Consider the following 144,179-nt stretch of genomic DNA (forward strand, 5'->3'; position numbering starts at 1 on the left):
TATTTTGGGGGTATTTAAAACTTGCATTCCCACTACCAAACATTTTAAATAGGTCTGGAATATCTCACCAGCCTTTTTTCTACGTTACAAGAGCCAGAAATTACACTTCAGAAAGGCAGACATTCTCTTAGAAAACATTTGATGCTGCAAGTTGGATATGTACTGAAATGTTCTAACTATCACAATCCTACAATACAACCAGCACTTTGTAATTGAAGACAGGTTTCTACTCTACAAAATGTTTAGCACACTTTTCAAGGGAAACACAAAATTATAAATAAGAAACATTTCAGAAAACCAGAATTACCTATAAGCTCATCTACCTCCTAGCCGAATCAACTAAACATTTCAACTAATGTAAGTGGGAATAAGACTAAACTCCTCACAGGTTTGGAACACTACCAAAGAAACAAGACACTTTGTACACCATCATTCAAAGACAAGAAACTAACGTGTTTCAGAACCCTTTCTTTGCCCTGACTGACTTCTGCAGTATATTAACTCTGAAGTATAATACACTATTTCTAAGAACTCAAAATATATATTTTAAGTATAATACAAATAAAAATAATGGAGTCTATATGTTTGAGTAAATTCATCTAGTTATAGATTGTTTCAAATTACTGGTACACTGAAAGACAAGTATATTGATGAAATGTTTATGGAGATCAATTTAATCTTAAGGCAGCAGAAACTTCACTCGTGGCTAAAAGATCACTTTTTTAATAGGACACCATCAACATAGATATTGTGGGTCCCTAAAGCCAGTTCTGAGTATAAATAAATTGTAGCTGTGAGAATATTATCTATGCCTTGTACTTCAGAGCTGTCAGTCAGTATTTTTGATCATTAGCCATCTGTGATTATTTTAATTTTTGCCAGCAGGAGAAGGAACTCTTTTCCACCAGGGAGCTCTGTTATTACAATATAATTTATATGTAAAGAGCTCATTTCATTAGAGGAAAGAAAAACTTTTTACATAGATTTTTTTTTTTTAAAGTTTAGAAGAAACTTGTAGCATTAAAATATTTATTTTGCATTTCTTTTTTGTATTGATATCCTTGGCATGGTCCATGTAAAAATAATTAACATCTTAATGGTGAGTTAACAATAATTCTGTGTCTTTAGCTCAGTTTTCATGTAACATCCAGTACGGAAGATTTAGAAAATGAGTAAATCATGGACCTCAAGTATTTATTTAACTAAAGAAATTAGTATTTTTTGGTTCCATCTGAAATTACCACATTTTAGACCCTATCTATGTCTTTACTACATTCTAGTTAAAATCCTTATAGGGTCATTTTAGGTTTTCCTCCCATCAGTCTGTTGAAAGGATGACTTTATAATGACCTTGTTTTTACTAGGAATGACTTGGTGAAACGAAAATGTTGCATCTCTCTGATTTACTGAAGTGAAGCTCTGTGCAATGTTATGGTATAAATCTTTATTTTTATTGACAATGTAAATGCTGACATTATAAACTAAGTGAGTTAAATTGGTTCATAAGAATACTAACATAAAATGAATTAGTTTTTAAACTTAGCTAATTCTGACTTTTTTTCCGAAGTATCCCTGTTTGTCAATAGTGCTAAGTACCTGTTGCCACTATTTTTTGCCTCAGGTCTTGGTGGTCTTAAAATTTGAAAGTATTCAGGTGAACTTAAAAGTAAAATCCACATCAGCATGGCTGTCTACACATGATGCCTGTGTTTAATATCCTCAGAAAGCAATGGAGTTCTGTGTATACCCAGAATAGTTCCTATGCTTTTATATGTGTACACAGAAATCTTCTCTTTCATGCACCGTAACTGTAGTACAGATAATGTCTGTATTTTTAGCTCTTCTCCCACAGATCTGCAAGAAGCCAGTTCTAAAAGCAATGAAAATTGACTACTGCAGTTGAATTGCCTTTTCTTGGTATAACTAAGCTTTGAGGCTGTAATTACACTAAGTTCTCAAAGTAACTTACATTATGTATTTGACTTCTGAATTTAAATCAATTACATGATCTAACTTATAAAGTCAGATGAATAGTCACTGTCCATTGTATACATACTTCAGCATTTACAAAGCATTTCTGTTTCACCCTACCTGATCATATGGATTTATGACATACAGATATGTTGCACATAACAGCTCTTCCAACATCTTTAATCAGTAAGATGAGATGAGTTTTAGTAAGCAGTGTGAAAATTAGTTACAACAGCTCTCTAATTAAAAGAAAAATACTCATGTTGTGAGGACATACAATTTTTCTCTATAGTTACATTATGAGGCAAATAGCAAGAAGGAAAAAGATACATAGAAAGAAAATTTTAATGTAATAATTAGTTGCTTGTACTAGCAATTACCATGTCCAAATCTTGCATACCTTGGTTTTGCACATACATATCACCTTGCTATTGTACCAACTGATTCTTCACAAGGAGATTCCTAAGCAATAGTGGTAAAGGAAAACATTTCTTTTTTCCCTCTTCTCACTCTCTTTTTTGATTTCTGGTGAGAAATTTACTTTTAGCGTTTTCAATGCTGTGCAATACAAGGTTCTCCGTTCATTTCACAAACATGTAGCAACTTACAGTATTAGTGCAACTCAGTATATGAGTAAATATGTAAGGCAAAAGACCTGTCTTGAGAATCTGGTGACCACACTACAAATAATAGAGTGGGATGTAGAGAGATCACTTACTTCAGGATAGTGCTTTTCCAGTACCATGCAGTGAGAGCTCTCCTGGACCTCTATCTGTGAGTCAATTTTGTTCAGAAGGAGCCAATTCCATTATGTGACTCACAGCAAGGTAAAGAACAGCAGCAGGGACATTCACTTCGCAAGTGCAGGGGTGATCTAATATAAAACACTAATGTAGACACACCTGCAACTCCCCTGAGATCTCTGCTTCTCCATCATATTCACTGAAATTGGCCTGTGAGTGTGTTGGTATCAGGATAGGAATAGGTCATGCATACTTACATCACAAATATATAAACCACTTTCTTCTCCACCTAAAAAGTGACAGTTAAAAGGATTAATGAAGATAACATTCCATAAGCATCTCTGAATGTATGGTAATTTTTTTGATAAAATAACTTTTGAAAATTGTAATAGCTTGCTGTTTGTATAGTAAACAAAGTAACAGAAGAATTGATCAGTACAAGGTTTTCTACATTTTTGACAAAACTGCCCTCATAAACTATCCTGGTTCTGTTAAACAAAAATATCCTTGGGACAAGCTGAAAGTAATTCACATTTTACCTCTTTATTGCCAAATCTGATTTGATTTGATTGAATCTATATTTATCCTCATGTGGCTCCTGGAGCGCTCACGAACTTTCATAATTCCAGTCTATCAGGGCAAATCTGCAAGTAAAAAAACTCACTTTTATCAGCAGGTATTCAACGAATGGCAGGTGGCAAATAAAGCACTCAGTGAATTGTTTTAATTGCGTTTCTCTCCCATCTCCCAGAACTTGAGAAAGTTTTAGAAAACTGGAAAGGAGCAGGATGGGTTTATTTGCAGCTCTCATTTTGTTCCAACACTGCTTTCAGAAAAGACTTGCTAATATAATTTCACTGCCTTTCATGTATGGATGATATTTAATCTGGTACAACAAAGGGTATATCGTAGTGCAGCAGAGATTTACATCACAACAAAAATGAAAGCAAAGAGCTAAATTTGCTGCACCTACTCAAGAATATAAAGAAGCTTTTAACCTGAGTCAGTTGACATGGAGTGCAGAATACATTTTCTCCTGGCAATTAAATAGAAATTAGGGTTAGCAGGTTTAGCTGTAGCTATGTTTTCTGCCATTGGTTCATTTCATAGAATTACATTAATACAGTGCTACAAAAAAAAAGTCATTAACTGGAAAGTTCAGTGTTCAGTGTTCAGCTCAAAAACTTTTTTGACTTACACCATTGTTCTTACAATTTGTTCTTGTTTCCTGTGACAAAGAGAGAACAGAAGATAACACATACTCTGTATTAATGAATGTTTGATGTTGGGCTGGGGATTCTTGAACAGAGTGAGCTTTCCTCAGTGAATGAAGCTGCTGAAGTTTCCTACACATAATCTTTGTCTATGGCTGCAGTAATTTAAAAAAATGCACTAAATTTTGAAAGTCGTGCTTAATTTGTTTATTTTCAAAGCTTTTGACTGGGATCTCTAGATTTCGTAAATTTAGCCTGTGAAATATCAACTATATTTCAGGAACATGCAAAGGAATCTTTCTTTTGGTCTATAGCTATGGCAAGAAGCTTTTTCCTGTAATAATCTCATACTGCTGAAGTATCTCTATAGGGCCATAAAAAGTTAGTGTAGTCTGGAGATATGAGCAGACTGAGGATCAAGGGATGGTAATTATGCGCCATTCCTGTTTGATGTTCTTTGCAAAGTGAGGTGAGTGATGCCTGCTTGTTCCTAAGAAAACCATGCAAAGCCTTAGGCAGTAAGATTAATTGTGATAAAGGATAATTAAAGGAAAATACATGGATAAAGAGATCAATTAAAAAAAAGGTGAAACTAGAACTTGGCTTCTCTTTGTTGTTCAGAATTCAAATGGAGACAGTGTGTCTGAGGCCTGTTTTATTTTTCAAGTTTTAATTGTCCAATTTTGCACAGCGTGAATTTCTGCAACATGCAGTCGGCGCTAGATGGCATTTGAGAGAGCTGGATAGGGTAATCAAGTGCCCTCTGCAAAATGTGTTATCTAATACCAAACAAAAAAATAATTGATCTGAGAACACTCTTTTTCTAAAATCAGGACTGAACCAGTATTTCAGGATCGAGCCGACTCTTCAGGGTAGTCTCCTCATCTTGCAGATTTTCCATGAAGATAAAAATAGTGTTGGTTCTATTCTTCTATATTTTTTCCTTCCCCTCCTCCCCAACCCGGGATTTGCAGCTCTTCTTCGTGTCTCTTACTCTGTTGAACATGTAGCCATACTATGCTTTCTGTTGGGAAAAGTACCACATCTGAGTTTTTTCCGAACTTATGTTAATATTTTATGCAATTGTCTGAGATCTAACCATTACATTTTCTAGCCTTTAGACTCTAAACCAAAATAAAAATGATTAGAAAAATTCTTCTGCTACATTTTATCTTGTTCACCTCATGTTCATTTGCTTCCTATGTGTGTGTTAGCTATCAGGTACCTGGGAAAGACCTGGGATTCCGTAGCCCACAGAAAGGCCACAAGAGAGAATTTCCTTGAGAAGCTTGACGGAGTCCTCTTGCTGAGGTTCTGGGAGAGGTGAATGATATGTGAAGAGATGAGGACTGATGTGATTTCCGTTTTCAATTAAAGGTATAATCTACTGAAGGTGGTAGCGTGTCTCTATTGTGGTTCAAATGCTAACCTAGGACTCAGAGGAGAAAGGTTCAATATCCTGCTGTGTTACAGACTTCTTGAGCAAGTGATCGGATGTTTCATTTCCCCATCTCTGAAAAAGGCATCTATTCACCTATATTCTAGGGATTTTATTAGATATATGTAAATATTAATCTTCTTAAGAGGATTTATATTTTTATACATATATAAGAATTTCTTAAGATGTCCCTATATTTAATACTCATAGCTAGAGACTGTAGCGTATATGCAAGTCTGAGTTTACAGTGTTTACTATATTAAGAATTTTGCTTGACTAAGAATGAAAAAATGAGTTATTACTCTGAAACTTAACAAGATACTTTTATTCCTACTTTATGGTAAAGTAAGAAGTTTAATTCCAAGGCCAATAGCAACGAAATTTATTATTTAAAAAGGAAACAAAATACAGCCTTCTGGGCATTCGTTTGCTTGAAGGACTTCTTTGTATTTACAGTTCTAGAAAAAAAATAAATCCTTTTAAGATATTCAGTAAATACTATAAAGCATACAGCATTCCTCCTTACTGAAGGAAGGCACCAGAGTGGTTACTCAAAGGAAAACTGAAGCAAGAAATAATGATGTAATAGGGAAAATTCCTGACATTGTAGTTCAGGAGGAAAGACAGTCGCCTTCAAAAGATAATTAAGAACTCTAGGGGACTGAAATCACCTTCAAGGGACACTCTGCGGCGATCGGCTTCTGAATTTGTGTGTCTCAATTTGATATCTAAAGTTAGGTAGCTATGAGTTTGCCTATTTCCTTCCCTCCCCTGTTTTGTTCTACAGTTTCTTGAAAAATGTGTCCAGTGCAATATAATTGCATTAGCTGTGATTCTATTTTATCCCAAAAATCCTCATGCTTTCCTCCTAAAAGTTTGTTGCTGATAGTTTTACTAATGAGTCGCTGTGAAATTATTTCACAGAGATGTACTCTGAAATGCTCGGAATATTCAAGAGCAAAAGAATTATATGCATTTTATGGCATTATAGGAAGTTTTTAAAGGATTTAACTGATTTCTTTCCTCTGTTTTTTCATTACCCTAATGAGAAAAAAAAAAACAGAAAAAAAAACCTACAAAAAAACCAACCAAACAACCAAACAAAACCAACCACTCTCCCACATTCCCTCTTTCAATGTCTCCTCAGCAAGACTACAATTCTTCAGAGTCGATTTTCCTAATAGAGTCCTCCCTAACTATGTTGGACAAATGTCATGTCCCCTGGCTCTCTCCATCTTGTAATGAAAATAGACCTATTGCCAGCTACACCTTGCTGATTGCTTCCTACCTGCTGCTAAGGATAATTTGTGCAGTGTAAATGAAGACTTCAGTGGTTGCTGTAGGAAAAAAGCTACAAGTAGGCACTGCTACTCAGCTTTCACATAAAATAGCCAATAAAGAAACAGTTCTGATTAGCTGAAAATGTGTAAAGTGTATAAAAGATCTTTAAGTTTTCACAATCTTAATTATACCAGACATCATAAATAAGTGTTTCAACCTGAAAAATGAATCACACGTTTGCATTTTTTCATTTGTTCAATCACCTACCAAGAATTTGTGTCTATTTGTTGTTTTTGTTTTTGTGTTTTTTTTTGTGTTCTGGCAAATACTTATTACTGGATTGTTTTTTATTGTTTGAAAGAAAGCAATAAAGGAATTTGCTATTGTTACTCTGCAGAATATTGCAACCATTCGGAATGCTGATGTTCATATTTGTTGACTGCCCCTAAATGTACTTTCAGATAACCTCTTACCTCTGAAAGAATGAAAGAAACAACAGCATCTCAGGTGAATTACAGACAACAGTGAGTTGGAGTGGGAGTCTGAAATACTGACAGTTCCAGACAGCAAAGCTGTCTGCTGCGTATGGCTTCAGATCCACCTGGTTTGCCACATCCCTGGTAGGCTACCAGTCATACTGCCTTCTGTTTGTTCCATGCTATGAGAACAATAAGACACACATGTGGGAGCAAGAGCATTTATCATTTACTTTTCTCTGTTCACTGTGTATAGATAAAGGAAAACATATTTCTAGCTACTGAAGGACTGCTGTTTCATTTTACTTCCATTTTCTTGGCACAGCCTGGGATGTAATTGGAAGGTACAGAAGTAGAGGTGGAAACAGTCACTAAGAAACTAACTACCACTAAGGAAATACATTGTCCCTGTACTGAAGAACCAGCTGACAAATCCTAGATAAGACAGATAGACAGCCCATTTTCTGGACTAGTGATTCAGATATGTTTGGATAATTACCTAACCTTTTACCTGCAGACTACACATACAGCTTTCATTTCTGTCTTCTACAAAGAGAGAAGCAAAATAACTGCATAATAATTAGTGTGTTTTATATACTCTATCACTCAATCTCTTTCTTAGTCTCATGGGTTAGAGTCCTCTCCGCACACATACACACGTTTTCCTTTTGTCTATTCTAAGTAATATTTGAAGCATCTGTTAATGCTAGCTTAAACTACTTTCTGCAGTTTGACAGCTAGCATTTCATCTTGATCCTCTCTAATTATCCTTCCAAATTTGTCTCTTTTCACACTTCCTACCAGCCTCCTCAACAAATTGTTTAGACATTGTAAAATGCTGGTCCTGCTTCCAAGTGATATGGCTCTTTAACATGCCTAGATGCTCTCTCCTTCCGTTACATTAGCTCATTTCACCTGCGAAGATACAATAAGCTAATTTATAATGCTTTTTCTAAGGCTCAAAAATGACCCCTTTACATATACTACCAGCCAAACTGTAAACTTTTATTCACTTGAGTGCTCACTGCTCACCAAAATGGAAACAGATCCACAAGTCGGCCTGAAGTGCCCAAAGCCTTAAAACACACAACTGCAGTCTGCAGGAAGACAAATGAAGCAAATGCTCTGGGTTATAACCATGGAAGGTTTTATTGAGCTCCCAGAGGACCTGAAAGGTCCTGAAAAATCTGAAAAGCCGCAGCCTGCTTTGAGAATCGATGGACATCCTCTCTTTTCAGGTTTCAGACCCCTCAGCCAGTAACACTGAAAGACTTGTAAGACAGTAAGACTCTCAGCTCCATCCTCCATCCATACTTCAGAGAATCAAGCTATGTTTGCAGGTTTTTCCTGTTAGCTCTTGTCTTCTCAACATGTCAGAATTCATCAAAAGGTACTGAAGGATTTTATTTTATCAAAATAAGAGAATTTTTTACATTTGTTGTTCCGTGTTTGCCGAGTTCTGGAAGGGGAACAAAGAACAGTTTGATTTGCTTCATGTTTCTTCCAATGAGCAGTGCCTGGGAAGGACATCACTTCCAAAGCAAAGCTGTCAGCAGCATTGCTCCTGTCCTGAATGGTGGAATGGTTTACCATTGGTTTTGAAGTTCTTTTGAGGTTCCCATGGTCCTGAAGGCTTGGAGTGTCATTTCAGTGCACTGGATGTCATTTCTGTTCTGCTGTATTCACAGTTCTGGGAAGCTCTGGATCTCAGCAGAGAGGGATTGTGCTTCTATTCAAAGCCATCTTTACTAATAGCAAGATTGGTGTTTGTCTGCTGGTAGTGGATTGAAACCAGCCTCAACACTTCAAAGCATTATTTGTTTTTCCTTATGATTTACAGCAGTTTTTTATCTGTCTCTTGAAGATGATGTCAGCGAGATTTCTTTTAAAAGAAGCAATAATAATAATAAAAGTAATAATAATAATGAAAGCAAGCCAGTGAGTTTTACATGCATTGAGAGAAAAAGGATAGCAGCTGTCACTGCTGTTAAGAATAATTTATATATTGTCTGATTTATCCTTCTGGGGTTATAAATGTTGACAAGTTAACATCAGGGCAAAGGTAGATCAGGCTGTCAAGTTTCTATTTTCTGCTTCTTGCTCTTCCACAAAGTGCTACAGAGATTGATTGATTTGATTTTAAAGAGTTCAGTTACATCACAGTGACACAGTCTTCAATATGAATTAAAAGAGTAAAATTGTTTGTTTAACTTGTGTTCATGTTGACAGGATCTTTGCACTCCAGGCAATCACTTTGTTTTTCTTACAGCTTTGCTCTTTAGCCACCCAAATGTGGAATGTCACTCAACCTTGTCATATGTTTTTCTTGATGTTCCTTATTAGTCCCTACCACACTTTTCAGCAATCTTAACAAATGTGGATACCCTTTTGCCAGTTGGTTACTCTGGTTGCTTGCCATTTTAAGCTTTCTCTCCCAATGCTATGTTAAGGGAATTTCTTAGTGGACACCAACTTTGTAAGATATCAGCTTTGAGAATGAAATGACTGCTAGTACGATCATTTAATTAAGCTACTGTAGACAACCAAAATGAAAATTCCGTGTTTGAATTGTCACCCATAGTTTATTTTTAACTCAGCTCCAAACTTTTTGAGAGAACTAGGAAGTGATAATCCCATTAGGAGTCTCACTGAGCTTGAGCTCTTTCTGAAAATTAGATTTAAATGTTTTCAGAATAAAATTTAGGTAATCATCTAAAATTCTGACCTTCTTTTACACACTGAACTGTCCCACTGAACCTTTCTAATCTCATCTCTTGCACACGCATTTTTAATCTCTGTCTTACTCCATCTTCTATACTCATTTTAGAATGGCATTCAAACTCTTATGTACATCAGCTGTTATTTTTATATATACAGAGAACTGAGATCAAATGATCAAAAGGAATGCACAAATGAAAGGATATAATCCAGCACTGAAGACATCAGAAACCAAAAGGTTTCAAGCAAATTATGTATGATACAGGAAAGCTCTGACAGGATGTGGTGACCTAGATTAGATTTCTGAGAAAAGTCCAGGGCAAAGTTGTGTGGAAGCAAAAACTATAGGGTTACTTAGGGAAATTTTAAGCAAGTAATGCTGCTTTTTTTCCCTTGAACTTAATTGCTCCTCATGTGTGAAAACTTGAAAACGGATTATGAACTCATTACAGCTAAAAAAGTATTAAAAACTATTGTATATACATATAGACCCTTATTCATGAAATTATTTAACTGTTTAAATCTCAAAGATGTGAGTGAGTTTTAGCAAATACTTATGTGTGGAAGTAGTGTAGACTGGTTAGTAGCAGAAATGCAGAGTTCATCATTGTTTTTTCTCAAAAACGGGACCTTAAGAGGCTAGGCTCTTTCAAAACTACATAGTTGGAAAGAAATTTTCATCCTAGCAAAGTTCTACTCTTTGCAGCTGCGTTTTTGCTGATTCTCTGAAGTCAGAGTTAATTGATAGACAATTTGGCCTGTGGACTTTAAATAACATACTGAAAATCTCTGTTTTGGGGAGAGGCGGGTTTAAAGTTAATTATTGCTCAAAGTGAATTCTTCAAACTGAGTACTAGAGCTGGCAAAAATATTGCCATCGAGTAAGACTTTTTTTTTGATTTTTTTTTTTTGTCTGATGTCTAAGACACTGAAAGTTAAAGTCCTTTTCCTGGGATAGGATACAGATCTTTCTTGGCCATAACGAAATACAAGCCACTGATCAGTTCATCCTTTTTATTTTGGCTACCTGAGTTTCTCTAGTTCACTTTTCAAAGACAAATTAGAAATCTGGGTTAAGTAGGCACAATTCTTAAATAGGAATAGCTAATTATGAGATTCTGTTTTTGATCCCAGACTTTTAGGCTCTTCAGCATTTCTGATCTGTAGTTTTATCTTTGAGTGTATACAGGTTTTTTTTATCCTTCGAGTCTGTGACTCTGTTTTCTCTATTTTAAACCAGACTCCCTCTGAGCTGTTGAGGCAGGTTTCATTAAACACCTGAGACCCTCCACTTTGTTCTTCTAGTTAACTAAGTGATCTTTTAATGTTTTTTCCCCATAGTGTCAGCATTTATCTCTGATGGCTTGCATTTTTACCCATTTCTTTTGTGGCTGTTTTTTTTTTCTGAAATTTTTTTTTAATAATTCAATAATATCATGAACCAGATTTGAATCTTCATGCATTTGCCTCTTATGGTAAGTTATTTCCATATTTCTCAGTAACAGCTGCCTCTTGCTTCAGGGCAAGATTCAATTTCTATGGTAAATACCACAGCTTCCTGGAATTTTTTTTGGCCTATTTTTTCTTCTCCCCTCTGAGCTTAAACTGGAAATCTACATCAGTCATTAGATGTGCCCTGAAAATTAATCTCTGTAGATTTTCTTCTAGTTCAACTGAGGTTCTCTCTTTTTCTCCTCAACTCTCTGATCAGAAGGGAATAAATGTGTCAACATATATAGATACAGGCTTTCTCTGGGTTTCTAAACGCAGAGTTTCTTTGAATTTTTGCCATTTGTTTACCCTATGAAGTTTTATTGGTGTTTCATTTGCTTTAAAATTAAGTTGAAATTTACAAATAGATGTTTCATGTGGCTGTCGTAAATGAAGGGCAGTGGTTAAGCCTACATGTGTCAAGATGCTTTAACAGAAGTTAAATATTAATTATCTAGTCTCTAATTTAGTCTGGTGATGACATAGCCCTAAATTTAAAAGTTGCATCTATTTAAATATGTATGGACCTTCTGAAATATGCTCAGTGTTGTAGCATAAAATGGGAACAATTAATTAAATAATTCACATGTCAGAAGTTTGGAGGTAACAGTTATCTATCATATTTATCTATTGTAATTTTGTTCAAATTATGAATGACATGGCATAAATGTTTACTCTTGCAGGAATGATATACTCGTATTTTCTAATTTTTTTTCTTTTTTTCTTATCTTTATATAGATAGATATTTTATCTATAGATTAGAAAACATGTATATTCACTTTTGATTGTTGGCTGAATGACTGCATTAAATTGCTACCTTAAAAAGTGAAGATTTGTTATAAAATGACTAGCTGGTTGTTTTAACTTCTATTTGCAAGGAGGGAGAAACATTCAATAACATTATTGATAGTTTCCAAAGAAGTCAATATTATTGTTTTCAAATTCAATAAGCCATATTTTCTTTGTCCTATACTTATTTTTATTTCAGTATTTATTAAAAAGTAACAATTCTAAATTGTTCTGAGTGTGTTTATGAACAGAAATCATATCAACAACTTAAGGAAATGAGTTTTATATTTCATGTTTGGACATCTTCAGATTTTTACAGTTTTGAGCCAGTGTAGGTAATATAAGGCCTCACCTGTGAGCTCTCATTTCACAATGAGCCTGGGTTTTCCAAATCGGATCCGTGTTTGGTAGAAAAATGCACATTTTGTTTTTCTTCTTTGCATTCATTTGCATCATATTTGCAATTTGTAATTAATTTTGTGGTCTATTTTTTCTTGAAGTACTTCTCAGTTTATTATTATTATTATTATTATTATTTAATATAGCCTGTGGAACACTGAACACTGATTAAGTGTTGTATGCTTTCTTTTATCTCTGAAGCATAACCGATGAAGTATTGTGAATTTGGCACTGTGTAATGTAGCGTTTTGCTTGCTGTGCAGCACTAACAAACAACAGATCAGTAGTTATGCCTGTCTCTCATTTAAATGCAACCTCAGAGTCACACTGCGTGTTACAAATATCTGGGAGCTGTGTGATTAGTTAACATCTTGTGCATAACCCTTAAAATTATAGCAAGTTCTCAGGAGATAATTAGCTTTCTGGGTACCTCTAGTGAAATGAACTATGGCTTAGCAATGGTAGGTAGTGTGTTCTAAGACTCCAAGGAATGGTGGCATGAAAATGCCTTTAAAAAACAGCTCAAGTGTCTTCTACATTAAAAATAAATAAAATTTTTTTAAAAAGGGAGAGAGAGAAAGAAGTCCTTATTTATTTATTCCTTGTTGTCAGGATTGCCTTTGCTTCCTATCTTCTAATTTTATGTTCTTTCCTCTTTTGGCAGCTCTTCTGTTGCAAATAAAGGGTGTTCAGCAGGCACCAGCCTGCCTTACTGAAGTCTGCTCACCTCTGCCCCGGAGTTCATGTCTCATATGCTATGTGTGAGTAAATAGACAAAATACATCATAACTGAATAATCAGGAGGATATGATACGCTTTTTTCCTTAGCAAATGTGTGAGACTTCAGTTCTTTGTATAGATTTAGGGAAAGCAATGTTTTCCAAACATTCAAACATTCCAAACATTTTCCAAATGTTTTTTGTTTCATGAAATAATTTCCAAGTCATATTGATGTGCAACATTTTAAATCTTTTGATCCTGCTTTGAAAAGGCTATTCTAAGCCATCAGTGTTCACAATATTCTCTTCTAGCATTGGAAGTATCTGTATAATAACCTCAAAATTAAAATGTTTTGGAAGATTCTAAATATAAGTTATAGCTGCAGCTGTCAGGAGACAGCATTTTGACAAAATTCAACTTTTTAAAGGAAAGTATTTGTTTTGATTAAATTTACTTGAAAGGTGTTTTCTAATTTGAAAGAAAGCGTTTCAATGGGCTCACAGAATTCTCTACATTTATTGGAGTATAATGTTGCTGTTTGTTTCAAAATTATTTTTCATTTTGAGATTCACTGGTAACTATGATATCATACTCAAGAAGTGAAGCATTTTTGAATAATTTCCATATTATTTCTATTGGCCTTCAAATGCTTTTCTCCCCCAAAAACAATTTTTATAAGAAACTTGACATTTTATTTTCATTCTATTTGGTCAAAATTTTTCTGAAAGGCCAAAATTTTCTATGAAATTCCAGATTTAATCAATTCTCTTTATAATTTTTCTGAAACATGAGCAATTGGTCTAGCTGCACCGATTGTGCAAAGATGTAAGCCTGCACATATCTTTAACCATACTGATCAAATTGAAAAGCTCCCACCAATTCAATGGATTTTTGTCAAGTTATCTTCTCCGGTGATCATATGTGCCCATCTAATTTGGTTTCAAACTTTAGCTTTATTAGCCATCATCCCTCAAAAGGAAGAAAGCTTGAAAAGGTTTCTGAAGGTTGTTAGCAATGAAGAAAGCAGGCATAAAGACAGATATGGCTATCACCCAGCTGGCTTGTAATTATCTAATTAAGTTTTAGGCCCTTTGTCGTGGGTTAGGTTGAAACCCCCCCACACACACAGCCGGTCACTCGCCCTCCCCCACCCCCAGGAATGAGGGAGAGAATTAAAGGATAAACAGGAAACCTGTGGGTTGAGATAAGAATGATTTAATACAGATGATTTAATACACAGGATAGATGCTCACCACCCCCTCGTATGCGAAGCCCGTCTCGTCCCGAAGCTGCAATCCCGGACGAACGCGAGGCCCCGAAATAGAGAGGGGCAGAGAGAGAGAGAGAGAAAAAGGAAAGAAAAACAACAGAGCAACAGCGCAGCAAGCGCAAAAGAGCCAAAGTGCAAAAGCCCTTCTGTCCGGCTGCCCCTCACTTTTATACTGGGCATGACGCTGTGTGATATGGAATACTAATTGGCCAGTTTGGCCCTCAATCTTAAGTTCCACCACAAATCACAAGGGGAATTGTGTCCCCCTTGTCCCAGCTATGCTCCCCCTTATCCCGCCGTGTTTCTGCACTCCGGCACACTGAAAAGTCCTTGGAGTTTCACGTCCAACCACAAACACCAGCTTGCTATGAACATTCTTCTCAGAGTGAGCCTCTGAGTAAAACCAAAACATGGAGCTCTTCTAGCTGTTAAAAACTCTGTCCCAGCTAAAACTAGGACACCCTGCCTACAAAAGGCGGGCCATTTCCTCCTGGCTGTGAAAGATGCAATGACATTTTTGGAGCTGCAGCGTAGTGAGCAGCATCTGGTGACCCTGATGTGATAACCTCATGAGAGACCCTGAAGACCCTGACTCCCTCACCAGAGCCTGAGCCAAGAGCCAAAAGCCAGAGTCAAAAGAGCTGGAGCCAGAGCTGGAGCGAGAAGTCCTTTGATAAAGAAAGTAATCTGTTACCCCAAAAGAGGGAAGTGTGCTAGAGTCAGAAGGAATGAACTGGGTCTCTGCTCACTGTAAAGCCTTCCTGAAAACCAAAAAACTGTAAAACAAAAAGGGGGAATTATGGCTATCACCCAGCTGACTTGTAATTATCTAATTAAGGTTTAGGCCCTGCCTACAAAATGTGGGCCATTTCTTTCTGGTTGTGGAAGATGCAATGACATCCTTGGAACTGCAGCTCAGGCTGGTGAGCAACAGACAGGTCTGAAGAGCACTGAAAGCTCAAGATGTACCATAGAAGATCTGAAGACATGGCCTGTGAGTGATGAAGGAAAGGGAGAAATGACACATAACCAATTTCTTACCTAGAGAGGGAGAGTAATACACAATACTCCAGTGAATAGTCTGCTTTTCCAGAACAAGCAAACAGAAAGGAGTTGCTTATTAATATCAAGATGTTTGAGTGAGGATCCTACTGGCATTCCAGCAATCACTCAATTGTCACAGTCATTTTTCCCTAGGAATACAGCTTTTCAAAGTTTCTCCTTCTCTACAGATAGCCATAAAGCAGGTTACTGAAATATCTTGAGAAGCAGAAGTCTGAGGATTTGGGTCACTGTTTTGCCTTTTCACCCTCTGGTGACATCTAGTATGATGTGAAGCTAGATATGCCTCCTGATGGTATAGTCCTTGGTTGGTTAGGCAGCCAAGCTGCTTCCCTAGGGTATAGGAGAATTCAGAAACTGAAATAAAATGCAAGATGTATGAGGCTACCTGCAGCTGCCGAATTAATGAATGGACAAGACAAGTCTCCAAACTTTACAAAGCTTTAGGAAAGCACATCTGCTGTGTTCTTCTGAGGCTCAAAATTCTCTCCTATAGATAAGGTAAGACCTATTTTAAGGTACCTGATATGTGCAGGTCTGTTTTGCATTTATGTCTGTTGAAATGCAACAAGAGGGTGAAGAGCAACATTGCCCTGCGTGTATGTAATTCTCAAGTGAATAGTTGTTAATTGAATTGTGAACAGAAGACCTGCCTGATGACTTCTGAGGTCACCTCACCCAGGTCCTAGATTGATAGTCTAATCACTGTCTTCTTCAGAATACTTTCAAATTCTCCTCATAAAGCTCAAATGCTGTGCAGAAGAGAATGGAAGATTTGCTGAGCATGAAATAAAGGGAAGAAGAGGGAGTTTAACTCTGTAGCTGAGCACTGATTTCTAAAGGGGAAGATCTAGTGTCAAGCCTTTCCCCCCAATACTCTTTCTGTGTCTTTTAGGCAAGTGAGATAATCCTGTTAATGGGAACTAAAATCCAGAAGTCTTTCTCTGTCTCTGCTACCCCTACTTTGAATTAGATTGAACCAGCTAGTTAAATCATTCCCTGTACCACAAGCAGTAACATAGGAGGAGACAGAATATTTTGGTGTTCTTCAGGACTGAATGGAAGTTTCCAGCTCAATAGTTTTGCACTGAAGCAGGTGAATTTTACATAAATCGCATTTTTAATGTTTAAATATCTACCGTGTCTGAACCTGAGGGTCAGGTATCTGAAGTTTCCTGATTCTTGTCAAAATCACTGGATTGGCCACATCCTTTTTTTCTAGAAATGCAAACATTTGTCTCTTCTGCCTTGTGTGTGGAAAGGAAATAAAGGAATCCTTTTTCCTTTTTAGAGAGCCAGAGATTGTTAACTGTGGTAATGGAAGGTGCCTAAAATCATATCACTGTTATTCTTCACAGACGTCTGTAAGCAAATGCCAAGTGCCAAAATGATTCTCTGCTCTCCAAGCTGGAGCTGACTTGCTAAGCTGAAGGACACACTCTCTAGTCCATTACCCTGTCCTCCATATTTTACATTTTTGTCAATAAAAAATAATGCACAGCCAGAGTGTGAAATTTTTTTCTGTATGAAGGGCCAACAAAAGGCCCATGCCTCACCAGCCTTGCCGAATAGAATGACACCTCAACAGACCAGTCAGTGTTAATGGTTAAAAAATAAGACATTCAGAGCCTATGTGTCAAACACGTAGGGCAGATTCTTGACTCTGACTGACAGTCTTGCCTGGCTGAAGAGGGCACATAGGGCAGAAAGCTGCCTTTGGCTGAGGCAGCCGAAGATAAATTTACCTTGGAGAGATGACAGAGTTGATGAAGAGGTTGTTTACTCAGTCTAAAGAACCCTCCACCAAGATATTGTGATTTTCTTCTTTTTCTTTTTTTTCCTTCAGAGTATCCTCTGTGAAGCACGATTTCAAATTCTCTTTAATAGAAGCTAAAGCATTCAGTGGCTTGACTGTAAAATAGGTTCCAATGTTTCACTATATAAACCAGATACACTCAAGCCTGGTTTGGGTTCCCATGCAGTGCTTCACAATAAATGGTTACACGGAAATTATTTTTTTAAACAGTTGCCTAATTTGTAAGTAAATATGATCACAAAATAGTACAGTTTTTCAATTCTCCTCTTTATTCCTTAACATCAAAATTTTGACTGTTTTCAGTAAAAGGTAAGCCGAAAAATCTTCCATTGAGGAAGCACTTGTATAGGATAGTTCTGGCTGAAACTAGGCAAGTAAAGCTCATTCATATAATTCCATCCTAATTCTTAACTGCAAGAGAAAAAAAGAAATCAGTAGAAACATCCTGATGCAGATGTTCTACCTAAATACCTAGAGTGTGCTAACAATTTCCCAGTCAGCTGTCACAGTGTTTAGTTTAGTTGCTTTGTTGCTTGAACTGGCTTTTTGGTTAGAAAATAAAATTAGCTGGTAGTTAAGTTTCATGGGTTTGCCTGTGTGGGATGCCATGTAAGTAGATTTTCTCAGAGATTTTAAAATAGTTGTCCCTTCTTCATCTGAAGTTTATATAAATTCTATAGTAGGTGTTAGGCAAGATTTGTACATGGGTGAGTCAGGTCTCTGATTTATGTTAAGAAAAAAATAGGTGAGTTGTAGATTCACAGATTAGCAATACCATCATGCTTTAGCCTGGATCTTGAGGGAGTTTCTCTGGAATAGAATGACTGCAACAGGGTGTCCTGTCTTGCAGCAAAAATAGTAGTGTCCCATGTAGCCTAAAGTGGTCACCAACTGCTCTTCCTGAATAGCGCTTCTGCTATTGCAATGGAGATGTTGTTTTGGCCACTTGTGGAGGAGATGATTCACTGCAAAATGCCATTTGTGGCTAATGATCACCAGCAGTGTTACAGGGTTTTCACAAAGGTAAAGCAAAGAGAAAAGAGCCACTGCTGAATTAAAATTTTCTCAATTTTTCCTCTTAAATCTGTAGTTCTATTGTTTAGTTTTTATTAAATGATCTGACAGTTCCAAAAATTAGTTAAACTTGCTGGAGGAATTTTTAATGGAATGCCTTGAGTTTTTTAACTTATCTTCCCCTTGCAAATCTCAGCTGTTTGAGAATTGGGCTCTGAGTTGTCTTTTCACAATGATTTTGTTTTTGTAAATTAATGATCTAAGTGATTTATTATTCAGTTCTTCCACTGCTACTTTATTTCTGTTGATCTTTGTTTTTCTGCTTAATTTCTATAAATTACTGTACAGTTTCCCATAAGGTATAATTAAGCAGAATTGCTAAAGTTTTAATTATTGTGTATTATAGATGTTGAAAGCAACATTAGCACTTAGCTTTTAAAAATGTGATAGTATATTTATAAGAGAGCGTTTATAAACACATTTACATATAGTTAAGATGAAAAAGGTATTTGAATTGTAGTCATTAGCATTTCTTCAAACATATGGCATACCAGCAGAGGCCATGGGCCATGCCTTCATTAACTGAACACTGTTTCATCAGTATCTCAGCTTCCTGCTGTGCCACCCTGTGGCGTACCCTTCTGTCCCCGAGGTTTCAGTGACAAGGGACAATATGTCCCCAAGGTGAAAATCTGGGAAATAACGCAGATTAGCCCTTAGAGGAATTCTTATGATTATTTAATTATACTTAGGAAAGAAGTACACTGTACCACAAAAAAAAACCATTAAAAATCCTACCAGCCTACTATTTTCCATGTTGCAGGGTATGATGGTCTCTTCAGTGCACCATCAACATAACTACAGTGGAACATGACAGCTTTCTGCTGCCTATTATAAGGACAGCCTGTTTCAAATTTGTTAGTATAATGGGCAAAGCCTACATTAGTACTGATAGATATCATGGGTCAATTATCATTCATTGGCCATAATGATCAGGTTGTGGATCAAGATTTAACTTCTCTTAACCATGGTACATGCAGTCATTTAATTTTATTTCCTAATAAAAGGTGAAAAAGGAATAAAAATATTCATATAAATGTCATGGTCATATTTTGGTTTTGCATATATTATATTTGTATATAAAGGCAGGTTAATATGACAGGCAAATACATTTGTTTTAAGTCATTAAGTTCTCTCATACTCTACCTGCTATATGATATTCTTTGCTAAAAATCATTTTTGAAAAACTCTAAGTAGAAATTTAAAAACAATTTATATATTTTGTTTGACAAGATGACACTTTTGAAAGTAAGGATAGATTTTGGGGGCTTTTCTGGGGAGGTTAGACTTTTTGTTTTTTAAGATGCATCTCTTCAATATCTCCCAGCCTCATATTTCTTATTGTGACAGAGTGTAGAAAAAAGCATTGAAGTAGGAAATAATTGATGAAAATATTTGCTCAGTTTGTTATGGACATTGGTCTGCTTTCTTGCATTTGTATCTGTTTTGTTCAATGAGGGTTGGACCTTTATGGATGTTAGTGAATGCTCTCTGCCCTTGGAATCCAGTCAGTAAAGCCTGTTCTTAGATTGAGAGGGGATAGATATCAACTAGAGTAGACATATTTAAACTCTAATTATAAAATCAACTATTGCAGGAATCCTTTTTCTAATAATACATGTATTATGTTATAATCTGTCCTACTCTTCTACCTATAGAAAAAAGTACTCTTCAGCATGCATTTAGGTGGAGGAATATAAAATCCATTACAGTTTAACCTAGTACAGATGGAGAAAGTTAATTTCTAAAGCAAGCTTTAATTTATATCATTACAAGCGTCTGATACAATTTATATATTTTTATATACTTTCTCACAGTTCTTATCAGACCTAGATATAATTATGACAGAAGGTTTAGAAACATTTTCATAGGCAGTCAAAGTGTTTAAATTGGCATTGGTCCGTTTTTACCTTCACTCTTTTTATATGGGAGGAATCTGAGGATCTCTCTACAGTATTCACCATTAATCAATGGTGTAACAGAAAGCTCTCATTAACTTTAACCCTCCGACCCTGACATCAGTCTACTCATCACAGCAATCATTAGCAAAATGAAAAACAATCAACCAGGGTATCTACATTCTAGTAATATTAATGCTTTCACTCTATTACACACAAATGTCAAATGTGACAAAAATCACTGAACTTCAAATATACACATAACAGATTTTGATATATATAAAGCACCAGTTTTTGTTATTCTCACTCAAGAGCAAAATTAAAGATACAGTGCCAAGGGGGCCCATACCATTTGCAATCTGTAGCATTTCCCATGTATTTTCAACAATATTGTAAATATTTATGGAGTTTTATAAAGACTCTATGCTTCCTTCTGTTTGTGATGCATCAACAAGACGCAGTAGGATATCATAGGCAGATATTTACTTCTGGGAATTCCCTTTTGGACTCTTTTTGGTTGAAAACCGCTTCATGACATACAGTACCGCAAATCCCCAGAAATGTACCATGCTATTATTGCCAGCTGAGTTCTTCCAAGTAAAGATGACATCAGCCATCTGTCATGTTATACTAATCCTAGGAAAGAAAGCCAACTGAAGAGAAAATAAATACCTTTCATATCTATTAGCCAAATATTTGTATTAAAAAATGAAATGATTAAAATCTCGCTAGCGAAGCTAATTATTGTAAATGAATAGTCCTTTATGAGTAAACGACATACCTAAAATGTATTTGTCTTTTTACCTACCTAAAGTAAATTATGTCACGAACATATGTTTGAAATGCTGGTCTTTTGCTACATATTGGCAGATAAGGAAATCAGCCTCCAAGTAGTGATTTTCCTTCAGACCTGCTAGCTGAGCTCTGCCAGGTACCATGTAGCTGTGTGAATGTTCTGTACTGCTCTGCTGAGGTGAATGGAAGTTTCCCAGGATCTAGCAGAGAAGAAATTACACTCTCCATCACAAGCAATGCTGCCAATCAATAATGAGAGTGTCTAAATTAACAGTAACATCATAATAAAATGTTTAAAAAGCTTAAACTGCATCAGGTACCTACTTCCCCACAGAGTAGCAGACACATCAATGAGGAAGCCTTTTGAATAATTTACATGGAGACTAATTTTGTGGACTTATGCCTTTGTCATGGATAGTTACTCAATAACACATACCCAAAGTTTAAACTGCTGTGTTGCTCATGAGATCTCAACACAATATAATTAAGACTAGAACAATAAATCTCAAAAAAAAAAAAAAAGATTATCCAGTTAGCCCATTCCCTAATAAGAGTATAGTATGTTACTGTCATAGAAAGTGGTCCTAAAGTACATCTATGATTAGTTTAGTGGTATAAGCATTAATTCTTTTAGTGCTGTGAAAGTTCTTCTTGCTCTTTTAGAGTTGTAGAAGAAGCAGCACCAAAATAAGCATCCACACATAGAACTACAAAAAATAAATAAATATAATATCTCCCATCTCCCCAGAATCTCTCATTTTTTTCTTTCCCTATTTTTATCACCCTAAGGATGATCAAGTTTTATAAAATCTAGTAACAATACTGCCTTTTCAGTATGTTGTACGTGCTATAACAATGTACAACATCCCTTCTGGAATCTGATAATGTATTTGAATAACTGTCATCACTTTTGACAAATACTTGAAAGTATACATGGCCAACTGATTATGCTAAGCTAGACAGATTTAAACATTTCAAACTGTGCAAACCCATCAACATCAACTCAGAACTGAATCTGACTGGGACACTTCTGGTGAACAATCTTTCTTCAACTACTATTTATTTGTCAAAATCAATATGTTTAATTGAAAGTAGTAATACCACTAACAGATTTGGAGAAGGTTGCTCAGTGCCAAGATAACATTTTTAATGAATAGTGGCAGAAGAATAAAAACCTATGTCACAAAAGTAGTTTGGCAGCTGATGATAGATCTCAGAAACCCATGTTCAAATCTCTGCTTTTCTCACATGGCCGAGATGACCTGTATTCAGACCACCTAGAATAATTTTATTCTATTTACATTGCAGAAATAATTTGATATTTCAAAGAAGAGGACTTCGTCTGACTGTCCCACTGCAGGTGAATGACAGAAACCTTACTTACCAGTTATCTTCTTTCTCTTTCACCTTGCATTAATGATGTCTTTTCATGTGCGTAGCTCAAATCAATACAACAAAAAAAAGTAAGTGCCCTTATAATATTTGTAAATAATGCAAGGGAAAACTTACAAAGCAAAGCTTATTTTAATTTTGGAGCAAGGGTTGAATGCACCCACATGAAGGATAATACATCTTATAGTTTCTGAGTAAGATAAAGCCCGAAGTTGGATCAAAGGTAAAAGTTTTAGCTGTGCTGGATCATGTGATGTAACAACTAGAACAAAACTACCACCTTCAGGGATTATTTCTTCACATTGTCTAAAGATATGAGTGTCTGAGTGTTTATAAAAAACAGTAGTCTCGAGAGGATGTTGAATATCTGAGATGTTTACATGTGTGAAAATAAGTAGTTGTTTCAGAGAGTGATGAGGGTTTTTTTTCCAATTATGCAAAATTAAAGTTTCTCTGAGACAGATATAGTTCACAGACTTCTTTTTCCAATACATTGGATGTGTAACTTGGGTCAGAAAGCTTGGGATCTAAGTCAGAACTCCAAGACAGGGAAATACCTGGAGTCAGAATCTGCTGCTACCAACTCCCAATTTTTCTAGGATGTCTTATTTACTTTTATGATTTAAACTTGAAAAAGCCTTAAGTGTGCCTTGATGCAAAAATGGGAGGTTTTGAATTTTTGGCTACTTACATAAAACTGAACCAGTTAAACTTTTACTTTCAAATAAAATCAAAGCTAACATTCCAGTTACCCAATAAGACACTTAAATGTTTGCTTCAAATGTACATTTAATTTCAGTGCCGGAAGAACAAATAATACTAACTTTGAAAAATGAACCTCTGCATTTATTGTCTTTTTTTTTTTTTTTTTTCTGGGCAAGAGACCCTTTCTTTGGGCAGATTTGCACAGGTATTTCTGCTGGGTGGACTGCCTGAATGCTATTATGGAATACCATGGAGCTAAAGTTTTGTACCTCCATGTCCCACCAGGGTCTCTCTCCCTTTGATGAAATTAAGCCTAAAATAATTTCTGTTTGCTTCTGATGCTATGGAAATCCTTACCTTGTCCTATCTTTTAACAAAATTTGCTTCCAAGAGGATCAAAATGCAATTTTTCGGCTCACCTTATTTGGATGAGAGGAGGAGAGGCTAGCACAAGGTATTTATTAGGATGTCCATTCTGGAGACATCTGATTGAATGAGAATGCCTTTTTTTTTTTCCTGGTTTGTATTTTTCTTTATTGGTTAGCTAAAAAAAAAAAAATCCCATTACTGAAAATAATTTCTTTAAAAATATGACTTAGTTTCACAGTCTGCAGCAAAGCATATATGGCCTTGCAGAAGCACTGGGCGATGCTTATGGGTCATGAAACATTGACACGATTGCCGGTGTCACACCTACAAAATCCTCACCCAGAAAGAATTCTGTGAGACCAAAGATGAAAATTACAGTGAGCCATGACCAGCCTATTCTTCCAAGCAAATATATATTAGCTGCAGGAGGAGCATATAAGCACACACCTGCTGACAACCTAGTTTGATTTTTTTTCCCCAAGAGTAGGAAATGGGGAGAGAAGAGAAACTTGCTGTACTGCCATGTCTTCCCCATTCCTGTTCTGTTCCCAGAGTATACAGGAGAAAGGAAAGGGTAACACAGAGGTAAATTCAGAAACTCTGATTATTTTAAGACAGTGAATTTCTTGCCTTTTTGCAGGTTAATAAAATACTTAATAAACAGTAACAGCATGACTGTGTTTTGATTTCTTTATTTTTTCTGAAATATTGAAGTAGAAGAAGGGAAGGAAGGAACTGAAGAGAGTTACTTTGTTCTAAATATTTCCTTAAGATCTTAAAATCAGAAAAGGATCATCTATCTTTCGAGGACAGAGGTGTTTCAGATAAAAGAAAACCAACCCCAAATTGAATACACAGATTACATATATCCCTTGACACTCAAAAAGGCAAAACAGTCTTTCATGTCCTATGCAGAAAACAAGGGCAAGTTGAAACTGTATGTCAGTCATAGTAAAAGAAATTGCCTTTCTTTTGGAATGATTACTTCAGCTAACTCCTTTTTTGGAGGATGAATGTCAACCTGGATTACCACCATTCTATCTCCAAAGACAACCCCACTGAAAAACAAGATGTGATTTTTAAAATAACATTTTTGTGGCTTCAACTTATACTGAAAATCAAGAAATCTAGAACTAGAATTTTTCAGTCATCACCAGTCTCAATAAGAATATACCTGTCTGCTTTACAACCCTGTAAGAGCTGAAAAAAAAGGTTGATTATCTTGCACTAAAGGACTTCATTAGCAATAAGCCATCTCTGAACCCAGAAGACCTTTAAGACTGTCTCCTTCAATGTCTTTATTAACAAGCCTCTTTAATGAATGCAGAAACTGGGAAAAAGCTGAACTTTTACTCGTGATAAATCACAAGAAATAAGATTTATGGGGGTTTTATTTCAAAGTAAAATTTATGCCATATTTTGAGTAAAAAGTTTCAGATGAAAAGAAATTGTATTTTCTTTACATTTTTATTTTAGATATCTCCATTTACTAATGAGGAAATAGTAAGAAATAGAGATTTCATCACTCCATTCCTTTTGGGAGATTAAATAAAAAAAGAAGGACCAGCAGCTTAGAATTTAAGCAAAGGTAAGAGAAATATTATTTTTTTTCTGAAACAAAATAATAATATAATAAAGAAGATACTGGATTGTTCATTTTTTCAATCAAATAACAGATCTTTGCATTGCTGTTTTAAACCTTACCATAGAAGAGACAGGTCACTAGTTTTAGAGTGATCCTCAATTTCGAAGTAGGTCCAGCTCTGCATATGGTACATGTGTATGATTAAGTATGGGGTAGCTTTGTGCTTCTTCAAGAACATGAAGATGTATCTGAAGACCAGAGACTGAATGAAATAGTTCAGCCATTCCCTGAAAACCAGGATTTGAGGATGGACTCGTTCTTTCTCCATGCTCACTCGTGTCTGGAACACCATAAGGCTTGAGTTTATTTTTAAATCATAATAGTGAGGTCTCTCACAGTAGTTTAGGAGGCTGCAGCCTCAGAACAGTTGCCCCATCCTAGTGCTGCAGGAAAACCTTGGTCTTCATCTGGTGCAAATACCTCTTACTAAATAGTTCCATATCTGCCTGAAGTTAATGTCCACGTGAAGATAGCTGTTGAAGCCAGTCTAAAAAAATCCCAAAAACCAAATAAAATCAGGTATGCTTAGAAAGACTGACATACTTTGAATATTTAAAAAATATTTTCTCCCATTAGTTCAGCGCAATAACTTATATCTTAAGAGTCTGCCTGGATTCTGTGCTGCTGCTGCATATTCAAATTGGTATGAGAGGAAATCACTGATGATCTTCTGTGCACTGCTAGAAGACAGTTTCCAGACTGTTGAGATAACCCATTTAGGTAACAGGGGCACTGTGATCTTTATTTTCTGGCTTCCAATTGGACTGTTTGATTTTCAGCTATTTCAGTAGAAAAATGCAGAAGTCTAGGTTGTGCAGAAAGCAACAACTATTCTAAGAAGTCTATTGGTACAGGAAATTTAAACCATGATAGATATAACTATTTTCAAAATAAAAAAAAAAAAAAGAAAAATTTATTTCCGATTTATTTTTTATAGTTCCCTGGAAAGTAACTACAATTAAGAATAAGGGGGTAAAAATACAAGAGAATTTAGGGAGTTGAGAAAAAGGATCATTGGGTATATACAGAAAGAAGGAAGAGAAGGTTAAATCAACTGAAAGTAGAAAGAAAGATATACCATCATCCTAGTGTAATTTTGGCTACTTACTCCTTAGGAGGCACTCACATACTGAAAAGACTCACTAGATAGATAAATAGCAACGTGCAAATATACACTGCTGCATAAATTTAAGAGGAAAGAAGACATTACTGAAACCTGAATTTCTTTATTGAATAATTTACTTTGTCATCATAAATGCAATGCTATATTGCCTTGCAGTGTAACTACTGGAGAGATGTGTTGATAAAGCCCAGTCCCAAGAGGGATGGACTGAAGAATGATCAAAAGCTTGGATTAAATTTATTTATTTTTTTTGCCTAGGTTGTTTTTCTCATTTTGTTTTGGTTCCTGGAATTTCTTATTAATTTTACAAAGACTGTCATAGACTGTTTTTTGGACTTTCTTCCTGTTCATTTAGTTTAATGAATGAATAAAATTTTTTCACAGAAATTGTAATAGTAGAAGTTTGTTAGACCGTATGCCACAGACTTGGAAAATATCCATTCCTGTAATGAGTCTGTGATAAATTCTGGCATTTGGGGATCTTCTAATGCAGAAGGAATTTGAGGCTCTTATCTTATACCTAGAATGTTTCGTGTAGGTAGTTCTTGACTACCAAGGCTCTATTTGATGATGCCAAACTCCTGTGCACTGAACTGAAGCTTAGAAAGTTCACTGGAGAAAAGATGTCTGGGGAAATATTGGAATCCTTCTCTGAGCTTGGTGATTTTCCAAAACTCGGTGTTGCACATGGCCAATTCTTCCTGCTTGCTGTAGCTCTGGTCCAAACATTCACCACAATTAGCCTGGTATAAATTGGTCATAATTGAGGTCAGACTAAAGCACATATTATGAACCAGTCTGGGAGTATTTTGTCTCAAATTGGCAGAAATGGAGATGGCTGGCTCATAGAAAAACTAGGACTTAAGCCTAAATCTATTTCCTCACCCTAATCTGCATGCCAGTCCCTTTGCTAACATGGATAATTGGCTAACTCCATGTGATCTTCTTGGTATGCCAATGAGAATACGTTATTTTATAGTCAAATACTGGTATATACACATGAACCAACAAAAACATGATCTTTGAGTTTCAGAAAAGACAACAAGTTTTAGTTCAGATAGAACTAAATAGTCTGCTAACTCACCACAACCCTAGTGCAGTGTCCCACAAGAGATTGACTGCACAGGTGATCTGCAAGAAACTCTTAAAGGCTTTAAAGATTTTTTGGTATAAGTGGAGGATCACATCATGATTACTTTCTCCATGCTTTTGATGCCAATTATTGCTGCTTTTTTTTTTTTTTTTTTTTTTTTTGTGTTGGGCTAATTTCCAGACATCTGATATTTCATCATATATGAAAGTGAACTGATCAAACACCTCAAATTTCTGGGCAGTTTCGATGAAAACTGCAAGCAGAGCTATCGTACTAGAAGAGACAGGTGAGATTTGATTTCATTCTCAGTTAACCAGACCATTTTCCTTGAATGTAAACAAAAAACTACTAAAAATTAGGGGAACCATTTTTCGAAACTTTTCACCAAAACTTGTATTCATTGGTTTCCCTCAGCTGAAATCATATTAAATACAATAACATTGCACAGTTAACTGTAAAATATGTTTTAATTTTTCCAAATGAAAGAAAAATTGGTGAGGATTGCTTTTGATAGTTGCATCATGTTTATATATTGCAAAATAAAATATACTTCTTTGTATGTAATCATGTAACAGCATATATTAAGAAGTGTATTTCTTGAGATCAGAGAAAAAAACCTGAACTTATCTGCATATATTAATAAAGAGATAGAGGTGTTCTATTTCCTTTCAGCATCTGAGGGAGCTATCTTCATGAAGGTCAGTCTCCTATAGGGATTTTTTTAAAAAAAAAAAAAATCTTTTTACCTCTTGCATACATAAACAAGAGGATTAAAATACGTAATGCAGCTTTAAGGTAGGGTATTATATAAGAAATGGGTTTGTTATTGAGTACCGTAGGACAGTGCAATAACCATTACAGGTAACATTTCAAAAATGCTTTCATTCTAACCTTCAGTTTTCACTCCTAACTCTCTATAAAGTCTTTAACTTCGAGGGTATGTTTTTAGATGCAATCTCCCTACATCCTTGCTATTTACTTTCTGTTTAGTAATTTGTTTTAATTTTGCTATTATATATGTTTAATTTTACTAGTTTTTAGTTGGCAGAGCTAGAGGGGAAAATCACTGTCTTTAGAGATAGAAAATAATCATGTACCATTGTTTTTCTAGGCATGGAAAACTGCTAGTGATAGAAATTGAAATGCATTATGTTATTGCAAAGAGAAGCACCTTGGAGAGGTCTGATGAGAACTGATGTTGATTTGACAGAGTTCTAAGCTATTCAGAATTTCTTTCCCCATCTGAACAGTGTATTTTTTTTTACAAGAGTGTTCAGCTTTGTTCATACTTTCTTTGCAATGGAAATATAATTGCTGCTATTTCAGTTGGGATAACACTGGGTTAGCACTGAGCACTTTGGAAAGAACTTCACTGTGAGAGTGGGTTATAGAGATGCATGCGACACGGACGCTTGGAGTTATCAGCAGGCAGTGCCTGTGGTGTGTTAATGATGTGCCTTTCCTATGTGTCCATCCCAGGATTTGTTGATTCAGTGAAACAAATATTCAGAGAAATGGATTTCTGCTCCAAGAACCAGGTGAACCCTTTCAGGGCTGGCTTGTCATAGGTAAGATTGCTTGAGAGAGAGCAAACTGAACGTGTTTATATTTTATATCTATTCCCAAGAAATGCTATAGAATAGAAATAAGCAGGCCAGGGGCATTGCAGTAGAGGTTGTAATTAAGGCTAACCCTCCTGTATAGTATGACTGGGCAACTGTGTGGGAAAACCTACCACAGCAAGAAGATAGAACTGTTGGACCAAAACCAAGCATTTTAGCAAAATGTCTGAGGAAGAGTCTAGTGCCATTTTATATTACTCTGGTTTAATAATGATGTACACTAATGAATAGCTGATGAGCCTCCTAATGGTTCTCCCTTCACGCTGCTGGAACTATCAAACCCTGCTAAGAATCTGAGTGCATCTTCAGTTAGACCTTACAAAACTAGTAAGCACACTTTGAGGATCTCTTGCGCACTCCCAGCTGGTTCGATCTCTGGAGACTGAAAGGCATCACAATTATAAATCATGTTCCTTTATTTGCTTGTGTACAGGTAGTTTTAAATAAACTCCGTCAGAACTGAGAACTGTTGTATGAAAATTTGCAGGCAATTTGCTTGAAACATTTACTATATCCTGTTTCTAAAGAGAATAATGTCTTTGTTTGTATCTGTTGTGAACTTCAACAGATTATCAACAGAAGGACAGCACTTCGAAGCAACAACTCAGTGTCAGTTATTTTCATAAACAAGAATTAGGCTTTTATTTCTATGTACTTTTCTTTGTGAAGTACCATCATGCACCCTTTAAAACTGTGTTGCAGTTTTAAGTACAATCTGCAATGATGTATCAAATATATTCTTCTTTGCTTCTCTGTTGCGCTTTCACCATAGCTGACCAGATGCTTCAAGTAATTATATGTCTAACACAGACAAGTGACACTGATAAATGGGTGATCCTATCTCTCTTCTACTCTAAAGAACTGTCAAGACACTAGCTGATAGATTGAAGCTGAATTTAAAAAAAAAAAAAATCCTGTTCTGTGTAATTTTTAAACCAGGACATTTGGTATTAATTTGCCTTCTGCAAAATGAACCAGTCCCAACTTTTGGGAAGATGTCCACATTAAACAGAGAGATACTCTCTGGAAGCCGCAATACACAGTTACAGCCAACTTGGGTTCAAATCCAAATGTTAAAATGTTCTTTATCCAGCTAAAAGGGGAACTTTTTAATAAATTCTGGAACATTTTCCTCCAATAGTCTCCACATGTACTTTTTACAAATGTAAACATTAGCTGTTGCTATGCTCTGATTTTATTTTAACCTGAACTGTATTTACTATACCTAAGGATAATTCACATGGAGCAAAGAGCCCTAATATTTGTATTTTAGAATAAATATTATGAATATCTCTCTCAGGGGAAGAAAATGTTTAGATAACCTGCCTTTCACACAGAAAAGCTGGCTGCTGAACCTTCAAGCCAGCAGTTCTTCCCTGTCTTTTTAACCGAGAGACAGTACTACATATGAAAATTCGGTGCCTCTTGGCCATACTTAAGAAACTGTATTTCTTTGTGAAAGAGGGAGAACGTATGGAAGCTGTAAATAAATTATGATTGCCAAAGATCAGAGGAATTTTTACACAAGACCAAAGCAACTTAAGCTCATTCTTTGATACAAACCTTTAATAATTCAACACAGTGGTAATTTTAGTATTGCTAGAATTCCAACAATTGAACTGATCTCCAGGTTGTTAGCAGATAATTAAGAATTAAGTTATTAGTAGCTGACCTCTTCAGAAGTCATATGATTCAATGTTTAATTTAAGCAATAGGTGTGACTTTCTTCCTGAAAGACCCTGGAAATCTCTGTAAAAACACCACAATATTCATTTGATGACAACACACTGTTCAGTTCTTTAATGAGTATTTCTCAATCAGGTGTCAAAGGCAAACACTCTGAGCTACTCTTATTTGAGTGATTTGGAAGCATGACTTAAAATATGATGCCTTAATGAAATAGCATGCTGGATATCCGAGAGAAGAATCAGCAAATCTTCTGCCTCCTATCAATTCCGACAGGAATATTTAGAATACATACATACTGACCGAGGAAGGTTCATTCCCTTTAAAACCAAAAAAAATAGGTCCTGTGTTAGTGGAGACTCGCACTTAGAGTCCTACTCAAACAAATATAGGTTATGAAACACAGACACTGATTTCTTCTTTGCAGGAAGACTATTTCACATTTACCCTGACCTGCCAAGTCTCAGGCATTTTGAGCTGGACCTGTCAGAGAGGACCCGTCTTCTGCTGTCATGCCTACACCTCACACGTTTGCAAGGTAGCATCCCAGCACCCAGTAGTGCCCGTGCCCGCACACAGAGCACAGCTGACCCTTTATCCATGAAATAGGAGGGAGCACATAGAATTTCACAAAATCAGGAGTGTGTACTTCCTAATATGGCTGTAGAAACCAGAGAGCATCCTTCCTCCTACCCTCCCTCTCCCTCTTTCAGTAATTTAAATTCATGGCCCTTCCTCTGTGATGAAGCTCACCTTACCCATCAGATGAGGTAAACCCAACACCCTGCTTAGGCAATCATCCTGCCACATGTGCATCCTTCTTTTCAGATCAGAGAAGGGGTGCCTCACACATCAGAAGTCAGGAACACTGACAGGTCCATGTATGTGACATGGGTAAGATAATTTGAAATGATCAAGCTTTCACATAGGAACATAACAACACTCAATTCAGAGCGTTATTAAGGCAAAATATTGAACCAAGAAAGTCAGCAAAAGTGCGATCAGTTCCTGTTAACAATCTAGTCTTGCCTATTGTAGATAATGTTCTTTTACTGAGCTTTTTCCTGAGCTGATGTAAACAGTGTAACTCCATTGAAGCCAGTGGAATACTTGATTCCTATCAGCTGAAGATTTGGCCCCACAGAAGAGCGCGCTTCCCTTCCAAAATACCTTTTTTTTTTTCTTTTATTCACCTAATGCTAATAATAGTCTGCAATTTTTGAATAACTAGTGTGTAGGCAAATGCACTTTTAATAACAAGCAAAAGATTCAAATTGGAACTGCTTGGTTTAAAAATAGAAAAGAAAGAGAGAAAGAGAGAGAGAGAAAGCCAGCATAAACAGTAGTGAGCTGGCAAAACAGTGGACTTCCAGATGTGCATTAGTTTATTTTCAGGCTGGGTCAGTTAGCATATTTCTGTTCTGGCATATGCATTCATCTTCTGAACAGGGTGGAAATTCAACACAATGAGCACCTGATCGTACATTACTAATGAGCCAGATATGCCTTGTTATTTAATTTGCTCTTTCACAATTTCATACACTATATATGGCTTAACACTGTACAAGTCAGTCTAGTGGAGAAAGCTTGTCTTCATCCTTTTCACTCTCCCTGTTAGTAAATGGGTTTAGAAAAAGGAATGTAGTCTATTATTCAAAGATGGTTTCTAAGACAGTTCACAACAGGTTAATGAATGATATCTAATACTCATATTAGACCAATCATATTAATAACAGAGAAGAGCATATGAGGGTCATGGTGCTAATTGCATAGGAGGTCCAGCCAGAAGGCATCTTTATCTTAGAATTCAAGACACACCAAGTTTGACTAATCACCCACAGTGTGTTTGCAATTAAAATAACACTGTATTAACCCTGCCAATGTAAGGTATCAATATTTTATGTGTGGCTTGACAGTTCTAAGCTGAACATTTGTAGTACTTGATATCGTGCTCACATAGAAAGCACAGAGCTCTTGCTCTGCTTTTGACTACAACCAAGGAAGTTAGGGGGAAATTCAAAGGAGATTTTTTTTTATATATTTCTTTTTCTTCTATTATTTTTATGAATATTGTTTATATAATCAAAAAGAGGTATTTTGTAACTTAAGTTGCTTTATACACCATGACACAAAATCTGGGATGTTTTGGAGAACGTTGAACAAAATTCTATTTAAATCAATTGAAAGAATCCTCTGACTCCTTTAGTTGCGTGCTGAATTGAAGGAAATGAAGAGTCATTGTAGTATGACCCTGACTGATTGTTGCACAAAGGAGTTCACATAGGCACAAGGCACGTTGCATTAACAATAGCTCCATGTATGAGGCAGATCTTCACCTGGTTTAAATTGGCATGGGAGTCAGAGCATGTATATTTTGCCAATCATGTGAGCCTCTGGTTTACACTTGTAAAACTTGTGAATCACTTTAACTTGCAGATTGAGTTCCATTTCCCGAATCTGATTGTCAAAGAGGAATATGTTGTTCCTTTCTCCTTAGCCCACATCCCCACGTTCTGCCCAACACTCTGCCCAGCTCTCCTGTGTGTCTCCTGTATGTCTGGTTTTCATTTGCACCACTGCTGTTACACTTTTGATAGCTCATCTGTAGCAAATACAGCTGCTATTGTCTGAAAACCCACTCAACTTTCATCATTTACAACTTAAAAAAAAGTAAAAAATCCTTCTTCCTGTTCTCCAAACTTTGGTGAGAGTTGACAGTACTCCAAATTCCCAGATCACATGTCCAGAATCATTGCATAACTTTCTGGATTTTCTTTAAAAGAAGCATTTATCTAGGAGCCAGGTGCTTTTTTGAATTCCACTAAGCATGTTACAAAACAAAGTAAAAACTGCAAGACTCTTGAAAATGTCTGTTCATGATGAACCAGCACTAGCTTCTTTGTTAGATCACAGGTGTTTTATGATGTGTTTTTGTGCCAATGGATTTTTTTTTTTTTTTTATATTATCCTTGTGGGTAGCCTGAACACTTTCAAATGTTTGTCAATTGATGGTCTCTACATAAGGAGTACAATCCATATCTAGGTCAGACCTTCTAGTTTAGGTACAATAGCTTAGCTCCCTGGCGCTGTGATTTTTTCATGTAATAGATTTGTAAAGAACTGAAATGATGCCCAGTAGACTTAAATGCTTTTCCTCAACTTGTGCAAACAGTTGCGATTCTGCTTGGATCTTCTGCAGACAAAATTATATAAAGTTATTTCAAATTTTTAAGAAACTATGACTACGGTCATGCTTTTTAATTTAAATGTCTGGAATTGACCAGAGGATCTTGCTCCTATGACTTCAGGGAAATTTGCAGCAAAGGCATCAATTAAATCTCATGCCTCCACAATAGATTTCAGACACAGTGGAAAGTCAGGCATTGCTCAACAAGTGGAAAAAAATGCTGGTCAGGTTGGGTACCCAGGCCCAAAGTGGCCTGAGTGGAAGTTCTGGAAGGGCACTGAGCATCTCTGATCATATTATCCATCTTCAGAAACCCAAGTCATGTCATGACTTTGTCAGTGGGCCCCAATTGTCTGTCAAGCTGGTCTTTGGGTGCGAAAAACTCTTGAAATTATCACAGTGTCAGAAGGATGTTAAAATATTTTCACATAGGAAGTTATGAATTGCACGCACATATATATATATGTTTATATCTAACTATTTTATATACCCAAACAGGCCAGACAGGTTAAAACTCTCCCATCCATCTGAGGATAGGCAGTTCCACATGGTCTCAGGTACCCTGTTATATTAAGAAGGAGAGAAAGAGCAGCAAGCTAAGTGTACCTTTGACCTCAAACCTTACTTTGTCTATCAGTGTTGAATAGCCAAAGGACCGACATCAAAGGTGGTTCTACATCCTAAGAAAAGCATGCATCCTAAAGGTCCTCCCCAAAGAGCTGCGGCCATGCTGTACTTGAAAGCCACAACAGCAACAAACATATTAATCTCCTAAGGAATATGAGCACTTCAGGAAAAACTTGAGAATCGAGGACTTAATGCAGCTTATAACAGTAAAGTTGACATTGCCTTGTGACGATTGGGGTTTCTTTATTTCTTTTTTTGCAGGGTGGTGTTGTTATTTTATAAGATTTGGTCTAGTTTAGTTCTCTTTTTTTGATAAGTGTTTTGCTAAACTACAAAATCCAAATGTAAATCTGAAGTTTCTTACTGTACTTCAAAGAGTCATTGGAGAGTATACAGGACACACAACTTGTATGATTTGTATTTCTATTTCTAGACATACATTGTTTTTATTGCTGATCAGATTAGTTTCCTAATACAGATTGGCAATATAGGTTGCCCATCTGTGCCTTAGTGTCTCTTTTTCTAATGAACAGTTACTAAAGTTTGCCAATCATGACATGAAAGAGACTGTCACCAAATGAAATGTTAAAGCCTCCAAAATTCCATGTGAAGACTCAAGTAATACAAGTACTATAGTAATACATTAGATCTAAGGCCAGCAAAAGAAGGAGAACAGAGGGAAGTAGGTACTGAGTAGCAAGAAGAATAGGATAGACAGGAGAGAATGAACATGTGCATATGCACATGGTAGCATACTCAAAATTTTTCAGAAAAAAAAAGAAAGAGTTCAGGAAATCTCTAAATACCTTAAATGCATTGAAATATATACATCAGGAGAGATTATTTGTCTAAAGTATGCTTATTGGGACATGGATTTATTTCAGATTTCCCTTTTTTGTAGTTATGTTTGTTTGACTGTTTTTTTTTTAACTTCAATACGGTTAATATTGGAAAAAGAGTCCAGCAGGCAGCAAGTCAATGAGCAGAGGTCTCGTTAACATTTCTTTTATTAACATATACTTAATCTACTCAGTCTCTTTAACCACAGTTGTGGACAGAAAACAGAGCGTTCACCAACCTTGAGCTAAAAATTTCACTATGTGGCTGTTGATGAGTGGATCACTCTCTAAAGTGTCTGGTGAATTAGACATAAAGATCTGCATGATGAGGAAGGTTCATTAGCATGAGCTCTCTCTCACCATTGCAACTCATGCACCCCCAGACTACAGGATGACTAAAGGGAGAGGGAGGGTGGCCAGCCAACCCCTTGCCCTTTCATGGGTGGTGAAAATAGGGAGCAAAGCTGTGCATCCACTTAGACCTTTTGCACAGTGGCAGACTGTGGAATGCTGCAGACTGTTCAAGCCCTTTGTTGTTAAGCAGACATGGAATGGAGTAGTGTAAATATACAGAGAGACTCACAGAAATTGTTTATTGTTAAAAGTTCACTTGTTTTCCTTCAAAGTATTTTTTGAAAAGTTATTTAAATTTCTAGGGTCTGGAAACAAATCCATATGCGAATGTGAGTATTTCCTCGTTTCTTCTGGCCAAGAGATAGTGCAGTACAAGAACAGGCTTTGGGCTTAATTTTGCCCTGCACATGCTGGATGTATGTATAGTGGACCCTGCAGGACCTCATCTTGTGTGATCTCCACCAGTGGTCCCTTTTGGAAGTGACTCATGAAAACTGCATCCCCAGAAGACCCTGATTATATTCTTTTTCCAAGCAGCATCAGACTGGCTAAACATGAGTTGATACTGCTTTATTTTGCTGTAATCCAATGTCAACCCTCCTGGAAAGAGTAGGGATATCTCTGGGGGTCTTGTATGCTAGGATAAACTAGAATCAAGCCCTGTGTTGCTTACTTCCCACTTCTGTCTAAAAATGTAAGTTGCCTATAGGAGCTACTTTGCAATCTTGTTAGCAGAGTATACACTCTATCTATACACTGTAGTGTTTTATTACATTAAAATTTTGTTCCTAGTCAGTATTAATAACAATTTCCCAAACTGTCTGGTAAACTATAAGAAAGTAACCTGTATCTGAGTTTCATCTAAGGTATATGAAAGGGAATTTTGGATTTAAAAGTAGGCAGAACAGAGGTGCTGAAACAGCAGTCACTTCAAATGCACACACTTTCTTCAGGGAAGGCAGACTTGTAACCATTTATTTTATTAAGAGAACTTCATAAAATTTAGTTGTCTTTTTAGAACTGAACTGTCATTCATTGACAGTTTGAAATACTGTATTCTATGCAAATGACCTTAGGCTGAAGTTTTGTGAGAAAACAGATTGTTCTTTTGCCCTGGTCAGCTTGCAGTTCTGAATGAGAAGTAGGAGGGAGCAAAACTGTTGTTTGAGGTTAAATAAAACATTATGTTTTGATACTTTTGGGTGGTTTTTTTTTCGTTTTTTAAAAAATAACTTTAAAAATAAGATGGAAGGAGACTAAAATTTAGGTCAGTTTGAACTGAAAATGAATATCCTTGTTTTGAAAACAGTGAGGAGAAACATTCCAACTCCATTCGCATTATGAAGAGAGAGTGTCTTGTATGGCAATGATAATCTGCATCTTGTCATGTCTTGCAGAATAAGGTAAAAATCAAAAGGAAAACTTCTAACAATTCTTTTTTTTTTTTCAAAATATTATAAGGGTCAGTTTAAAAAGGTATGACACACAAAAATGTAAATCCTCACTTTGGAGAAATTTTCAGTACACCTGAGAATTGAGGATAGACACAGAAGCAGTTCGGAATTTCTCATTAGGCATCCATCAGCATTTTAGATCTTTCAGTCTCCTTTCACTGACTTAGAAACCATTTTTGCTTTGAATTTCAGCAAATGCCATATATTTATGTTGTTTACCTTGATTTTTAAAGATTAAATTTAAAGTATTTATGTAGCTGCGTTATTGTCTTGAAATAGCTAGAAAGCTTCAAGTATATGTAATAGATATTATATATGCTTAGTATCTAATTAGTATATCTAACATGTACTTAATAGCCCTTCTGAAGAACTGACTAGGGCCAAAAGGCATAGGAAATTTCGATCTGTAAATGTAAGCAGTCACTACAACATGCACCTTCTGCTCTGCTTTCTTCAACTTTAAAAGTAATTTAAGGTCATAGTGCTCCTGCCTTCCTCCACTCATTCCTGCCTTTCTGTGCCTCAGACAAACTGAAATATAATCCCACAAAAAAAAAACCCTTTGCATTTTGCGTAGTTCCAGCACAAGAAAAATATAATAAAATATATGGCCATGAGGTAGTGGGAAGTCAGGAATAGCCTTTTTGGCAGAAGTACAATCTTAAATTGTCTTACATAGGTTACAAAACTGCACTTCGCTATTGGTGGTTGAATTCTGCCTATCTCTTTTTACAGGCTTTGGAAATCTTCCCAAGATTTTAATATAATATGCCAGCTCAGGTGTTGAATTGTCTGGAGTTAGACATCTAACTATCTGTTGTGCCTTTGAAAATATTTCTTTTTTATTTTAGCAGAAACTTAAAATAAACTCAGCAGAAAACTCCAGGATCCAGGGGTGCTTTTTGTCATGATGACACAGTTTACATGTACTGTATGAGACTCATGTTTCCAAGAGTGATTAGGATGTTCTGAGTTATATCAATCTATGTTTACATTTGGATATTTTTATTCATGGGTTTATTTTAGAATTGTACACTGCATTCAAAACATAATTGGCCTTTTTCCACTCCATTTAAATTAATTTGATGCATGTATAAACTTAGCAGCTGAGGTTTTTCAAAGTTACCTTTTGGATTTGGATCCATGAGGAATATTCATGTAATCTAATGTAGTTGTTCTGAATAACATCCTAGCTAGAAGCCTAAAGTAGGCTAAAGTTAGATGTCTACACTAAACAGAGGGACACAAGCATTTCCAGAAAATTATTCACACAAATTAAGTTAGATGCCTGAAAACATTGAAATAAATATTTTGTCACCATTTAGCATTACTGTTCACTTTGGACGTTCAAATTTCTAAGACAATGTAGAAGAAAGCATGGCAAAAATCTTGTCTCCTGTATTAGGTTCAGAGGGGTAGCAGTGTAATTCTACCTTGCCTTTCCCTGCCTGTGTTTTTATCTAGGGAAGACACTGTATTTAGCAGGATTTCACCTGTATTTTACTGTGCCTCTGGAATTCAGTCTCTTAGGTAAGAACATTATGGTGCTGAATTGGCTTGCTGATACAGCGCTCTGGCATTATCTATAGCCAAATACAGTGGCAGTTTTAGGACTGGAATATTGGCTACACCACTACTTGGAAAAAATGTATGGCTGTTAGCAGCACTGAAATAGAAAGAGAAAGGGTCCTTCCTAGACAATTGCTTTCTCTTCTGCCCTCGGGCCACAAAAGTGCATTTGATGAACCCATAGAACAGTTCTGTAGGTTGTAAACAATGTCCTGATTTCTACCCAAGCCATATGCAAAGTATGTCAAAACCTATTTGGGGAAGCCCCCAAACCCTTACCAACCAGAAGCCTTAGTCAGTTTTGCTATTTATTTATATTAGCAACTAATGATCACATGGGAAGCTTGTGGATGGAGAAGAATGGACTCTATACTGAATTTTGAACTGAGGGCAATGTAGCATTACTTTTCAGAATCCTTTTTCCTTTGAAAAGTCTGTAAGTCATTGTGCCAAGCTGTGATTTGTATAAAAGTTTATGGTACATTAAGAGGTACTTGAATGATTAATGTTGTTTCAGTGAAATCTTAAAATCCTGTAAATCTGTTCATATTTTTGCTGATAAAATGTATAGTGATTTAGTTGCCTGGATGACATTTTTGCATTCCTCACCAACAGACATACTTGCAAGATAGTAAAGGTGAGTCTAAATCGCAGAACAAAATCTTAAGCTCACTTTTAAGATAACAATGTCATACATTAGGACCTAGTAACAGGAAGCTAAGTGAAAAGTAGATAATTCTTAATGTAAAAATTTTTAGTCCAATAGTCAAAATATTTACCATTCAGCTGAGATGAAGGAAGGAGGAATAATAATACTTCTCTTTATTTAGACAGAAACAGGACTCTGAACCAAGTTTTTGAAAGAATATTTCAAGATAGTTCTCTCTCAATCACTTCTATTGAAACAGTTTTTACAAAGTATTCAAATATTCCTGAATACAGGCCCTGGAATTTTGGTTTACACTTCTAGGGTACTTCTCAGAGTGCCAACACAAAGTCATTCCATCTCTTTTTCTTTATTTGAACTGAAAAAAAATTATCTGGCTAATGAAAAAAGATTTTGTTTTTAGGTCCAGTCATCAAAATGAAAATTCAATTACTCATGCAGTCCCAGTCATCCTGAAAAAAATTCTGTCACATTATAATGATATTAAAACAGTCGAATTCATATGTTGTCTCATTATATGTATATAAAATACAGGATTCCTCAACTCTTCCAGAAATAATGAGAAGTATTACCACAAATTCTTTTTATGTGTGAAGATTTTACATTAGTCTGTATCTGAAAAATCAGAAAGAGAATAGAAAACCGTGATTACAGAAGTGAACTCAAATAGCATATTAAATCTTGGAAAAAATGTTTCTTTTTTATTGTGTCTAATACTAGCCTGAGAGAAAGACTGTGATACCTTTATTAAACTGAAACAAAGCAGTGTTCATCCATATTTCTGAGCTTAATACGATGATTTCAAAGTGCCACAAAGACTATTTTAAGTATTATTTTGAGCCGTGTTCTAAAGCACAGTGTTAGTAGTAGTGCCTCTGTCTGACTCCATAGTCTTAACAAAAGTAGTTGCCTGCTACAATATCTGATAACTACCTGTACTGTCAAACACCTTCAACAGGCACTTCTTCCAACACAACTCACAACATGTTATTATCACAGAAATTTTTCCTGGTATTTTCTCTTTCTGCCCTTATTGAAAAATAAAGTAGGGCAATATTCTACTTCAACTGTCCAGTATTAAAAAAAAACCCTATTGTATCTACCACTACAATGATGATGCAGTAGCCTTGTGAACAGCTGTTGTTGAAGAGACACAGTTGGGAATTTTTTTAAGAATATTTTTCTCAGAATACAGTGGTTCATTGAAAGTCAAACTTTTATTTCAAGATGCTATGTACCTGTTTTAATGAGACGATGATATCTGATCAGAGAGAAACTGACCCACTATTCAGCTGGCTCATTTAATATATTTAAATCCATGAACTGGTCAACATTTGATGTGCCTTTATTTCACTAAGTACTGTAGAACCATTTCAACTTGTATCAATAATTCAGGGTTTAACGAATGACAGAGGGAGGCCCTCACTGCGTGTCTACATGGCACTGCTGTCCTACAGAGTAGCATGGACTAATCAAAATCTGGAAGCAGTATGGTTGGGTCAGCCTACTACTGGACCTACATGGTTTAACTGTGCAGAGGACTGCACTACGCTAGCTTACAAGCACTGCCACTCTCTTTCGTGCCTACACTAGTTTGAAGTGGTGTCACTGTACTGTGCATCACATCAGTCAGGGCAGTTATAGCTGAGGATCTCTTCAGTGGTGTAGAAAAAATCCTGCTGTGGGCTTGTGCCTTCCTGCTCTGATTTTCTTCTTCTACTCTCCATCTATTTTTCTTCTTTCTTTTTTATTTAATTTTTTACTGTTGTTCACGTTGTCCTGGTTCAGAGCAAGAAAACTTAAAGAACCTTGTGAACTTCCCTTGGATGAGGAAAACAGTTTCCCAGCCACTTCTGAAAATTATAGTATCTAAAAGAGTAAGGAGAAGGTGGGAAAATGCTAAGGAGTCTACAATGTAAATTTATAACTCTTGCCTGTTAACAATAGCTAGAAGTTTGATTGAAAGCACAGTTTAAGCAGAAGAACTGCAGAGTGAAATCCTTAAAGAAACATATTATTATCTTCTATATGTTGGTGTAAACACATGGTGTTCTGTAAACTTTACTGAAATTGCATCCACAGTACACAATGGTTAATAAGGACAGAAAATAACAAGTGATAACAGATAACAAGTGTATTCATCTGTGCTCCACAGAACCTAAAAACTAACAAAAAGTCTTAAGATCAAAGCTTGAAGCTGATGCTGAGGTGTTCTTTGCTTTTGAGGCTATGCCTCCTTTTACTAGAGTACAGTCCAGCAACATCTTCCTTTGAAGACATATGTGATATAAATGCTTAAACCCAGACCCAAGGTAAAAAGGTATAAAACACAATGAAAGTACTAATACACAAAATGTACTGCCAAAATATACTCCCCCAAGAATTAGAGAAACTTCACAATGTCCATTTCTTTCCATCTTTTCTGAGAGGGCCAGAGTCTCTGTTTCTAGCCCTTTAATTTATAAAGCAAAAAGGAGTCAAACTAGATGTTTGCCGATTTTGATCAACTTTGAATTGACTGCTGTTTTTAAAGAATTGTCTTATATCTCTATTAAATAAAGTGCATACAAATTAAGTGACTTGCTTAAGGACATACAATATGTTCGTGACACAGCTGGAAAGGGAATTTGAATCACCTGATTTTCAGAACTAATCTGTAAGCAATAAATAAGCTCTTAACATCTAAGTTCTCTAAGCCAAGGTTTCACATTTTTGTCTCTGGGTACTTGTAAGAAGTGGCACTTTATATTGTTAAATTTTCTTTAACTTGACTGCTGGGTGTCACTTCTAGACAGGCTCCCAGCAGTATTATTTCCAGCTTGCAACTGGTTTAAAACCTAAAGAACACAAAGTCATGTCCTTCTACCTAATAGCAGAGTAGTATTCAACTTATGGGAATGCTGTTTTTTATTTCAATGCTGTGCTGTCATTGGTTTTGCCTGCTTCTCCATACAGTGCTAGAGAGCCAAGTCCCAAGAACGTCCCTGGCTTCCCAGTTGACTGGTTTTGTCTTTTGTAAAACTGAGCCGTCTTATGCCAAGAAAAAGCTCCCTGCATAGGCATTCACAGCCTTCAATTTCCTTCCTCCTTCTCAAGAACATGCTCTTTTCTGAACTGTTAAATGTGTCTGCCAAAGAGGCAAGCTCTTTAAAATGAAATCACAGATGGGGATGGGACGGGACAGGGACCTACCACCACCAAAAAAAATAGCTTGTTTTCTCTGGCTTTTAGCTACAAGTTGAGACCCCAGCTTTCTTTTTCCCTCATCGGATGCTTTGGCATGAAGCATCCGAAACGTAGATTGCTGGACTTGTTCATAGCATTTCAAAGAGAGCATCATTTGGGCCATACATTAGCAAGCAGGCGAATAATTAATAACAACACACGTGGAAGCAAATGAATGTTTTGCTTGTTGAAAGAGAATGAGAAAGTCAGACAAAGGCCTGTGCTCTATGTCCTTGCCCTCCGCAGCAGCAGAAGAAATAATGTTATGAATAGCATTTAACTTGAATTTGTAGCAAACTGCTGCTTTTATCATAAACAATTGCCAGATGGTATACATTATCTTCCTTTTTTCTCCCTTCACAAAAGCAGCATTAATTGCAGAGCAGCCCAGGGCTCCACTCAGCTCATCAGTGTGATAACACTTCATGACCCTGATTAGCCGTCAGTCTACTCAATTAAAAAGATCATTTAGACATTCACCCAATCATTTGCCTATCGAGCCACCTGGGCCTCAACCAGGGGCTCCATTTTTAACATTCTCCTGCCCTCTCTCATCTCGCCTAGCTTTTTTACATATCTCCAAAAGACGTAATTGAATTAAATAAAGCGTCTCAGGGGCAGCTGCAACATCTGCTGTTTGTGGTATGTCAAGCCTTCAGCATTAAAAACAGTTACATATGCTCCAAATTAGCAGGTCGCAGAGATGAAACAGTCGATGATAGTGTTTTTGTGCCAGCGTGAGAAGCAGCTCACAGCTGTGTGCAATTTACAATTAAAGGCTTTATCAGAGCTCAATTGTACTAGTGAATCAAGTGGTGAGAGGTCAGTTAGTGAATTAGACCAATTAGAGCTTGTACAGTTAAATTATCTGTCTTATTACCTACTGATAAACAGCCTTGTCATATCTTTACTCAGATGATGAAGCTTGAAAGTGTTTTATGAGGTGATACTGTACTTTTTTGTATGTGTGTAATGGAACTCAGGAGCTCAGCAAAGTTAGTCTGATGCAACAAGCAGACAGCTTCTTAAAATGGAGAGGGGGAAAAAACCCCAAACACCTGCAGTTAGAACCTTTAAGCAAAATTAAGTTAGAACACGTGTTAAGATTACAAATGTCGGCTGTATTTCAAGTTGTATTTTTCTGCTCGATAAAGTCTAAATTCATAAAGTTATCCAAGGGAAATGCTATGCTTCTGATTTCCAGTGGTTTTTAATTACTGTCTTGTTCTCTCTCACTCCCACTCTGAAGGATAGATGAGAGGCAAAGGACAGAATCTAATAAAGTCAGGCTCTGAGTTTGTACTATAAAATAGTGCAGTAATAATGGACCAAGACACAAGCTCCTGCTTCGTAGTCTCAGGATTTACACGGTTCTGGAAAGCATCACTTGTAAGTCTGGACACAGATGACTGAAGATGGGTGAACTGAACTAAGGTGAGCCACTAAAACCTTTTCAGAAGTGTTATGCATACATGTGTGTCAGTTTGTAGCTGGATAGTATTAAGCGGCTGTTATTGCCATGCAGTCCTGCTGTGTGAATGAGACATGAGCTGCACCAGGTACCATAATGCCAAATTTATAGGCACTTGGCCCTAAGAATGAGGGACTTGCTGTTAGGGGTCCTATACGATTTGGAGGGGGATGGAAGTTGGTGGGTGTCCTCGTTTTGGCTGGGACAGAGTTAGGGCTTTTTAGTAGCTGGAAGAGCTCTGTGTTTTAGACTTCGTATGGGATTTGCTATGAGGAGAATGTTGATAACACACTGATGTTTATAGTTTGTGCTGAGACATCAAGGACTTTTCAGCTTCCCATGTTTTGCCAGCATGTAGGTGCATGGCAAGCTGGGAGAAGCACGGCTAGAACAAAAGACCCCTAGCTCCTAGTTTATGATTTGAGCTTTGATTTAGGATTGAGGCCCAAATTGGCTAATAGAATATTCCATATCATGCAACATCATGCCCAGTACACAGATGAGGGCTGACTGGGAAGTTTGGAGTCTCATTCTCACTCTCTTTCTCTTCAAATCACTTTTTGGGGCTCTCGCTCTTCTGGGCTTGTGGTTTTGGGATTTCGCTGTTTCGGGATCGCTAGCTAGGATGGGCTGGGTGTTGGTCAGTGGGTGGTGAGCAATTACATTATGCATTGCTTGTTTGTATATATCATTAACGTTTTAATATATTATCATATATTATTTTTGTTATTATTTCTATTATTATTACTTCTAATTTTTTATTATTATTATTATTACTGAGTTGTTCTTATCTCAACCTATGAGTCTCCTTACCGTTTCCCCTTTAATTCTCTTTCCCTTCCTCTGGGGGTGGGGGAGGGTGAGCGAGTGGCTACGTGGCATTTAGTTGCCAGCCAGGTTAAACCACGACAGTGGGGATTAAGATTAACTAGCATACCGAAACGTGACCCGTCCTTTCATCAAGTTAAATTATATGAGATTGCTGACGACAGTGTTGCATGGCAAATTCTGCCTTCCTTCAGTGCTTAGAGGACCAGCAGTCTCAGAAACCTTCCCTTGAAAGCAGCTATCTGTGCTTTGCTCTTGAAAATGAAGTGAGGCTCATATCTTTCTTTTAAAACACAATCAAACACTGATAACGTAGTGGTGCCGTTCTTTTTTTATAGAAAGTTCTAGAGATTAGATCATCTGCTCAGTTCTCTTGTCTATAGAAGACAATCAATGATGTATTAAAAGATTAAAAGAGATTAAAAGCTAGTTGATTACTAAATGGAGAATTAGGGAGTTAAGGAGTATGTTTTCTTTGTTTTAACTCAGGCAGGTGATTCCACCCATCTTGCTGCAAACATACGTTTTTGGAAAGGGCTTTTGATCATGTTTTGTGCATAGCTTTTATGCATTTAGGCATGCAGATTTTGCAAACTGAGGAAGGTCAATTTCAAACAGATGTCTTGAGATGAGTTATTAAAGATTATGTTTGAAATAAATTAAGATGATTGTGATGCTGGCATTAAAGGGGCTTCCAACCAGTTTCTGCCAGTGAATAATGTTGACTCATTTTCCACAAGTTTGGAACTTGCATTTAAAGAAACTCTAATCAGCATGGAAATGGTCCTTTTTGAAACAGCAGATTTAACATTTTAATATTTTCCATAAGTGCATCGACCTCCTTGCCAAGCTTCAAAGGTTTTAAAAGAATAGTTGAAAGAAATAGAAGTTTTCGAGCTTGTAGATGAAAGAAAGAAAAAGAATGTTTTTGGTGTGTTAATGAATGAGTTTTTCAACGCTCTTATCCTTCCAAGTAGTAGAGGATATTTAGTTCATTCCTCAAGGGGAGGAGAGAAACATGGTCTAAGTATTCTCAAAACTGCTGAGATTCGAATGTACAATGTACACTTGGTGTCAGGACCCTGATCTCTCGTACAGCGTTCATGCTTCTGGCAGCTATTGAAATTCTTCATCCTCCCCTCCCGTTGCGTTCTTCCAGCTTATGAGTGATATTTGTCTTTCACGAGGCCAAACTTAAAGCTGCACCTCAGACATCATAATTTTCTATTTTTAAATGCTAGGTTGTACCTGACTGCATTAACATTAGAATTATTTTTGCTATGAATGTGAAAAGAATGGCTCACAGTAAACATTGAAACAATGACTTAAGGCTCTTTTTTTTTTTTTTTTTATCTTGCCTTTGTTGTATGACAATTGATAAATTACTTCAGAGCTTATTTTTAAAAGACATAAGAATTTTTGTAGTGTTCTAAAAAATGTTTTTAAATTTTAAGTGGCTTTTGCCTTCCAACAGAGCTTAAGTCCCTGTGTATATAGCTCATTATTATGCAGAAAGATGACATTACTTACATGACTCAGTCCTCATCTAAAATAGGGAAAAAACAGCAAAGCTGGTTAGAAGCTTAAATAGTGCAACAAGGCTATATTACGTTGACAGACTGATTTCCTGAAAATTCTATTGTAAGAGCAAAATCAGTTTATGGAGGATGCAGGATCTAAAAAGAGACACACTCAGAGTTATCAGCAAATGATAATTACTATTTATCATCTGTTTGCTGAGAAAACAGGAGCAGTAAGGGCATTGCATCACTTACTGTGCTTATTAACCTCAACTTGGCTAGCCAAGCTCTTCATAGCACAAGATAGTGAAGCTGATCGTGGGCTTGGAAATACTATTAGATGGGGTGCTGCCAAGACAATAATCTTATGACATTTAGCTTTTTTCTCTTGTTAATAGTTGCACCTTAAATATTTAAAAACAGAAGAATTTTGACCACTGCTATTGTTTCTATCCATCTAATTTTTTATTTGGTACCTTTTGTACTTAAGTGATAGAATAACATGATTCTATTCAGCTAGTTTTATTCAAGATTTTAAGACCATATGAAACCATAGTTATCTCCAGACATACAAAATAATGTTATGTAATGTACAATCATTTCTCAGTATTGTGCTTTACTTGTCACATTTCAGGTACCCCTGTGCTCCCTCACCTATCCCTGCAGTACATACAGATGCCTCTTGATGTCATTGCAAATAAAAATCCCACTCTATTAATGGCAGGTGCTGCTAGCCTTCCTTATTGCACAAAGCTCTGTTCTTCTCAGGCCTGTGAGCCATGGCACATGCACTGTGCACCTGAAAGAGCCAATGGAAGTGCTCTCCTCTTCCTGGCTGATTCAATTTAGCCGGCATCTGCCATTGCAGCACAGCCTGTAACAGACCCACAGGGCTAAAACTGATCTGAATTGCTCATGAGCTGTAGTGGACTTGACTCGCTGGCTGGGCATCTCCCACCTGTGCAGCACAGCCACAGCCCTTCTCAAAAGTGAGTTACAGAAACTTGTTTGAGACAGTTGAATGTTTAAGAACTAGTATATGATGATGAATATAAATGTTTAAATCATAAATATAAATGTTTGAAGGAGTGGAGCACAAAGGGTATAGTGGCATTTGTCCCATGGGAACAAATAAATCACCACCCAAAGAGTGGTGTTTATATGCTTACAGTAGTCCTCTTAGTTTTTTAGAAATACTACGAATTTCTTCTTAAAATCTCTGCTTACCTATTTCACAAACAGCACTACCATAGAGATCATATGCATATTATGTAATAAAAAGTTCAATAAAATACAGTAAGATACTGAGATAATTCAGTTTTGATGCCTGTACTTCTCTGGAGTGGTAAACTGGGACTTAAGACTTGGTTTTCAAGTCTATTTTCATCCATTATACTCTGCCAAAACTGTATCTTCACCAAAACTCTGCAATAGTCTTCATCTGTACTTGCCTTCAGCCCTTCACACACCCCTCCCCCATACTCCAAACATCCTTACTTTTTCTCTGGCATAAAAATCTGATTTTGTATAGCAAATCTGATCTGTCATGCGGGCAAAGTCTTCATCTCCACTACAATAAGCATTGTTTCATGACTATGAATAGCTTTCCCTTTCCGATATCCATAGTGGTTCCTTCTTTTGATTTTTCACCTTGCTCTACCTTCAGAGTTTCCTGCCTTGTCTTGGCTGTTAATATAGAGGCAGATAGATCACCACGATTAACAATTCAGCTCATTCAGTTAAATTAACAGTTTCATTGTTTTATTTAAGACACAGGTTGCAGTCTCTGATGTTTCACTGTTAAATGAGCAATTTACCTGTCCTCGCACAATGAAGAGGGTGAACAGACAGGGGCAAAAGCTACACAGTTGTTCTAAAGTAATTATTCCCAGTGATGGATTGGAGACCTTCACTTCAGTCTCTAAGACTGCTTTCTGTGCTTTTATCTTAAACATCTCAAGGCACAGGCAAATCTCATGCCCATTTTGTGTCTGTGTTATTTTCAAGTTATTGCTTCCTCATCTTTGTACTACTACCTATACATATGTTGTTTGTATATTTGTATATATGTAGTAACGTACAGTTTGTGTCAAGGATGAATAAATACAGGAATTAGTGGGGGAATGAGGTTGTACAGAAACCTGGAGCAGAATTTCTTGATAAGCTTTCAGAAATAGCTGGCTGGTTGGTGATCAGTGTGTTAGAGGTCTGGCAGAAGTGGTGAGTTTCCATTGGAATGGTTTGGAGTGGAACTGCAAGAGATCAAAAAGACATTGGAAGTAGTAATAGATGTATTTTTAATGAAATGTACATACAACAGTATTTCTAAGCTGCAGCACTGATATGTCAAACCAAATAGATACCAAATGATTCCTCTGAAATACAGAAGTGTTACCTACTTCTGTGGAGGCAGCGTAGAGTATTTCAGTCTTGATGAGGCAGGCAGAAGTGTATTGGCTCTGAACTTCCAAACTGACTTTATAGTTTCTTCTCAGTTATCTCTGTTCCTCTATGTATTCCATGAAAAAATACAGAGCAAGTCACCTTCCTGTACCAAATCAGTCCCACCAAAGCAATCTGTATTAGCTGAAATAATTTCACAAGGCATGAAAGTAGGGGAGTTGCTTAAAAATCTTGCGGTTTTATTGTCTTTTTGATTTGTAAACCTCTAAGTCGCTTTCAACATTTACACTTATTTCTTTCTCCCTGGTCAGTACAGAATACAGAAGGTGCATCAGAAGGTGGTACAGTTTATTACAGCAAGTTTTAGGTCCCAGGGTAACTAGATCAATGAGGTAGCTTCTCTGACTGCTGGACAGATAACTTGGGGAGTAATTTGCTTATACGTTTGTAAAGTGCATTTGGATATACTAAATAAAGCATGATTTTTGCTGCCAGTCTTTTACTCCAACTTAGGACCCTGTCCAGCTATTAAAAATAAAAGAAAAAGACAAATGGGAGAATGAATCAAAAGAGATCTTTGAACTTACATCATACTTTTTAGGTCTAATAATTCCCTTCTTAGAGTGCTTCAATTAATTTAATCCTGTAAAAAATGTAACTATTCAGTACCCTTTACTGTATTTACTCTCACAGTAAAATAGCTTCAAATTGTGTAACATTTTCTTTTTCCTAATTATTTGCTTGAGAAAGAAATCTCTAACTCTCTTTGTTAATTTAGATAAATGTGGGGTTTGGGCTGTGTTCGTTTTTTTTATAGGCACAACACCAGACCTTCATATTGCTCATGAAAGATTAATTCTTGATCCATTATTATTTTTACTCTGTGTTAATAATGTATTAGATGTGCTTATTGCGTATCTGTGGATGTATAGATGGGTACGCTTTGGTTAGACCAGTCAGAAGTGTTGCTGAGATCACCCTCACTCCAAACAGATTCTAATGCTTACTGGTTTCATGTTTTAAGAAAAATGAGTCAGTGCATGAAGGAATTTTATTCAAGATGTACTTATTGGATGTGTTGCCTTAGTGAAGATTATACTTTCGGTATTGATCAAACCACTCTCCCCTGGTGTACAGATGATTAATTCCCTATTAACTCCTAAGATACGACTAACCCAAAGAGTACATTTTAACAAGTGGTACTTGTGCTTCCTCCAAAGTGCACATAAACCCCTTATATTAAAAGTAACTCCCCAAAAGCCTTTTGTGTGCATGTTACATGCTTACCTTGATGTATTGTTTCTCCTGACATTACACCTTTTCCTGATTTTGCTGAATAACTCCATTTTATTCTTGCTTTCAAGTGATACCAAATATGTGCTCATTGCATTTTTTTGTATCTCTTCTTAAAGTGGTATGTTTAGAGTGGCTTTAGAAGTTAGATGAAACTTTTTTGGTTTCAATTTTAAAAAATGGTGATTCTGTGAAATTTTGCTGATGTTGGAACTTTCTGCCTTTCTGACTAGGATTAATTAGTAGCCAGTGGGAACACATGTATATAAATGCTTCAAGTCCTTTCACTGACCAACTCAACCAAACTTGTGAACCGTGTTGTGTTTCTTGAAGCCAAGTATCTTGACTGATGGCTATTCTGAGTGAGACTCTTTCAGTGCACCTGTTGGAGAGTTTTATTGTGAGAAGAAGTTTTTATGGAGAGTGTATGAAGCCAAGAGGAAAACTTGTTCTCTAGCCAAGTGATTTAACGTTTCATGTAATCTTTGAAAGACCCAGAGTGGCCTAGGTACCAGCATCGATGAAAATTTTGTCATGCAGATCTCTAGAAGAAGACTGAGAGGGTCTGAAGTCTGAGTAGTTTACTGCTCAGTGATCTTGTCTTACTGAAAGAGTGACAGAGTGACAAGGCTGGAACTTCAGCCTCTGTGCATGCCCTTTGTGTATGTATGGGAAATTTCAGAAAGCTCGTGATTTCATCCTTTTGTAGCATAGGAAAAAATAAGTCCAAAAGTACCATCAAATACAAAGACTAATACTTCCAGCTGCAGGCACATTTCCCAGTTGCTCGTCAGTTTGCCACACATTAACTGCTGTTTGTAAAGCTGTTCCTGAAAGATGTGTGTTTGGAAGAAAACTTGATCACCTGAGTAAATCTCTAACACAATATACAACTTGATTAGTGCTATGATTAAAATTCTTTGTGTGTCAGTCTCCGTAAGATTTAGTTTTTAATTGCCTAACTTCTCTGAACACTATCTAAGCTTGACATAATTTCTCTATTACTGGTCATGATCACATCTTCACAAATTACTGTTATCTGTGAATCTTACAAGCGTGCAGTTTTGTCTGTTCTTACAGAACATGAATGAAGCTGCAGGCCTGAACCTTTTACTGATCTCTGTGACATCTCATGAGATGCTAACACATTAAACATCAGGCTGATTACTAAGTCAAGCCTCTTTGTGTGGACATTTCTGTGTAAGGTTCTAGCTAGGCTCACAGCTAGTATTATTTGAGGCTCAAAGGATTGGTGCATCCGCAGCAAGAATTAAGCACAAATCAAGACAGATTTATAGTGACATTAGAGAAGTACAGGAGTACCTTTTTCTTACATTTTTGTTTTAAATTTTGCAGTATCCCACCTTTTTCTGACAAGCTGCTAACTATATCTTACTGTTTTAAAATGTCAGGGCTGAATAGTATTTGAAGTTTTAGATAATATATTTCTTGAGTTACGGAAGACCCTATCTTGTGTCTGGAATATTTTTAGTTGTGAATTAAAATTAGCTAGGTCCTACTTTTAATTACAAACATTTTAGACAGAGTCAGTTTCCTCTATTTAAAACTTTTAACATAAGAAGTTTAGCACTAGTTTCATAATCCGTGAAAAATAAATTGAGAGACACAATGAGAATGTTTACTGGTTTTGAACTGTGTCTGTCTCCTGAATATTGTTCTCTGGGTTTAGCCAAACATTTTCTATAAATAAGAACATGGATTGTTTAAAAACATTTCAAATGAATTTTAAACACTCAGATCATCTTGACTAGACAACACTATTCTATTTTTTAATACTCTGAATATAACCTTTAGAGGCAGACTTCTAGAGCAAAAAATTTGCAATTATGAGTTTCAGATAAAATTCCTGAAATATTGCGCAATGCTTGCTTAAAGCATTATAGATTGCCAATCATATTTTAACAAATATGAACGTGAAATATGGAAAATTAATATGAAAGGGCAAAATAATAGTCAAAAAGAGAATTCATTAAAATTTTTGGTAATATATTTTTATGTATGTTTCAGTATTAATCTATTTGTCATTTTAATGGTAGAAAATTACTCAAAACACCTCTAAAGTCTGCTTACGCCTGGCTTAAATTGATTTATATTGAATGTCCTGAAGTGAGTATATGATTTTTTGAGCAGGAACCACAAATATGTACATAAATGTCTTCATAGTTAAGGAGACTCTCCATGGCACTAGCATGTTGCCAGCTTTATCTGTAAGATAGCTCAAAGAAACATGTTCTTTGACTCGAACTGATCCATAAATTCATCTTGCCTCACTGTTCAGCATTGAAGTAGGAGAAGCCCCTCAATCCTGGTCACTAACAACAGCGTGCTCCCCTAACATCCACAATCAACGAATGAGAGACAGTAGAGGATGCGTCACACCTATTCCCTTTAGGATCTGTTTTTTAACCTGGTTGTCCATTGGTTTGTTTAATCTCTTCTTGAGCGTGCTGTTTGGTTCTCTCTTTGACACCAAGTTACACGGTTCTTAGCCCTTGTATAAAGAAATACTTGCATCTGTTTTAATCCAAGCTGCTACAAGTTTCAGCAAGTCGCCCTGGTTCTAGCTAGTTAGACTGTCTCTCTGTCAAGACAGCTGCACCATGCCCATAATCATTTTATTTGTTCTTCTCTGTATTTTTTCTGACTCCACTATGTACTTCAGATATGGAGACCAGAACTGCGCACAGTCATATAGTTGCATTATTATGTTTTCTGTCTGTTCTCAATTATATTCTTGATGATGCTCAGCATTTTATAGTGGTTTTTCTTTTTGGCAGCTGTCAGACTTGAAGCTGATGATTTTACAGAACTGTCCACGATGGTTCTGGCATCTCTGTACTGAGTGGTAAGTCTGTGTTATGAGCTTTTCATGTATCTGATACAGAGCAGATGGCTCAAAAGGCTAAAATATAGAACTCTCGTAAAGAAAGTCTAGTGACTGCAAGGCAGATTTCAACAGTTTATTTGGAGGGGGGAGGATTAAACAGGAAGCAAAGTTTCACGCTCTGTGAGTAACACTTTCTTCCTTTTATCAAAAGGTACTGTTTAGATGGCTAACGTATCAGAGCATCTAGACATACAAGGCTCTTCCCTGAGGACCCTGCACAAAAACTATTTGTCATTTTTTTCCTCTCAAATTTTCAAGATATTAATACACAACTCTTCTATTTGCTTTCTGCACAGGATGAACGGCCACTTGCTGTGGCTACACGGTATCATAATACAGCATTTGGTCACTGATCTGTGTTTTGAAACTGCAGGATCAATTCAATGCAAATATCACAGAATAATTGCTTAACCTATCTTCCCCCTTGTTCAGACCAATTCAGTGTTAAGTATAAAATGAGCCAGGGTTATGATTTCTGGCAAATCAATAAAACCAAAGGATTTGTGACCAAAGCCTTAATTGCCTTAACGAGAGCATGTATGTCTCTCAAACTAATGAATCATCAAGTATTATTGGCTTCTTTTCCCCTTAAACCTTTTGAATGCTTCAGATTTTTAAATAGAAGAGTAAATGCTATGTGTGTTAACAGCTTTACAAATTAGCTGTGATTTTATACTTCGGAATATGGCACTCATTACTGGACTTTCATCCTGTCATTTCCATTCCTCTGTGATAAATATGTCTGGATCAAGTGATTCAGCATTTTTGGTGGGGTTTTTTTTTGATGGTTTTTTATATCTTCAGTGTGTTGATAGAAGAGATTAAGTCAGCATTACTAATCGTATCCACCATATAGATAAGCAGATCTTTCTTAATACTGTTTTCAGACACATGACCAGTGATGAGTTTATTCAGAGGAAGTGTAAAACCTATGAGCTGGGGTAAACATATTTCTGTTTGGGACTACTGTAAGACCATCTATGCTGTGTGGATGCTGCTCGTCCAAAAAGAGTTATGGCCTTCATGCTCAGAAAAGCGTATCACACCCACAGAAGTACTGTAGCAGGACTGGCAGTGATCCTTCTGCACTCTGCTGAGCTGTAGAGGAGGGCAAAGGAGGAAGAGGAGGAGAAGCATATTTTACAATAAGCAAAGAATGCAAATATTCATTTGTAAGTGGATGATGGAGATGATGTGTTTCTTCTACATGGCATTTTCATTTGTAGCTTTCATTTTCCAGGACTGAAATAAAAAATGTTTCTTTAAACAAGTGCTTAAATCTCATTAGTAGCATTTTCCATATTTAGAAAAAGTAAAATCATGGGCTTATGTGCTTTGATAAGTGTAGGCTGCTGGACTAGGGCCTCAATGTGTACGCTTGCCTTTAGAAGCCTTCTCTTCTTAAACCTACAAAAAATGTGTTGGTTTTAACTGATTTCCAGTTGGACTGGATCTAGCAGAATACCAAAATGCGTGCTAAGGTCTAGGGATACTACAGACGGTGCAATATCATTAAATGCTTTATATGTAGCGATGCATGATTTAGATGTCATTGCACTGATGAACCTGGAAGCAGTGCACAAAATAAAGCATAGCAGTGATACGATCAACTAATTTAGTTTACTAGAAGACTAGTTTTTTTTCAAAATCACTGAAGGAAATCCAAAGCATTTGCAGGGAGCCTGACATAAAGGATATTGTAACAATAAAACTTGCATGTGACAAATGCTCAGATGAAGATTTTGGCACTAATGTTAGCTGAACACCCCCAAAAGTAACAATTTTGAAGTGACTTTAAAAAAGATATGATCCACCAGCTTTACAGACGTTATCTGGAAGGAAACCTGTGTTTCTAGGACAGCAACACAGATTTTTTTTTTTTAATAGTTTTTCTTCCTAATCCCCGTGTCTCTGAAAAAGCAATCCTGAGAAGCTGATCATGGTTATTCACTTATGCAGACAAGTAACTTTCAGCTGCTAGATCTGCCCAAATTTTATTGATGCAAGACTTAGAGCCTTTTTCTCTGATATTGATAGAACTGTAACGTTCTGACTAATAAGCTAGAAAGCTCATCTTATTATCTTTATGAACATGAATGACGTCATTAATTTCATTGAAGGTTTTTGCTGAAGGAAGTATCATTCCTCAATTTATAGTGTAAGTTTAAACAGTAACAAAAATCCCAGATGAAACTCCAAATGCAATCAACACTATACATAGTCTGAAACACTAATGACATCTAGTTTGTATTTTTATCGACTGTTGAAATTCAAAGCTCATAAAGGTCTCATCCTGCCATAAACTGTTCATGCTTGATTATTTTCAGTGTCTACCAGACACATTCACTCCCGGGCAGATGATACATTATCGAACAGATTCCTTACCAGATCATAAAAGACTTCACAGTAAGACCTCATCTAAGAACTCATAGTACAGTGATACGATCCAGAGATGGCAAAGATACTCATATTGTCTGACTCTGCAGAACAGCTGACAATGTGAGTGACAATCTAAACTGACACAAAACAATCTATAAATGTTTCTTTAAAAGTCCAGGCCAGCTTGTTATTATTTACTGCAGAATACGGCAGAGAGGGAGCCTGCAAATTTGCAAGACATTTGCAGAACTAAGAAATTTTGTAAAGAACTACACTAAAATACCATTGCTAGAGTAAGGAAAGACATAACCTCCTAATCATAATAAACCATGAAGGTCATGGTTCAACGCACAGATGACAGGATGCTACTGAAGGACCACTTCAGTCAACTCAGCCTCAGGCACTGGAGGAAAAATTGTACTTAAGTGTACTGATATGTCAGAAGGCAATAAAGAACCAGAAATACCATCAACTTCAGGATGACATTCACAGAAACCTTGAACTCTAAGAGCATTGATCTTATGTGTAAAGGCCGGAGAAAATTGTTGCAGTTGACAGAAACTGGTGAATTGAAAGACGAATCCTAATCCTAAATGAGAAATTAATAGTGTTTGTGAGCAATGCACTGTACATACACAGAGCATCGTTGAATACATAACATCAGTGCAATAGAGAGTTAAAATAAACTGAAAATCGATAGAATGGTTAGGGTTGGAAGGGACCTCAAAGATCATCTGATGGCAGAGGTTAGAAAACAATTTGGTATGAATTATATACTTTCAAAGGGAAAAGTAAAATATTTAAAAGAGAATAGCTTGAACTGCTGAACAGTGTCCGGATTATTGTACATCTGGAACTGTCATTGCTAGTCCCACTAAAACAATTTTTTTAAAGAGGTTAAAGGTATCTTTCATTCTTCATCTGTAATCAGATAACCTACATGTATAAATGACATTTTTAATATATAATTATCTGGGAAGATCTTCACCACATTTTCATCTGGTGAAAACTGGCATTTGCTTGTTCCAAGTCAATTGACTGACTGACAGTGGTGTACGTTGGCTAAGAATCTGACACTTTCATTTTACCACTCCCAGCTTCTAACTATTTCCATTGAGGATTTCAGGTACAGGAAAACAGAAACAGTTTTTCAAAATGAGTTTCTAATATTTAAATGGCAGTATGCATATTATGTAAGTGCTTTTGCAGAAACATTGCATTGCTTGTATATTAATCTCAGTACAACCACTGAGGGCGGAAAAAAAAAGTTCAATCACCTACTGTGGCAGTGAGTCTGAATATTCACTCCCTGATAGCCATTATATTTACAACAGGACAGTGTGTCCTGATATCTCTGAAGCAAAGGCCTTTGCAGTTTCTGCATTCAATAATCAGAGTATATATCTTGCAGTCTCTTCTTCTTATATTTCTTGCAATGAGATGTATGCAACCTTAGATTTGGCAACACAAATCAAATGAGCATGTAGGACAATTTAGATGACAGCAAACACTGTTCAGATATTTTCTTAAATGACTGCATTTAACTGTAACATCATACTTTTCAGACACTGATGTTTAAATGGACTTTAAGGTCTACCTCTTTTAATCTCTACATTTTAATGACTCCAAATAGGTAATATTAATGTTTTAATTTTATGCAGTTCATGCAGTCACAATTTCACCATCAGAATTGTATGCCTTAAAAAAAGAAGAGATTCTGTAGAAGTGGAGAAAAGTGAAAAGTATGAGCTTTAACTGCTGCATATTTTATCTTAGTTACATACACACGAATATGTGGGGTTTTTGTGCTTGTAGTCTGCAGTATTTTAAAATGAATCTTCTCTTTGGTAGCTGAATTCTAATTTACTATCTATTGATGTTTTAAGTACATACAGTAGCAAAAATATTCCAACTGAGCTTACAAATATGGGTGATGTACTGTTTCACTACTAGAGATTTGATAGAATTGTTAAATGTACTGTTTTAAAATTAACAACTCAGGGTTGTTGTGTTTTTTTCTTTTATTGCTGTGAATATTTAAGTTAAAAAGAATACTCCCTAAATATTGAATGAAAAATGATTGTAGAAGGAAAATGCAAAGGAACTGCAGAAAATTTACGCTTGACATCAAAAGTGGTGTCTTCTACTAGACCAGCAAATTAAAAGCTGTGACTCCAACAATACAATTCATAGGGTGTTTCTCATAACAAAGAATACTGCTTGGTATGAGCTATGCATAATGATTGCAGGACCATTGTGGAGCCTTGTACTGAAAGCTGATCAACACAGTTCTGTCAACAATCACTAGAGGGAAGAAAAGCTGCAAGTCCTGCAATTAAGCAATCGTTTTATATATTGAAAGAACTACTGCCCCACACAGAAACAGAAAATTGACAGTGCATTTGCAGTGGACAAAGACAGTTGCTTCTTCATTTTGCAAATGTAGTGTCTTTCCACATTTCTGTTTTTCCTGATGTAGGTTTCTTATTACGTTCTCAGTGTCTTGGTGTGGAAGTCTAATTCCATGGGGAAAAAAATCTTGGAAATATTAATGGATTGTTGATGAAAAGAAAGGGAAGAGACAAATAAAATAATTCAGGTCAACTCAGTGATGCTAAACAAGAAGTAACTGACCTGTGAAGCTTAACTCAAGTTGCCTTAGCTATCAATACTGAAAAAATACGTGCATTAGAAAATTTATTCCTGTGCTTCTGTTAGCCTTAACAAAATCTGGTCCTTGCCTGGAGTTAAAGGAAACACTTTGATTCTCAGCATCTAAAAATTCTGCAAGCTGAGAGACACATTGTAGATGCTATGACAGCTAGAAATACAACTGAAAATAAAACACATGTTCATTTCCCAATGCCATTTTTTTTTCAGAATAGACTCTCTAAACTGAATTTTATTTAACTTTGCTGTTTAAACAGGGTCTGTTTGCTGAAAGTCACTAGAGGATTAATAATCACCTTGTATGCTTTGATTGACCAGTTGGCTACAAAACCAGAATACTCCCTGTTGCCCTTGCCAAAGTAAACGTTTTGAAACCATATCAGGATCCAGCTTTGGTTGCAATTGACAGAATGCAGGAGAAACTAATGAGCTTATAGGTCTCTCCCGACTTGCAACTCATGTTAAACTTTGCAGGATCCCAGTGAAACTCATTTGTTTTCTGAAGTTCTGCCCCATCCATAGTCTTTCTGCAAATCAAGGTCAGAGAAAATTCAGTAGCTGCTCTGACAGGAGTGAACAAGAGTCCACTGAAAGTCAGTGCAAGTAGCTTCACTGCATCTTGGCTTTGGCTCAGGCTCATCATACAGGATTCTTAGAAGTTACCAAGTTAAATCCTAACCAGAAAATGAACCAACAAAGCTAAATAGCTCACCTGAGTCAATATTTAATGAAAAAAACCCAAACAGCACCCCGCCCCCCCCCCCGAAGCCTCACCCCGCTCCCCATCCAAATTACTCTCTTCTGTCATCTCAAATATTTGAGAAGATTCCGGAATTAAATTATTTTTGGTCTGTTGATTCAGAAGGAATTGGGTTTGGTCTGCTTTGGTCAGAATGAAGAAAGAAGCTCTCTGATTTTATTAATGTCCACAGTCAAAACATGAAGATCTAAGATATTCCAAATCCATATGAGCCTATTTTGACTTTTTCAACTAATTCATGTCAGAACTGAACAAAACAGAACTGAAGAGAATCTGATCATATATTTAAAAAGAAGAAAATGTTTGAATGATTTTATAAGGAAATTACATGAATGTGAGACAATGGAAAGAGAATAATTGCTCAAGTAATTTGACTATATGAAAAAAGAAAAAAAATCAGAAAATGGAGCACAGAATGTATACAATGTTGATTTATTGCAAACATTAACTAAAGCACTCAAAGTGTTCTCCATAAAATGTACTTGGAAAATACTTTCCAGCTTCAATATTATTTCACTGGTTTCATTAGCAAAACTGAAATTAATCTCCTTTCAAAGGTTTTCTCTTATTCCTTGCTTTAGTTTTTTCTCGGTACGACAGGACTTGAGTTTGCCAACAGAGGGCAATAGTCAAGCTAGGAAAGGCTGCATCCATCATTTTTGCAACTTCTAATGAGTCAGAAGGACACATAGAATCCTCATCTGCTTTTATGGATATTGCTGTGTAATTGCAGTGTAATTATGGCGCACAACAGCTTCAGAAAATTATCTTTGAAGAAAACAGCTGGTTCTCTTTAACAAACAGAGATGAAATCTTGTCAATTTAAAAAAAAATCTAAAGGAAAAATACTAAAAATATATGCCAATAATAAACAGGCAACAAAAAAAGAGAAATAACATAAAAAATTGAAATGGATAAATCAGAGAAACTGCTATGAAAAATAAGACTAAACTATAAAACATTAGAAAATTACAATGATGTGAATGTGCTTTCATTATATGGTTTTATATTACAAAGCAAACAGGCTCATTGAAAAGATTTCCATTTTCCTTCTTCCACTCATGTGTAGTACGCAAGACCCTGGTCCTGACAGCCCTTCTGCATGCTTTCCACTCAGCAGAAGTAGTCCCTTGGTTCAGTGGAATTTCACAGCCTGATAAGGCCAGCTCTGAGCCCCGTGCTGTAGCTCCAGAGCCACAGACCTCGCCCAACCTTGATCTGCCAAATAAATACCAATGGCTTCTGCTGGAGGGGTTGGGGGCTGAGGGCCAGGGCACCAACGCCTGGTCCAGGCTCGAGTGGGTGACTGAAGGGAGAGGAGAAGCTGTGGGCAGAGCTAGGCAGCAGTGCTGCGGCTCTCAGGAAGGGCATGGCAGCCCTGGAGAGTGAGTGCAGTGTGGGGAGTGGAGCTTGCAAGGAGCAGGTTTCAGCAGCCAGTTGGGGAACGGGACCAAGCTGCCACCAACATGGGTCTGGACGTGCACCAATTGACATTAGCTAAGGAAAGTGGATATGGATTTGGTGCACTTCTGTAATGTAGAAACAGTAAAAAAGAGAAAGGAAATGTTGCAAAACTCTTTTTAGTAATTGCAGCAAGTATTTCCAAGACTTTTGAAATCTATATTGATACATAGATACAATTATTATGACCAATTAAACTTCACTAAAAATTAGTTCAAACTGTTAAACAATATGTACAGAAACAGATATCATATGGCAGTGCTCTGTAAGCCCTAGGGCTAGGAAGCTTTCAGTACTGAAGATCTTTGTTTCCATATGGCACAGTGGGTGAACTGAGGGAATGGTTTTGTCTTCCATGGATTAATTCCTGCATGTGCTGTATGACTCTTCTGTAGACAACAGGTAGAGAGATAAGATAAAAAAACATACCTCATACTAGTTGTATTATCTGTGTGCCATGGTTAAATGACAAATTTCACAGATTTGTGAAGTAAGTTGGACTATCAGACTCAAAATACTTATGGAGTGGGGAAAATTAACAGTATTAAACTTGAAAGCATGTGGCCAAGGTTATGCAGAGGAACTTTATTTAGCATATGGTATAATCTGTGAAACTTTGAAAAGGGTAACATTCTTGTTTATTGGAATCATATTTTAGCAATTCTTAATTTGCACATATTTAGATTTTTTTTTTAACATTTGAAACCTATATTAATTCTGTAGGCTATGCCTATATTACATTATGAAAACATCACTTGTGGGTCTCCAGTTAATGATGTGCTTTACACTTACAATAGGGTTATTAAGGTATAATGGTACATTTTCAGTCAATTTAACAGCATAACTAATAATAAATTAAACCCACAGCATATACTATGTTAAAAAAATTAACATTTCTGAAAGAACTATTTAATTTTCTTAGTGGTGCGTGACTTTTTAGCTTCTTGCATTCCATTCCCTTGTTTGTTTAAATTTGGTAGAAACAGTGATCAGGCTGAAGAAAACCTCAAATCAGAGACAGAGTTCACTCTTGCGTATGTGTATTGTTCTCTGTGTCTGATGCAGCGTAAGATTTGCCCAAGTATTTGTAAAGGCTGGTCTCTAACAGTTGATCCACTGTGTTGGCAACGTTATTGCTCCATGGATTGGAAGTTTTCGTTTAGTTCAAGAGCTTTGAACAGTGCTGGGAGTGGAGTGTCAGAAGAATGTAAAACCAGAAATACAGATACAGTGCACTGGGTAGAAGCTCGTGTGTTTGTAGCAGGAGGACTACATTCTCCTTGCTATTTTTGAATGTGAGTTGTGCATTGGCAAAGCAGCAATATGCCTGCAGAAAATACGTAGGGGCAACAGATCTATTAGAAAGTAGGCAACTTCAGAAAAATGCAAGTTTCCTGGTAGTCTAACCAGTAAACTGCAAAGTGCCTTCTGCACTGTTATCTGTTCCACAGTCTGGGGGACAAATGAGCTATACCTCAGAGAAGCATGTGGTTGATGTTGCTATTTATCCTGCCTGACAATGAAAGGCTAGGGAAACAGTCATCATTATGGATATTTCTTGCCAAGAGGACAAAAAAGATAAGTGAGGACGATGAGTGAGATCCATCCGCGGGTCCTGAAGGAACTGGCGGATGAAGTTGCCAAGCCACTGGCTATTGTATTCGAGAAGTCGTGGCGGTCTGGCGAGGTCCCCGATGACTGGAAGAGAGGGAACATAACCCCCATTTTTAAAAAGGGGAACAAGGAGGACCCGGGCAACTACAGACCGGTCAGCCTCACCTCTGTGCCTGGCAAGGTCATGGAGCAGATTCTCCTGGGAACATGCTAAGGCACATGGAGAGCAAGGAGGTGGTGGGTGACAGCCAACATGGCTTCACCAAAGGCAGATCGTGCCTGACCAACTTGGTGGCCTTTTATGATGGGGTGACAGCATCGGTGGAAAAGGGTCGACCAATGGATGTCATCTACCTGGACTTGTGCAAAGCTTTTGACACTGTCCCGCACGACATTCTTCTCTCTAAATTAGAGAGTCATGGGTTTGATGGATGGACCACTCGGTGGATAAGGAATTGGCTCAATGGCCGCACTCAGAGAGTAGTGGTCAACGGCTCAATGTCCAAGTGGAGACCGGTCACAAGTGGCGTCCCTCAGGGGTCCGTGTTGGGCCCGGCCCTCTTCAACATCTTTGTCGGTGACGTGGACAGTGGCATGGAGTGCACCCTCAGCAAGTTCGCCGATGACACCAAGCTGTGTGGTGCCGTCGACACGCTGGAAGGGAGGGATGCCATCCAGAGGGACCTTGACAGGCTGGAGAGGTGGGCCCGTACCAACCTCATGAAGTTTAACAGGCCAAATGCAAGGTCCTACATCTGGGTCGTGGCAATCCCAGGCATAAATACAGACTGGGTGGTGATTGGATCGAGAGCAGCCCTGAGGAGAAGGACTTGGGAGTACTGGTGGACGAGAAGCTCAATATGAGCCGGCAATGTGCTCTTGCGGCCCAGAAGGCCAACCGCGTCCTGGGCTGCATCAAGAGGAGCGTGGCCAGCAGGTCGAGGGAGGTGATTCTCCCCCTCTACTCTGCCCTCGTGAGACCTCACCTGGAGTACTGCGTCCAGTTCTGGAGTCCCCAACATAAGAAGGACATGGACCAGTTGGAGAGGGTCCAGAGGAGGGCCACGAAGATGATAAGAGGGCTGGAGCACCTTTCCTATGAGGACAGGCTGAAAGAGTTGGGGCTGTTCAGCCTGGAGAAGAGGAGGCTCCGGGGTGACCTTATAGCGGTCTTCCAGTACCTCAAGGGGGCCTACAGGAAAGATGGGGAGTGGTTGTTCAGGAGGGCCAGTTATGATAGGACAAGGGGTAATGGTTTTAAAATAGAGGGAGGTAGGTTCAGGTTGGATATTAGGAAAAAATTTGTTACTATGAGAGTGGTAGAACACTGGAACAGGTTGCCCAGAGAGGTGGTGGATGCTCCATCCCTGGAGACGTTCAAGGCCAGGTTGGACAAGGCCCTGAGCAACCTGATCTAGTTGGAGATATCCCTGTTCCTTGCAGGGGGGTTGGACTAGATGACCTTTGAAGGTCCCTTCCAGCCCTAACCATTCTATGATTCTATGATTCTATGGCTTCATGAAAAGGGGGTTGGAATGTGTTACTGTCATTGGAGGAAATACTGGCAAATAGTGTAACTGACCAAAACATTGAACATGCTTGAACCTGTGTTTTAAAATGCTCAAGCCACAGTTCCATTATATGGAACTAAAAATACTAAAAGCAATAGTGATCAGAAATGTTGTGTAGATGATTACATAAGTTTTCCTATGAATTCTCCTGATTATTGAAAGAGGTTTTTAAGTATTAAAGTTAAATATGGACATCCACTTCAAGCAGCTCTGCTTTTGAATCAAAGTTCAATTAATAATAACAGAGTTTAACTATGGAGACATTTACTTTTTTCTTTAACAACATGATTATGAAAAATGCATTTTTTTATATGGTAACACTCAACAACTGACAGATAGTTTTTGTATTTTCAAAGAAGGACGCATTCCTGCAGGAGTTAATACTATAAGGACAGACATGAATTCAGACACTAGGAGGAAGAAACAAGGAATTTGTTGGTACACCAAGGACAAGGAATTTGTCCACAAACAGGTATTGCACGGACCGTGGTTAAGAGAGTGGTACCACCTATAATGTTATAGTGCTGGTATTGAGAGTAATTGGTTCACATAAACTTCAATGTTGTTCATTGCTTGGCTGGTTTTCTAGAACAACCTCAAAGTTGGAAACACTGAAGATGAAACTAGCTGTGCATGCCAGATTTTAGGCATAATCTGAATGGTGTTGGCAGCACCTCTAAGTGCAAAGGGACTTCAAAGAAAGGAAGAAAGAATTTTTCAAATGCCAACTTTTTGGCTTGATGATTTGGTTATGAAAATTCTTTACAGTTGAAGAAGACGACTAGAGGGATGTACCTGCCTAGGTCATATTAGTGACATAGCAGTATCTAAATCCATAGCCAACCATAGAAATAACAAATTACTTTAGAAAGTATCTTTGAAAGTGATGTGCAAATTGATAGATGCTTATCATTCCTGAGTAGAGCTTTAGCAAAAATAGACTAGGTAAGCCCTGTGAATCCCAAGTCTTTTCATGAAACCAGGACAGGAACTTCTAAATTTTAGGTGTTTTAGTGCAGATAGCCACGTTTACTGTATGTGTTAAAAAAAAAAAGTGATGTGTTGTTTGTTTGCTTTTTTTTTAGTGCTGTGCTTTAGGGGCAGTTTTTCTGTCTCTCAGGAAAGTAAATGTAAAAAGCACCATGTGTTGGTTGGATGTGAGGGCTCTCACAATGGCCAATGTGTTTTATTTCCTAGTTTTTATCATCTTGTTTTGCTACAAACTGGTCGTGACTTGGTTACTTTTTATATAGGAACTTAGGAATTTATGGCTATTTTTGTGAAATGTCTTTCACCTCTGTGTTACCAATTGTGACACTGAGAAATGTAATGGAAACATGTCTGTTGGAAGGACGTAACTCGCGTAAGCAGAGTTTTTGGGGAGTTGGAACTTCATGTCTCAGATTTATTTTTCATCATGCAAGAAGGTGGAGTTGAGTAGATACAACTCTATCTCTCAAGTGATGATAGAAATGTCAAGATTCTCAGTCTTCTTGTTGGCAGCTCTACTTAAAATAGCCTTCTGAAGCTCTCCTGCTAGTTTAAACGTTGTAGTAACAATGTAGGTTTTTAAAAGCCTCCTATTTTATTTCTGCTTGGTTGTAGTGGGCTGTCAGTTTTTGAAAATATTTTCTTCATTCTTGTTTATTTCAAGGTCAGATAGAAGAAGGACTGTGTGCACAGCAACTTAGAAAATGAAGCAAAATGTGTACTTTTCTGATGTTCAGACATATATGAGTAGTTGACATAAAATTCATAAAGGTCAGACTGTTGAGATTTTCACAACGACTTAAGTACCTTAATCTATAGCTTCAAAAGAGATATATTTAAGGTAAGATATAGCTGTAATCATAAAAGTCTTGTATCTCAGTTTTGTTTTGGGTGAGCTTATTTCATAGATCTTAATGACTATATTATTTACTTTTTACTCCTCTGAAAAAGTATATGGAATTTAATTCCTCATCTCTAATCAAACTTTCTTAGTCACCCTAAGATTCATTCCAAATTTATACTAAATAAATGACATCAGAAGGAGATTGCTATCCCATGTCGCTTCCATTTAGCTTGTACAGATTTGTTTACTATGAGATGTCTTCAAATAGTATTTTCTTCAGCCCTTCTGAATCTGGCTATCTTATTAGCAGAAACTTTCAGATTAAAAACATTAAATGAAGCAGTAGATTGTTTCTTTTTGTACTAGTTCTGCTGCTGGATATTCCTTTTTAGCTGCTGGGATTGGCAGAGGTGTTCTCATTTTCTACAAAAGTCTTCATCCAGATCTAACTTGTTCTCAAGCACAGGTGAGCAGCAGCTCCACAAATATAGCTTAGCTTCTAAAGGAAAGACACAGGCTCAACCAATAATTTGTCGCTGCTAATTTTTGAAGTCAGACTGGAATGACTTCATTGCCCAGTGAAATGCTTTGTGTTCCTAAGGACTTCCAACTAGTGCTATGGACTGTCCTGCAAAGAGCCACGCAGTTACGTATAAGTATGCTCTACTAGCACCTAAAAATACTATGGTCCTAACTTAAAACATTGCAAGCTATTTAAAAATTTACTAGCAAGGGAATCTGTTATTTTAAGAGATTTGGTTTTAAATTGTCCTTTGTTGTGAGAGGGAACACTCCACATATGTGAATGTTTCCAATGTGTTTCCTGCCACCACGACCTCCATCTTCCATCTAGTCATTTGTAAGTACCCAAAGTTGGCCATGAGCCTGTTTCTGAGAGAGCTTCTTCACCAACATATGGCTGTGCTCAGAATGATTGCTCTGGCCTTCAGTCTGCTCATTTAAGTCTAATGAGGTCCGCAGAGGTGACTGTATGACTCACACAATGAAGTCATTTTTCCAATTAGCATTCTGACAAATGTATTATAAGTAGAGCTGCTTCAATAGGTTTCCACAGCTGGGGGAGAGATCGTGTATCACAGAATACTCAGCTACTTTCTTCTGATCTGGTCAGAGAAATTTCGTTCACTCTTGAGTGTGACTGTTCGCACAACAGATGGATATTTCATGTCTGAGGAGTGTGACCCATTCCTAAATCAAGCTCTTGCTGTATCTCCAATCCAAAATGCTCATGCAAGGAACAAAATTAACCTTAGCCTTGAGTACGTGCTCATAATGTTCATTGTAAAAAGCTTTCCTTTTATTAGGAAGTCTTCTATTCGTTATTGTGGGATATAATGTTTGGAAATGTAAGCAGCTGACATCTAATGGAAGACTTTTAAGTAACCAACTGAAAAGCCATTCTTCCTGTGTGCCTGTGCCCTTTCATTTTAGTATTTGTGAGCATTCACTCAAACAGCTTTTGTTGCATGAATATGAGAGGAAGAAGGGAATCAGAAATGACCTAAAGAGTATTAATTTTTTTTTAATTTGTGACTGGGTAACCATTATTTGTTATTTTCACATTTAAAAAATATTCATCTATTTAGAAAGCAGAAACAAAACCACATGATTTAGCTAACAGTTATGCTCTACAAATTGTGAATAGTCAAAGTAAATTGTCAACAAATCACCCTATGTAGGCAGTTCAGTACATGAACCGTTCACAGATCTAATGAAAACAATGAATAAATTCATAGGAACCCAAATTCTTTACCGAACAATCTGGAACAGAATAAAGTGATATACTAATTTAGATAATTTATGCATTATGAATAATTCAGCTATTACTAACTGGAATTTCTCTACTTAAAAAAAAATAATTTGACCTCATTTGATAAAAGATTGAAATTTCTATGAACAGTTTATTTTTCAAAATTCAACTCTGTTGAGATATATAATCAGCAGCACTACCGAGTGAAACTACAAAGAATTGTGCAGAACTATTTAAGAGAGAAAAATAAGTCTCCGAAGTAATTCCAAAAAGCAACAAAGAACTTAGCCTATGGCTTTCTTCCTTTACAAATGATTCGGGTTTCCACAATGTCATGGTGCATTTCTAACTTCTATTATTATTATTATTTAATTTATTTCATTTTAACTTTGAGTCGTTGTGGCTGTTATCACGGAAGGTGGTGGGGAACAGGACACATAAAACCAGTTTACCCATATTAAAAGAAATTTAATTTAACCACACTTCTTCAATAAAAATCTCTACCATGTGATACCATTTCAGATAATATTAAACTATGTGACAGTATGAGTGTTAAACATAACACGAAGTGCAAATTTAATTCTACACAGTGTACACACCCAAGCAGGGAAATACTCTTAAAGTAGTGATCTTCCCCACAATGTTCTGACATAATTGAGTCAAGATTTGCAAAGTGAGGTAGTATCTGTTATTGGACCAACTGCCACAGTTGGGAAAAAATACCAGGTTTTCGAATAGACAAGAACTCCTGCAGATTTGAAGTAGATGAAGGAAACTCCAAGGCTGAAAGCACTTACTTTTTTTTGAGGCTTTCAAAGTAACATAAACAGCTGGAGCATGTAAATATGACTCAGTACAAATAAATTCTGAACTAGTTGGAATGAGGCAGTGTTGCCTAGACAGAGAAATGTACTAAGGAGACTGCAGTGACCGAAGTATTTCTGGATGCTCTTGCAAACTTCAGGTAGATTTTAGCAAATCATTGACAGGTAGCACAGGTAAGTGATTCTAAGCCGCAATGAGCCACTGAGTCATTCAGATGCCTGTCCCCCATTGATTTTAAGTTATATTAACTGCCTTTGGGAACAGAAGTCCTCTTACCCTTTGTGACATCCATTTCACTTTCCTTTAGGTGTCTGTAGAATAAATATCTACAGCTAAGGCTATTGGCTATCTAAGGCTGTTGCTTCAGTTTCCCACTGTGAAAGTGGGATAGAAGAAACACAGTTCATGTGACTCATGTTCAACAGCAAATTACTTCAACAGCAGATGACTTGCTTACCAAACAAAGGAACAAGAGAAGTCCTCCCTGTTTAACACAGTGATCTCTAGAATTATAGGTAAAGTGATACAATCCATATGGGGTTTTTTTGTGTTTGACTTTGGTTTTGCAGAACAGGAAATCTTTTTCCTTTTAATTTACCCATTGCTGTAATACTATTTCCTATTGGTCTCAGTTAACATAGGCTGTTGTGAGCATTACTCTTTACAAACACGGTACTGTAATCTTCAGAGGTCCATTAATGTATCCTTCATAGTGACTTAAAATTAATCTGCTAGCATATTATCTTTGTATCTTTTTCTTCTTGTACAGATCTAAAACTATCCTCCCCCTAAAAAGCCCATGCATTTAACAGATCGAATAGTCTGACAGAAAAATCAGACTGGAAGGGGTGGACTAGAGAAAAGAGAGCAAGGTAGTAGCCTTCTATGATTCCTGAGGAGACAATATATTTGATGATCTCATCATGAAGGTTACTAAATAAATGAAAGTAAATGGCCGGTTGATTCCCTTTAATTCAACATGTGGTGTAGACACTTCCTTCCCATTCCCTCACTACAGTACATTGGATCACATTAGGCTTGACAATAAGGATTGACTTAGTGGTTTTCAGTTCTATGTAGTGATTTTGATTCTTTTTCAAAATGATTTACGGATTACTGTAATGTGCTTTCTAAATCCTCATTTTGTTGGTGGTGCTTTTGTTAACTTTTTTTTTTTTTAAATCATTACTAGAACTTTATTGACATACATTAGCTGATAATTTTCAAATCTCCTAATTTGCTATCTCTGTGTTGGTTTTGTTATCAAATCATTAGCCTTTTAGTTTTGGGGTTCTTTTTTACCTCTTTTTTTTTTTCATTCTCCCCTGTTGGGTGGAGGAGATGGACATAGTTGTCAAAGACAATAATAGGCTACCAAAGTTACTATTGCATTAAGGCAGGTATGAATTTTAAAGTGTGTTTGACTTGAAACAGGAACACAGTACAAATGCAAATATTCCCCAGTGTAAAATAAAGCAAATGAAAGGAAATGAACACAAAGTACTGATTCAATGGTTCATAATCAATGCTAGTAAGGATGTTGGAATGGATGGTTTAGAATTTCTGAACATGGTTACACAATATTAATCCACTATCTTGAGTTATTTAATATGTCCTTGATAGATGTTAAGGCATTGGTAAGGCTTTGCATACATCCTGGAATTAGTGTCATTTAAAGAATTATCAGGTTTTATCGCCTCTCTTGCCAGTCAGTACAAGTTAACTTATTAGACTGTAAGGGACAGAGAATGATGGAGACTGCAAATTCTTTTTTCAAATTTCTCATAATCATCCTTTCATGTGACTTTCATCCTTATTGCTTAACGGCTATGATCCTTCTCCAATTTATTAATGTCAGAACTTTTGCTTTCAAAAATTGGTTGACCCAAGTGAGTCTTACAAATGTCTTCAAATATTTTCATGTATCCAGTTTAATTAATATGTTACTTACAGACTTGAACAAAAATCATTAGATATGGGCTTTTTCACCATTACATATTTTAATGGCAAAAATCAATCAATTTCTGGTTTATATTATTAATATTGATTTACTTTCATTTTCCAAAAATACCCATCTGATAGCATAGTGCAGTAGTGCTGGTACTTCATCAGGTTTAAAGTCATCTTTTCAAAGAGATTTTGATCTTAGTCAGGACTGTTTCAACTGAAGTGGACTGATAATCAATAGAGAGAAAAAATGTTGATGTGCTTTTGGGACAGAAGAATTGGAATTTCAATCTCTTTTTTAAGTAGCTAAAGCAAGCAACTTCTTCCTAACTTGTTTTGCATGTGTTGTAAAAATGGAAGTGTAGCCAGGCGCCTTTGATTGTTTGGTTTAGTTTAAGCAGATTGTTGTTTTTGTTTTTTTTTTTTCTTTTTTTTTTTAATGCATGTTCACTTCTGGAGCACCCATCTTTTTAAGACACCTTCTGCTGTCCCTACTTTTGTAGTCCATTGACTTGCTCTTTCCGGAGCTGAAGCAGACAGATGTTATTTGTTGTAGGTGCCTCAAGAAGACGAGGCATCAAAATCATATAGGTAGTCAAACCTGTCTCCACAATTTTCAGTGAGGACTAACTGAAAGCACAAGCTTGTTCTGCTGATACTGGCAAGTGATGACCTTACAGCAGCCTTCCAGTATTTAAAGGAGACCTACAAGAAAGCTGGAGAGGCACTTTGTACAAGGGCATGTAGTGAACAGACAAACGGTAATGGCTTTAAATTGAAAGGGTAGATTTCAATTAGGTATAAGGAATAAATTCTTCACTCTGAGGGTGGTGAGGCATGGGAACAAGTTGCCCAGAGGAGTTGTGGATGCCCCATCCCTGGAAGTGTTCAGGGCCGGGTTGGATGAGGCTTTAAACAACCTGGTCTAGTGGAAGGTGTCCCTGCTCATGGCAGGGGAGGGCTGGAACTAGAGGATCTTGAAGGTCCCTTCCAACCCAAACCATTCTGTGATTCTGTGATTCTGTGATTCTATGACCTTAACAACATGATAACTAGAGACGTGAGAAACATTCACAATGAAGCCAAACACTTCTGAAGTTTCACACTTGTCTGAAAGTCCTCCATATTAAAAATGGAGTAAACTTACTCTTTAATTCAAAAGTATTTTGGTGTTGAATTTGGTTCAGAACTTCATCCTAGTTCAAAATCCATTCACATGTTTGTTACCCTATTTATAAACTTTTGTAAAAAAATGGGTGAAATATAGTACTTCCCTCAGAGGAAACAAGTACCAGTCAAAATCAATGTGAATATTCACACAAATTTTCAATGAACCATTACAAAATTTTTCATGGATCTCATAATATAAAATTATCTATCAATTCTATTGTTATTGTGTTAAGATAACAAGCACATTCATTTAGATTCTTTCATTCGTTTTAACTTCAAAATATGCCAGTGCAGTCCTCCAGTCAATGGCCCACACATCATTTCTGGCCTCGAGGCTGACTGAATCCAAGTGGACTTATCTTTGGGAAAGTTGGTAACACTATCCTGAGATGGGAAAAATTGCTTCTGGCTGTACCTAAGGATTGCCAGACATGACTTGGTTTCCGAACTGAGAATCCCATGCTATGCAATGTTCAAAATGCCATTTCACATCCTAGTCCTCAAGTTATTTAAATTTATTTAAAAAAAAAAAAATAAAAAAGGAAGAAAGAGAGGGAAAGAAGCAGAGTGTCACAATGCCTACAGTCATGCTAGGCCAGTGTTGCACTTGCGTAATTGTCAGCTTAAGTAGAACCTGCATTTGGATGCATTTTTGTGAATGACTATGTTAGAAAGCCAGTGAAGCTCAAGAAACAATAAAGTATTGGCTGTTTTACAGTCATATATGGTTATGGTGCATGTGCTGAAGTATGGTCAGTAAACCAGCTGTGATATGGAATGCGTAAATGTGATTTGCTTTGACCTTGGTATATGAGGATATCACCAAGCATATATTTTCACTCAGACATGTAACTTTCCATTGGACCAGAGCGAACATGCAATAGAACGTGTGATTTGTGTATTCGTAACAGAGAAAGGGGGCCTGTACTAGGCATGGGATCTTTGATGCAGTAAATATCCTCAATTATGGAGTCTGGAGGGAAAGGAGAGGGTGAGAAGGTCAGATTGTGACTGTCTAAGGAGGTAAAGGAACAAAGACTGTTTCTTCCTTTGTACTCACCTAACAGTGACCTGTGAACCATTTCCATCTTAGCACTATTTTGACCTATTATAAGGTCATGCATAAAAAAAGCAAAAAGCTTTCTTTGACAGCTGTTCTATAGATGCACAAGGGCCAGGGACAGTCTGGACTGATCTAAACACAAATTCTGATTTTCCAAGCAGATTTCAAAAGGTAATTAAAGCTCATAGTACTACATAGAAGTTTGTGTCTGCATTTGATTTACTGAATATTTGAAAAATTATATTAAACTAGAACTTAATCTTCAAAAAATGAATTAGTTTTCCTTTTCTCTCCTTTTCATCTATTGATAGTCGTATCTCTTGCAACTTATCAAAAAAACTTCAAAATAGGACTCATGTTCATGAAAAAACAAATGAGTGAGATTTTTTACTTCAGCACACTGTAAAGATTTTATCAAAAGATTGGCAAAATGTATCACCTACTTAGACCTGAAAGCTGTGATTTCAAGTATATGACTGAAAAGCCGAATGTAGAACAGCCTATGACTCAGCTGTAAGACATTTCATTACACGAGAGCCTCCATGTGCCATTTAAAATGTATAAGTGTCATCATAAACCTCCCACTCTCCCAAGAATAGAGCTATCACTGGACCCTGTTATCTCACAACCCCAAGGTACAATATGATAATGATACTGCTTAACATTAGTGTATGGAGAGAGAAAACACTGAAGATGCCGCAAGCATCTCAACTATAAAGAAAATCAAATTAAAATATTAATTTGCTGATTAATATAACATTAGATGACCCATTTCTCCAGCTTGTTAAACAACAAAGACTCGCAAAACTAAATAAGGGCCTAAGAGATAAGTGTTTTAAGAATTCCCATAGAGATGTTTAGCTCCTTTTTAAACATCATTAAAGATGTACTTTGCATATAACAGGCAGTTTTATTTTTTTGCTGCACTGACAGGTCCTGCTTGTGTTTATTAATATACACTTTCAAAAAAGGTTACAAAGTGGGGGTTTTGGTCACAGAGTTTGAACAATCAAATCATACTGTAGAATGAAAGAAAATTAGTGCAAGACAGACTTGTGGCAAAGAAAGAGAACAAGATCTTGCAAGTACATCATAAGACAGAGGGTCTAAAATTTGGTGTTTAACTATGCTACAAAATTTAACCACTTGTACCCTTTGTGCCTCTATTCTTTACCTGGAAAATGGGAGTGAGACAAGTTCCTTTACTGCTCTTTTCTATTTAAGATGCCTGCTGTTTGGGATAATGGGAAACTGCAATACATGATTTGTATAAAGGAAATGGCAACCTAATTTAAAGTAACTTACCTTAAAACTAAAAAAAAACACCAAAAAAAATCCCAACATGATAAAATCCTGCAGCAAATTTAATCCCTGTTGAACAATGGTTATGTCCCATGACATCAGGATATTGCTTGAATCTTTGTGCTATGTTTTATTGAAAAGTATCAGTAGGAGTATTTAGCAAGGTTTTAAAAAGTTGTATCTTACCCTACTAAGTCAAGCCCTAATAGTACTACAATTGTCATTGCACTCCTATGAGCCAATCTGTGAGTTATTAGGGGAAGAAACTGTGAAACTTCTGTTTCCATGGATAAACGCCTCTCTCTTTTCCTTAGTGATTCACAAGACATCAGCCTGTGAGCATGGATGTTCACCTTGCATCTCACATAATATGCATATTTTTTAATGAGTGCAAAATGAAGAGAGAACTATGAATTCCAAATTGGTCAGAAAACACAGCTATTTCTGTAACAGGTTCTTAATATTCTCCTTGCAAAATTTTGCATCTCTGGCCTTGGCTCCCTCATACGTGTGATTACATATGTTGGAAATAAGGCAATTTGGGCTTTCTAAAACACCGGTGGTAGAATTTGTCCCCTATACATACAGCATTCCAAGTTCTTTTCTCTCTCTTTTTTGGTCTTGTCCCCCAGTTGCTGCCTCCAGGGTATCCACTATCCTTATCCCTGCTCCCATGGCAACAAGTTTCTGTTCCAGCGTAATGATTCTGTCGTTTCATCTCCTCCCTCTGCAGCTATGTTCTACAACATGGAAGTAGCTTGATTTTCTCTCACTACTTTCTTTCCTTTATTTATCGGGCCATCTGTGCTTGTTCCAAAACCTCTACTATGAATAAACTGATTCTGTATATGGCTCTACTTCAAAAAAAAAAAAGAGTGAATTCAGCTCTGTTTTCTTTCTTCGACCAACATACTCTGAACTCTTCTCTTCTATGCTTGACTGTCTGAAAGAGGAAAGAATTATTATTATTTTGAACATTGTCCTCCTACATTTCCATGGCAGGATCAGCATGAATTGAAATGCAACCACAAACATTTTAAAATGCAAATTAGATTAAGAAAGGTTAGAGTTGTATGTGCTTTAAAAACACTCCAACTGGCACCAAACTCATTTTTTTAGGCAGTTTGTGCACACAAAAGACGTAAGATGTGAATTTTTGAAACAATTTACTAACATCAAATGAGAAAAGTATTTTAGAATAACCATTCCCTTTCATTTTTTTGGTTGGCTCCTTAATACTCTGGAAAGGATTTTATAACACAAAATATTCATTTGGGACCATGATTCAATTGTGCAAACAAGCCAGTAACTGCTAACAATTCCAGAATCAATATGCAGCTATTTAAGAACACCAAAAGTACATGGACCCAAAATGAAAACAAAAACAAGAACCAAAACCACACCACAAAAAAAAAAGAGAGAGGATAACAATTTAATGGTAGGAAAAGGGTAAAGATCCAGTGGGGAGCTGTAAATCCCAGGGACAAGGTAACAGAATCGAACTATAGGTAACAGTAAAAGTGTCATTTTAAAAACAGTTTGCTGACTTGTGATTGTTCGTAATAAAACAATGTTGCTGCTAAAGAATACATTGCTATACATTACAATGACTAGCAAGTGAGGTTTGTTTTCTATAAATATTTTTCTGTTATTTCTTTTTAAGATCTAAAGGATTTGGGACCTGAAAGTTCCCTTAATCTTAATGGGAAATACAGGATATTTAGTAATTGTCAGACTGCAGTCCCATGTTGACGTGGTATTAAATAGTTTCTTTTTCCTAAAATATAACTAACTATCTCATATAGTGCTTAGTTATCTTATTTCTAGGAGAAGTGTTGTTTTTACAGCTATGTGAGCTGGGAGCCAACTGGCTGGAAAGCAGCTAGCCCTGCAGAGAAGGACCCTGGGATCCTGGTGGACGGCAAGTTGAACGTGAGTCAACGGTGTGCACAACAAAAGGTAAACAAAGCCCATACTGGGCTGCATTAGCAAAAGCAGAGCCAGCAGGTAGCAGGAAGTGTTTATTCCACCTGAGAGCTTGTGTGCACTCACATCTGGAGTGCCACGGTCAGCGTTGGGCTGCCCACTACAAGAGAGGTACCAACAAACTGGAGCAAAGCCCGAGAAGGGCTACTGAGATAGTCAGGGGCTGGAGCTGAAGGATTGTATTTATTTTGCCAGGCAAAAAGAAGACTAAAAAGTGATTTATTTTCTGTCTTTAAGTACATAAGGGGTGCTTATGGAGAAATAGAGGCAGTCGCTTCTCAGAGATTCACAGTGAAATGACAAAGGGCAATGCTAAAAAGTTGCAGCATGAGACCTTGCAAGTGGACTTAAGGAAAAAAATCTTCACAATCAGAATGGTTAAGTGCTGAACAGGCTATCAAGAAAGGCTGTGAACTTTCCATACGGTTTTCAAAACCTTACTGAACCTAATATCCTAATTACCCTGATCCGACTTTTGAGTTTGCCTTGATTTGGACTGGGAGTTGGACCAGATAACCTACAAAGGTCCAATCCAGCTAAGATTATCCTATGATTCATGATTCTATGAATAGCAGTTCCCTAGCAAGATGTATCTTCGCTGTTCTTTCAAGATTCCCAGAATAGGAAATACTAAGGAAAAAAAAAAACAAACCCACAGAAGTAATGTTTGCACATTAAGACAGACTAGCCAGCAAAAATGGTTGCTTCAGACTCTATTGAGTGAGTCACTTAAACCATTATAACCTTGGGCAAAAGACAGAACATCTCTGTGCTTCAATTCTCCTCTCATAGAATGGATTAAATGAAATTTCTTTCATTTTTTTCTAAGAGTAATTCACCTTTATGCATTAAGGTGTTTCTTTACACACCGAGCCAAATCAGCTAGCGATCAGAGATGCTATGCTATTATAGCAATTGTGCACCTGGTCAATGTAGGTATTAGTTCACAAGCATCACTACAGAATACGTGGAGGGAAAAAAGACATAAATATATGGTCCCAGAGACCTTCTTCCTGGATGTAGAAACCTGTTTCAGATACAGCTGTGAACCGAATAACTGTTTTGATTGTTATGTCTAATAAACACTTCGATAAAGGATATAAACACAAGCAAACACACATCCTTTTCTCTGCCAATCTTCTGAGAATTCCAGAATTGATGCCTCAACACCTGATCTGCCTTAAAAGAAAATGCTGTCTCTGGGTCCTTACTTCATGGTTTTGCATGCTATTGCAGGTGGAGTGCTCTACTTCTTGGCTGTATATTGAGACACTGTAGGTGGTAGCTCAGTACTGTGTAAATGTTTCGTGGTTAAAACCCAAAGATGTGATTTGTGTTTATAAGCTTTAAATTGCCTTCCTGACAAAATATGCACTAGCTGAAAGCTTCTGCTGATGCAAAATTGTGATGGATTGCATTTTATTGGAACTTATTATGAATAGCTCTTTGATTTGAAACAATGAACCCTTTAAATGCCTTCAGAAATTATGGTGGGAGAAAGGTATTTGTCTCCTTCCATCACCACCATCAGAGAGTGACAAAAAAAGCTATTTTTCAGAACACACACATACAGAAGCATATGCACTCGTTCAAGTATACACATGATCACACATTCAAATTTACAGAAAATGACAAATATGTTATGTTGAACTTTTTAACTTGGTATTACATAGATGCCTGATTTTGAGAAATAAGTCCAGTATTAAATACTCAGAATACATAGAACACATAACATATGTCTATGTCAGAATACAGACATTGTATTTATAAATATATACATGCACAAAATATAGATATTAAACTTAAAACATTGCATATTCAAAGATGCAAGACTTCTATGAAAATTATTCGGTTTTTTACCTGTAGCTCATTTAGTTAATACCCTACTAGAAGAAACAGAGATGAATATATTTCCCCAAGTCTTTGATGTGTGTGAATATATAGATTTATTTATGCACATATCCTTTCAATATTCTCTTTGTATTTATTTGTATCTAAAAATGTCATTTCCATATTTTAAACATTTCTTTTATGCAGGGGTTACTTGGTTTAGCACTCCCAAGTTAAAGGGAGCATAAAGTCAAGAGAGTATATTGTTAGGAGTATATTATTTCTTTTCAATGGAGTCCTCAAAACTGAAAACTTTGTGTTTCATATGTATGTGTATTTGGCAGAAAAAGAAGGAAAAAGAGCAGAGTTAGAACTGTTTGTGAAAGCTTGGCTTTTTTCTGGCTAAGAAGCTTTTAGTGGCAATAGTTAAATGTCAAATATGATTAGACAAAACAACTTAAAACTGAAAATAAAGTAGAGCATACTTGTGAAGACTGTCTATCTGAAATTTGAAAAGTAGTAGTGCGTAATTTATCATTATTAAGAGCCTTAGGTGCATTTCTGAGGGAATTAACCTAAACAGTCAAACTATTTATCACATCACAATACATAAAATGTACGTTTAATTAATAAATGGACATTCTATTGCCTTTACGGCTACAACAAATCAATCCTTTACCTTCTGTCTAGAGTTTGGGTTTCTTTAATGGGTTTTAATGGGTTTTATTCTACACTCACATGGCAAAGCTTATTCATTTGCTTCCTGGAAGACTCTCTGTACTTTGTGGCATAATTTCATGGTGTCTTTGGTACACTTACACCAAATACCACTATGGAGAAAAATAATAACTCTGTTACCCTAAAGCATCATTCATTACTCCTGAGATCACACACTTGGTTCAAGCCTACCTTGGAAGTAATGAGATTACTTTAATGTATTGTAGTTGTTAATAGACCAAGTCTGTGAAGTTGTTCAGGTAAAACATTTTCTTGCGAAAGCAAAGTGTTTCCAGTCGCTCTCAATGGTTAATGGAGTACTTCGCTTGCATGATCTCAAGTCAGTTGGCAAAGGCGATCTTTTCCACTGTCTTTCACAGAATTAAACTAAGTGGACCCATTTCCATACAATAAAAGGAACAGTTGTGTTGAGAGATAATGAAAAGTATTTTGAGATTATAAATTCAGACCTGAGACCTGCAGTGCTGTTTTTTTTTTGACTTAAAACAAAGTTCATTCATGACTGGTTCTGTGACAATACTATAATATCGGAAGTATTTAATTTGCCGGTCTTTGACATGCAGAACATGTAGTTAGCTAAAACAAACCCTGTAGAAAGTGTAGCAAGGGCATAAAGGCATAGGTTTTCGGGCACAGTGGAAATTCCTAGTCCTCTGAATTTTGAGAAAAAATGCTAAATAGTCTGCGTATGTTCAGAATTGCAGATAAAATACCTGAATTTGTTTATCATCTTACATTAGACAGTTATTAAACTTTAGCAAAAGAGAAGTAAAAAGCTCAATAAAGACTTCGACAATGTCACAACATGGAAAACTGGGAAGAATCAGGACCAAAATTGATGATGAAATGCTTATAAAACAACTACAGTTTGTGTTTTATCTACCTGTAACATTTTGTCAAGGTATTTATGTAAACTACAAAGCAAAATAGTAATTAAATCGAATATATTCATTGAAACATTTCCCAAACAGCTCTCTTAATGAGCTATGGTTTCTGGTTTGCTCCTTGGGATAGTTTTTCATAGGTAGCACTGCTTAGAGGAATCCAAGACAGACTTATGGTGTTTTCCAGGAAAGGAAAATGACTCTTTTACATCCCTTATACTGCTATAATGATGTTAAGCACATATTAGATGTAGCTGAGTATCTGTCATGAAGGTTTTTCCCCTTGTTATGGGACAGTTCTGCCTCCACAAGAATGAATTAGAGTTTACTTTAACAGAGAATGCAAAACACCTCAATAATTTGTCCTCAGACTATATATATGTATATAGTAATTTAGATATAGATGAATGCTCTTCGGAAGAGGATCAAACATTAAGAAATTAAGATTTTAAATATGAATTATATGTTTTTAAATCAATTAATCATGTGAGAATCTTAACATAAGTCCTCATGAAAATTTAAAGCTTCTATTTTTTATTGCAAAAATTACGATATATTCCTTAAACCCCATACCATAAGACAAATTATAGATATGTGTCTGGTACAATACTGCTGTTAACAGAACAGGGATGAATACACAGAAGCATATAGAGACACTAGTTCATAAACACGAAAATGTAGCCTGAAATACTGCCAAAAAAAAAAAAAAAATCCCCAAATTCCTTTTCCTTTCCTGTCTCTTTCTTCATTTTCATATCTAAAAGCAGATACATATCTCAGGTAATTAGGTCCTGCTGCTCTTTCTTACTTCTCACAACTTCCCTTCCTCTCTATTTTAAAGCAAAGTGTCTGTGGCTCTTAACTATTTACAGATACTCAAATCTCCACTTCTTTTGTAGAGCTCACCCACTGAACCAAAACCGCAAACCAAATTGACACCAGCTGTGATCCATATCCAAAAGATTTGTTCCAAGAACATACAAATATAATTTTACAATTTAAGCTACCCTTCCCAAACCTTATCTGTTGCTATGGCAAAACGTATATGTCATCTTAAAAAGATACAGAGCCAAAATCAAATAAAAAGCATAATACGTCACAGGCAGCATATATGAGTAGAAGCCTAACTCAGAGAAGGAATTCTTTTGGTTACTGCTTTTCTCTTTTCAATTATTCTTACATTTTACACATGCAATTGTCAGAAGAAAAAGGATTTTAGACAAAGTTATTTAAAAAATAATAGCTTAGACCTCATGGGTTTCTCTCCAAATAACAGTATATCAACAATAATAAAGATGGAGGCAATTGTTTCGTTGAATATATTCACCAAATAAGAATTTTGTGGTTGGATTTTTGGGGTTTTTGTGTGGGTTTTTTTTTTTCTCTTCCTGCAACTTACAAGTAATGCTAATGAACAAGGCATAGTAAAAGGTTATGAGTCTAGTAGAGTAAAGGAGTTGTCACCACAAGAAGAGGGTCAAATGTAGCTCTAACTTTTATGATTGCAAATATGAAGTAGTCCCATTGGCAGCTGCTGTAAATGTTCGCCTTTGAAAGTGTATTTGTCTTTAAAGCGTTGCTCATTTTGAATCTCCTCAGGTAAAATTAGCTATAGCTAAAGTTCTGATTACAAAGAATGCAGAGTTTAAATTTTGCTCACGTTAGACTCTACATATCCAAGTAGGATTTTTGCAGTAGTCAGTTTTTTTCATTATTTTAAGTCCATTCATCTATATATATGAGGTATATACAACCTCTAAACCTTAAGGATCTGTGATGAAATTCAACAATATTTGGTGTGATTTCTTCCCAGTTCTTTGACTTCCCTTTTGTTGTAGACAAAAGTAGCTACCTCTCTTAGCTACAGCTAATATTCTGTATTTTGAAAAATGTCTTTTTCTTTCATATCATCACAGATACTTCATAGGATCCCATCAAGGTGTTGATGCAAAACCTGTTGTGAGACTTCTTATTGTATGTATGTTTTTCTTAGTGAGCCGTATCCACTTTGAAGACTAAATCAGATTATCACCAGACTAACACCATCTACAAAACACTGTAAAAAGGTTAAACTCTCTTAGATGGGGTTTCTGGATATTTATATGGAATTACAAATGTTCCTGTTAGAAGGTTATCCTTGTACCCATAGATTAAGGCCACTGCATGAACACTCTCTTGCAAATCAATATTAATTAAAAATTATTATGATCAGAGAACTAAACAAAGGGCCTGTGCTACTAAAGAAAGGGTATGCCCCAGTGACAGATCACTGTTAAAACCTCTCATGCCATTGGGTGATATTTGCCATATGTCCAATGATTGATAGTAAGATTTAATGAGTTCTTACAAGCAATTAAATAATCAAGGGTTCCTGCTGTTACATGGCATAGCTTGATAGAACAGTGACAAATGAGAGAATATCTGCAACCTAATCAAAGGGACATATTTCCTTGGGAACAAAATAATATTATCCACCAGTGCAATCAAAGGACAAAAGAACACAGAGAGGACGCAACAGAATGAGATAAATTTTGTGCTCTTTTCATTATTCTGGCCATACAGTTTCCATTTATTGGATCCTATTAAATCAGAAAGAAAATTAGGCTACTTAAATATGTTTCATTTGTCATACACTGTTAGCTAGTGGGTACATATCCATATCCAGTCACCTTAGGTCTCCTCTCCCTATGAAACACTATGTTAGGTTATGTTTTCTGCATTCTTATTTGGTATTTATTTCTATTGTGATTACTGAAGTCTTGTTATAGTTTTGGTTTTGTTTTCACTTCAACTAAAGAGATATGTAAAAGTCTTTGCACTACACCAAATTTTTCAAACATTTTTGATTGATGAATTATTCTGAACATATGTATTTATGTTCTCTTAGAAGTGTTTGAAAAACATAGTTCATAATAAAAAACAGAATCCACTGAGTTCATTTAAAAATTGCTTAGATTCAGATCTATATACATTTTAATTCGCAAGAGTTTTTATGCAGATTTAAAGTCTGCACCTTAATAAATTTGCAGGCCTCTATACATTGCACAGTAGAAATGAAGAGTTTTATTCTGAACTGTAGCCTGATGTCACAACACACTTGATTTTCTTCTTTACTTTTTGAAAAAAAAAAGCTTTAAAGTGACCTTTAGAAGACAGAGAACTCAGAAATTCACTGACTATAGACTGAAAATCACTAAGAGACAGATTTATTTCCCCATTTTTAAGTTAAAATTGATTGCTAGTAATGGGTATAGATACACACAGTTAACAGAATATAGATCAGCTTATTCTGACTTTTTAAATAATACTTTACCTTTGTGATTCAAGAGATTAAATGATCTACCTGGGTTCTGATTAATCAGTCTTTAAAAGCATAAACTTCAAACATCCAAGCTGTCCCATTCAGATCAAAATGTAAACTTCTGGCCCAAAAGATGTCAATAAAACTGCCTTTGACTTTGATGTCATTTTTCCTTAGATTACAAGTAAAGCCCACACTTAGGTATTCTTTCAACTTTCAAATAATTTCATGTTAACATTAGCTCCACTGCCAATATGGAATAGCATAGTATTTTTAGGAGCAATTTGTTTTTCACTAGAAACTCAAATTTTTCTTTTTTATTTCTGCCAAACCGAAATAAAAATGTTCCAAGACTAGGAACTGCTTTATAGCTAAAGTTTTCATCAGAAAATTTAGACTTCAGGCTGTAGTTCTGTTCTTCTGTACTATATTACAGTTAGCTAGCTGATGTGTAGGATAAAAGTTACAGTAATGCACAAGAAAACTAACAAAACAAGGTGCCCCTACTAATCAGTAAATATATTCAGATATTTAACATGTGATCCATCTTTAGACTGTGTAACACATGGCCTTTCTAAATATATATTGAAGACTGAACTCTTTCCTGGTTCTGTCTGTGTTGTTGCCGTGTGGGAACGGAGGTGAACTCCCCTGGAGTAGACTGACCCCAGGGCACGTTGTTTCAATTCCACCATGCTTTCCCAGACCCCATTTCTCAGAGGCAACAAGCTGATGGGATGGCATATGTATACTCCACAGCAAAAACTCTAGTGACTTTGGTAGCTAATATACAGAATTTTAATAGAATCATAGTCATAGAATGGTGTAAGTTGGAAGGGGCCTTTAAAGGTCATCTATTCCAATCCATCCTGAAATGAGCAGGGACATCATTTCATCTCTGTCTTCCATTCCAAAAGAATGTGCAAAACAATCTTTCTTACAAGATGGATTTTCTTTTTTTTTTTTCTTTTTTCTTTTTTTAGCTTTAATCTAATGTGGGATGAACACAAGTTGTAAAACCTTGACATTTTCACAAAACAGAAGACTTGTTTTCCAGCCAGCTCTACTCAACAGTGAGGCATGTATCACTAATTCTATTTTTTCCACATGCCAGTACATTTGCTTTGTTTTTCTGTATGCAAAGCAAAATTTTTCTAGAGTATATAGCATATTTCAGACATTAGTCACTTTGCTAAACACCTTAATGTCAGACATTCAGATACTACATCAAAAAGTCAGTGCAAACAAAAATACCTCAAATAACTATAAAACTAAGTTAAAAAAAATCAACCAGTATATAGCTTCTTATTTCTTCAGTGATTTAAGTATATTTAGCTACAGATTCCCTTCTGTATGTGTATGTAAAGGTTTCCTAAGCTAATGGCAATTTTTAACAAAATCTGACTATGACAAAGACACAGTTGACAAAATATCATAATTCTATTTTGAATTTCAGCTGTGAACTATTCTGCTGAAGTCAGCAGTGATGCATCATGGAGGTGGATAAAGATGCTTAAGCTAGGGAATATTTTTAGATTAGGAAGATCTATTGAGTTTGTGTAAGTCTTAAGAATGTATTAATTTGCCTACCCAAAATTTTTACTTTGGGTTTTCAGTCAACTCCAAATACGTAGGGTCAAGAACTGCTTAGAATATCCCTGTAGTTATCTGGGAATTCGAGGGATTGTGCTGCCACTGGGCCACACACGTGGAGCATGATTTCAATAAGCCTATCAAATGATACATCAGTGTGGTTTTACGTGGGTGTCAGTCAGATCACCGATGCATTGGATCACATAAGGTCTGAGGTTAATCAGGTCTGAGGTTAATGTGATCTACTGAAGACTAGCTGAATGAGTTTCATGTGTAGTGGCAAGAGTCAATGGCTCTTACTAAAATAGTAACTTTGTTTTTCCAGGGGGAAAAAAAAAAAAAAGCAAAAGAACCTCTCAAAAATCAGGGACAAATACTCAGTTTTGGCAGCATTAACTTCCTAAGGACTACTCTTGATCAATAAATTCACAAAAAGTACACACCTCATTAGATTCTGTACAGATTGCAAAGCTAGCTATAATGTAAAAACAGGCAGACAGTCTGTCTCAATATTATTACAGGAAGGCTTGGTTAAATTAATAGCTTCTCATTGATTAAAAAATCTTGCATTTTACATGTTCTTAAGTTGGTTCCCACCATTATCTTTCAATAACAGAATATGAGTCTTTGGAGAAATGTGGTTATATTGAACTACTCTATTGAAATACAAAGGTAGGCAAAATAAGTTGTTTACATTAGCCTATCATTGTTTCCTGTCATAAAGTTCTGTCCACCTGAAAGAAAAAGACTATCCCATCAACATGTCCTAGGAATTTTCTGTTTGTTAATATTTATAATATTCCTAGCCTGTTAAAAAGATTGTTAGTTTGAAACTCTCACTGATCATGACCCCACCAAATAATTTCAGACATAACTGCAAGTGAGAAATTTTTGTGTCCATGTAGCATTTGCCATTGCGTACAACTCTCAGCTTTTGCCCATTCTTAATTATTGTACTAAATTCAGCTAACAGTAATAACACAGGTTCTGATGCACTAAAGTACTTTCCAAATCACCCTAAGGACCCAAGGTATGAGTCTGACTGCATGGAGTTCTTTGCTCGGGTAAATTGTTTGATGACAGTCGTATTATAAACACTCCATCAAAACTGTTCTGAGAGCTTCTACATAAACTCACTCAAGTGTTTTCAGTGGCATGCAATGTTTGAAGACTTTTCTCAATGTCACAAGTTCATTTAAGCTGAGTTAAAATAGTACAAACCCATAGCATTTTTTTTTCACATGTAAGGTATTGTAATTCATTGTCCTTTGTATTTTGTACTTGTGCAGACTTCATCTACACCACAACCATTTTTATGAGTCAGGTGGTCTTCTGCCAGTCATATAGTGAAGGAGTCATCAGACCTCCAAGTATGCTAATACACTAAGAGCTGCATTTCAAGAATATTGTTGCTTCTTGGTTTAGTGCAACATGTGTGTTGTCTTCTTTCTCAGCAGAAACATTGAATCAAGCAGGATGTTGTTGGATGCATGGCAAAAAATGGAAGCAAATTGAGGTCCTGTAGTGTGACTCGGGTATTGAGGTGTGGAAGGGAAGAGACCAGGAGGTTGACTTTATGGTTTCAGGACAACTGGGTGTTCTTCCTGTATCTAAGACTTTGGGATGTCATTTACTATTGTGCTTTCAAACAAACACTGATTTTGTATGCCTTGTTTTTTAGGCCATTTTAGGGATTGATTATTATAGCAATTGAGCTAGCCAGCTGCAGGTTTGGTGTTACCTCTGCGAAGAGACGGTAAGGTAGTAAACAAATGCAGAACCACTGCTAGCTGCTCCTCAGATTCCTATCTGCACGGTTCATGTAACTAGTCTTTGAAAATATAAACATCAGCATCATCTAGAGACAGTCTGTGTTTTTGCCTATAATATAGGCAATATAATAATATTATATTCACTATAATAATGTCTAGCAGATGAATTTATCATTGGAAAAAAAAAAAAGAGTCCATATGTTGAGTCCATTTTGGTATCATGTATCTCAGCTTTTGATACATCATGTTATTTTGTAAAACTTTTTAGGGAAACACTGTCTCCTTATATTGGGTCACTGTGCTATTTTTCTCTGCTGGCCACAGCGGCGTGTACACACTGTGAAAGTGAGGCTTTCCTTTCCTGTGAGACTGAACCTCTTCTAAGTTACAGGAGTCAAGCTGCATGTCCACTTCCAGCTATTCACCTCATTGGTCATGTGCTTGCTGACTCTTCTCTTTTCCTTCCTCCGTTTTTAATTCATCAGAGTCCTGCAGTGCACTGACAAAATATTGCTTGGTTCTCAATGAATTCTGTGGAAGTACCAAAGGGAAAGAGTGAGCATCTATATTTGGAATAAACATAAACTATTATTAGACAGAGTTTTTGGAAGTAGTTGTAATTTATCTGCTATCAGAAGCAATAGAAAACCATATGGATGATAAAAAACATAACCAGGGCAAGGTCCTTCCTGTGTCTGTTGACAACTAATATGCACCAGGAGGGCAGTGCCATATGTTTGCATGTGCGTTACCGCAGGGGGCAGTGACATATGTTCACACGTATGTCACCCCTCTGGCCTGCTGTCATAAGGCTGTTTCCCAAGGGGCATGCTCCCTTGAAAAACAGAAGCAAAATCCACAAATGTGAGTCTCCTACATTCTCTTTGTCAGCAGATTCTCTAAGACCAGCACTGCTGCATTGGCGAGCGATCAGAACAGCTGCCTCAAAACAACAAAGGCTTTTGTAACCCTCTCCAATATCTCTTCAAGGTATTCAACAGCAAAATAGGAAAATACAGCCACCTCTCTAGAACAGTCACACCTGATAGAAGAGTCATACCTGCTGAAATACCAGACCTGCCAAAAACCCTGAGGATGGCAAACACTTGCTCCTCTGAAAATGTTTCATGAACTGTCCTTCTCCTCACTTCCTTCTGGGCTGGACCCAGCTTCACACTGTAAGCAGCTCTTGGCAGGATAAAAAAAAAAAAAAAAAGTTTGAGTATGGAGAAGTGCCAAAGTGAGAGAGAATAAAAAATTGTTGTTTATGATACTTTCTCCTGTAGTTCTTGTGGGTTAGAGATGAACAGTACTATTAGATTATCTTGACCATTCCCTGTCAGTGCGAAATTATTCCTTGCAATGTAATTTCTAGTGTTTTGTTCATTCCATGTAGTACTAATCCAAGCAGATAGCCTTTCTGTGTTATCTCTTGGGAGACCATTTATCCCTCAATCCACTTATTCCACCATTAGGTAGATTTTCTGAAATTTGCAGTGTATTTTTCTTTGCTTAATTTCCTTCCTCTCTTTAATTATCTCTTTTGGTGCAAATGTGGCTCATCTTGATACATTTGCATTCTCTCAGAGGTCATCGAGTCTGGTGCACAGAGAAGGAATGCAAACTACTCCGTGAAATTTCCTTCTAGAAAAGAGTAACCTGCGGGACATTTTGTGTGGTCTCAGATGGCTTGTGACTATGAAACATTTTGGATGGTTTTGTGGATATGCATCTGTTAACTAAGTCTGATTTGGTCTACGTCTGTTACATTATTTAGACTTGAATGCTAAAGGGCTCTCTGTGAAAGTTTTACTAGGAGCATACAAAGTTGCTTCCCTGTTTTATGAGCAGAAATCCCTAAGTGGAAAAAAATGGTTAGAATCTCTCTTACTTAAGAGGGCAACTCTGGGTTAGCCGAACAAAAATCATATCCCCTTTCTCTGAACTGTGCACTGTCCAAAGCCAAGTCTAACACTTCAGCATCTGATGGACTTTATTTTCCCCTTGAAATGAAAGTATGCTTGCCCTGCATTTTTGTAAAGATTTAGGTGTTCACTAGTTTCTTCTATGAAAGGACTGTAATTTTGGCTTGCCTTTTTCATTTTCTAGCCATTTATCTACCTGGTCTCTGTCTAAGTGTTCTGAAAGCAGAATCACTGTTTTCCTGCACAGCGATTTCACCTCCTCTAGTGTCTGGAAGTTTCCCTGTGCTTTAGGCAGCTGTGTTTATAGCTCCAGCACCTCTCAGACAAACTCAACAGGAAGCTCTGAAAGAGACAGATAGTTAAGGCAGATCCAGGGCATCATCAGAGGCTCGTCTCAGAAAAGAAAAGCAAACTGACTAGGAGTAAGTCCTGAGGAGGAAAAAGAAACCATGATGGAATAGATGGAGAGATTTTTCCTTTCTCCAGGAGTAACTGGGTCTGCTCAAGATGGAAGTTTCTGGGTTAGAAGACGTGGCAGACAGGAGAGAGTCACAGCATGGAGGCAGGCTTGGCGTCTAGAGGAGAGAGTTGGAGACCACTGAGAGAAGCAAAGATGAAACAGCTCTTGCTTCAGAGATAGCAGAAACAATAAGTTTCCAGGGATCAGAGGCTACTGTGCAGTTTGCTGCAATGCAAAAAGCAAAAGTTATCTGAAACCAAGCTGCAAAGGGCTTTCCATGCAGGGACAAAGTAATCAAGGAGAGATTTTGGCAGAGATTTTTTTATAAAGCTTTTGCTCTTTCTGTCTTTCCTAGTCAGCTTGAATTTTCCACTAGTTAAAATATTAACAAAAAAAAAAAAGAAAGAAAAAAAGAAGAAAGAGTGTTCTAGCTTATATTAACAGAAAATCTAGATATTTGAGGTTGAGCATGTTTTCGATCTTCTCTAGGGATCTTGCCATAAGACAAAAGTCCTGAGATCCAACTCAAAGAGTTCTAACTCCAGTGTCAATACAATGGCCCTACCTCATGAAGAAAAAAAAAATGCAATCCAGTACTTATTTAGAGCTCATTTTTAAATTTGTCTTTTTTTTTTTTTTTTTTTTTTTTTTGCATCTTGCTCAGTGTTATAGAACAGAGTTGAAATTGGTACTCAGATTTCTTTAGTCACCATGTGGTTATGGTGACATCATCTATCTTAACAGAATAATACATGTATTTTATGAAGAATAATTCTTTCTGCAAAGGACAAACAATGTAAATTTGATCCTTGAAACTTTGATCTTGTCATTAGGTTAACTAAAACAGCATTTTACTCCAGCTAGTTACTATCCTACCTGGCAGGATACTTCATTATTTATTCATACTTCTACATTTTCTGGCCGTAGGCCATCAAAATCAGACTTAACTCAAAATACTGACAAAGTTCTTGCCTGACTGGGCTATAGGGTTAAAATTCTTCACACAAAATTAGGAAATACTTTCAAAAACAAATAAATTAGACAAAGCTGTAATTGCCTCATGGTTATTCTACAACAGGAAGAAAAATCTGAACTTGAATTAATTATTTATTCAAAGTAATTTGCTTTATTAAATAAAGTAGGTTGAAAATAGAGCAATCAGAAATAGGTAAAAGTAGATGCTAGCTAAGTAGATACCCCCAAAGAAAGAAGGGAAACATATCTTTGTTCATGGAAATGGTTGTGAGGGAGTGCAAATTGGACAGGAGTAAACAGTTGGGGCAATAAAGGTTTTCAGTGTTGTGGCCAAAGACAGTGATCTAAGGAGCCACAGAAAAATGTTTGCATTTATTTACTTTATTTAAAGAAATGTTAAAAAGTTGACAAAAAATGAGAGAAAGCCTAAAAAAGTTCTGACGAAGATGGTAATCGTATTAGCAGTCATGCATGGTAATTATGATAGCAGTGTAGATCTGCGCACTGGTATTTTGAGATATTAACTATGATATATAACTTGAGATATAACTTTGAGATAACCATGTTAGTTTACCTGACATACCTTTCTGCCAGTGGAGGATTGTTCCTTCTTTTATGCTGAGTAGAGAATGGATTATGAACGTCATAATCAAGACACTCTATGAGATCTTCCCTTTCTTATCCATATTACAGATTTAGGTTTTTGTTTGAGACTATGCATTTCTAACAAGTGATAAAAGCTGATGTTTTAACGTATTTGTTTTGGGAATGTATGCTGTGAATGGAGTATTATAATTTACTTTTATAACGTAGTCACCGGAATATTATTCTGGTTCTGCAGTGCTTGTGCTTCCTATCTTTGCTCTTGTAAGTTTAGACCTGCATGGGCAGAAGACAAAAATGTGTCACCCTACTCAAATTTATAGCTATGTCCTAAAGCTTTGTTATTTACATCAAATTCTGATATCAGAATCTTTAATTTTTTTCTTTTTTTTTTTTTTTTTTAATTTCAACAGTACAAGAATCACAGTACAAGACCACTCTGACTTTATAAGACACAGAGATAATTAAATCCCAGTCATCTCTGCAATTCACATAGTCCACACTAACTGAAAAGGTTAACTTACCTGGGAAAAGCAAGCTTGGTTAACCCAATCATTGACCACCGTAGAAAGACAGACTATTGTTGTACTATGATGATAATGTCATCTCGTATTTGAACTTCAGTTTCATTTATGAAACTCAGGACCTTTGAGATTATTAGCATGACTGAGAGAGTAGATTTTACATGAAACTCTTGCTTTTCAATATCCAGACTGAGACACAAGCCAGTGATGCAGAAGTGACACACTGCAGCTAGGCTTGCTAGCATGAACGAGATGGTACTTTGTTGCTTATGGGGCAAAAGTGGGAGTCTGGGCAAGAGAGGAACTGGGATGGAGGCCTGTGCTGAAGGGAAGCGTCTTGAACCCCTAGGATTGTTTCTCCTCCTGGGGCTGAGAAGAGGCAACAGGAGCTGGAATAGACTACTCTTGGAAGGGCTGCTCTCCTTTCCAGCCAGCTGTGACTGACAAGTTTTAATTTTCTGTTCCCCACATACCTTATTCATTGGACCTTTATCTTCACTGAATGTCGTCCTCCACTTCTGTCACTTACTGTCATGAAGTCCTTTCTCAATTCTTCAAGTTCTCTTTTATTGTAGTAATAATAAGTTTGCATTACCAATATACATGGTCTCTTCATTTGCTTTGTTACCTATGAGTATGTTGAACAGAATGGATCTTAGCACAGATCCTTGTGGAACTCCAGAGGTGACCTCTCTCTGATAAGAGAAATGACCTTTTACTTCTACAGTTAGTTTAATCTCTTTCCTATTTTTGAAAGCTCAATGCGGAGTGATACATATTCCCTCCTGTATATGCCTATGTAGGAATCAAGTACTCATTTTTATCATCACATCCCAAAGGATTTAGGATCATTTGGAGCTTGGCTAGAACTCTGCAAACATACTGTTATTTGGAAACAGGTTCTAGAGATAGCACAGAGCACCTGGGCTGGCTCAGATTTCCTCAACATTTTATTATCTGTGCTCTATCTAGATGTTTTATTCTTACTTCTAGTTTCACAGCAGCAATAATCCTGTGTAAGCCCAGTATTTGTTCTTCACAAATGAACTATCTGTTATTCACTTGACAAACTATATATATGTTTAGAAACAAACTATATTTTGCTGTGCTTTGTTTCATGCATATCAATATCTCACACAATTCTACCTCCACGGAGATCATAGTTCTATATATAATTTGAAAATTTGTTAGTAATCTTATTTCTGCTGTTCTCCAGAACAGTGGGTTCTCCAGAATCCTGTCTGTTTTCTTAGCATTGCTCATCTGATCTCAGACTCCTTGCAACAAAGCTGGTGTCTTGAATAAATGTTCTTCTCTAAATGGTAGATTGTGGCCACCTTGATATTCCTCCCAAGATTTTCATTATCCTTTGAATAAACAGGATCACAGCCCCAGGATATGCCAATGCTCTCCACCGTTGTTTGCATTTTTGTATTTATTTACCTTTTGAAAGGGTCAGCTTGGTAGAAGTGGTAGCTATTTGTCTGAGAAAGTATAAGATTCCTTTGTTTTGCCACTTTTTAGTTAGGTTGTATCAACGGAGCATGGATCAGTTTTAGTGATGGAAGCAGCAATTAGTGGTGCTGAGCTATAGTTTCAGATTTTTGACAGAGCTGCTGAGCTTAATAAGTTATGGACGTGGAGAAGTGGGGGTAGTAGAGGGGGAAGGAAGGCCTCAGAATCTGCCTGAGAAGCACATGACCTGGTAGTGCAGTGCATTGCATCTCTATTCAATAAATGTCCATTTCAATCTGGTTTTGCGGTCAAGTGTGAAGAAGAAACATCATCTGTAATTAATAACAGTAAAAATAAAATCTATATGAATACATGCCAGCATGAGGAATGAAACAGGGACAAAAAAAGGTTGGAAAAGAGAATAAAAAGTGCTTCAGAATAATGATGAAGACTCAGGCGATTGGCCTGTGGGAAGGACAGAAGCTTCCAACATAAAGCTTTGGGGGACATGTCTGAGCTAAAGGCCTTTTTAGGATCATGCCAAATTTCATGGAGATAAAAATATATCATCATGCAGCTTATTCCAGTGTGTGACGTAAGGTGCAACTTGTCTCCTCCATGCATCTGGAGGATCCACAGCCAGGACTGGAAATACTTGAGCTTCTGTGGTTGAAAAAAATACAGAAACTTGTCCTTGTTTGTGTTTACAGGGACATGTCTTATTTGCAGTTGTTTATATTCCAACTGTACCCACAGTATGGCAGACACTGTGCAAGTGAGTAGGAAGGAGAGGCTTTGAGACACAAAGACTGTGATCTCCATGAGCAAAAAACACAATTGGAAAAAGACAGTACCCCCAACCAATGCAGTCGAAGTACTGACCAACCACTTGCCATTGATTGCATTTCTGCTCATTTTAGAGTTGTAAACTATTCCTTATGCTTTCTTAATTTTATTTAGTTATGTTGATATATGTTTGGCCTAAACCTCAGCATATGGCTTTGCATCAATATTTGACCTCCTGATGTTGTGTTCAAAGAAGTAAATATTATTTTGATTCTAAATACTACTTATTAATTAATACTAAATACTACTTTCTTAATAATATAGTCAATTATATTTGAGTGGGCACTCATTTAGACATGGATTTTTCTGGAAGAGGACCAGTAAAATATGATCTTATAGGACAGCTCAGCAGAAACTTGAGAAAAGTGATATGTAAGTCAAGACAGTGTATGTCTCACTAGCTAAGACTTTAAGGATCTACACATGTCCTTTTCACTCCTTTGTGCCTGCTTCTCTTTTCTCAGTTTACTGTACTAACAAATTACACAAAGCCAGGATCCAAGCTCAACTCAGGCACTGTATTTATCATATTGCTTAATAATTAGCATACTCCCTGGCACGATACTGACACAATATGGCTTGCACAGGGAGACTTCCCATCTGAGGACTCTGCCTTCAGCATTCAGGCTGAGCACAGCCTCTCTGCTCCAGAGTGCAAGGAGCGAAGCTCGTGTCAGTCGTGCCATGCTGACTTTCTCCCAATATACTTACTGGTGCAGATGTAACCTTTATAGTCTCTATCCCCGGGATATCTTACAGACTAGAACTGTTTACCCTTTCTATAGTCCTCCAGAAGGGGGAAAAATGCATTATCCCCACCCTAGCAACTGGGAGGGAAGCATAGAACTGCTGAGTGGTAGAAAAACCCCAGCCCTGCAGACACAGTTGGTGAAGCTTCAAAAGCAGCATTTTCATAAGGCTATGACAAAATAATTTAAATAAATAAAATAAAATAAAATAAATAAATAAAATTTATTGGTGTTAGCTGGTAAATCAGAATTTGGTTTCACAAAATGTCGAGTTTGAAAGTTTAGTAAAAAATGAAAATTAGATAGAACTCTTTCATGTACATGAAGAGTAACATTCATAGTCAGCTTCTGAATCCACGATAGCCCATGAAAATCATAGAAATATATAGGAAACTCAGATTTAAATTCTTTCTCTGCTTCAGAACAGAAATTCAGTCGCTGCTCTCCCAGTTGCTAAGTGGGCTCCTGAGATGCCACAAAGATGGTAGATAGGGGACTGTAAATCTGCTGATAATCAGTCCCTGATATCCAAACTTTCATCCAAACACTACAATTTGTATTAAAAATTCCAGCTTTGAAAAATTGTCAGTTCCTGATTAAAAAAAAAAAAAAATTGTTGTAAAGATCTTGATCAATTTTGTGCATTACCGCAAGTCTGATTTAAATTTTACTATTTTTATTGAAATCAATGGTGTGCTAAATCAGCTCACCCTTTATCAGAACACGAGTGAGCCAACAGATAAGCACTTGATTGGACTTCAAAAGTGTTTTTTTCAGACTCAGAGTGTCTAAGAAAAGTGAGCTGCTTTGAGTGTCCATTTTGATGAACTGCTGTCTAAAATGTATCCCAAGAAGTTGCAGTCATACTGCTTCTATTCACTTGTTCAGTATTTTAAGATGTATATATATTAGACTGCCACAAATATTGCTCCCTTCGCGAGGATGACATGGTCTCAGTGTGTTGGCTCTAGGGATTTTTTACATCACTTCACTAGTAACACATTATTTCAGGTCACATTATATCAGCTAGCTCAACAAGCATGCCAGTGACTTTCACCTTGTTCCAGCTCTCTGTAAACATAATAATTATCAAAACTATATTGTCTTTTATTTACTTAACAAGCAGTACTTGAGAAGAAATAGTCTGATATGAGAAAACATAAACACTAGCAGAAGCAGTTGTAAGTCTTCCATGCTCTGAAACACAACTTCTGGCATTTTAAAATCAGAGTGAAAAAAAAATGGAATGAGGAAGAGATGTCTCAGCGTATGTGATCTTGCTTGCGCTTTCCCTATAAATGTCCTGTTGTCATAACTCTGGGCATAGCTCCACCCACGGAGGGCAGCAATACATACTTGCGAAGCGCTAAAACTCTTACCCATCCGTTTACCCTTGTTAAAACCTATTAGACAGTTTGGTTGCCAGTGGCCCATTTTGCTTGTTGTTACTCTGATCCTTTTCTACCAGGGATGAATTGCCACGATGAAAGCAGAGGTTTCTAGTATTAGGGGTAAAATATCTAGAGAAGCCAGTATATGGATTTACTGTCAAGTGAATATTTGCATTTTTTACATCCTTTCTATGAAAATTTCTGTCATCACCTTCCTGTTTTATTATGCTCAGGTCTTGGTCTTGCACACACATTAGCACTTCATGTTGTCCAACATCTGACTAAATACTCTCAGCTCCTATCTATTGTGTAAATTAGATCCTTTTAGATGAAGTTAGTAGGAGCTTTCCAGCTGATTCCAAAAGGCGTGTGTTCGTTGACTATTTAACTTACTACATGCTTTGGGGTAGGGTTTTTAAAGCCACTTTATAGAAGCTTTCCAGACAGGTATGAGACAAGGGAAGTTCTCTAATTCTAAAGCAATCAATTTTTTTTTCTTTATTAGGAAATATTTCATCTTGCTTTAATAAAACATTAAATATAGTTATTATTTTTAAAGTACTGTTCTAATTTTAGGAGGTGGTAATTTAATAAGTTAGGCTGTTACAATCTGGGGGACAGAGAGAGTCCTCCCTGACAGAGTTCTAAACAATTATACCTTCAAATCCCTAAAAGTTACCATATGCAAGTTTCCCATTTCCCTCTGTCCCACTGAGCGTATATCAGCAATTCCTAGCATAATCTATTGAAATTATTCAGCTAGTTCACAGTGTTGTTTTGAAAATGAAAAATGCTATGATCTTTTAATGTCTTCGCTGTTATAATATGTGCTAAATTAGCAGAACCCTGATGCTCTGATCATTTACACCACAATGTGCTATTTAAAACTGAAAGCCCAGCAGGAGATTTTATTTTTATTAATTTAGTATAATTTTAAACATTACAAAAATAGCTGTCTTACAGCTTCCCTGCTGAGCCCTAGATTGTTGCCACAGCCTCTGTAATACTTTATCAGGAGAGTAACATCACTATAAATACTGCACAGTTGATTCTGGTTTCAACATAGAATACAAAAGGATGTGGAAGGCTGAAGAAGAGACAAAAAAGAAACAGGGGTGGTTCTGGTTTACATTTTGCTTGTGTTTTTGTTTGCTTACTTTTAAATCTTCTTTCCTCATGGTTTTTCCTGTAATGGAAGTCAGGAATTTGTAGTCAAAGCCTAAAGGTTGAGTTGCACATCGTGGTTAACTTTAGGCATGTCACACAATGGAAAATAAGTTTCACTCTAGCTCCCTTGCCTGTCACCCGGTCATTCTCCTGTACACTAAACATTACTGTAATGTTACTGTTCATGTCTAATATGCAGCGTTAAGAGAAACCTCACATGAATTACAGCTTTGCAGTTTTAAGCACAGAACTGCTTCACAGCTGTTCACCTTTGTCTGTATTTAGTGAGCTTACATCTGCCTGAAAAAAAATGGTAACAACTACCATATCCAATCTCTTACCTGTACTAAGGGTGGAGACAGAGTCAGATAGACATACTAGCTTTTGGCCCTTTCAGCACACTTTTTTCTTTTTGGAATGAGCTGAGTTGAGTGGATACTCTTGCCAGGAATGTCACTTTCCAATGGAACCTGTGATCCCTAAACAATGGAGGGGTCTTAGCAATGAAACAATATTTGTTATGCAAAAGATGTGTTTTCAGGTACTACAGTCCACCATTCATAACGAAAAGCTGGGATGGACTTCTGGGAGGGAAGAACAGACTATGATTCAAAGTTATTTAAAGTAAAAAGATGTGAGTTACTAAATTTAAACTCACCTTGGAACTCTTCAGTGCCTGTATTATTTATACTGTTATTGACTGATCGATACTATCATAGAGTCATAGAATGGTTTGGGTTGGAAGGGATCTCAAAGATCATCCAGTTCTCATCCCCCTGCCATGGGCAGGGACACCCTCCACTACACCAGGTTGCTTAACACTTCATCCACCCTGGCCTTGAACACTTCCAGTGATGGGGCATCCACAACTTCTCTGGGCATCCTGTTCCCATGCCTCACCACCCTCAGAGTAAAAACTTATTCCTTATATCTAATTATACTTTATAGTAAAGCAAGTTATAGAGAGATTATTAATTTTTTACTGGCCACCTTTATTATGGACAGTAGTGGTGATTTTCAAGTACAATTCTTAAAATAAAATCTTAAAACTGAGCAAAACTCAATTCCGAATGATGAGAATTTACTATGTGACCGCATAAGGAGAAGCATATTTCACTGGCTGGCAACTGATTCTCTGGTAAAATCTTTGTAGCTTTCATTAAAAATTACTGATTTTGCAGATCCATGGTGCAAATATGTTTGGCATACATTCCCCCTGTTGCATTTGAGAGAGGAGATCTTATCTTCAAAACGTCTTTGACACTTGGATTTTAAATGTTGTATAAATATTGATTCAGTGACACATCCAAAATTCTGCATTGTCTCAGACAGAGGTTGCATGTTGGCCTGTCTGGGGCATAGATGGCAGGCAACCTTCCTCCTTGATGACCCATCAATTAACCCTAATTAAATCAATAGTATTTTTCTTTGAAGTACATCAATACTGACTAAAAGTCCCCCATCAACCCTCAGTCCATACAAGTGGGCTAGCCAAGTGCTTGTTAATTAGCTAAGACAACCATGTTCATCACTGAAATGTTTGTTGCTGTATCCATGGTGCTGTGATGTTTACACCTATGTACCCACATACGGGAAATATCAGTTCATTTGCAACTCTCTTCTTTTTCCACAACTGCCCGGAGAACATGAGTGAACTAAGTCATTCCAAGGATACTAGAAGAAATGAGGCATGAAATAAAAGCTTTCCTGCACTCTCTGCTGATCCTCAGGAATGTAAGGCAACTCACTGTATTAAAGAGAAGCATCCAGGCATTAAGTAAGGCACTAGGACAGAGAGGAGTGAGCCCTCTGTATGACACACTCTCCCAAGTTGATGACATCAATGTCCTCAGAGGTATCACTCTGAGTTCATGATGATGAGATCTACAAGTTGTCTTGTGCTATTTTTTTTCTTGGCTACGTCGGAGGACTTAACATCAAGATTTAAGAAAGCTTTTTCTCTCCTTTTCGTTTCTTTTCATTTCATTTCATTTCGTAAAATATTTTATGAACCAGATGTATGCACGGACAGTGTTACAAATAATTATTGGGCAATTCTCTGTTCTTCTTATTATTGGTTGTACTAGTAAAATTAATCAAGTGGATCAATCTGAGCAGTGTTCCAGGTGTTTTATGAACAAAAAGCTGAAGGACTGTGAATGGCTTGTATTGAACAGCTTCCTGTAGAAACAAAGTAGGATTTTGCCATTTAACACTGGAATTTTCTTTTAATCTGAAAGAAAAACTTGTGCTGTTGGCTCAGTAGGCTTGCATGACAAGGTGACTCAGAGAAATAGTGCTACAGATTGCTAGTGGAAGAGATTTTGGGTTTGGAGGATTTGGAGGTCTGGCTCAGAGGACATTGCGACTGCCCCATGGGATAATGACTCTCCTGAAAAGAAGATTGACATGTTGGTGTCATCTTGTCTTTCATTAAACTGCAACAGGAAAGGCAATACCTCAACATTGATTTGGCCAGCATGATTAAATTCAGGTTTAATATTATCTTCCCAGCAAACCAGAAATCCTCATCTTACTTATCCAAATGGCAGAAGCCCCATAGGTTTCAGCAATAAGGTCTAACAGTTCTGCACAGTTATTCCAAGATACAAGGCAAATGTGTATTTTTCTAGTTTTCTTTCTTTTTGTATCTAGTTTTAATACTACTACAGAAACAAAACCAAGAGAAGCTGTCTGATTTGGCTTTCCAAATATCAACTATTTAAAAATCAACGTTCTTGGTGTGGAGAGCCAGGTACCTCAACATGAAAAAAGCATATATCAATTTAATATTTTTCCCATTTCCTGAAATGAGGATTTCTACACACGAACAGATATGGACAACAGGCTATGACTGCTTCTCGGAGTACTAAGCAAGTTTGTACAGTTTCTGAATACTAGTTTTTTTTAAAGTTTAAATTAAATATGTTGTCTGTGGCAAACAGTAGATTGCAACTCTCAAAGACTAGTTGTTAACAATTTGCTATATTATCATAAAGAGTGTTGATGTAAGATAGCTTTAAAGAATCATGCTGTGGTTTGTCATAAATTGTATTTTCAGTAATCAATACATAAATTACATATAAGATTAAAGATACATAGCTTTTGGTTAATTCACATTGGCTTGAAGTGGTTTGCTTAAGCTCACAGACATTGTAAAAATATTCTAGATATACTAAAAACTGCTTGAACCTTTTTCATTGTTTCTTAGTAAGGCACATACAGCTTTTTATTAAATTATTTTCCAAATGTTATTTTGTAAAGAAATTTAATAAAATTTACTACTCTGCAATCCATTGAGCACTTCCTAATTTAATTTTCATATTCTGCATTTCCTGGGATTTACAATTAAAATTGTGATGAGCCAGACATTCAAACTCTTACATGTGTGAGATTTTATTATTTTTTTAGCTGAACAATATCAAAAGGATTTTAGTTTTACAAAATATTTTTTAAACAAAAAAGTGTAAGCAAATGAGGTCTTTTGTACATAGATTGTGAAGTTTTTACTAAGTTTGACAAACACTTTCTTCTCTTTTTCTTGCTTCTTTACCCCCTCAACTTTTTGGCAAATTTGACTGTTTATGCCAATGCCAGATACAGTTAATAGAAAATAATAGTTCTGACATTTTATACTCTCCAACATTGATCAAATAAAATTTAAAAAATCCTATTCTCCAGAACAGACACTGTCATTAAAATTCTTGCAGATTTATTTATATAAAACTCAGCATGTGTGTAACCAAGAATGAACCACTGTTTGAGAGTTCATTTTACCACTATTTTATTAGGCAGAGTTCTTGGAGATCACTAAAGATACTTATTTATTTTATAGAAGTAATGCTTTATTTCTATTTGCTTTTAAGATGCCTCTTGATCTTCCGCATTCATTATTTTATCCATTTTCTAAAAGAATAGGTTATTGTTGTGCCATTAGCCCAGAAAAAGGAGCACTCCAAACAAACTTAAGGGTACTGGGTCACCTGTACCTTCTTATGATCATGCTAGACTCTTCCTATTTTTCCTATCCTGAGCTTGGTAAGGATTTTTAACTAGTCCCTGAGCTGAGTCCTTGTGTTCTAAAAGCAGCAAATGCAAAAATACTTGAGTTTACTCAGTGTTTCAGCCAAAATCTACCATTCAGGCCTCCCAGCAGCAACTTTCAATTTATGTTCAAGCCTCTGCTGTTTTCATATATTGAGGCCTCTTCTAAAAATTTCGTAGTACTTCCAATTGAAATTACATTGTGTGGTTAGAAAGTAGCTTCTCTTTAGGCTTTTACCAGAGCCAATAACATGCCTAATTTTTAGAAGGACACATCTGAGGATTGAGAGCCTCCTAGAACATCCATGGAGTTGTACTCCATCATATGATGGAGAAGTAAATGCGCCAGGTCAAATGACCAAAATGGTCCCTAGCAAGTGACTATTCATATTATAAGCAGACCTTCATATTACAAGCAGGAAAAATTTTTTGTCCATCTCTAATCACTGTCTCATCCACAATAGCTTAACAAGGGAATAGAGGACAGCTGCTCTGAGTTGCATGGGACCTTTCATATGACTCTCTTAAAAAAATTCTGAATAACAACAGCACCGTCTGATAGAGAAGCGATGGTCTTCAGCATCTTTCTCTCAACTTTCCATAAGCCTGCTCATATAGATTCTCAAGCACTTATACTGGCATGCAATTAAAATGAAATACTAATTGATATTAAAAAAAAAAAAAAAAGACTGTGCCTGCAGAATATAACTCAGTTCTCATATATTTCACAATACATTTATTCAGTGAAGGAAAGCATTCTTCTAGCCAGCAAAGTAAATTTTCTGATCTCCAAATGGACGTTTTATCCTCTTCTAGACTGATCTTGTGGTGGCATCATGAATTTCACAGACAGCTTGGTTAATCAGCAGAGTACTCCAGAATGGAGATTTCTTGGCTGAAAGTTACTATATCTCTTTAAATCTCCATGTCCAAAGCTCCCAAAACATCTCTTTGAATCTAACATTCCTACACTATCATTATATTTACAGTGTGCAAGAAACTAAGGTTGAGTTAGTTAGTTCAGATAATACCAGGTAGTTCAGACTACAACTTATGAGGCCTGTATCAGTTTTGGTTTTTTTTTCTTTTTTCATCTCAACGTTCCTGTGTCTTTTCTCTCACATTCCTCAGGTTTTTACTGAAATGTCTGATAGTATTCTGATAGTATTATGGCAGATTAAGAGAAATTTAAATCATATTCCAAGTGTCAGTGACCTAAAAAATAAAAAAATAAGAATTTTTGTTCATTTGTTTGTTTCTGTGATTTACTGGTGAATGCTGGCATTTATTCTGGTCTTCTGTTGTTACCTTGATATGAGCATTGACATTAAGAAATTCTAAGACAAACTTTTCAAGTTAGAAGGAGGAAAAACTGTTCCTATCTGAGAACATCATAATAATATGGTTACACACGCTCACATAAAATGAAGGTTTATGTTTTTCTGCATGTGAAAAGTTCAGTACTTCTATAGTTGTCACAGAAGGAAGAAGGAAATCTTGTCAATTGTCTATAGATTGAAAGTAATCTCGAATATTTTGGAAGCTTTCAGTGACATCTGTGCCACACAACACGATAATGTTGTGTGGCATGGCTTAAGGTATACAGATAGGCTGGTCTTCAAAAGTAAGAAAAAATGAGAAGCAAATAGAAGTTCGGAAATTACTTTTTAGTTAAACTAGAAACCTATTCTCAGTTACAATCTAGACATCCATGAATTAAATCGTGCCAGCACTTCAACAGCTTACGTTTCATCTTTTATTATTTTTTATTTTCCTTATTTTGGATGGAAATTAAGGAAATATCCAAGTTTTTCTCTGAGAAAAATTATAATCATTTTCAAAACTCCATATCTAGCTTTATCTGATTACATATTAAACAGTATTCTTGTTTTGTTGACATTACTGGGTTTATTTCTACCAATACATCATAACTATGTTCTAAAAAGCATAAACTGTACATTGAAGTCTATGTATCATGTAGACACCCGCAATATTTATTTTGTAGGTTTGTTTTTTGGTTGTGTTTTTTTTTTTTCTTTTCTATGAGACTGGAATAAAGAATGAACAATTTAGTTTACAATCTAATTTTGAGGGAAATGAGAAGTGATGAAATGTCATGAAAAGAAAAAAATCCTGAAATAAAGCAGAACTATTTCACAACACACATAAAATAACTTCTTCTCTGTAGCTCGTAAACAACACTAATGTCCATTGCCTATTATTCACTTATTTGCAAATAACGGACATTATGCCTGTGCTTAAAGTCAAGCATGTTGCTATTGCAGCAGCATGGGCACCTGTTGCTCCTTTGCCCGTAATACCTACACTATACAGCCTTTTTAAAGGGATGCTGATTCTTTTGTCTGCTTCACATCAGCAAAATGCTGCCACAAGTTGGGAGAGGAGTTTGCTGGGCAGAAGCATCAAGAACCGCCCAATTCACACTGAAAGTGAGGGTACAACTGTCAAAAAGAAAGGGCTAGAGCCGGCTCATATTCGCTGCCCTGTGATCTTTTCCTGCAACACAGCTAATGCCTTTCCAGGCAGTGGGGTAGAAAGGGTAGCTGGTCTTCAAGTGTGCTCAAAGGACAACACAAATATTGCCAGTGTGGGGAAAACTGCAGAAGCTGACACTTCTCCAGGCAGATTGCTCAGAACTGTCAAGAGTCAGGTGAAGAATATGGAACAAAACTCTATCACATGATCTCCCTACTTCGCATCAAGTGTGACAGAAACCTGTAATACTCGCACCATTATAAAAACAAAAGGCATCAGGCAGCAGTATCCAAGTCTTCATGAACATAGTTTTTAACGTGTATATCACAACATTGCAATTGCAGATAACGTAACAAAAAGGGAAAACATGGCTTTTTATACATTGAGGCTGTAGATATGTACTGAGTAATTTTACTCTGGTTACCTGGATTTCCGAAGTTAGCCTAAGGAATCAGAATCCTCAGTAATGTGGAAGAGAAGGAAATACTTACAGTGCTTTTGAAGCAGGTCTTGATGGAAAGCTTTTTGCCTTTGAAACTCTGCTATGTATATTTGTATTTTCTCTTTTCATTTTCATCTTCTTTGATATCCGAAAATGTACATGTGGTTTATTCCGCAGACGATTATCGCAAAATTCTGTTCTTTTAAAATTGGTAGTAATACTTTTTTTTTTTTACTTCATTAAAGTAATGATTTTACCCTCAAAAAGATAATCATTCTACATTTCCCCAACTCAATTTGTGTAAAGAATTTCTAAGGTTGCTGCTTTTCCCCCAATAATCATTTTAGCAATGGTTTCACGATAAGCGTACTTTCATAACTGCAAGAAAATATATAACTGCTTTAGTCTTTAATACAGAACTCATTTTCTGTTGACTGGAAACAGAAGACTCTTTTCTGTTGACTGTGGCACTGCCACACGAGATATCCAAAATTTGTAGTCTCTGTGTTTTGGGGTGAGTTTTTTTCTGCATAAGTCTGTTCTACTTTTTTGAAACCATAAAAATTATTAAGCTATGTATCAGATGAATTGTAAGTACTTGTGGGTTTTGGCAATTTTTTTTTCCTTTTTATTTATTGAGTAAATGCATTAAAAAAATTCTGTTAAAAATTTTTATTTGTGGAAACTAGAAAATCTGGCCATTTTTTGTGTGTCGTGACGACTTTGTAGTCACTGTTTAAGAAATATGTGTAGCACAAGACTGACTTTTACTTTCTGATATTTATTTTGTGGAGTGCAATTTTATAAGGTATTTTGTCATAAAGCAAATTCCTGTCAATAAGACTTCTGCTTAAAAATAGTAATAACAGTCCCTTGTGTCTCAGTCAAATTGATTTTTCTGATGAGAACCTTGAAGAAAGTTATTATTTTTTAATCCATCAGGCAGTCACTACATGAGAACAAACCATTCAATGCTATGGTTTTAGTTCATTTTATGTCTCTTTTTCATGACATTACGGTTTGTTCATTCCGCACCAAAGAACAATCAGTCGATCAAAATTTATTAGCTAGTGTTGACCTATCTGGATCTAGTTAGAAACTGTGGTCTCCTATATTGGCCATTTAGTGAAATTTTCTATGTAGCTGACCAGAAATAATGTTATGTTTGAGAATTTGCATCTACTTTAGTGTTCCCCTATATTTAAGGGCTTAAGAATAAGTTTTGAACTTCCTGTCTTGCTATTAAAGGAGAATGAGGGTCCTGTTTAATTTATTAAAGAAGATGGACTTGCTTTATTATTAGAGCAGTATTTTCTATAAAAGCCAAGGAAGGATGTTCATTTACAAGGGTAACTTTTCCCAGAATTTAAATTGGTGGTAACAGATAATGGACGGTTAAAATGTGGTGTTAGTCACCACTTAATATCATGAGCTACAGCTGAAGTGGGTGAACACCTCTGAGGGCACTCTTAAATGATCATTGGAGTAGACGATGGAAGAAACACATACTACAATTAGACTGTACCAATAGCAAGGCACGTCTAAGTTTTACATTTAGTTTAAAATAATAAGACAATCCTACAAGTGGGAGAATAACAAATAATTTGGTTTAACTCCCTGTTTTATAAATAAAAAGCAGGAAAAACTGGAAAATATTCGGCCTGTCCTCAGGGAATCGAATAATCCTTGTATTTTCCTTGACTCCTATTGACTGATTTAGGATGACTTAAAATCTGCTCTGTTTTCAGACTAAGCTTACTTTTGTCCTTAGAAACAACAAAGAACGTGTAAATACCTCTTCACAAGGAGACTAAATAGATAAACTATATTAACTGTATGGAGTAGATATTTACCCTCTTGTAATTAGAGATCGCTGGCTGAAAACACTATTAAACATTGTCACTAATATTGAAACATTCTGTCTATGAGTCTCATAATGGCTATATCTGGCTCTCCCACCCATCAGATGGTACTGGAAATGCTTACCAGAAAAAGCAGGATTTAGCTTTCTAGACAGTTTGTTCAACAGTTCAACGAAGCCCTTCGACACAAATATTTCTGAAATAGAATAGCATTTACTGAAATTACTCTAATTTTAAAAATAAATTATTTAATCTGGTCTTAATCTGGCATACAATTTGTTAAATACCTTGTTAAGCGACTCTCTCTGTAGCTTAGTGTAAACCCATGTTTCTTATAAATACTACCTTTTATGCTCTCACAGTTCTGCTTTTCCATTCATAAAAAAGAGGAGAAAAAGGCTGTCATGCAAGTGAGGTCCTAAAAAATAATTCTGGAAGTAATTATGACTTTGAATGTTGTTCCTCACACACAAACAGGATAATTCTCAGCTCATAATGACCTTTAAATCAGATGATAGATACCTCAAGTCAAGACTGAGTCTTATCCTTAAAAAATAATTATATTTAAAATTATCTATTGAAATTAAGGAAGGATAGGAAAGACAAAAGAACAATTCCTTTTATTCTAAAATAGACCATGAAATGACCAGGACACATTGATTACTTCTCAAAAAAATTTGCTAAAAGTAGAATACCTTGCAGTTTTGCCTGCCGTAAGACTTTACATTTCTCCAGTTGGAGCTCTGTGTTTCCAAGGCTTGCATCTTTCTTTTATTATTAAGGATCTGTAGTTCAGTTAAAGCTTATGAATATTTGGAATGAAGGAGCCTGGGAGAATCTCCCATTGAGCAGTCTTGCACCTCTAACTTCTTTCTGTTCTTTTTATCCTTTTCTCACCCATATGCCTACATAGAGCTCCTCCTTGTAACATATCGGCTGCTAAATCTGAAATTATCAGTCATTACCTAAAAAAAGGTCTTTCTTAAAACCAACAGATCTATATAAAGTTCATCTGCATGCAAACGAGCCAGATTACTATGTGAAGCCTGATACCATCAACCTTATTTAAAAGGAAAACAAACTTTCCTTTTAGGTTGATAAATGCACATATTATAAATGAGTAATACTGTACAATACGGTATTAAGTATAAAAGGAACAACTAATGACTGTAACTGTTTGCAGGGATGTGGTAGTGAAGGTACACTTTCTCCTGCCATATAAGCAAAACGAAGCTATTCACATCATGCAGTAGGTGCATATTCCAATGTATATTCACATTTCCCTTAAGTGGCCTAATGTGATCATTTTGCATGCTAGCAGTTAGCTCTGTTTTGGTGTCACAGTGGATACCTTTGCTGTCATGTTATAATGAAGGAGTCTTTGCCTCTCAGGAAGAGCAGCAAGGAGGCTTGAGCAATGCCTCCGTCTCCTGCTCCTGTCGGAGGTGCTCACAGAGGAGCCCAGCTTGCAGCAGGGCTCAAGCCGATGCCTTGCATCAGCATCGCAAGGTCCAGCCTGGCAGTCTGCAATCTGGTCATTCCTGTAGTCTGTGCAATGCCCAGGGACAGCACCTACATAATCTGAACATCTGGAAAAATACCACAATAAGTAAACATGAACCCTCAATAAAAATGTGAGCTCAGTTCCAAATCCCAAAATTTTGACTGTTTGTTTGGTTTACGTTATTAAGTTTTTCTTCCTAATTATATTTTGTATAATATCTCTTTATTATGAGGCATCACAGGAAGTTTGACAAGATATTTGTTTATTCAAGACTACAGCCTTCTGCCTGCACCCGCTAGACCAAGCAAAGTTAGAAGTTTAATAATTTTATGGTTTCTACCCTAACCAAATGAGTCTTTTGAAATTCATTCTTGAAGCCTAGCAAAAGAAAACCTGGGTAGAGGAAGGAATGTTATTAAAAGTAAGCAGGACTCCTCAAAAAAGGTGTTTCTTGTTTCTTAAAGCCAGCAGGACTGATCATTTTCACACAATGAGGCCTCAGTTCCAAGTACAGCAATAATTTTTAAAGTCAAGATTCAGTGTTAGTGGGTGAAACACACCATACTCATCTCACTCTTGACCCAGCTGCAGTTGCTAATAAAGTTACTGATAGAGGAACCACAGCCTATTTTCCATCTTCTCGTTTGTTGGTGAATATCCTAAAACATTTGTAAAGCTGTTGATTCTATGGGTTTTTTTCAGTCCATTATAAGTATTTTTGCAAACAGTATGACACTCACTCTTTCTGTAGCCTACAAAACTTCTGGCCTCAGACACATCTCGTGGCAGCAGGGTCCAAGGTAGCTATGTACTATGAATATAACAACAATTCCTAATTATTTCTAAAAGTGTTGTATTGCAACTGAATCCTAGCTAGTTGTTGCAATAAGAAAGACAGTAAATGCCAGGATTAGATTTCCAATCTGAATATAATGTATTATTTTATATACTTCTCCTGTGGCTGTCCTTATAAAATCATGGAATGGTTAGGGTTGCAAGGGACCTTTAAAAATCATCTAGTTCCAACTCCGCTGCCATGGGCAGAGACATATTCCACCAGGCCAGGTTTCTCAAAGCCTCATCCAACCTGGTCTTGAACACTTCCAGCGATGGGACATCCACAACTTTTCTGGGCAGCCTTTTCTAGTACCTCAACATATATCTCTCTCTCTCCATATCTCCTGTCACTTATATATATCACCTTTATTGAGTAAATTGCATCAGCAGCCCCCTAACTGATGTGAAAATTGCTCTCTCTTTACAAAAATACTTTACTTTCTATCGGTTAATAGATAGGAGTTTGCAAATAAAGTAATAGGTAATATGGCAGCCCGACTCCATTAAATGGTTTTATACCAGTGATGAATCTTTCTTGGGATAAGATACTAGATAGAATGAAAGAATATATATTACTCTACTCTCTTCCAGTTGCCAATTAATTTTAAGAAATAGTCAAGGTTCATAAACCACAAGAAAAATAACTTTAGAAAAGAAAGAAAAAAGTTTTTTATTTGTTTTGCTTTATATATATGGTGGAATTCCTGAAACTTTTAAAACGTCCTGACATAACCATGAAAGAATGTGTCAGAGTTCTTCTGGCAATGTCTCAGAAATGTGAAACTACTGTCATCTTGACATTCACCTCTGATAAACATGCTATGCACATTAAATCAAAATTGGTATGAAAGTGTGCCATGTAACAGGCCAGCCTTTGGCAAGTGGGCTCACCTGTAATGAAAAAGTCAATCCTCTTCCTTTTTTTTTTTTTAACTGAAAAAAATATAGCAGCAATAATATGGGTAAAAGACTCAATAAAATCTGTCAGAATTGATTTCTAGTGACACATAATGTCTGGCAATCTCTAAAGCTGTATTTTGCCAACTGTTTAATCTGTACTACAAGTAAAAGTATTCCATATGCATAACTTCCCATTTCAGTGATGATCCTGTTTAAAGATTTGTTCCAGCAGCATTTATTTAATGACCTTTATAAAGAATTTTCTCATTCTTCTGTGGGTTATATTTAAACTAGGGAATAATAAAGTGCACAATAGGAGGAAAAAAAAACAATTCCCTATTATTTTTTTTCAAAAATATAATTACTTCCTAGGCAGCATTAATGAGGAAGCCTGGGAATATAGGCATTCCATGTTAGAAACAATAATAAACCAATGGTCATTATTTACATCCTTATAATGTCGCATCATATGGTTTTTTTTACATAATACCTGTGAAGAAATCTCACACACTCTGCAATAGCTACAGCTATGGCTCCCTTTTTCTATTGATTTAAATATCCTTTTGCTTCTCCCTCCTCAACAGGAAGTATGAGGTCATTGCTATAGCTCAAACACGTCTTGATAGAGTACTATTCAAACCAGATATGCACCATACTTTATACCATATTTTGAATTATTTATCTGTCATGGGAAATAACAGGAGAGGAAGGAGTTAGCTGGGTGCTTGAAATGAATGTGGCAAAAGCATTAACGTGCGGGTCCAGCTGCACAAAATCAGATGTTGAGTCCTGGTACAAAGGGTCAGAGTCAGTGATGGTGGTAGAGCTCTTGGTAATACCAGGAGAGCAAAGAGGCTCATAAATCTGGAGAAAGGCTATCACATCCTATAAACTAGGTATAGGTGAAACAGAGTACTAATTTCCAATGGGCCAGGGAGGATGGCTGCCTGAAACATATGTTTAAAACTGACATGTGCAGGCAGCCCTGCCATTCAAAACCTTCCATATATAGTACTGAGGAAAAGGTTAATCAAGAGTGCTGTACAGCTTAAGGAAATGCATAGGGTGGCTGACTGATTTGATTCATATGTCCCAGTGACAAAATTCTTTCCTGGAGATCCATAATGTCTGAGTTCTTAATTATCTGGCCTTTTTTGTGTGTGTGTGTATTAAAAAAAATGGCTAATAAAATGTCAGCCAAGAAACACACTGTTCATTCCTTTCAGGTTTATTTTAAACCTATTGCACTTAGGCTCCAGCTAAATCAATTTTTCATGAATATCTACCCTAGTAGATTACACCTCAAGCCAGTTCAGATCTCCAGAGAATTTAAAGAAAAAAAAAAGAGATTTATCAAGTAACAAGTAACACCTCAGGAAAAAGAAACAGGGTTTTTAATTGCTTTGTGCGCTCCATAATTGAAGGCAGGCACCTTCTTGAGGCACTCACTGCCAGGAGGAGTGTGACTCCACTTGGCCCTGCCTAATTAATCCTGTGATACAAACCTTCTGGCTTCAATTTTCACATTTCTGTCTCTTTTTAGAGGTGATAATAAAACTAAAATTTTATGTTGGTTACTGTATGACTATAACAGTGCCAGCAGAACACAAATAAAACCATATGGATGAAAGAGACCTTGTCTTCCCATCCCTGGCATCTCTGTTTTGTGAGGTGTACAGGGACACACTTTGTGCTAACAAGAAAAGGTAGAGAAAGATTCAGTAGCAGGAAGGAAGTGCAGGTCAACTGATTCTTGTGATAGTTTGCTCTGCTCCAATGACTCACTGAAGCATATGTCTTATTTGTTTATTGACAAGATCTCAAAATAGAAGTACACACTCTGGAAGCTCAACTGAACTGGCTACAAATCACAAAACTGCACAACAGCTCTTAATGAAAGACAAATTGTGCAGCTTAGCCTTTAAAAAGCAGTCAAGGCTGCCTGTGCAGATGCCTTCTATTTTAATAGCTTACATACTGTGACCTGTGCACACTCCCTACTAGTGCCTTCTGAAAGTAATAGACCATCTTTATTTTCCATGAAATGTAAAGATCCCACTATTATTATTATTATTATTATTAATAAATATAATTAAAATTAAATGTATTATAAATAAATATAATAATATAATATTATAATAATAATAATAATAATAATAATAATAATAATGAGGCAAGGATTGGGCACTGAGAAATCATATGTACACACAGAGAAACACGTGGCAGTTATAAAATGCAGCAGAACAAATTCTGATTTTAGTAAAATTTTCATGGCATGATATAAAAAGTGAACCTAGACCTTATCATATTAAGCTGTGAGGGTTTTATCTTGTCGAGTGAACTAGAGGAATATTCTTCCAATAGAGCTGCACTCCTATTTGGAAGTTATTGATAATGAGTACACTGCTGGCTGCACTCAGTACATCCTAGTTCCAGGACCCGACAATACAGTTTTGTGCATTCAGATTCCTTTATGCAGTTGAGCACAGTAGAATTGCACCATGGATTTGACCATTTTCATCAAGAGATGTACTGAAGAAGAGGAGAAAAAAAGGAAAATGGTCTTCATTTTGCTGCTGTATTGTTCTCATTTCCTCACTATAGCACAGTGGTGAGAAGTGAACAGCCTGACACCTTGCTCAGGACAAGACTCTTTTACTTTCTCCTTCATCCCATCCTTGCTACAACTCCAATCGTAGCATATTATTTCATTTTATTAGGCAAGTTAAAGTCAGTGTGCCACTTTTCCTTACAGGTGGGATACTGGTGATACGTTTGTAGAGATGTAACATATCTCTAGGGATATTATTTAAAATAATTAATGTATTTTAGGGTAACAAAATGCCTCAGTTTTGTGATGGTGTCCAAATCGTCTGCCACACAAGAGTTGAGAGGCTCAGTGGGATTGGAAAATTAGGATAATTTTGCTGCCAAATTATAACAAATTGCTACTGAGCATCTACAAACCAGTTTTTTTCTGGCTTCACAGCTGAATGCATTGGGGCAAAAATTCTATATGGATGACAAAAAACATAACCCTTTGCAATTCCTCAGAAATTTCAAGTGCCTTTTTCAAGACAAGGTGATGTTAGATTTTCTCATCTGAATGCTTTTAAGAATTTGCCATTGTCTCTGTAAATCCTGGTTGTGGAAATGGCACTACTATTACAGCTGAAATTTTCATCCACAAGCAGAACATCAAGTACAGAAAACTCAAACCAAACACTTGTAAGCAAACATAAGAGGAAATCTATAGCACTAAGAACAAAGCATATGTGATATGGCTGACTGTCTAATATGAGTCTAGACAAGAAAGTGTTGTTGGGAGAGGTAAAAGAAATAGAGACGATTATCCCACACTCAGTAGCTATGACTGGGCAGGTCTTCCTAGGGAACAACTGCTGAACTATTCCACTAGTATGTTTTGGAAAAGAGATAGGGTTTGGTTTGCCAAATGTTTAAGGAGTGGAGATAAAGACATAGGTAGACTGTGATTTTTTAAGAGGGAGGGGGGAAATCCTGTGTTGGTAAGAATATATAGAAAAGGGGTGAATAAAATGGAAAAAGTTCTTATCATGTTAACACAGGATATTCTAGAGAAAACACTGATATATGTTGATTATCTTATGTATCTCCTACCTTAAGACAATATCAGATGATTTAATCTTTTTTTTTTTATAACAGCAACTCTGAAGACAGTATACAGTGTTCTATCAAATTTTCATGAAGTTTTGTACATAACTGATTGATGATATTTATGTGGAAGACAGACCAGGTCACATGACTTGAGCTTCCTTTTCCCTTGTTTAAAAAAAAATAAAGTATCCGAAGTGTTTCATTTTAATTGACAGTAATTCTATGTAAAAATGTATGTGCTTGTCGTGGGTTAGGCCGCTCTGGCAACCAAACCCCACGCAGTCGCTCACTCCCCACCCCCAGGGATGAGGGAGAGAATCAAAGAAGAAAAAGAAAAGAGACCCGTGGGTTGAGATAAGAACAATTTACTACTATCGTTACCAATATATATATGTACAGATATGTACAATGATAAATATACAAACGAGTGATGTACGGTGTAATTGCTCACCACCCCTTGACCGAGGCCCGTCTCGTCCTGAAGCTGCAATCCCGAAACAGATAAAACCCGATACCGCGATCCCGGATGAACGGGAGGCCCCGAGACAGAGAGCGAGCGAGAGAGAAAGCACTCTGAGAGCCCGAAAGTGAGAGTCCCGAAAGGGCAAAAGCCCTTCTTCCCGGCTGACCCTCACTTTTATACTGGGCATGACGCTGCATGATATGGAATACTAATTGGCCAGTTTGGCCCTCAATCTGAAGTCCAAGTACAAATCATAAGGAGAGTCATGGACCCCTTGTCCTGGCCATGCTCCCCCCTTATCCTGTTGTGCTCCTGCACACTGGCAAGAACACGGCAGCTGAAAAGTCCTTGAGACCTCAGTGCCAACTACAAACATCAGTGCGCTGTCAACGTTCTTCTCAGAGCGAGCCTCTGAGTAAAACCAAAACACGGAGCTCTTCTAGCTGCTAAAAAGAAGAGCTAACTCTGTCCCAGCTAAAACCAGGACAGTGCCATTTGATTGCCAGACTAGTCCCCATGGCTGAGGCTGCCCTGCAACGCTCCTTGCACTGCACCCTGCCGAGAGAGAGGTGTTGAGCTTCTTAAGGCACAGACACCACCTGTGTTATTTCATGGTGATAACTACCTCCCTTTTCACTCTTGTATTTTTATCCCGAGACCTCAGGACCTCCTTCAGCTCTGGCATTTATTGCTAGAAACAGAGCAGTCATGATACTTTATGCAGGATCTTCAGGTGTTTCCCGGGATTAAAAAAAAAAAAAACAAACCAACTCTTGGGATTCAGACTATTTAAACAGTTCCAAAAAAATGCCAGTTTTCTTTCTAATTTGCAGCAGCATGTGCAGGAAGTAGTGGGACAGTTGGCCCTTTATTCAGTTCTTGAGATGGCAGGATTAGGCCAACACACAGTCTTCTGAATGGAGAATGATGCTCAGTCTCCAAGGCTGCCTTTCACAGCCTTCTCAAGAATGATGCACATTCTTCGTAGCCAGTGTCCCGCAAATAATTGCACAGAGAAGTGGGTTAAGTCTGGTTTTCTTGTTCACTGTAATGTCTGGTCTCCAACACTTTGTCTGAACTGCTCTTTTGATGGAAAACTTGGGGATCTTTTTTGAAGCCAAAAATTGTGTCTTTCAATCTCCACCTCCCATGAGGAATTGCACTATTTCTAACCAAAATGTGTCTGTTTTCTTTTTTTTTTTTAAAAAGTTGACACATTTTCACTGGGGAAAAAAAAAAAAAATTCCAACCAATTCCATTTCCAGGCTCTCTAGTTACATAAGCAGCTGGGATTTTATCTGGCCCTGGTCAATAGCAGATTTTTTACCACAAGTCCATCGGATAATTTTTCAGTTTTCAGAAAGCATATCAGCTCAGTCCTCTCTGAGCTCTCAGTAAGTCCTGCTGTGGGTAGACCCCAAAGCATCTCCCTAGAGGTTAAAGAGAAGAAAGCAGCCTCTTCCCACACACTGCTGGGATGCCCAGCAGCTCAGAAGCAAAATGGGTCAACTAATCTAGGGTGGAAAGGAATCAGATCCTCTTGAAAAAAAAGCCTATTGGTACAAGTCCTATTAGCTGAAGAATAACGTCTTCAGTAGTGTTGACATCAATGTGTGAGAGGAAGAGGCAAAAGAACGATAAAGTATATTCAGTACAGCCTTTTAGTCCCGGATTTTGAATCCACCCTGTTTGCACTTGAATTATATGAGATATCTGAACTAATCCTATTACCACTCTTCGAAGGACTGTACTCGATGTAACAACTTATTTCAAGTTAGGGCTCATATCCCATTCTAATTGCACTCCTGTTTAATATTTTCACAAAATCTTTCCTTTAATGCCATTTAATAATATACCTGTGTGTGAGGGGAGTGGTCTAAAGTGAAAATTAGAATTATAAAACAGTGCCTAGCCTACAATTAACTTTTTCCATGTGGGTATTTGAAATTTTTTTGAACATAATTTTTCTTTTCTAGTAGTCTAATTTAAATAACTGAACTGTTTTAGAGGTTATGGTACATATACACCTAAATGTCTGTCAAAAGTGTCATTGTTTAAGTAAACAGTTAAGGAAGCTATATTATGTCATATTAATAAAAATAAATGTGGATGTTATTTTGAAGAAAAACTGCACTCATAAAAACTTAAAATTCAGGATAAATATAGTAACTTATAGCAAAATAATTTACAGAAATAATGTAAACAGCCTAGGATAAAATGTAATGAATCTGGGAAATCAGAAGAGAGGTTAAACTTCAATATAATCTCATTACATTAAAATATGAAATCATACTGATTATCTCAACCCTGTTAATGTTGCTATGCAGTGACACACATGTAGTAAATATAATTATAATGAAACCATTTAGCATTTTTGTTCTCCTACAAGATTTATTTTTTTTAAAAAAAAAAGACCTATTCTCTTTGCACTGCTCCCTCTCTGCCCCCAAATAAAACGCTTTCAAAGTTTATGCAGTTCTGGGCAGGTCGAACATACGTAGATTATTAAGTGTTGCAGGGATCCAGAGAGGTTTTACAAATTGTAGTCCCAAATTGTGACCCAGTTTGCATGGCTATGCAAGATAGGAGGGAGAATAAAGGAATAAAACACTCCTTTATTACTAATACCCAGGGGAGCTGTAAGGGGCGAACAAAAAGAATAACCACAATAGGGAATCTTGCACTGCATGACCTAGTTGCACCAGCATGTAAGGGCTCAGGCACTGAAAAGGGAAACCAGGAGACTCATTGTATCTTTGAGCCACAATTTGCCTCTCCGTTTACTTTAAGGCAATGCAAAAATATGCTTGGCTTTGTTCAGGGCTCAAGAGCAGTCAAAACCCTGCAGCAATTATTTCTGTGAAAAGTGTTTGATTTCTATGAGGAGTATTGGTACTTCTTTGAAAGTAAAAGTTAATACCAGTATGTTACCCTTCATAATTAAGTACGATGCTTTTGGTGGTGTTGTGTCTTCAGCAATTAAACCCAATATATAAACTTCATTCTTTTCCATGTAGTAGTCAGAAGAGATCGGATCCATTTCCTGCCATGTCTGTCTCTTTTATTGCAAACAGTTTCAGTTTCAGCAGAGGCTTAGCTTTGCAGATGAACAAATTACTTCCATCACATTGAAATGCAGCTACCTCAAGCTAAAATGCAGACTTGTGAGCACACGATATATCAGATTATGTGTAAAGCAACCTATAGAAGCAATTACAAAAAAAAAAAATACTAGTTGTTATTGGCTACATAAAGGAGGAATAGTATCCTTGATGTGCATAGTACAACCTTTTTTAAAACAGAACACTTTAGCAGCTAAAGTTTGGTGCCTAAGAATTGTGGTATATGCAGTAGAAAATGTTGATAAAGGGATCATATAAAAAAGACAAAGTTTGTGGTTTTTTTTCTCTAACCATAACAGGAATCAGATCCGGATCCTTTAGATGATGATAACCCTTAATCTTTTTCTTTTTACTTTTTCTCATGTCCATGTTCTCTGTGTTCTGCTGACAATCTCAGGGAAGGAAGACAGCAATCTGCATCCATTGTGCTCTTTTCCATAGCGTTTAAGTATGCAAAGCTTTAATCATCCAATACCCAATGAAAACTATCTGTCACTACTATTCAAATTTTTAAGTGATGTTAGGAGCATTTTTTTTTTTTTTTTTTTTTTTGGATTGTGAAAGGTCTCTTAGTTTGGCTGGAAGCTTCCTTTGTTTCAGCTGCCTTGTTCCTCTAAGGAGCATGCTTACAAGTTTCTGGAAGTGGTGAGTCCCACCAATTTCGATTATATTTAACTCACCATCTAACAATATTCAGAATGTTTTAAAAGTCATCCTGAGATTAACTTCCAAAAGCACAAGCTCTTACTAATTTTACAGCATCCTCCACCCACTGTATTAATTTGTTCTATATAATCATGAATGTCATCTGAGCAATAATGCTTTTCAGTTGAACAACTAACAACAGCTTTTAAATCTCCACTAGATTCAGTGGGATTTTACATGCTTCAGTGCTTGTGGAAACAGTACCTTACACTGTATCCCACTTGGTGTTCAAGCAGGCTTTCTCATATGATGTTCTTGTGTCGTGATTATTGCAATGGTTGCTCTGATCCTGCCGGGACTTCTAAGTGAACTGTAAAGCATACTATAATAATAAATAATAATGTAGTGACTATCATAAAATCACAGCATTCCCTAGGCACAACATGAAGTCAATCAAAGCAGAAAATATCTGACCCGCTTCCAAACTTCAGCTGTGTTTCTGATTTTCTGGTCAGAAGACATAATATATTAATGCCCTGCAACTTGCACTGTGCTCACTTTAAAATTTATATTAAGTAGATTGTTACATTATGGTAATGTACTAAATTACCTAAAGCAAAGTAATACAATGATTAACTGACCATAAACATTGGTTTATGGTCAGTTTATAAAGTATTACAAAGATTAACATTATGCATTTTCATAACAGAAGAAAATTGCAGGATGAAATATCTGTGGATTGACTTGGTGCTATTAAGAATAATAAAATAGTGGTATAACTCACAACAGTCTCAAGTTACAGCTTGCAAGTAAACTTTGTTTTAAATCATTTTTGAAAACGGCAGAGATATTCATCGTTTTAAAAAATGCCCAAAGCTTTCCAAGCATAGAATAATGGTTTCCAGTATATGTTTTCTAATATATAATGTATTACTTTTTTTTTCTCTTGTTTATTCAACATATCATGTCAGATTCTGATCTAACATAGCTGCTTTGATATCAGAAGCACTTTACCACCTTATCCAAGACAAATTTTTGTCTCTTTCTATCAGATTATAATACTTGTCTTAAAAAGCTAGACGCTATCAAAGTTTGATGCTGTATGAGTTAAATTCATTTAATAATGTATGAGTAAAAATGTTGTTCACCTGTCATGCCAGGGTTTCATCTGGTCTGTCTGTGAGTTAAACGTTATGCAAACTAGTGTTTTTTAGGGGACAGAGACCAAAGGTGGGGGAAAATAAGGGAACATGGGGTGGAGAATCAGATATGAGACAGGGAAACAGAGAGGCCCTTTACAACCTTTGAGAAAGCAGGAGCATTCCAGGCCCATCTCAAGTGCGTGTATATTAATATGCACTGCTTAGGGAGCAGTAACGTCTGTAGGCAGTCACAGATTTGCAGTGTCATAGGAATTACAGAGGTGTGGTGGAACAGCTTAAACAGCTGCACTAGGTTGATAGAGATTCTCTAGGAAAGACAGGGAAGATGAGGAGCAGCAGCTATGCTCTTCATACTAATGTGGCTGTAGTGCATGCATGCAGCAACTCCATCGGTGGGGGAGGCATGTGGAGGACTTAGGGGTCAGGATGAGGAGGGAGGCCAGAAAGGGAAATGTTGTGGTGGATATGAGCTACAGGACTCCCAGTGAAACAGGGGAGGTAGGTGACGTCTTCTTTAAGCAGCTGAAAGAAATGCTCCTATCATAGGCTCTTAAAGTGAACAAAATTTGAGTTGTTCAAGAATTTGGCAGAAAGCATCCTACATAGGAGACTGATCTGAAGGGCAAAGGAGTCCAGGAGAGTGGATCAGCCTTTGAAGACAACCTTTTCAGTTCACAAGAAAAAAATCATCCCAATCTCACAAAAAACCCAGACATCCATAGCAGGAGGGGCAGTATGGTTGAATAGGAAATTCTTGACAGAACCAAAATGCAAAAAAAGAAGTGTATAAGATGAGGAAACAGGGACAGGCTACCAGGGAGGAGAAGAGAGGCATTGCCTGGGTATACAAGGATGGAATTAAGAGAGCCAAAGCTTGCCTGGAGGTAATTGGTATGTAGAGGGCAGTAGAAAGGACTTCTGCAAATATGTTAAAAAAAAAAGACAGACTGTGGAAAATGTAGGACTACTGCTGAGAGGCAATTGACTTAAAGACAAAGATTGTGGAAAAGGCTGAGGAATTCAGTGCTTCTTGCCTTGGCTTTTGGTGGCAAGATCTGTTCTCAGACTCCACACAGCTACATGACTGTAGAAAAGTTAGCAACAAAGTACTATCTAAATCAGAAAAAGCACGGACTAGGGCCTAGTTAAATGTGCAGACATATGCAAGACTCTAAGATCAGAAAGGACACATGTGAAGGTACGCAGGAAGATGGCAGTTGTCTGGCATCTTTGAGAAGTTGTGGCAAGGCCCGCAGGAAAGGTCCTTGATTATTGGAAAAAAGTTATTCCCATGATTAAAAGAAAGTAAGAAGGATGATCTGAGGAACTCCAGGCAGATCAGCCCCATTTCAATCCCAAGGAAAATTAGGGAGCAAGTCCTCCTGGAATCCATGAAGAAGAAGGTGATTTGGAGAACTCAGCACAGATTTGCCAAGGAATGAATCAACATGAACCTCATTGAAACTCTGCAAAGGCAAATGGTAAGTCCTGCACCTGAAATAAAAAAATACAGTCTGGGAGGTGGCTGGCTAAAAAGACCAGTTCGCAAAAGCAGACCTGGGGGTTCTGGTAGTCAACACATTGAACACAAATCAGCTGAGCTCCTTACAGTGAGGAAGGCTCACCCTAGACTGGGCTGCACTAACCAGAGCATGGCCAGCGGCTCGAGGGAACTGGTTATCCTCCGCTGCTCAGACCTTGTGAAGTCATGTCCATAGACCAGGTTTGGGCTACCTAATGCAAAAAAGATACTCACAAACTGGAGAGAGTCCAGAGACGGGAAACCATAATTTAGAGGAGGCTGGAGTACTTAACATGAAAGGAAAATCTGAGGAAACTGTGTTTGATCAGCCTGAATGCTGAGAGGGTATCTATTTGCAGCATCCTTCTGACTAAAGGGGAGTTATGGAAAATGTAGAGACAGATACTTTGCATGGGTGCACAGGGAAAAGAAAGAAGCCATAGTCACAATTTGCAGAAGGAAAATTGCAACTGAACTTTAGGGAAAAAACATGCACAATGAGAATGATCAAGCACTGGAACAGGTTGTCTGAGAACTGTGGGAAACTGTCCTTGGAGATTTTTCAAAACTTGGTTGCATAATCCCCGGGCGACAGGATCCAGTTTGAGATTAACCCTGAACCAAGCAGAAGGCTGGACCAGATGGCATCCACTATATCCTTATAACCTAAATTTTTCTATGATCCTATGATTCTCCTCCTATGTTCCCTCAGCCTTAAAAAAATACAGTTGGCTAACACTGCATTGAGATTCCAGTATTCTAAAGGTTAAAACCAGATATAATATTCATATTACTTCAATATAATGAACCTTAACTTTTAGAGAAACTTTTGAAACTCAGAAAACTAACATTAAAGTATCCTTTCTTCATTTTCATCTCTAACTTCAGGTTTCTGAGACACTGAAGTGAACTTAGCTCACTTTTCAGGCTTTTCTGAGCAATTATAAGGTCTAAAAATATACTTCATTTTTAAATGAAAGTTAAGTACTACAGCATCAGGGACTTTCAGAAAATAATCAGGTATCATAATGCACATGACAAATTTGCAAGAACTAGTAAATGAAATTTCTTTTTTTTTAAATAGCTTTTATTTTCACTCTTCTTTGTCTTTCTTGTAAAGCTTGGAGACTAGAAAACTTTTATATTTAGTATGATAGTTAACTGTCTTTATCATTATCTTTCCTGCTGTATATTATGGCTTTTAATTAACTTTGTAATACATGTATTCTCTAATTTATATAGAAGTTCCACCTGTTTGTTGCTAGTAAGTTACATTGAACTCTATATACACATCAGAGACATTAATAATTTGACTTGGTTTAGGTTGGAATGCACTTACCTGAAGTTATAGAGTAGAACAGAACTACTCTTTTATTTGTGAAAGAAACACTATGGTCCATTATAAACGCAAGAAATTATGTCCGTCTAGACTGCGGATATAGGGATTTCCTCTGGCATTGATTTTGTGAAATTGTCATCAAAGTGAAAGAAATGCTTGACACGTAGATATAAGAAAAGACGTGATTAAGGAAACATCAGACAGAATAACAGAAGCAATAACACTATGGACCCGAGAAAGAAAGAGTACACAAGCTTTTGGCTTTTGGAGTTGAGTTACGGATGAAACAAATTCACAGTAAGGATCAAAAATATTTTCTTTCCACTTAATTCTTCCTACGCACAGGGAAATAGGATTATATTCAGACTAAACAAAGTTGCACCGTATTTAGCTAACCCCTACCAAGAGAGGCAACATTCCAAGCCATAAATTTGCCATAGACATTTGTCAATATCACAGACATTTATAAGCCTAGTAGTAGAAAGTTGCAAAACAGTCATAATTGTAGATACATTTAACTTGTGTAACAGCTAATTATCTGTGGTATTTGATTAGAAAGTTATGAAGGTACCAATTGATCATTTCTTGACTTGCAGTGTGGTGATTATTTCAAGTAGAAATTAACCTCACTGGAGTTTGCCATCTAAAGTGCCTGATGTACTGGGTGAGCTCTGATTGTAACCCAACAGAGAGGTGGTATGCAGACGGGGATTTGTCTGATCCTGACTGAGGAGTCTAATATCACTCTTGAAGGTTACTCCTTTCAGGTGGCTCATTCCTGCTGTAAATCCCTGTCCTAGTGCTGTCAATGTGATGAACAGGCCAAGCAACTGACTCAGACTGAAACAAGCCTGTCAAAAAAACAAGTTAACTTTAATCCAGACGAGTTCCCTGATGTAACACAAAGTTACATCTAGCAACATGGAAGAAAGGATATCAAAAGGCTGAAAACAAGAAGCCAAAGTGTGGTAGAAGGCAGAACTGCCTTTTAAAGACACAAGCTTGGGTGGCTTCAATCCTTTACAAAATTTTTGCCTGAAATAATTTAGGCAAATCTCTCTCTGAAAGTGCTCATTTTCCTCCATGACTATCTACATAAATATCTATACAGTTAGCTTATACTGATGCCTAAGGGTTACAGTGCTAAAATTGGGCTACAAGAATCAAAAGACCTTTTGAATACGGGAAAATTTCTCATTGACTGAAATGTTGAGAGAGAGAGAACTGATGTTTTTGTTTGCCCTGTGTAAATTATAAACATGCTAACTGAGAGACATCTTGAAAGCTGCTGCATTTATTACTACAGTTGATTCTTAAACATCAAAATATTATACTATATTTATATACACATTTGAAAATAGCATATGTGTTATTTATTCATTAGGGAATAACATATGATCAGCATCACCTGGTGACAACTGTACAAAAAAAAATTCCAACATGCAGCCTTCTCCTGTCAGAGTAGTTTTGTCTGGCAGCATCTCTCTCTTTCCACTCACGCTGGTACTTTCAGGAAGGAATGGAAGATGCGCTTGGCCACTGGGGTAATTCAAATATTCTTACCCAAACTCCTCTGTCCAGCAATGGTTTGCTCAAGAGACACTTGGAAGTGCTTATTCATCAATGCAAGTAATAGTGTTCTCCAGCTCTTCCCAAGAGCTCACTACTTTCCAGATCATTCCTATCAAACACTCTACCTTGATATATAGTTATTAAAATAACTGTCAGGAATGTTTATGATGCTCTAATTTGGCCCATTTCATATTTCATATTGGATGACTAAGCTGTAGGGTAAATTTGTCTCTAAAAGACTTAAGGCAAAAGCTGCACACAGTGCAAGCACAGAAACAGGATAGCAGCTAGTAAAGACCAGAATCCATAGAGAACATAAGGGAAAATGACTGGGTTTAGGGTGCTACAGCAATGAAACAAATGACAGACAGCTGACACCAGCACAGCAGACATACTTGGGCTTGAGCACCAAAAGTGGCAAGAAGTGGAATGACTAAAAATGAGGATTTAGAAACCGGTATCCCAGTTTAAAATTGGCACAAGACAAAATATATAGGAATGCTCTAAGGAAGGCTCTGTCTGAAAGAGAGAATAAAAAGGCATGAAGGAGATACTTCCATCTGTAAGCGCCTCTTCTAATACAAGAAAGTGGACCTTGGCATTGGGGAGTGTGGAGTAAGAGCAGGTTTAGGGAGGTAAGGAGGAAGCTATTGGTTTTCAGGTTAAAAGTTATAAAGAGTTATTATTATGCTGACTATTTTCCCATCAATTCAGGCTACATTTCTTTGTTCTCATCTAGGAAAAATTTAATCCACCTCCAACTGCCTTATCTATAGGCATAAGTGGGTGTCTGAAGGGCTGCACTCATGTTTCATTTCAATTGAGTGGGACAGATTCCCATGGCACAAAAAAAGTTAGGCACAGATATCTCACTGGCACCAAAGAAATAAATCCAGGAATAGCAGAGTTTTCAGGCTCTGGAAATAATGCAAACTGAAATTATTCTAACAGTTGATAAGATGTATATCAGAGGCCTCTGAGTACAGTGGAGTTACTGTGAAGTTTTAAATTTCAGCCTCCTAGATATTTCATAAGAAGGCTCAAATCTTTCCCATGTATTATCTGAAAGACTTGAATATAACCAGAAAGGGATTTTATTGCAAAAATAGATGTCATCACAAGTTTTTGAGGACTTTTTCTTGTTTAAATTGCTCTTTAAAAGGAAAAAGATTGAATCAAGATTTTTACCAGAGTAAAAGAATGGCATTCGGTTTATGCATGTCCAACTCAGAAAACATGGTAATGTGTTACCTTTCCTTATGCTTCCATGAGCATGAACTGGTCGTTTCTCTCTGCAGCTCTCTACTTTTAAAACAAGTTCATCATTTCTAAGTTGAGATTAGTTTAGAAAATGGCCTTGCGTAACTACAGCGTATGCCATTAAGTATTGGGGAGCCTTGGTAAAACTGAAGAAAGTGTTCTAAGCTTTCCTTCTGGCTTAGACTTCAAAGGTGTCATGTCATCAACTCGGAAAATTGTCTGGCAACAGGCCAATGCATGGGTAGAGGCTCATTCTGTCAGGAACACCAGAGAAGCTTATTAGTTAGCCCCAACAAGGCTTATTATTTATTACTAAAAGTATATGTTTGCTGACAGGTTATTACTTCTGCAAGCACTGCTGTACTGAATTCTGAACTACCACTGTACAGAATATTGCCACAAAAAAAGTGGGAGCACAATTGGTAAATACTTTATGCTTTATGCAGTGACATACTTTCAGTATTCTTCCAGTACCTCAAGGGGGCCTACAAGAAAGATGGGGAGAGGCTGTTCAGGAGGGCCTGTTGTGATAGGACAAGGGGTAATGGTTTTAAAATAGAGGGAGGTAGATTCAGGTTGGATATTAGGAAAAAATTTTTTACCATGAGAGTTGTAGAACACTGGAACAGGTTGCCCAGAGAGGTGGTGGATGCTCCATCCCTGGAGACGTTCAAGGCCCAGTTAGATGAGGCCCTGAGCAACCTGATCTAGTTGGAGATGTCCCTGTTCCTTGCAGGGGGGTTGGACTAGATGGCCTTTGAAGGTTCCTTCCAGCCCTAACGATTCTATGATTCTATGATTCTATGATTTTATGATGACTTGTTAAGGTCCGAGCTTCACATGTTTTCTCAGTGTTTAGGGAAAAAAGTCTTCTCAAGCTAAAACTTGTTTTGCAGAAAGTATTTAAAACCGGATATATGGTATTACAGCCACTTTTTTGGCAGCGTAAAGGATAGCCTCAAAGATGACAGAGCCAAATTCTTCTATTAGATGAACAAACAAGGAGAAATGGCCACTGAGTGCCACTTCAGAGGTTAGACTGTGCAGAAAATTTTAAACTAATGACACAAGAACTCTCTGGCTTTCACTGTCTGTTATCCAAAGGAGCAGATTATTTCCTGTATGTAGAAAAATATTGCCTCATTCCCTCCAAATACATTAAACTCTTCTTAAATTGGGGTGTTCTCTGAGTAACAATATTTTAACTAATGAAATGAAAAAAGGTCAATACTAAGAATGCTTATCTTAGGATTTTCACAGGTATTGCCTGGATTTTAGATTCATAAATGCTATTTTTTATTTTATGTGCTGTGTTAGGCAAAATGTCAGCAAGTAGAATATGGCACAATCAGCCATAGTATAAGCAGACACAACTTGACAGAGGACACTGGAGTCCCTGATTGAGTTTTGCCTGGAAAGCTTTCATTTACATAGCCATGACGTCAACAGGGAATTTGTGTGTGGAAGTGTAATTACCCACAGGCTTCCTAGTAACACCAGGTTGATGACTCATTGCAAATTTCCTTATATTTTTGTTTTCAGGATTAGCTCAGCTATGGTTTTTGCCTAGCCAAGTCTTAGACCCCAGTCTTCTCTCCTTTCCTGAAAAAGGAAAAGGACTTTGATGAGGGTCTGGATCTATACTAATATACTAAATTTCAGTGAAATTTAAGGACAGGAGGAGACCACAGCAGATACACAGAGACAAGGTGACTGCATGTCTCATCTTTCCTTAGCACTGTATCCTTGGAAATTGATTCATCCCCATATCAACATGGTTACAAAATAAAAACTTCGTTCCTGATCTCAAAAAAGGACTGTTGTATTGAATGTTCTAGATAGATAGATAGATATAAATATGCAGACTTTCTCCTACTTATCTCAAATAAGAGGAGGCAGAGCATACAACAAGAACTGTTTGCAGAAGTCAGCTGAGCTGGTGTATGGCTGACATAAAACAATGTGCCAACACTGCTCCTTCTATGTGCAACCAATGCAAAGGAGAAGTACCAACACACAGGGGTAGCCATGACTCCTGCTACCCTCTCTCATATCCTCTCCTCTACTCATACATATCTCCTTGGTCATTTTGTTCTCGCTCTGCACTCAAAATCCCTCTCTGCTGAATCCTGTGGAGCCGGGCACCGTGTTTGCATCGAGGGCTGGTGTTTTCTCATGGTTGTCAGGACAGTCTGGGATTCCACAAGTTTCATACCTTTCTGACAAATATCCATGACTCGTGACATTCTGGAGTCCTACGTGACAGCCAGTGGGCTGGGTGTATGGAGTAAGTCTAATTGCACAGAGTGGAACAAATGTAATTAAGAGCTGTAAAGTTGAACTAGACACTGTTTGGGAGGTTAATAGAGAGCAGGAGCTCAGTCTGACAAAGGAGCCCACTAGCCTGGCTGACTTGAGCTGAAGGGCTGCACATGATTGCACACAGTGGAACAAATTTCATTACAAGCCTTGAGATCAACATTTTTAAAAGCTTAGTGAAATGGGTCAAGTTCACAAGGGTAATTTGATTACTACAAAAACACATCCAGGACATTTGACACTCTTTATGCCACCAGAGTATTTCTGTCCTTTAAAGTCCCAGCCCTGCTATGACATAATTGTCCAGGTTCACTCATGTGTTTGCTGTGTTTAACCAAAGCATCTAATTAAATACACTAATGACTGACTCTATTCTGACAGTTTCAACATTCAAAAATTGCTTTCTGGGGCCACCAGAAATAGTAGAGGGAGAAAAAAGCCTTTATTTCAGATGCACTGAAGGAATTAGTAATGGTTTTGAAAGACAAGCCTGCAATCAAACATTCCCCATTGGTTTTGAGATTAAAAAATGCAAAGATGAAACTCAAATATGAGAGAGAGAGAGAGAGGTATGTGTGCATGTATGTATACATATCTATATCTATATAAATGGATACTTCTTTGCTGATTATTTTCCTTTTCCATCAATTTCTACAGAGATACAAAAGGCTAGGCCAATTGAAGTTGAAGTCTTTTGATTTGGATCCCAACCTTTTCTTTTCTCCTCTTAATAAATACTTTTTTTTGCCATTTAAGTGCAACTACCCTGTGACTTTCCTCATTCAGAAACTGTCTAATCAAGAACATACTCTGGTTTATGGGACATGAAGGAGCTCAGAATAGCTTATCTTGCACATCTCAGTTGGTTTAGCACTACTGGCAGTGATTAAAAGAAATCATAATAGACAAGAGAGATATAGGTTGAAAAAACCCAAATAATTATAGTAACACAGGCTATTTCTTTTCCATTTAAAATCCTTCCTAAGGTGGATGACATATAAAACATATTGACTTGGTGGTATTAAAAGAAGACAGGGAAGATTTTTCCCTAAATATTCTATACACTCACAGTAAATAGAATGAGTATATTCTTCTGAAATTATTTATCTAATAATTTCTCATATCACTTCAATTTTTTTAAGTATGGCAATATGTTATTTTTTTATGTAACTTCTCAATAAAATAAAATAAAAGACAATGAAATGTTTCATCTGCTCAAAGCAAGCATGCATATATTTGGTGAAAATACTTTGAGCAGTTGCAAAGAGCTGGATTTGAAACTTACCTGTGTGTAATACACTACCACTTCTGGGAGGCATAGAAATTTAATTACTCCGTTTTACAGATGCAAGAGCTGAGGTACCAACCTCAGGTTGACAAGTGGTTACTATCATGACTAACTGTATTAAAATCAATGACATTAGTTGTGTATGAAACTGTTCACCAAGCTGAATAAAAGATTTCACAATCTGACTCTGAAAGACAAAGTGGTTTGCCCAAGGTCTACAGCCTGGGACTCAGCAAACCACTTAAGCATGTCCTTAATTTGTAGCACATGTTTAAGTGTTTTTCTGCAGCAGAAATAAACAGAGAAACATTGATAGAGTTTAAATCTAGGTCTCCCAAGTGCCAGGTCATTTCCTTAATCATAAGGCCACCTTGGCTATATGTGATAAAGGCTAACAGGAATTGAGTACATCTTGTGTCTGCATATTTGCTGATTTTTGTTTTGTTTTGTTTTACAAAGCTAACTTCAAGGGGATGAGTCCTAAATGCATCTCACTTTTTATGGAAGGATATCATGGCTGAAGTATGAAAAGAAAGCAGACACAAGGTAGGACACAGAAATCCCTAAAAATGAGAAGACGAAAAGGTTGCTCTTATCCCAGCAGCATAATTCATAATCCGGCCTGTCATCTTTGTTAATATTATGTCATGTGTGGTTCCTACAGGAAGATGGTAATGCAGCAGATATCATCAATTTCTTGAAATGTATTCACAAACCACATCTGAAATTTAATAATTTTTTTTTTTTGTAGCTCCAGCGACAACATTTGTCAGAATTGTTCTTCTATAGGCAAAATAGTCTTTGAGTATGAAAAATACTCTCTCAGACAAGAGAAGTTTCAGACTTCCAGTCTGAACCAATCAAGAACAGCTTCAGAAAACATGTACAGCCTGTTTGATGTATATGAACCAAGAATGGGACATCTCTCCTGCAAACACCTGGCTCCACATTGATCAACCTACATTTTCACTTATATATAGACTAATCTATAAGTATACTCTAAAATCCAGTTCCCCAGGAATATAACTGGTATGGGATGAGGAGCTCCAGGAGAGATAAAGAAGGAGGTATGCTGTACCAAATATAACACCTCAAGGATGGAGCACTGGTGTAAACCACCAAATCTCCGCATCTGATGCTCAGATTCTGCTTCAGGGATTCGTAAGGGTACATACTGGTTTGGTCTAACAGTATTTTTAAATTTGTTTTCTTAGAATGCTGTGTTTTCCCAATCTTATGCTAAAAGACTTTAAGACTTAGAAAGAAATGTTTACTTGTTACTCGAGGTGATCAAGATATCGTGGAGAATATGAAACACAGTAGAGGTTGTGCCTAGGAAGTTGCCTGCTGCTCTTTGAAGGTGTATTGAAGAAAAACTACAGACTAAAAAGCAGCTACAGGAGTATAAAGGTTATGTTGCAAGCCTCTGGCTTGGGGAAAGTTAGTCCTCGCCAAAAAATCTACTATACTGTACAGGCCAAGGTCCTTCCTGTTGAACTGAAGTGCTCAGCAAAGCAATCCTTGGGGCTCTGGCAAAATTGCCACATGGTTTGCCACACCGCAAAAAAAAAAAAAAAAGGATCTGAGATATACAATAATATTAAAAATAAATAAAATTTTAAAATAAATAAATAAAGTTTTAAAATCATGTACTTTATTCTCCAATTCATTAAGTTCCTTCTCATTGCTTTATACTTGTATCAGAGAAAGTGCACTTAAGCCTGAGTTTTTCTGGTAGAAAGTATGGCTGGAATATTGGGGAGTTTTGGCAGTTAAGAAGAACTCCCAAGAGCTGCACACAGACTATGCTAGGTCTTTTGCATGCACCTTGAGCAAGAGGTGACTTACAGATGCTATCACTGCCACTTCGTATTCACAGAACTGGAGGTGGAAAGTTTGCTGTGAGAGGAGAGGCACAAGGGAAAGAACTCATACCGGAGTCAACTCAGCTGTACGCTGGCTTCTGTTAATGTAAATATACAGGAATTTATCTTAGTGACATAAAGAGTAGCTGACCAGGGACCAACCATGCAGAATTTTTCTGCGATTGGAATTGCTTCAGAAAGTTGCAATTCTCTCCCTGGACCACTGCTTATTGCTGTGTCTGCTATGTCAGACATAGCCACAATATCTTATTTCTTAACAAAAGACAGGGATAGCTCCCACAGACAGTGAAATTGTTTGCCACAATCCTGTGCTTTTTGTTTTACTCAGGTGAGAAGGTGTTTCAACAATGAGCTCCATCCTTCCATCCCTTTCCAGTAGAATTTGTGAATGACTTCATCACTCAGTCTGCACACTGCATGTAAAACTTTCCTTATGGTCTAGTCTACTAGAAACAACAAATTATCTTAACACTTGCAAAAAACAGATTCGTGCCCAGAAAACATTCTTTCATCCATTCTTTGGGGACAGACACACTTGGATAATATATATGCCTTGCGCGCACTTCTATCCCTAAATGCAGCAGCTGGAATGAAACCGTCTTTGTAGATAAAGTTGATGTTTTAATTTTTTACCCCAAAGGACAATATATAATGTAACTTTTCAATTTTCATTAACTGTGGTACAGGTTGCTATAGGCTAAGCTCTCAGCTGTGAATAAAAGTAAAGCAATGAAACTCTACAGAGGAACGTTTCAGCGAAATGCCATCCTTGGTGTTTTGTGGCAATGCTAAGCTTGGATGGGACTACAGTAATTATGTCTCTCTCCAGCTGTTCTAATAGTAAATTCACCAGGAAGATGTCCTTTTTTTTCCCCTTGTTCTCAATCCAATGCCCCCAGGTAACTAGAATGCTGGTGTATCTTAATTGAAAATGTAAAAGGATCAGAATTAATAGATATAAGAGAAATTAGATGATACTCAGGAAGAAAAGCTACAGCTGAATATATGGGATGGGAGATGAATAATTCCAAACTACAGAATCAGAATAATGTCTAGAAACATTGTTATTTTGGTAACTTAACATAGGTAGCTCAAATACTAGAAAACATAGTAAATATATTAGGCAAGACAGATAGAATCTTTTCTACCCCGGACTTGAATATTAATGCCTATATTGATTGATTTCTGAGCCTGTCCCTGAATGATGTATTAGTCATAGGCTTGGTTACATCACTTTTCAAAATTAAGAAGGTAACATTGTCTTCTGTCAAGATCTTATTATAAGCTAGTATAAACTTTCTGATTACCAGAAAGCTGATAGTAAATATTACCAAATCAGAAACAGTCTTAATACACATTATTAAGATGTCATTGAATAATAACTGCTTGCTCTTTGGGTCATTTGATTATACAATAAGGAGCTTTACTAACAAGCATAGAGTGCTTAGGAAAGTGAAAACCATGGATTCCATTCAGCCTCCCGAAAACTAATTTTACGTATATGAGACAAATTTGATAGGCTCAAATCTGGCTGTCTTCAGACAAGTCTTCAAGCCAAGAATAGTCCTCACATTACTTGTTGAAGTAGAATTTCGTAGGTTTTATTTGCAACTCATTTCTCAGAAACATAGCTAGATCTTAGGAGAACATCAGTGCTTGTAGGAACACACAGAAGGAAGGTTGTTTTCCCCGCTTCTGTTTCTTCCTTGACAAACTCCGAACTGAGAGAAGGGGAAGCCCCTCTTAAAACATGAGGGTTTTCAGAACAGACATTCAGCATGGAGAAATTAGTTCTTGTAATCAGCGAACTGATGTTTAGACAATATCATGTACTATAACTTCTCTTTACTGTTTATGTTAACAAAGCACGTGTATGGTATAGCAAGTATAACTTTGCTTTTTTTTTCAGTCAAGCCATTGCACTGCGTCTTACATGGAAAGTAAAAAGAAAATTATGCAGTTCATACTCATCCAATCTGGCCCATATAACCATAACGTATTCAACACAGGAGATGTATGCTGAGGACTTGTCTTTCCCATGATATAAATAAAATTTATTTATTTTTCTTTATTCCTTTGGCTTTTTAAGTATTTATTTTACTAGCGCTTTGAGACACCTCTGTGCTGACAGGGAAACCAACCTGTAAGCTTCCATCAATGATCCAAATTATATTGACATAAATTGAACATATCTTTAAAATAGAAACAATGGACATATTTAATGATAAAATAAATCTATATACAAGCTTACCATCACATACGTAAAGCTTTTCCTAGACTTCAGAGATTTCAAATATAACATTCAATGATGATCTACCTCGATCAAGATATAAGGCACTATTTTCTCCCTTTCCAGCCCAGTGTCAGTCTAAACTGTGTATACTTGCCAATTTGCTATTGCAGGGCTACTTTTGGAATGAGTGGAACTCCTAATTATTGTTCTTACTGTCCCAATCTGCTTCGAAGTGCTCAGACTCACGTATTAGCTTGTCTGTGAGAAAACTCAGTGCTAGGCCTGCCAGTCTACAGCAAAGGGAAGGTGAGATAACTGTAGTTTAAATATTCTCCTGATAATATTCTCCTGCTTATGCCAAAAAGAAAGGTCCTGTTGAGCCCTTAGTGTTACAGCAGTCCAAAGCCCTTTGCCTCCTCTGGGTTATAAGTCTTCACTGGAAGGGCTAGAATCACCACTCATGCCTGCTGAAGAGTACCCAGCTAGCTTTGATTTACTTCAAGACTTTTAAAAAGCATGTTAAAATTCGACTGCTGAATGTTCAGCTTCTTTTCTTGTTGAAAAGCAGAAGCTGTAATCATAAATAATAGTACCTTAATCAATTAGTGGTCTTACTAACAGTTGCATAGAACACTTAATAATAAAATAACATTTCAAGCTATAAATACTAAATCAAGATGCAAACAGATTGTCTTACACCTCAATATAAATTGCAGATACAATACCACCTAAAATTCAAGCTGAGATTTAAGATGATTCTCAGATACTTAAATTCCAAGACATAATTTAATATGGGTTTAGCTAAAGTACTAATGTTTAATTGCTCCTTACAAGAGCTCTTTCAACAGAAGACTTGATTATGCCTAAACCAGGCCAGAATGATATTAAAATCGTGCTGCAGAGCAATATAAATTTGACCTATCACTGATGCAGTTCCATAAAGAATGGCACCATCTTCATGGAGCGCCATTTATTTATATTTTGTGCAAACTTGATAGCTATTGAAAAAGCCTGCAAGGAAATAAGCTCTCAGAAAAAGCAGCTGATATACTGAAAGCCTCTGAATTTGTTTAATCAATGTATTTCTTTTGTAATTAGATAACATGAAACTGAGCAACCTTAAATATCTGTTAATACAGATAGTCCCTTTTAACAACACTCTGTACATACATTTCCGTATATTCAACCTGGGGCAAGCCAGTAACCATAGTGAGTAAAAGTCAGGGCCTGAGGGGATCTTAGGAGGTCATGGAGCACCCTCCACTCCCTTGGAGAGGGAAGCACTTGTACATCCATCATTCTCAAAGGGTGGGCATTAGCCCACTACCACTGCATCCCCAGGAAACTTGTGGGGACTTCACTGTCCTTACTGGACTCTTAGAAAAACTTGTATAAACTAAGCCTTTCTTGTTGAAATTTAAACCTCTTGTTCCATCCCCCGTAAAGACAGATTATTTTCATCTCTAAATTAATTTGAAATTTTTTGCCATGGTCTTCTTCTCCCTATACTTCCTTAGACTGCAAAACTCCCTTTTTTCACTCTTTTTTCCCAAATTCTAACCAGCTTGTCCGGACTCATTTGGACTCCCTCTCATTTGAATCCTATCATCTGAAACTGTACATAGGTAAAGCTGAAGCTCTGTCAGTTCCAGCCTTGGTGGGGAGTTCACTTCACATACTTTGCATATCAGGGGCAACTCAACATACAGCCTAGTGTGTTATTTTCCTTTTTTTAGCAGAATGATACTGTTGACTAATGCTGAGTTTATTATTCCCAGATTTTTTTCTGAGCTGTTACTGTACAAGTTCCTCGTGCTCTGTTTGCACAGTTGATAATTTTTGCCCAAGAGCAATACCTTGCAGTTGTTTCTGATACTGCTACACATCATGGTATCATGAGCTAAGGTCGAAAGTAAGCTCTGGTCCTTTATCCGGGCCATTAATGAAAACACTGAACACAATCATAACCAAGACAGACCTTTGAGGAACCAATTCATTACATATCTTCACAGCCTTTGACGACTACTCTCTTGGTGTTTTTATCAGTCAGTTTTACAACTCTTCTCTAGTAATTAAATAAAGACTGTATTCTCTTGTCTAAATAATGAACAAGACAGTGTCAAAAAACTTTACCAAAGTTATTTATTGCTATTCTCTTCTTGTGTAGTCCATTACAACAATGGAGAATAGAGGGTTCTAAAAAAAATATTTGAAGATCCTATGAAATATCGCAAGTCAAATATTTACAACATGCAACTGTCTCTTTTTCCCTCTGTCCCATTCCCTGCACCATCCCCTGTTCCTGGCTATTTTACAGGCAATTTCACTTTTTTTTTTTTTAAACTATTGCTACTGCCTTAAAGCTGTAAAATTCATTCTACATCACAACAGGTCAGGAAGAGGACTAAGAAGGGAGTGGTTTTCGCTGGTCCTTGAGGGCAACTTTCACAGAATGACTGAATTCAGTGTCTAGGGGAATACACAAGTGGCACAAGCAGGAGATACCAAGTGTACTTAGGATTGTTCTCTAATACTATACTGCGTTCAGCCATTTCGGATTTTCTAGGGCTAAATGACATTGCTGATATACAGGAGAACACAAATGGTCCATAAGAAAACTGATTCATTTAGGTGACAAGCCACTTCCTAGGCCTGTTCCCAGTGGCCTTCCAGTGATGAGCAGTTAGGATCCTTTGGCTTTCTGGTCATAAAATGAGGACCTTGTTTACACCATGACCCCCACTTTGTCTTAAAAATGAATAACTGAGACAGGTTATGCAATCAGAGGCTATTACATGTTTATGTACGCAACTGGCTGCATATCTCCCTGAGGATGGATGAAAGCATCCATCATTACTCAAGTGATGAGACGGGGACTACAATCTACAGCTTGCAAAGACTTCTAGATATAGAGCGTCTTTCATTCCTCTCCTCCCATGGAAGAGAGTCTATTTTCCCAGGTATGGAAGGCAAAGAAGAGAATAGCGTAAGAGAGGTCCTGTGAGAATCCATATGCCTCAGAAAGGGACAAAACTCAAGGACGCTAATAGATTACCCTTAAGAAGTCCTCTCTTCAGATAGTGGCTAAGACTTGTTTTTCTCTGCTAGTTGATTAGCATTTTCAGAGGCACATTCAGCTCTTCTTCTGCCTTGTATCATAGTGAGCTCACACCTTGAGAGAGAAGTTCCCTTACAGACAAGAGGCTAGACTCAGTTATTTTCACCACTAGGCTGGAGAAAGTTATGCTTTTGACCTAGCTTCTAAATCCTAACACAAACATCATTTCTTCACGCAACTAGAATCTATTAGTGTTATCAATTATCATGCCACTGTAGTTATTTATCCACAATATTTATTTAGAATTTATGCCACCAGTAAATTATCCCATTACTAACCATTTGGAACAAGGTAAGAACCTGAAATCTTCATCAACATTCATACACTATGCAAAGGGCCCAAATGACACAAGTAATCAGTTCATAGTGCAATTCTGCCTAAGGAGGAGTTTTGGGCTCCAGAAAGAAGAGCTCCACATGAGCTTTCTCAGGTGTGGCAGGATTTTAAAAAAAATGAATAGGAGATCTTGAAATTACTGTTTAACTCTGTGCTGTGTAATGCTACAGTATTAGAAAAAGAAAAAAAAAAAAAGGGATGGGCAATATGAGAAGTTGCTTAGTAACTTTCCAATTTGTTATAAATATTAAGAAAAGTATCAAATCAAATGTATTTTTTCCCCTAGACAGGTGCCATTTGGAGGAATATTCTACAGAATATGACTACTGACCTGAATCCAGCCGCATATCAGCAAGCCCGTAAAGATGAGCATGGACACGCCCAGTCTGAAAACAAGATCAAAGTCAGGGCTGGAGAGTTAGTTTCTTAATTAAGGCAGTTGGAGTAAAAATAATGAAGGTGGAAGTCACATTTCTGTAAAAGCAACTTGGCAGAAGGGCTAGCCCTCTGCTTTATAGTGCTTTATAGTACTTCAGATTAAAAAGGAAGACGCTATTAGCTGCTTTCTTTGTTAAGTGTTTGAATTAAAACCTTGGTGCCACTCTTTTACTATTTGCCAGTAGCACTGAGTGAGTAATTCTCTGCCTGTAATTTCTTTGACTAAATTAGCCTCTTTTTCTTCTCATGGAATATCCATCAACAGATCATGATTTTCTCATTTAAATGTACTCAACAAATATATCTGAATTTTTACCCTGCGAACTGATTGCAAATATTTGAAATTCAAGCTACATCACTTATTTGGGATTGATAAATCAGGTCACATTGTTTGTTCTCTCTGACTGAATGAGTGTGAGAAACACTACTTCCCGTGCACACAGTTGTGTGTTCCCCCTCAAAATCAGTCCTCTATAAATGCTTGAGTGAAACAAAATTTGCATTATTGCTTTTTATAAACCTTTCTGCTAAAAGTAAAACTGAATTGATTGTTCTTTGACCGAGAAGCAAATATGAATGGGTTCTGTGTGATTATGGGCAAATAGAATTCATTTAAGAAATTTAATGATTACTTGTTAACATTTTTTATATTATTCATGCCGTGCTTGTTTATAGACAAAGAATGAATTAGATAAAAAATGCCTTCAATCCACATAACATCCTTACAAAAACAGAAAAGGACTACAATAGAAAAAAGATAAAAAATAAATATATCTAGTTTTCAAAGGGGGAATGCTGAATCGTTCATCAAATTTGGCAGAAACAAAAAAGCAGAAAAATTCAATCCCTCTATTGTGCACCATTTATGAAAAATTGCACTTTAACAAGCCAGGAATAAGCTCCAGTCTACAGGTTTTGTTTTCTTTCCACAGAGCAACAGGATTCTGGTTAAGGGTGTTCCTTGTGGACCGTAATTGCGATGCTGTTTGCAAATGTTGATATAATTTGGAAGTGTAAAACTATTCTCACATGAGGGCTCCATGGATTCGGCTAGTCCACTGTTGAACGGAGAACAAGCAAAAAGAAAAAAGAATATTCCCAAATGTGGTCATTTATTTTTACAGGGGTTTAATTATTATAAACATAAGCATGTTATTTTCTCTCTAAGTATTTTGATAGCTTGGAGAAACAAATAGATTTTCTGTGAGAGTAATGAGGAAAGGAGTGATTATATGCAGATAGAGAATAGCATCATGGAAAAGCTCATAAATAAATAAAATCAGAACGAACACACACAGGGCAGCTGTCCTAGTTCCCAGCTTCTTAGATGACTCATCTCTACAGGCCTTCTCTTCCTCTTTATCCCTCCTGACCTAGGTTAGCTCTTTCCTTTACCTTTAAATCAGCCATTGCTTAGCCATCTGACAGACCAGCCTAACCAAGAATGTAAGTAAGTGCAGGCTAATTCGTGCCTCAGTGGCTTGCCCCATGCTTTGGGCTCTGTCCCACCGTTGCCCAGGTTGTATGCTGTGTTTCCTGGAGAGCTCTGCCCCCACAGCCCCCCAAGAGGCTGTGGCACACATACCGATGTCCTTAGAGCCAGAGCAATGGCAGAGTCGTTCTGCTAATCCATGAGTGCGTGTATAATGTGCATCCTTACATGTCTCCCTTATAGTGACAGGGGCAGACAGCCACTCCAGTAATTGTGCTAGGCACATAAAATTCCCATAGGATACATACTTTTCAAGATGACAGAAGGAACATGGAGTTTGCTTTACCAAAACACTAACCTGACGTAGACTGCCAAGGTAAAACAATATACTCTGAGGATACACGTTTCAGCATCTTTCACACCGAATTCCAAGGGGCCAAAAAATACCCCAATTATTTTTTAGGGACAAAATCTGCCCCATTCCTCAGACACCAGCAATCTCTGACTTGCTCATGCTATTCAGGCTCTGTGTAGCTTAAGCCACCCATCTAGGCACATGATCTTTGTTGTTCAATAGTTCTAATAAAATCCTTGCTACTTAGCTGTTGACACCTATTATATTTCAAAACTGTCCCGTTGTAAATCTCAACTCCATAAGCATCAATACAGATATTGAACAAAACCCACACCTATGCAACACCAACGCAGTTATCCAAGCTTAAGTACTTAAATGACTGCTTTCCCAAAGAGGGGCTCGGAACAGCATATAGGCTAATAACTACAAAAAAAAAAAAACAAACCCATAATGTTTTTTGCAAGTTATCTTAATAGCATAGCTTTGTTCCTAAAAAAAAAAAAAAAAGAAAGAAAAAAAAAGAAAAAAGGATAAAAAAGGGGAAAAAGAAAGAAAAAAAAGTGAAATTACAGGCTTCTATCTCTCTATAGTGTTAAAAAAATCACCCATGGAAATGCAAATAAAAACACTGAAAGACACAATGGAAACTTTTTGTATATATATATATATATATATCAGCATTTCTGGCTTTCACATGTTTTTGCATAATGATAGGGCTAATATAACATAACAAATCCTAAACTGTTTTCACAAGGAGTGGAAAAAAGATGTGTAAAAGTATGCTCTGTCTTGCTTCCTTCTGTTCACAATGTATCTAAATACAACAAATGGTGTTCTTGCTCTTTCTGTCTGTTTCTCAATCTGTTTGGAAAGTAGCCATCATTCTGCAGCCAACCATAATATTTGACACTTCCTGACATCATGAAAGCCACCATCTGTCTATCATTGAAGCCCTGTACTTTTTAAAGACTGCTTGGCCTGATCTTTAATGAAGCTTCACTGTGAATGCACAGATCAGTTTAGATAAAAAACTGGGGACGTCTGACAAAAAGAATCTGTGCAAAATCACATTTTAGTTAGATTCAGCCACAAAACAAAAGGAAATATCAAGACCTTCTTGCAGACAGCAAAGAAAAAAATTCAGTTTGCTTTCAATTAGTCTGAGGTCCAAATTCTTTGTGAAAAGTTTAGAGGATGAAACTGAATTCAGAAAAAAAGATGAAACTCAAATTAAGTGGAAAGTGTTTTTCCTTCCCTCACCTAACTAATGTTTTGGTTTTTCTAAATATAGACACGCTTCCAGTGTTTGCAAGAGGTATAAAGTGTAGAATATGCTATTCATTGGAAATTATAATGCAATTTCATATTCAGGGATTATAACTATTTTCAAACATCCAAAAAGCAGATTTTCTATGGCTTTGGCTCAATATATACATCTTCAAGACTCTTAAAGATTGAAAAGGTAGAAATCTTGGTCTGTTTTGTAAATATATCCTAGAAGGGAAACATAAACGTTTTTGCCTGAGATGTATCTTAACAGGGAATGTATTCCCTGCGATATTTTAAGGCATGTGTTGCTACCATGATTTTTGCACAAAGCAGTGACTCAAGCTGTAACGGCTCTACTTGGTTCACTTAGAACAGATTTGGATGCAAACCTTTAGAAACCTGACTTGGAAAATGATGACCTTTGAATACCCCATGCTCCATTTCCTTCATCTACAAATTAATTCAAGTGTCTCCTCATGGCTACAGAGGCAGAACGCTCCTTGCAGCCTTCAAGTCTGCTATACTCGTACCAGGACATATTTCCAACAGACACATAAACCAATTCACGGATGGAGAGCCAGGACCCTTGTCCCCTTTGGCTACCACCTCTTCTTTCCTCCTCCTCCTCTGTCAGCCCGCCCCCCTTCACCGCTGCTGAGGACGGAGATGAAGCATTTCCTGTGCTTTTCTCAGCACGGTGCCGTTCGATGCGGCCGGCCCTTCATCAGACAATCCAGGTCAGGAGAGAGCCCCGTGCACAGGCTGCGCTGCAGGCTGCGTGGGGACCAAGTGTCTTGCGACCCACAACAGACCTCACAGGGTGACGGGGAAGGAGCAGCATTCAACAGGCCAGGAAGCTGCTTGAGATCTCGAGAAGAGTTTCTAAGAAAAGAGCTGCATCTCACTTCCCACCACTACTACCTCTGCAAAGCATAGCTGTTAAGGATGCGATTAATGGATGTAGGGGCATGAAAAGGAAATGCCTTTCTTGCTGACAATAGATGGCAATAATAATAATTATTTTCACTTAAGTAATTATCTCAGAACTAGCTGTAATAATTACCAAAGCAAAAATTGAAGTGTGGTCCTGCATTTTATGGTAGGAAAAAATAAGGAGTCACATGGTCTGAGTACCTGTCCAAATCCCATCTTCAGTCCTATGCCTCCTACTTTGGGCATCCTCCCACTCTACACCACATCGCCTGGAGGTTGTTCCCCCATCCCCTGTCAATCTTATTCAGTCTATATTTCCTGCCCTCCTGCCATACCTTCCCAAGCCACAGATGCAGGATTTGGTCCGCAGGACAGCAGCTGTTATGTGCGCCTTTAGGACAGATTCAGGCAATAGGATACAGGATTGATGAAATTAATTTTATCAGTTTCAGGTGGGAAGTATAGACTTTCCAGCATGGTATACTGAATGCCCTGAAATCCCTCAAACCTGCAAACACAAGACTATCTGTACCTGAGGCAGGCTTTGCATGAGAGCTTCTCTGTTGCTCTCTTGTAGTACACGGCCACCAGGATTCTCTCTTTCACTGTCTCCCTCTCATTCTCTTCTTTCCCATCACCATGACACCTGAATATCTCACAATATTTAATTAATTTACCAGTAATACTCCTGCGAGGTTGGAAAGTGCTGTTGTCCCCATCTCCTGCTAATATACCCTGACAGCAAAGAGACAATTATCTTGCCCAGCACTGTGTCAGTTCTTGGTAGCAGAGCAGGGAGCTGAGTCCAACTTTCCCAAGACCTAGGCTAATGGCTCCATCACTAGTTCCCATTGAGTCTTCCTGTTAACACGAGTCTTCCTCTTTATTGCTTTACCACCATCTTCCAATTTCCTACTTTAAAGAACTATCTTCTATAACTTTAATGAGCAGTTCTTCCTACAGGTATTTTTATATTTTCACAGCTTTTTCTGCTACATATTTTTAGGATTTTAAAAAATGGCAGCTTCTAAAAAGTCTCTGATTTGCCATACAAATGTAAAGCAATAGAAGTTGATTTGGTTGAGTGGAAGACTTCACTAAAAACAGAAGTGGAGTCAGTTTACAGCACAATAGGCAGCAGAGTGATCGTGTGTTGTAAACTAGATATCATATGACACAGAGGCACAACCACACAGTGTGGAGCAGAGATGGATTTATACTACCAGGGATAATCTTGATGTAATCACATTGTCATTACATTCAATACTATGGAAATTACCTCTTCAAGCCCAAAATGCCATTCAAGGAACTCCCTCACACACTCTTTACATGTAAGCCTGAGGACAGAACCCTTGATCCAAATCCTGTACCCAGGGAACTTTCTCCCTATGTGCTCTATGCTGTGGAGTAGACACAAAAGATAATCTGGCTTTTTTACCTTTCCCTTGTGAAATACACTGAGTTGCTCAATAAATGAAGTGTAACAGCATTTATCTATAATTGAAACACAAGAGATAAAACTAGCGGCCATTTGTAGTGTCTCTTCACAGTAGAAAAAGGAGAGTGAAGGATAACAATCTCTAGCTGGCATTGCAAAGTGATAACAAAACGGACTTTGTCCTTGGCACCTCTTTCTCCCTTTGGGAATGCGACTGTGTTCCAAATTAGCAGCACTGATGCAGGCCTCTGTTTGGGATACACACAAACCCTCCCTCAACGACACCGAATTAAAACCAATGCATATCTTGTCTCATTACTGGGTAAGAGAGAAGGGTGCCATCTACTGCAAATACCAGTGTCAGACACTTTCAAAGATCTTCATGGCTCTAGACTAGGGGTAGTGAAGTGCAGGGAAAAAAAAGGACAGGTCTGCAATCCAACAAAAAGAGGAAGGAGAAGAGGACCCAGAAGCAACAAAGGTAAGTGAGACTATGTAAGAAAGGAAATAAGATATCTGACCACATACATAATAAGTACTCTTATCCTCTATACAAGCTTCATTCCTATCACTCAGCAAAACAACATTTAGCTTTTTCTAGGTTTTCATGTAGAAAACAAAAGTGAGATGTGATTTTACACTGTACTTCCATTTACTACAGAATTAAGACTAATGTGTTTAAATATGGGTATTATAGCTTTTAGAACAGTAAGTTGCATGGAAAAATTATGCATATTGGTTAAATAAAAAATAAATTATTCGGAGCAGCTGTTCTAGTTTGAAGAATTTTTTTCAATATTGATTAAGACATCTTGTTTTGTGTGCCCAAAACCAAGGCAGACTCTTACCAGTTGAAGACTATTTTGTGCCAAAAATTATGAGGACTAACAAAGTTAGTCATGGACATGAACAGCTAGGATAACTATAATATATGTTTTGGTTATGACCTTGACCACCGAGTTATTCAGACTTATTCTCTCATGCACTCTTACAATACAAAAAAAAAAAAAAAAAAAAGAAAGCCAAGTAACCCTTGCTGCAAGTAAGGGTTGAAAGACTGATGTATTCAGTCTTTGAATCTGGAGGCCATCAAAAATTATTGTCAGTCAGTAATGGATGTCATTCTTTCATTTTTAAGAAATTTTTAAGAAAATTCAGAATATAGCTTTGCTGAAATTATGCTGCATGCCAGCAGTGATAGCAAAGCTTCTTGTGTAAAGATCTACATCCTTGGTCTACTATCAGATGCAGCACAGGACTTTTCTGCTGGCATATTTTTCAGTTGAAATGAATTATAGAGCTGAATTGGGTGGAAAGTCAGGAGATCTGTGTAAATCCTACAGCTGCCACCTATTTCTGCATGGCCATGTGCTGAATGCTCAAAATCCCTGTGCCTTGCCTTACTTTCTCTCAGATGGGGATGCTGATATTTCTTTTTCTTTCTTTCTTTGACTATCTTGTTTCCTTAGAGCATAAAATCTCCATGGCAAAGACTGCTTCTCCTGTATCAGTTCAACCCTGGTAGGATATATTACACACAGTTGTAAGACAAATAATCATGTTCCAGTTCCTAACTCAGCATTGCATTTATCATAACAGTCTAGGAAATCTTAGCTATTTCTTGAGATTAATTTGAATAGATTATAAAAAAGGTTAAAATGACAACACAGTGACTAGGTGTGTGCCTAGGTGTGTGTTGTCTTTAATGTCTGTCACTACATCTCTCATTAGGTGCTGAGAAGATGTGTAACATGAAAAGATGCATCTGACACTATCTTCATTTATACTTAAGGTTTTCAACTCTAGAACTCTTTCCTGAATAAACTGTGAACTAGGGGGAAAGGAGAGTACGGGAAGAAAGGAAGGAGGATCTATTGAAAGTTAAATTACTTCATGCTAATGTCTGAGTTCCTTCTGGAGTTTGTCCAGTCACAGACTATTCATCTTCAATTCAGTCCTGCAGTTCTACTTCACTGTGGTTAGACGGTAGATCAATTTCTATGCTCTTTTTGTCCGTTGTCTGTTTTTCTTCCTTTCTCTACATAATTAAGCCTCTGAAAGACTCTTCTCCTATTAGCTCCATAGAGCATACTTAAAAAATGCTTGACCTGGCCCACAAAAGCAGAAATTGTGAGGAAATGCTACGAATAACACAGCTATCGTCACTTTGCCCGCACATTTAGTGGCATCTGAAGATGCTGCCAGCCTGGTGCTTCAAAGGATCAGGCCCATAAAATGCTCAGTAGTTTGTATTTATGCAACAGAAGTTACATCCTGAGCTAGCTAATCTACCATATTCCCCATGGAGACATCCCAGCAACAGCTACGTTTGCTATCTCTATTCCTGTTTAAAGGTGTCAGCCTAAATTCAAGCAGCTGTCAGCTACCTAGTGGGCTTGGCTCTTTTCTTGTAGTTAATTGTGCAGACACCATTGATTGGGGGTATAGGCTACTTGCACAGCCTCTGCTTTGCAGGAAAACAAAGAGGAAGAAAGAGAGGAAAATAAACCCATTCATTATATATAAGCCAGACATAACAAATATAACCTCAAAGCTATTTGTACAATTAGCTAAGTGTACATGCTTAACATGCAGACTATTTTCCATATCTTGATCGTGCTATGGCCAAGATAGGCAGCAGAACCAGAAATGAGATGTAAGCATTTTTTTCCAAACTTGTTTCGGATTGCAGTTAGTTTATTTTATGAATAATGTTCTGAGGAGGCCAAAACCTTTCAGAGAAAATCAGATTCATGAAGTTTGATGTGCAGAAGGGAGCATTAGTCTGACCTCGGTGAAGCACAAGCTATTACCCTTCATTCAGTTAACTCTGTATCGAGCTCAATAACGTGTGCTAATGTCTGATCATGGCAAGCATTCCATAAACACATCTAGTCATTTTCAAAATTAGAAAATTGGAAGCGCACAACATAATTAGCAGAGAGTGAGAAGAAATCTAGACTTGTTCCTGGAACTTTCTAAACAGAATTAAGTTCTCAGTAAGATAAAAAAGATTGCAGAATTTTTCCTTGCCTGCATAGACGTGTGAGAAATAGTCTCCTATTCTACGTCACATGCAAAAGACACCTATCTGGAGATAAGGGATCCCTCATCCTCTTTGCTGAAGTTGTAACCAGAATATCTTTATAGACTGTCCATTTGGGGTTCTGCTTTCATGTTCTGGCATAGATTTGAGTGAAGACTAAATGCTAAGGCTTAAGGTACTGGAATTCTAAGGATGTTGTTCTGTTAATGTAAAGGGCAAACTTTTCAATATTTATTCTAAAAGCCATAACACAGAAAAAAGCTCTTTTTTTCTCTTCCAACTGTAAAATGAGTATGTTCAGACATAAATGTGTCTGTGCACAAACTAAATCCTAACTTAAAATGCTCAGCCTGAAGAATTGCAACATTTCTTGCATTAACTGTGAAAAGTGTAACATACACTTGACAAAAATTCATTGCAAAATAGGTTTTAAAAGAATAACTTTCATCGACAGTGTAATACTGAGAAAGACCTACACTCCCTCAGATTTCAGAAGTGAAACTGGTCTGACGCAAGCAGTGGATGTGACAACACGCACCCAGGCCCTGGAGGTGTGCTCCTGAGAAGCAGTGGGCACCCCTTCAAAAGTCACTGACCCTCTGCGGGATGTCACTCTTCCCTCAGCAGTGACTGAATAGTCAAACACACCTGACCCGCTTTGGGAACTTGAATCCAGTAATACTGAACTGGATAAGGCAGTGATCTGGAGGGCAACTTGCGGAATGGTGGTTTTGTTAAATAGATCTAACTCAGCATGTTTTGGTACATACTCAGTCTTTTTGCAAATCTGACTGATTGCATATTGAGCTTTGTGTGCAACCACTTTGATTTGAAAGTAACTCTATTTTCCAAAATAAAGCAAGGAGAACTGAGCAGGGAGAGACACAGCTGTACGAAGCTCCGTGCCCCAGCAGTAGGTGTGGTGGGACCCTCCCTTCCAGATACTTGTTTCTTGGCTTTTATGTCTTCAGCAGTTTCCTATTTGTTTCTTTTTAAAAGTAGTGGCAACTTTCAGGGAGTTACCACCTTATGTTTGCTGACTTTGCCTAGCAACGTTTTAAAGAAAATTTTCTTCTGTCTGGAATTTTGTCTATGAATCATTTCAAAGCCCATATTTCTGGTGATACTTGCTGTAAGGCAGAATTAGCAAAATTTTGCCTAGTGCAGACAAACAATGTTTGAACTAGGTTGTGGCATCAGAAAGGACACCCACAAAGAAAGTGTCACTTTTTGCATTCTCTAAACTAGCCTTTTAAATCTATAGGCAATTGGCACCTAGGCCTCTTGAGAATGGCGTCCCACCTTCGCAGTTGGCACAGTGCCATCGCAGCAGATGGGCATGAGTGTTGGCATGCTGAGAATCAGTATGTGCATCACGTTTGAGTACAATAGGTCAGCCTCTTATCCAAGTGTGTGGAAATGAGAGTGTCTGTGCTGAGCTTCTGTGCCAATGGTTAAAGGAATATACCATCATTAAGCTAGCTGAAGGAGAAGATTAAATTTTTTTAAATTAAGCCATATTTCCTGTAGCTACCTGGAAACGTTATTTCTTCTGCAATGCTGTGATTCCTGGATCAATG

This window comes from Tauraco erythrolophus, chromosome 7 (assembly GCF_009769465.1).
Source record: "Tauraco erythrolophus isolate bTauEry1 chromosome 7, bTauEry1.pri, whole genome shotgun sequence".
In the NCBI taxonomy this organism is placed as follows: Eukaryota; Metazoa; Chordata; class Aves; order Musophagiformes; family Musophagidae; genus Tauraco; species Tauraco erythrolophus.